This window comes from Chrysemys picta, chromosome 5 (genome assembly GCF_011386835.1).
Source record: "Chrysemys picta bellii isolate R12L10 chromosome 5, ASM1138683v2, whole genome shotgun sequence".
Lineage (NCBI taxonomy): Eukaryota > Metazoa > Chordata > Testudines > Emydidae > Chrysemys > Chrysemys picta.
This window is the reverse complement of record NC_088795.1, coordinates 92931375-93053270: the sequence shown is the minus strand read 5'-3', so window position 1 is coordinate 93053270 and position 121896 is coordinate 92931375. Positions and strand designations below refer to the sequence as shown.

Sequence of the window (121896 nt, the reverse complement as noted above, 5' to 3'; positions counted from 1 at the left end):
TGACTACACATCTATAGAGACTTGAGAATGCTAGTAATTACCTCCAACGTGTGGAATAAATTACACTTAAAAAGTGTGCTCCAGATATTTTGCAGGTGGAAAAATAGATATAAATTTTTCTGAATGCAGTGCCAAAATCTCCCACACCCTGTTTTTAAGCTATTCTATTGCAAGGACAGTACACATAGTTCTGTGTTAGCATACTTTTTGAAGGATAACAGGATTCTGGCAGAACAATAGTTTAATGCAGAGGCTACTCAAAGTTATAATAATAATAATTAATATAAATATAATTAGGAAAGCACACATTCTTCCATTTCTTGGATCTTTAATGTGAAGATCTCAAAACAGAATCTGGCTCAATAGAATAGCATTCAACTTGATTTAAATGGACAATTGATTTGTTTCTTATGCTACTCTGCTCTCCCAAATACACATACATACTGATTCTTTGGTGAAGGCACACCAACTGTGGAAGTCTGCCATTCCAAGTACAAATCTACTCTTTATTGTTCGTGAACAGGAAAATGCTGTCTGATGTAAGGCTATAAAACATATTTCATTCTTCCAAATGTTGAAGATTTGCAGTGTGGTTCTCAGGGATGAATTTGGTTCTTGAAATAGACTTATTAAAAGCTCGGTTTTGTTTCATTTAAACCTGTACATGTATAAAATGAATGGAGAAGATGGAAATTTACACATGAGCCCTTGTTTTCTAGCCCCTTCATAACAGAAGTCTTTCGTTTACATGTACTGAATCAAAGACTATGAGTTTTCAAACTTTTTCATATTGTAGACCACAATTTAGAGAGATTGTTACATGGAGGATATTACATACATTTTCAATTGTGGATCACCTCCTGTCTCATTCAGGTTCCTGTGACTTTCCAATGGCAACTACAATAATTGTGTATATAGGGAAGTAATATTAAGAAAATAATTAGCTATTTTAGCTGTCTTTAAGTGCAGTAGGATCTTGTCCTTTCTGAAGAGAGTTAATCACAGGTTTACTTTTGCTCTTCATTTCATTTCCCCCTCCCATCTGCTCTGTTTTTGGGGTTTTTTTTTCCTGGTGGAAATAGGAAGGAGATCCATTAACACTGTGACCAGAAGTGCTTTGCAGACCACTAGTGGTCCAGTGACTACAGGTGTGTGTGTGTGTTATATCCTGTCTGCTTAATCTGTGATCCATTACCTGTGTGTCTGAGCTCAGTTTTAAGCATCAAAGGCACAAGGGAGGAAAGTTTTGCAGAAAATTTTCTTTGCTATGAGAGGCAATTTCACAGTGTTCAGAAAGCCACCAGCAAAGAGTTCTGATACTTTTCAGACAGCAAGTCAGTCAAGTCCTGTCTGGAATACTTTTTGAATGAGCTGATCCCTTTACTCTCAGTCTCAGGAGATCACAGTTTAGGTTAGGGAGATAAATCCTGAAATCCGTTGGTGAAGTTAGAGTGACTTCAGGGCAATTGAAGTGCCAGGCAGCGGGAGCAAAGGCAGCAGCTGCTGCTAGCTTACTCGGTCCCGCGGACAGACACATAATTGACCAGAATTCATCCTTTGGGAAATATTCTTGCCGGATCATCCAGGCTGGGTGTGAATGGGCGATCTGCTAGCGGAACAAGGGGAGAATACGCCCATTAAAAAAAAGCCCCAATAGGGGTTTGTTTATCAAAATGAAATTGCATCTCTTATACGTAATAAAGGCTACTTTGTTGTCTTGCTGCGCCTTAAAGGCGCCTTGAACTGAAACAAGCGAGAGTGTCTCCACGGGGAAAAAGAGGCGAGGAGACAGGCTGGGGGGGAATGGCGGTACCGGGTGGGTCCTGAGGAAACTCCTCGCCTGCACGTCTTTGACCTGCCCCTTCCCCAGTTGAAAACATCCTCCTCCTCCCGGCGCGGAGTAAGTGATTAGCTGGAGCCCTCCCGTCTCCCAAGTTAAAGCTTCTCTGCGGGAGGGGCGAGGGCTGGGCAGAGGGAGGCGGGTTCACCGCGTTGCTACAACTAAAAAGTGCCCCCTTCGCGCAGTCGTGGCGTCCCTGGCATCCGAGCACAGCAAACGTCAGTTTGTTTAACAATCGCGGAGTATAAATGCTCAAATTAGCGAGGCGGCTGCAGGAGGAAGCAGCGCTGAGCCTTGGCCGGAGGCGGTGGCACCAGCAGCCGCGGGGATCCCCTCGCTGACCTCTCCCTGGTTAGTGCCCTGGGGCTGCTGATGTAGAGTACCCAGGGGGAGGATCCATCTATGCTGTTAGTCCCGTAGGAAAAGAAACAACAGCTTCCCCTTCCCCTCGCTAACCCAGCCCCAGCCACGGTCAACCTCGGCTCTCCGTCGCTGTGTGACCATGGCCGACAGCTTGCGGAGATTAATCAACAACGAGAGCTGCAGGATTTTGCAGGAGAAGCTGGAGAACTGGTATAAAGATTACCACGTGAGTATGTGTGTGATTCCTCACAAACGTCTTCTCTTCGTTCGCCGCCGCGAGCCTGTAAAGCGATTCGATTCACGGGGGGTGGTTCTGGGAGTCTAAAGATGCTGCTCAAGCCTTATGTCATTTACTCGCCTAATGTTCTACCAACGGTGTTTTGCCATGGAAAAAATATCTTCCACCCACCCCAGACAGTAGGGTGAAAACGTGCTTCTTCTTGTCTCTACTTTTGTGTTTTCAAAGGGACTTTGTAGAGTGAGACAAATCAGGAATTAACATTTGTATTTTGTCAAATTAATGGGGGAAGAATACACAGTATAATAGTGGCTGTTTCAGAGTGTAAATTTGGGCTACTGGAGAAAGACTGAATTTGTGAAGGGGGGTCCGCTAAGTGTTGGATACCTCGAGTGATTTCCCGGGAAAGCAGTAACCAAGGACGCTGGTTTCCAGACAGTGTTGCGGTTGCTATAGTTACTGACACCCATTGACACTATAAATACAACATATCAGGCCAGAAACAACTTGCAGCAGAGACTGCTGATTTCCCTCTCATCTCCTCTTGGTGTTCTGATACACAGATCTGATCAGATTAAAGTAAAAATCAGTTGCCAAAATGCAAGTTCACATCTCTTTGCAAACTCACCAGGGCCACTTACACTCTTTCACAGTGAATAATACTCCATCAAAAATATGTTTTCCCAGAAAGGATAACAGGGGCCTCCATTTGATTTTATAACTTATTATATATCTAAATATTTTTGAAAACACTTTGTGTTAGATATCCAAGTACAATAACTGCACTGGAAAATGTTGAGTATCATAAACTTCAAGGAATATAAGACCTTTAAATACAGAGAAAAGCTAGACAAGAACTATTTTATTGCTTGCAACCAGACTGTGCACCAAGATAATATAGCTTGTTCTGCTAAGGTTCTCAAAGGCCTCTGGTGAGAATCTCCCCATCTCCAGTTGCTGCGGTGGAAATGGAATATGATTTTTTTTTTAGTTGTCTTTAAAATTTCTAGATATTTTTCACTGTACTTGATGATAGTGTCACACATTTGAGGCATATCAGTTTGAGAACTATGAATTCACATTTAAAAAAAAATCAGACCCATTAATAGTTGTTAGAAATTCAAAACTAGAACAAATGACTTGTTTTCTGAAAGCAAATTCAGTTTACAGCTATTTCATTTTTGAAACATTTTTGTTAAACTGCTTTTGTTGTATAACTGAAAAGATACTGCAATTATAACTTAGTACCAAAATGAAGTTATACCTTGCAGATAACATAACTATTGAACATGGTACTGAATGTTCTTTGTAGCTGTGCTATTAAATGTTACCTGTGGTACTATGACAAGTTTTGCATGTGGGTGGGGGAAAATAAGATAAACCACAAGAAACAGTTGTTTTGTTGACCTTCATGGCTTTTTCTTTTTTCTTCCTATAACTTTTTTATTTTTATCTTGAATAAAGCCATAATATTTGTGGTTTTATTTTATTTCAATATTGTGCATTCTATTTTATTATAGTATTGTCTGTTCAGTGCCCTGCCTGCCTTGTCTGTCTGAGAATGGAGTGACTTAGCGGGTTGCTTTATTTTATTTTATTTTATTTTATTTTATTAGTACAGAATTGTTATTATTCCATAGTGTTTGAAAGCTGACTCCGTAAAATAAACACAGCTGACTGAAGTAGCTTACTTAGGGGGGCAAGGGATTTGACTTGGTCTTTGGTCACTTAAAGTGTGTGCAATTTCTTTTATCAAATAGAAACAATTAACCTAAAATATGTTACACATCAGCAGAAGAGCAAAGAAACCACTAATCAAGCTCAAATATTGAAATACAGAAGTTTTTGCCCTTAATGTACTGCAACATCTGATCTTGCAACATTACAAGATATTCTAATTGTAAAGTTACATATGTTACCCAAACTAAGAGGAATGTGTGTGCCTGAGTAAAGGTGGTGTGACATAGTAGATTTGCACAATTGCTCTCCTAACTGGCTTAAATCTCCCAGGGTAGTAGATTGGTGAATCATGATTGGGAAGATATTCAGTGCATAGGGGGCTGTGTGAAAAAAGATATGGAAATAGTGGCAGGAGACAAATGAGGCTGGTGTGGTTGGCAGAACAGAGGATGGGTGGGCATGTTTTAAGAGACAAGGCCGAGATGTATATTGCAATAGATTTGAAGGGAAGAATGAGAAATTCAAACTTAAGGTGGTGGACAAGTTGAGGACACTGAGGAAGAGGAAGGCTGCTGAGGGAATCAAAATCAAAGAAGGAGAAGGGAGGATTTGGGTAGGGGACAATAACATCCACATAGAGGAAGAGGGGGTGAATAGAGTCTAACAATGCAGTGCGAAGAAGGCAGTGAAGTTGGCAGGGAGTGAAGTTGGAAGGCAGGGAGGGAGGGCTGGAAGTAGGAGGAATATGAAAATAGGATGACCGTGCATTAGAACTTCTCTAAATGGTATGCCAAACAATCTTTCTGGGCTATTTCTGAGTGGGATGTGTTAGAGAAAGAGAGACCACCATGAGGGAGTGCAGTTTTGGAGGGAGGTTTAGAAGGAGAGATCCAGGTTTCAATCAGAACAGAGAGTTCTTTAGAAATGGAGCAGGAGAAGAAGGGAGAGGGGCAGTGTGAGAGGACAGACAGAGGAGATAATGGGAGGAAGAAGAGAGAACGGCTAGGGAGAGGAGAGTGGGTAAAGTACAGCGTCAAGGTGGGGAGCAAAGGGGAGATGAGATTTAGATAAAAGGCAGAGCTATGAAGAGCCTTAAAAGTGAGGACAATTTGTTTGAACTTTCCCTAAAGATGCTGTCATTGCAAGATTCTTATTCCTGGGCCTTAGCTTTTTAACATGGGACTGGCAGAGATCACAGGCATTTAAGGATTTTTAACCCTTGAGGGGAGTGATAGTGGATAGTAGAAAAATATACAAAGATCATGTACCTTCTGAGCTGAGAATTAATGCAGCCCTTTGAACACTAGCCAGTTCCTTTTTGACCTTGGTCCCTGAAGGAGCTCCCTACAGAAGATTACACCTCATTAACCATTGCTCCAGCTCCTTTGAAATCCCAACAGTCTCCAGGGATCTTTTACCATACCTTCTCTGACTTCCTGTCAGGTCTTGTTCATTGGTGCTATGTATTGAGGCTCTTGCCTTGACCACTTCAACACACATCTGTTGATCTTCTACTCTCACTTTTTGTGCCTGTTTTTTCTCAGCTTTTGGCACTTGCCTCTGTGCATAGGTGCAGAGAAAGTTTTGATGTTTGCCATTTTTTTGCTTTGATGTTCTCAGTGCCTCAGCATTTTCTAAACAACACCTGGGTTCCTTTTTCCTTGGTGCCTCAGCATCAGCACTGTTCTTTGAGCACCAACACCTCAGTTAGGGTGCCACCGTTTTTCATTAGGGTACCTAGCAACTTTCATGGTGCTTGTTTTTTCCACTTGTTCTGGCACTTCCTTCAACACACACCCATGTTGGCAAGTATGGCATCTAAAATGGGAGGAAACTGTTTGTTGTGCTGACAAAGTTTGAAACCACGATGTCAAAAACTGACAATTTGTATATCTGTTATGTTGACAATGATGTGCAGGGGTGCCAGACTGCCTGCATGTGTCACCACATGCCCTGATGTGGAGAGTGTCTCTAAGTCTTCCTGGAGGTACCCAATAGAGACTCCTGTAAGTCTGGCATGATGCTGGCTAGGATTGAGTGATTCAAAGGGTAAATCCTTGAAGTAAAGCTGAGTTTTTCTACAACTGCTCAACACTGGAACACGGTGCAAGGGACAGCTGCGTTTGCTCAGACCTGCTCCTCACTCCAGTAATCCCAGTCAGACAGCTTCAACTCAGAAGTCTCCTGCAGCATCATCACCAGTGTAGCCAAAGGATGAGGGGGGTACTGAGTTCAGGCGAATGGGATGGGACAGAACCTCTACGCAGGAGTCTGAGACAGAAGGTACCACAACAGTCAGCAGTTCCCTGACATGCTTTTGCCAAAGCCCCTGACTCGTGATTGCTCCACATCAAGACCTCTGTATTTTTTTCACTCCTGCATTCAGATGCATGAAGAGGAGAAAGAGGTCATGATTCCAGGTATCCATGTATTCTTGGCAATCTGGTCTGATCACTTCTGGCTTCAAAGCATTCTTTGTCTTGGTTATTGGGTGCAAGAAATTTCAGTACAGTTGGAACTCTGTTTGCACCAAAATCTACTCTTGCATCCCAAGAGTCAGTGCTCCTTGGGCAAGTAGCTCTGGCCTTTACACTGACACCTCTTGCATTGGGAACTCTAGTGCCACCAGTGTCCATGCTTCCCAGAACCCTGATGATACTCCAGGCTTCCTGATTATCTGCATAGTTCCAGCTATTGGGGCAGAATCAAGCTGAGGTTCAGGGTGATGAGGGCTGGGTATTTAGATTAGAGGACTCTCCTGATGCCAAATACATCTCCACTATGAGAATACCAAGACAGTGACTTTGCGGCAGAGGATCCTACTTTTTTCTCAACTTTTACAGAAGTTTTCCATGACCACTGATTATTTCTGACCTGGTTTTAACTGAAAAATATACAAAGATCATGGTTAGGCGATAACTAGACAGGAAACCATATCCATCCAGTAGTGTTGCTGTACCCTTGCACCCTATTTTTGACAAGTTAGTGATACAGTTGTGGCAGATCCCTTACAGAGCTGTCCCAGCCTTGAAGAAAATTAGGTAAAAAGTACACCCTTCCCTGAGACTGCCCCAGGCTATGTCTTCCCCACTCCTACCCTCATGCCTCCTGGAGCTTGGTGATGGAGGCTGGACACACTTATAGTATTGTACCCAGAATCCTCAGCTGCAGTGCTGGGATTCATTTAGAGAGAAGGTTTATCAGTATGACTGCAATCCTCCAAGTCATTCACTACCAGTCCTTCATGACCAAGAATAAGGAGGAACAATGGAAGAAGCCTCTATTTTGGTTGATTTTTCTTCCTCAATAGAAATGCCAGAAGCTTAAGAAGCTGATCATAAGGGCATCAGGTAACGGCAACTTTTGATGCAGGTGATGCAATGGTGAGGGCCACTTCTTTCAATAGTGCATACCTGGAGATCCAGAGAGCTTAAGGATCTGTCTTACTTTATAGACAACTTGTTTGGGAGAAGATAGCGGCTTCTACAGAAGGCAAAGGAGACAAAGGCCACACTGCATTATCTTGGGCCTTTGTCTTGTTCCTTGGGTCCCTCTTTTGAGGGAGGGAACTGAAAATCTCCATTTCAAAGGCTGGCTTTCATGTCAAGAGCTAGCTTTAAGGGAGCTCAGTACCCACCATGCACTTGGTGTTTGGCCTCAGCACCCCAAGAAGCTAAAGGTCCTAAGCTGCCTTTCAGCAAACACCAAAAACTGAAGGATTTGAAAGGTTTATTAAAATCAAGAACATTTCAGTTATCATAAAAATCCATATAATCAATTTTGGTAATTCATTCAGCTGACTGGTGTCCAACTTTTAATTTCAGTTCACAGACCCCTACCCCAATCTCCTACCTCCACGCTAATTGCCATGGAGATGGGAAACCTGCACGACAGAACTTATGGATATGAACATGGAGAATTTTAGGCAACATTCATATCTACAGTCATACCACCCCAAGGCGACATCTTATCAGATCTGAAAATATAGGTTGGATCAGTCCAGGTAATTAATAGGTTGGGAAACGCCTGGAGAAAGCCCTTGCACTATAAAAAGGGAAGATTCTCCTTTGAATGATTGTGCACACATACATTCTATGGCAGGTGTAGGTTGCAGCTTGCATGCATTGGGCACGCATACACCTGCAGAGGAATGTATATATGTGCAACACATCTCAAAGAATAACAGTTAATACAGGGGTCGGCAACCTTTCAGAAGTGGTGTGCCAAGTCTTCATTTATTCACTCTAATTTAAGGTTTCGCGTGCCTGTAATACATTTTAACATTTTTAGAAGGTCTCTTTCTATAAGTCTATAATTTATAACTAAACTATTGTTGTATGTAAATTAAATAAGGTTTTAAAAATGTTTAAGAAGCTTCATTTAAAATTAAATTAAAATGCAGAGCCCCCCGGACGGGTGGCCAGGACCTGGGCAGTGTGAGTGCCACTGAAAATCAGCTCGCGTGCCGCCTTCGGCACACGTGCCATAGGTTGCCTACCCCTGAGTTAATGCATAGGTGAGTAACCATTTTTTTCTAGTACATTGTAGTCATCTTTCTGAGGCAGTACTGTACCAGTACACCAGTATAATGTTAGGGGCACTGTACTCCTGGAGTACAGTTATTTCAGATGTGATATGTAAACAGAAATTCTGACCACTTGTCATTGTCAGTAAAGACGTTTTAGAGCTCTTCCTTACAGATGTAGCATTGGCAGTAATGTCCTGGACAAATTCCAACTCCAGTAATTTCATGAGATAGCTGATAGCTTTCCGTAATTTTTTTTCTGCTTTTTGTATCAAGAACGTAATGCTAGTTTCTTCCTGTTCTTGAATACAGTTTGTTTCAATATGTATTAAAAACATAAAATCACATGTAAGCTATGTGTAACTATTGACGGTGCAACAAAGTAATTTATGAGTGTGGTTTATTTCAGCTAGTCTGTAGAAATATATTTTGCACTTATATTGGACTTTTCATCCAGTGGTTTTATATCACCTTTTAAACATTAATGAAGTTTCATGCCACTTCCATGAGGTAGGTAAGTGTTATTGCATCTATTTTATTAATGGGGAAAGCTGAGGCATAGAGAGGGTGAATGATTTTTCACCTAGTAAGTCAATGATAGAGTTGAAATTAGGACCTTGAATTCCTGACTCCCAGCCCTTTGGTGTAACTGTTAACATCATGACAGGTTTCAGAGTAGCAGCCGTGTTAGTCTGTATCCGCAAAAAGAAGAACAGGAGTACTTGTGGCATATGCATCCGAAGAAGTGGGCTGTAGTCCACGAAAGCTTATGCTCTAATAAATTTGTTAGTCTCTAAGGTGCCACAAGTACTCCTGTTCTTCTTTTTGTTAACATCATGTGTTATTTTTTCACCCCTTGGAAGTATCTGAACATGCCAGTGGCAGTTTAGGAAGCTGTAATGAAGTCATAAACACAATTATAGAAAAAGCTCTTATATCATGTTCAGTGTACATCATAAACATAATTATTTAGAAAAGTCAAACAAAATAAAACTAAAACCCCAAACATATGTTTTAATTCTTCTGATTTACAGATTAACTCATGTGATCAGAATCTGAACCGATGTTGTGAAATCATAGAAATGAACTCCATGATTCAGGGGCAACTCTTCACAATCCTCAATCAAACTGCTCGAGAAGGTGAGAATTTTCCATGTCTCTATGGTTTGTACGTATCACCTCCATTTTCTTTGTAAGTGCAGACTAAGGATTTATCTCTGCATTTTTCTCACATATACCTGGTTTATGTATTCTCTTAGGTGGGCATTATGCAGGTGTAGAGACAATAAAATCTCGTCTCCTGCCATGGCTGGGGACTTGTTTTTCCAGTACTACTTCGGGAAGGCCCTTTGAAACCAGTCTCTCTCTCATTCAGGTATGCTGAATGTTTATTTTTAAGATGATAAAAATATATAAATCAAAGACTTCCTGCAATTAAAAATCAATGTTGGTGGTTTTTTTTACTAACTAAAACAGTGATTTCTCACCGTTTGCCTTCTGAACTATTTCCATCATTGTTAACTTGCACAGTTATGTCATTTTTTAAAAAAAAAAGCTTCAAAGGGAATGAAAGAAGTCATTGAAGTTAATTTGACTAAATTAGCTTAGCAAGCCTAAAATCTTTTATCTTGTCCAAGAAACTAGTTTCTTATATACATTTTTACATCAAGGTAAAGAAATTTGCTAATTATAAGTTTGCTGTGATATCACCCTAACTTGACTTTACGCCAGGGGTCAGCAACCTTTCAGAAGTGGTGCGCCAAGTCTTCATTTATTCACTCTCATTTAAGGTTTTGCGTGCCAGTAATACATTTTAATGTTTTTAGAAGGTCTCTTTCTATAAGTCTATAATATATAACTAAACTATTGTTGTATATAAAGTAAACAAGGTTTTAAAAATGTTTAAGAAGCTTCATTTAAAATTAAATTAAAATGCAGAGCCTCCCGGACCGGTGGCCAGGACCCGGGCAGTGAGAGTGCCACTGAAAATCAGCTCGTGTGCCACTTTTGGCACGCGTGCCATAGGTTGCCTACCCCTGCTTTACACCATACCTGTATTGGAAGCAACTTAGTGTTTTGTGAAACTTTTCATATGAACTGAGGGGCGCGCATAAGGTCCCATGCCCTCTAACTGTTAGTTTTCGTTCTTCTGAAGGTTGGGCTCTAACTATTTCCCCTGGGTAAAATGACATCTGACCATATGGACTAGGATTAATCTGGCTAGGGTCTGTACTTGGTACAGGGAATAGAGCAGTTTTCTCTTAATTTGTTTTTACAAATGACAACATTTAAAAAGGTGTAGTGAAAGAAATAATCTATGTGATAATTTATGGGTTTTCAACTGCATGTGCAAATGAAAGGAAAGCCTTCAAACAGAGAATTGAAACCCAGTGCACAATTACTAGTTTATTTACAGTTTTATAAGGATATGCAATGTGGTATTAAAAGCAGAGTTGCTTGTGCAAGGGTGTATCCTTTTCAGTTATACTAGTTGCTTAATTTGCTCTTATGATTTCCCCCCATTATTTTGCATGCCCAGTAATGTGTAAAAAGTTAATTAATACAGGAAGAATTGTTGGCATATTTAGTTCTAAGAGTTTGCTAGAAAGGAAAAAATATGGACAAAAAGTAGTGTGTGTATTTGTGTGCATATCCATATGTATATCTTGCAATGAAATAGTAAAGCACCACTATATGTAACTTTTCCCACAGTGTAATTTAATCTCTCTCTGGCTGTTTTGTGCTCTCTCTCTATTTGAACAAGTACAATGTTTTCTTTGTTTAAGATCAATTTAGAATTATTCTTTACTGCATCATTTCAGAAATGCACAGCCTGTCATGAGACATTCTAAGGCAGTGGTTTTCAACCTTTTTTTCATTTGTGGGCCCCAAAACATTTTGAATGGAGGTGCGACCCCTTTGGAAATCTTAGATTTAGTCTGCAGACCCCAAGTTGAAAACTACCATTCTATGGTAATGACAACCTTCCACAGACTCCTTAGACATAGTCTGCGCACCCTCAGGGGTTTGCGGACCAGGGGTTGAAAACCATTGTTCTAAAGAAATGTTGTATAACTTTCGGGCATAACATTCAAAAAGTGTGATATTTGTATTTCACTGTAGGAGTCAATTGAGAAAGAAAGGCAGCTGAGGGAATTTGCCAGCACTCGGAACCATGAACTACAACAGTTGGAGAAAGAACTGAACTCAACTCGTTTACAACTCACCTTAGTGCAACAAGAGTAGGAGAATTAACTGTGTATTTTTTCAATAACAAATTCATTTTTCTTCTCACACCTCACTTCTAATAGAGATTTGCAAAATGTTTCATTTCTGCTTTGAAATAAGAATTTAAAATGTATCTAGACTCTGGATTTTCTGAATTTGAATGATGTGGGACTGGATACCCAAGGCATTAAAAGTTTTCTAGTAAGTAACTTAAATCTTGGTTGGTTGGTTTGTTTGTAAAATTAAAATTAAAATAATTTTTAAAATCATCGGCTGCCTGAAAGACAATAGGCCTGGCAGAAATTAAACATTTTGCCCCAAAAACTTTTGATCATAATACCGGTAGCTTATTTAATACAGATTCTGTACTGCAAGTTGCACGGAGGGAAATTTTCATGTCACGTATGACATTTGGCACATTTTGGATATATCCAAATATGTTTTTTTGTTTGCAGTGTTGTTGTAGTTGTGTTGGTCTCAGGATATGCGAGACACAAGGTAAGTATGATAATATCTTTTATTGGACCAACTTCTGTTGGTGGAAGTAAACTTTCGAACTACACAGAGTTCTCCAGGTCTGGAGAAAAAAATCAGAGTGCCTGAGCTAAATATAAGTTGGGAGAGATAATTAAGCAGATCCACAGGATCTCTGCTGTGTCCCAGCTTTTAAATAGTCTTTTGGAGGAACCACTCTGGTGTGACAGACCTCCAGGGAGCCCTTCTTTTTAGCTTCAGGGTAGGCCACCCAGCCTCACCGTCTTCTAGACTGAACCTGTGGGCTCCAGCACTCCTGTTTCATATTGTGAGATTTGTCTAGTGAGTCCAATTGAGATTGACTCATAGTAGAGACTTGTACACTCTTCAGGGACTAATGCATCTCAGCAAGTATTTGCAGTGACTTCAAAGCACAATAGGATTTATTACACAGCATTGGAAGTCCTTAGGCTAGCATAGTGAAATAAAGGTTCAAGCATAGTTCATTCTAGTCAAGCCAGAGTAAATCACTAGTCAAACTGTAGTGGCTTCCATCTTAGGCTCTGTCTCTTTCTGACACCTTAAGAGAGCTTAGCTATCTGTCCCTACTTCTATTTAGTTTAGACATTCTGATTTCTTTCCACAGACGTGAAGAACTTGGTATAGTTCGAAAGCTTGTACCTTCCACCAATTATAACCGGGTTCAAAAAGAACTAGATAAATTCATGGAGGATAGGTCCATCAATGGCTATTAGCTAAGATGGTCTGGGATGCAACCCCATGCTCTGAGTGTCCCTAGCCTCTGCTTACCAGAAGCTGGGAGTGGATGACAGGCGATGGATCACTCGCTGATTCCCTGTTCTGTTCATTCCCTCTGAAGCATCTGACATTGGCCACTGTCAGAAGAGAAGATACTGGGCTAGATGGACCATTGGCCTGATCCAGTATGGCCTTTTTTATGTTCTAACAGAAGTTGGTCCAAGAAAAGATCTCATATTACCTACCTTGTCTCTCTCATAATCCAAAATATGACATTTCATAGAAAAGGTATGGTTGAAAAGAATGCCCAATATTCTTATCCTTCCAACTACTTATAAATATGCTTCTCAACAGCTAGGAACAGGTAGGTCTAGCTAGCAATCAGAGGTATGACTGCAGCATGTATAGATGTACCAGAGCTAGTTTTGATCTAGCTAGCTTGAATAACAGTAGCAGTGAAGCATAGTTTATACAAACCCCTCTGGAACCCTGGATATCTACTATTGAGCAACTAGCTTGTGCTTCTGCTCATGGTGCCACAACTTCATTGCTATCATTATTAGAGGTAGCCAGATCAAAGCTAGCTCAGTATGTCTACATGTGCTGTAATCACACCTCTGACTGCAATGTAGGCATACCCAAAGAAAGAGTGAAAAACCTTGCATAATTGTGATCTTTATCTATTAGAAAGATTTCTGTCTTCCTTAAGTATTGAATGAGGCTGCTCCTGTGCATCCAGTGAGCTATAGCATGCAAGCACTCTTCTGGAGTAGATGCTGAGGTAGCAGGTTCTGCAGGGCAAGAGATGTATGGTTATAGATCAGCACACTAATACTCTAGTGTTCAGAAATTATGACTGCAATCCTGCTCCCATTGAAGTCAGTTCCAAAACTCCCATTGATTTCAATGGGACCAGGACATGGTCCTGTCTCACCCAGGGCCTCCTTGTATATATCAAACAGCATATGGGTAGCAAAATAGATGCTTGAGGAACTAAAATATGGTGTCCCCTTAGTAATGACATGTAACTGTCTATTACCTCCAGTTGTCTCCTGCTTGTGAGTGGGGGACAGTCATAACAGTAACATATTTGGATAATTAAATTAAGCAAATAAATAAAGGTAGTAAATGAAGATTAATATCTTAGTGTTAGCTAAAACTAAGCTATTATATTTGCTATATTATTTCAAAAGAAAACAGCAATGAGATGTGTGCAGGAACAGCGATATATTTCCTGTAATGTTTTCATTGTTGTCATAGGCAACAAAAACTTTAAAAATGGCTGCTCTCTGTGCATTTACATTTTAACTGCTTAAAAGATTTTGTTCCCTTTAACTTGAAAGTCTGTATTTCACTATAAGTTGTGCTCAAATAGCCATTTTCAAGAAGAAAACCCTCAATATTAAAAGCAGCTGAGGCTTCAATTGGAAGGAGCGGGGTAGATAGTTGGTTAGATACTAACCCCCAACTTCTTGCCACTGCTTGGAGGAAGGGGGGAAAAGGAAGAGGGACTTGAGGAAAAAAATTCAGGGATATCATCATGTTTTTCCTCAATTCAAGCTATGTATCTGTCCACAACTGTTGCTCTCAGGAGCCATTCTGTCAGCTTTATAAAAAGTCTAAAGTCAGTACATCATCAGAAATGTAAGTATTCCTTTGTGTGTAAGGTCAGGTCTACCCTACAGTCTTCTGCTGGTGTAGCTATGTTAGTTCGGAGTATGCAGACATGTGATCTCTGACCCACAGAGCTGTTTAGAAGATGTCCCTAGTGCAGGTGCAATTTAGCACAGTTACCACTTAGGCTTTAGACACCTGCGTTTTAGACACTCTGCTTATATCTTAGCAGGGTTCTTCCTTAGATCATCATGGTAAACCACAAAATTTATGCTTGTCTGGTTTGTGATGTCATCAAACTATTGAGGTTATGTGTGTATAAAGTCTTAGTCATAGTTTGCTTTTGTGTTTTATGCATTTTAAGGACACCACACGGAAACATTTTAATAACAAAAATGTTGTTTATAGAAAATGTATGCAAGAGGTTTCTCTGCTCTAGAGTTGATGAACATATACTTAGAATGGTTCTTTGTGTTAAAGTAAAATAACATTTTTTTTTTTAGATTTTGCTTAAAACTTAGTTTGCTTTCAAGCCAGATATGAATAGTTTATTGCTTGAGAGACCTATGAAATCAGCAATAATTCAGCTAATTATCTTATAGATTATTTATGAAGGTGTGCATCATCCCTGCACTTACATGTGGAGCACCCATGGACAAGTTTAATTTGAAACAAAAGGTTGGATATGAGAAATTTTCCATGAAAGGGTGATTTACAAAAAAACCCTGTTTTGGGAGAACTGAAAGGGAATTTTTTTGAAAATGTTCTGGTCATGGTTTCCCATTAGCTCAGCAGATGGGCTGCCAAAGAGCTGTGAGCCTGAAAGCCCAGAGAATCCCAGTTTAGCATGCTGCCAAGAAGTTTAGGAGGTTAGTAAGCTGGCAGGAAATAAGGGAGATTTCCATCTAAATTTCATCAAAATCAACACCTTCCTGTTGAACATTTCAATTTTGACAAATTGGGATTTTTGGGAAAAATGTTCTGTTGGGACATAGTGGACCAGCTCTGTTTACATATATTTCATTAATTAAAACAAACCCAATGCTTACAAAAATAGGTCTTTCCAAATCACTATATAAAATCTTTCTTGCTATGCTCTGATGTGGTCCCATTATCAATTAGATGCTTGGTGACCATGACCTATCAGGTAAGTCTTTTATATTTATTCTGGGAGTGTGCCAGAATCTCATGGATCACTAGATGGAGCAAAATCCAAAGGTATATAGCCACTATTGAGAGTGCCCTGCTGCCAGGAATCAGTGGCGGATTAAGATTTCATGGAGTCCTGGGCCAGAGCAAATGGGGGGGCCCCTTCCCACCCCTTCTACCTGTGGTCCTGCCCCCCTTCTTCCTCTTCTGTTTGTGGCCCTGCCCACAGCCCAACCCTGTTCTGTCCCTTCCCCCATGATCCCACCCCTGTTCCACCCACAGTCCTGCCCCATTTTGGCCCCCCACTGCGGCCCCACAACCCGTTTGCTCCTTTCTGCCCCCTGCACTATGGCCCCAAGATCAGAGAAGCTCTGTCCCTCCCGCCACGGATCTGGGGCCGCAGCGGGGAGTGAGAGTTACCCCTGCCCTGAGGCCATGACAGGGAGTGAGAGCTCCTCCAGTCCCGGGGTTGCAGCGGGAGTCCAGACACTGAGGCTTTCCCTGCTGCCCCGCGCTTCTGCCAGGGAGCGGGGTCAGGTGCGGGGGCTTCTCCCACCCCACCCACCTGGGCATTTCTGTGGTGGATTTCTGCTGGGGGCAGGGTGCCCATTTTTTCGGGGCCCGCAATTGGCTGGGCCCCTGGGGATGGGCCCCATCAGCCCATTGGATAATCTGCCACTGACAGGAACCAATAATATGAGCATCTCAGCAGATCATAGTCACTGTGAAAGGACAGAGGAAGAGATACAGTCTCTCAAATAACTAGTTAGGACTGAAGAGCTGGCAACCAACACTTTGAACTGCACACAATAGCCTGTGTGTAGCATTGAGCACTGGAGTTATCAGATCAAAATGACTTACCCTATTCGACAAGCAAATCACAGCACACTGTACTTGCTGAAACTTCCAAGTGCTTTTCAACAATAGCCCCAGTATAGTATGTTGCACTGTTCTGGACTGTTTAGAAAGATATTGTTAACTGTGGCAAGGATCGTAAAAGCAAGAAATGGTCTCAGACTTTGAGCCAAAGCATTATATATAATTGCTTTCATCTGGAATTCCAAGAATGGCAATAAACTCAAGATGGTAAGCCATATTGGTGAAATCAGACATAACAGCTTCAATAAATGGCATAGTCACAATTATGGCCCATTCCTCTAAATGTTTTCTATCTGCATATCAGCATCATTCTGTCTCATCTTGGTTGGATATAAACTAGTTTGATCCTGTGTGCATCTCTTCTATCAAACTCTTAGTAAGCAAAGACTATGGTATCCATGTTGGATGAAAAGAAGATGTAGATCTGAGTGTCTTCTGCATGTTGATGACACCGTAGGACAAAACATCTCACAATCTCCTTGTGCTGCCAAATATCTACATTGAACCTGAGAGGAGATAAGATGGAATGCTGGAGGACTCCATATGAGAGCCCCTTGGGAAAGAAAAAATGTTTTTGCCACCTTTTGGGATCTTTCAGAAGAAAGAACTAATTGTCTGTACAGATCTATCTAAACCTTTGGTCAATAGAATCAAAGGTTGATGAAAAGCCTAACTAAATCACCTCTCTTCGTTGTTTGAAGGAGATAGTCACCCCAGGATAACAATACCATCTATCAAAAACTAGAGTTGCAGGGATAGAAGAAAGAGGGAAATTATTGATTTATGGTAATCACTAAGGCTGTTAACATCAAAACAGTCTCTTGAGTGTGAGGCACTTAGTACTGGTTTCAGAGTAGCAGCCATGTTAGTCTGTATCCGCAAAAAGAACAGGAGTACTTGTGGCGCCTTAGAGACTAACACATTTATTAGAGCATAAGCTTTCATGGACTACAGCCCACTTCTTCGGATGCATATAGAGTGGAATAAATATTGAGGAGATATATATACACACATACAGAGAGCATAAACGGGTGGGAGTTGTCTTACCAACTCTGAGAGGCCAATTAAGTAAGAGGGGAAAAAAAACTTTTGAAGTGATAATCAAGATAGCCCAGTACAGACAGTTTGATAAGAAGTGTGAGAATACTTACAAGGGGAGATAGATTCAATGTTTGTAATGGCTCAGCCATTCCCAGTCCTTAGGGTGGCTGGCAACCTTTCATCTTGAAAGGAGGCATTAGCAAGTGTCACTAATAATGGGTTTTAAAGCTCCTTGTTGATGCTGGGATGCATCTCCCCTAAAATACTTCAGATACATACCTTAGACCATGTCCACACTAGAGACCTTACAGCGGCACTGCTGTACCAATGCAGCTGCGCCACTGTAAGATCTCCTGTGTAGCCGCTCTATACCAATGGGAGAGCATCTTCTGCAGACATAGTGTGTCCACACGAGCACTTATGTTGCTGTAACTTATGTCACTTGGGGGATATTTTTTTTCACACCCCATAGTAACATAAGTTATACCAACAAAACTGCTAGTGTAGACATAGCCTTAGTAAAATTGTTGACTGTAGTTTGCATAATGCAAACATAAACTCTCCCGAAATGAAAATGAATCTTCGTGGTAGTGGCTGGGGGACTTGTATTTAATCAGAGCTAAATCTACATCATACAGCTGATATTAGTTAAATATGAAGAGTGTTTGGGCATGCAAGGGAGGGAAAGAATGGCTTGCACTGCTCTCCAGTGATGATGCCTTCCAATTCATTTGTGGTAGTGAGGGCTTCTGGGACTATCTATAACTGGCCTTCCTCACCTGGAAGGGTGGTCTGCCAGAGTGGGGTTAAAGATCAAGTTGTTAAGGCTGTACTCAGCAGACCAAATGAAGAGAAGTAAACATGTATTTTGTGTGTTTTTTGTTCTTTTTTTTTTCATAACTTCAGAACTTCTCTTGAAAGTTACATGCTCAGCTTTTCAAGTTGCTTATGACATTTCATGACTCATGAGTATCTCTCATTAGTGGAGCAAAGTAAAATAGTGTGTGAAAGACAAAACCGTGCTCTCCTCAGTCAGGACTTTGGGGGTTTGTCTTCTAAGCAACACCAAGAGAGTACTGAATATTTAGGAGTTTTCTAAACATCGTAGGGTGTATCATCCCCAGGTACAGGAAAACCCCAAGAATGTGAACCTTCAGAGTTTACCTCATAAAGTTCCTTTCTCATTGTCCCTACAGTATATCAGAAATGTTTCATAGGCCTGCCAAGATCAAGTGGCAGAAGGAGATGAAACTACACAGATTTTCTTAGAATTACGTGGTTGTGAGACCCCTTTGTGTTATACCTCATGCCCCCTTTCACTTCTGGCAGTACAGTAACTCCTCAGTTAAAGTCATCCTGGTTAACGTTGTTTCGTTGTTATGTTGCTGATCAATTAGAGAACATGCTCGTTTAAAGTTGCGCAATGCTTCCTTATAACATCGTTTGGCAGCCGCCTGCTTTGTCCACTGCTTGCAGGAAGAGCAGCCCGTTGGAGCTAGTTGGTGGGGGCTTGGAACCAGGATGGACTGGCAGCTCTCCTATCAGCTCCCCATTCCCCTAAGTTCCCTGTGTGGCAGCCACCCAGCAGCTTATCAATTGCCGGCAGTTCAATTGTCCTGCCCTTCACTACCATGTGCTGCTCCTGCCCTCTGCCTTGGAGCTGCTCCCGGGAGCCTCCTGCTTGCTTTACAAGGGTCGGGGGGAAGATGGGGGCTAATGTCAGGGTGTCCCCCCCCCTCTGCTCCTGCACCCTGCTTACTCCATAGAGCGGGGGGTAGGGGAGGAGGACACAACAGGGCTCAGGACCGAGGGAGCTTGCCAACAGCAGCTGCTGTCTCAACTTTCTGATCTACTTAAAAAGGCAGTGTACTTAGAGTGGGGTCAGCCTACTGAAAGGGGCAATGCATGTGTTTCTCTCTCACACACGGTGTGTGTCTCTGTCTCTCTTTGCCATGCTGTCTCCCCTCCCTCCATTCCTGCTGCCTTGTAGAGTGTGAGGCAACATTAACAACAATGGGTTAACCCTTGAGAGCTCAGCTGATTGCTAATTCATCATTTAGCAGCAAAGCATTCCCTGGGAAATATCCCACCCTCTGACTTCATCACCGCAACCAAGCTTCACAATCATCATCGCTGTGTACCTGTTACTGTGTGTGTGTGTGTATATATGTATATATATATATATATATATATATATATATGTCTTTTTGTCTGGTGAAAAAAATTTCCCTGGAACCTATTCCCCCCCCCCCCCACATTAATTTATGGGGAAATTGGATTCACTTAACATTGTTTTGCTTAAAGTCGCATTTTTCAGGAACATTATTACAACGTTAAGTGAGGAGTTACTGTACAGCTCACTAAAGAGTTGTGCTGACTTCCTGTGGGCTGACCCCAACACTGAATAACAGAGGGGAGTAATGCTGAAACTGTCAGCATTGATTCTTGTGGGTTTGCAGGGGGATGATGCCAATTAGAGTAGTTACCCTCCATTTTTGCGCCCTCAATCCTCAGTCTCATACCCACCCCTTATCACACTACTGAGCACAGTGATTAGAGACGGTCAACATTTTTCATCCAGAACTTTTTCTCCCCAAAAAAGGCAGATTTGAATCAACCAGAACATTTAGGGAAATTGTGGAGATTTTGGTGAATTGTTTCAGTCAAAACAAAGAAAAAAAGTTGGAAATGTTGAAACAAACTACTTTTCAACCAATTTTGAATTATGGTAGACGGTGAGGCATAGACATAGGGAGGCCAGATAACAGGCATTTCAGCAAAGGCTTCGGTATGAACAGGAAGAGATTGTTTAATTGGACTGAGAGGAGGAAGTGCTAGATGAGAAGGGAGTGATATACAAAGAAAGGTCCATTATGTAGGCTGGAGCAAATCTGCAGAAGAGTTTAATACAAAAGAAGGCAATTTTGAGCTGGACCCTGTAATAAATGGGGAATCATTGGTAATGATACAGGATGATTGTGGCGTAGTTGCATTTCTTTGTACCATACACATATGAAAGTGGGCAGCAATATTTTGCACATGTAGGAGTCTAGTGAGCAGGGACTTGGGGACAGAGATTAAATTAAGAAGAAAAATTAAGGAAGATTTTGGCGGTGATGCTATGAAGGCAGTGGAAAACAGGCCGTGTTGTGGAGCTGGAGATGGGCAGGTTTGCAGATGGAGTGCTCATGTTCAGAGATTATACCAGATTATGATTAATGGAGACAAATTGGGGCATCTAAATTAGGGACGGAGATGGAGTAACTGGAGCTTTATAAGTAATTCTGTTGGTATAGTTTAGTCAGATATGACTTTTGCAGACTATGCATGCAGGTGACCTGCAAAAAAAAAAGAAAAAAAAAAAGTCTGCTAAAATATTTGCTTTGTCATGCAAAATTCAATGTGAGAATCTGTACCTTTAATTTAAAGGTATATTTCTGGTTATTAATTTCTCTTGCAGTCTGGCAGAAGCCCAGATGGCTCTTGAAGACACAAAGACCAAATCAGCCACTACCCTTTTGGCAGCAGAGGATGAAATTGTTCATCTAAAAGCAGCGTAAGAAAAATGTGATGTACTGTAGGGCTATTTGTGGCAGTAAGGCAGCATGCAAAGACACAGTTTGTGATTTGTTTGTGTTTTGTTTACATTTTTATAATGCTCAATTCCCCCTGTCCTATGCTACTCCAAATAAAGGGGAATAATTCCTCCTACTAACACATGAGACCAGGCAAAGCTTTTGTCATGAGTTGTTCCCCTTTATAAAGTTGACTGATCCTGATCCTGATCAGTTGTCTTCTAGACTCTAGCAGTTGGATACAGCTCTTTTGGCTGGATAGGCTTTGAGGGTTGTTTTTCCCTCTGTGTTCCTCTCTCCAGTTGTCTGGGATTAGTTACAGTTATTTCTGCAGGGGTACTTTACTAATAATCTCTCTTTTCTTTTTTTTTTACCTCACTTTTCTTTGGAGCATTTAAAACAGCATGGTTTGGACACATCTGGCTGTCTCTTAACAGCCAGTTGGTTAGAGCTTTGGCTCTGTGTATAGAGAGGCCCTGTGACTTAGTGTAAGTAGATCCAGGGTGTGAGGTCCCATGTTGGTTGTATGTCCAGTGTGAGTAAATCATGTGTGAGAGATCCCAGGAGTGTCATATGCAAAACCTGAGGTGGATTAACAGGAGTGTTGTATGAAAGACTTGGTAGATAATTGTTCCCCTCTACTTGTATGGGTGAGGTCTCAGCTGGAATACTGTGTGTAGTTCTGGGCACCACAAACTAAGAAATATGTGAACAAATTGGAGAGAGTGTCCAGAGGAGAGCAATAAAAATTATAAGATGTTTAGAAAACATGACCTCTGAGAGAAGTTTGAAAAAATAGGACTGGTTTAGAGAAAAGAAAGGACATAGGATCACAGATTATATGGAAGGGAACCTCGAGAGGTTATATAACCTATTCCTGTGCATTTAGGCAGGCCAAGTATACCCAGATTATCTTGACAGGTGTTTATCTAACCTGTTCCTAAAAACCTACAATGAAGGGGATTTCACAGCCTCCCTTGGTAACCTATTCTAGTACTTATCTATCCTAATAGTTAGAAGTATTTTTCTAATGTCTGACCTAAGTCTCGCTTGATATGGATTAAGCCAATTCTTGTCCTGTGAACGCAGAGAACAATTGATCACCATCCTCTTTATAACAGTCCTTAACATATTTGAAGACCATTATCAGGTCCCCCTTCAGTTTTCTTTTCTTAAGACTAAACATTCACAGGGTTTTTTAAAAAACTTTTCCTCATAGGTCAGGTTTTCTAAACCTTTTATCATTTTTATTGCTCTCCTCTGGACTCTCTCCAATTTGTCCACATCTTTCGTAAAGTGTGGCTCCCAAAATTAGTCATAGACTCCATCTGAGGCCTCAGCAGTGCCAAGCAGAGCGGAACAGTTACCTTCCACATCTTCCATATGACAATATACTCCAGAATGATATTAGCCTTTTTCACAACTGCATCACATTGTTGACTCATATTCAATTTGTGATCCACTATAGCCCCCAGATCCTTTTCTGTAATACTACTGCATAGCCAATAATTTCCCTTTTTGTGTTTGATTTTTTCCTTCATAGGCATAGTAACTTTGCACTTGCCTTTACTGAATTTCATACTGTTGATTTCAGATCAGTTCCCCAATTTGTGGAGGTAATTTTGAATTCCAATCCTGTCCACCAAAGTCCCCCTCCCAACTTGCTGTCATCCACAGATTCTATAAGCATACTCTTCACTCATTATCCAAGTCATTAACAAAAATTTTGAAATGTACCAGACCCAGAACAGACACCTGTGGGATCCCACTAGATACCTCATCCTAGTTTGACAGCAGAGCACTGATAATTACTCTGGGTTTGGTTATTTCATCCAGACCACATTTCCTCAGAGGTGACAGCTTAGTTGACTAGTCAATTCATCCTTCTTATCTCCAGGTCAATGCTATCTTTTCACTAGCAGAAAAGAAGTTTTGATCTAACAGGATGTAAGATTATTCTGATATTTGGCTTTTCAAAAGAGGTGATTTAGTCATGGTTGTTAAGCAAGTTGCCTGCACTTTAAATGTAAATGGAAGTGCTCCACTGCTTGAAAATAATGGGGACCTTATATTCCTAATAACACTGTAGGAAATGGTGTAACTTTTCTTCAGTTCCCCGTTTCATTCAGGACATTTAAGACAGAGAGTGGACTGTTCCTGACAAGAAACCAGGTCATAAAAGCTTTTAAATCATGCCCTGCTCCCTCAGAAGAAAAGCCTGGTGGGGTTTCTTGCAGCCCAAAGAATTGATCCCAGTATTTCAGGGATGATTAAGAAGACCATTCTTCCAGTTAGCTGGTCCTTGTGCAACTGATGTACTGGAAAAAAAAAGTAGTGTTCTTGATCTTATGAACATTCCAACATTTCCATGCTTGGGTAGGTAAGGTTTACCCATACATCTTAGATAATTATAAGACACCTATCAGTATGGTATGTAAGTACCAAGAGGGACTAAGGTGTTCTTTCCTAATCAATGGATTGTGAGGCTGAGAATCATGTTTCTGCCTTAATCCAGTTGGCTCTGGTTACACTGTGGGTGTGCCTGCCAGTCTGGAATCCATGACATGATGTCTGGATATCGAGTTCTGAATGCATTATCCTAAGTGTCTCTCTAACTGCGGTTGCTTAGTCATTGATCACCTCAGTTTGAGCTCTGTCTGGCTGTTCTTGTCCCTGGATCTAATATATAATCTCACCGGATGCTTGCAGGATAACAGTAATTGGCAGAACTCAGTGATGGATTCCCAAATAGGTTCTGGGAATAGATTCTCAGATACTAGCCTTTTGAATGGAGTGCCAACTTGGGGCACAAAGGGACCCATGTTTATGGTCTTTCATAAAGATGGGCTCCCTTCATCTATTGGGTAGAGTCAAGATCAGGCAACTCATTGCTGGGATCCAGATATAGCATACCAACATAAATTGAGGTTTGTGGACGGAAAGCATAACGATGAATGCGTGAGGACCTAGCTCACCAAATCTTCTTGTAGCAAGAGAGGAATTTTCTACCATTCTCAGTCATTCATGGGTATAGTAGCCCTGAAAATCATGGCAGTCTGGCTCAGTGAGTCAGATCTAGCTAGAGGAATTGAAACTGCATGAGTCCTTATTCTTAATATGTTTTAAATGACCGTATAGGTTTCTAAATAAAGTGCAAAGTAGTGAGAGTACTGTTTTTCATATTTTGAGAATCATTGCCTCTGAGGCTGAATACTTTCATCTATAAATACTTCCCTCATCTATGAAAGGATAACCTATTCAGCAGTCATCTCAGTTGGTCACATATATACACTCCGAGACAGATCCTCTGTTCCATAAACCTGATAGTCAAAGGTGACCAGGAGCCTTATGACTATCAGCCTGGTTCTTGAGCAGGTGCACATGAGGAGTTTTTTAGAATGGTTATCTTGCTGTTCCCCTATGTGTAAGCAGGTTATATGTTCCACATCTTAGTTTTCTGTGGCTCTTTGATCAAGGCTTACTCCAGAAAAAAAAATCAACTTCATGATCTCTAACAGGTGATACTTGTATATCTTTCAGATCATTACAGATTTGAGCATTCCTCCTTTGAAAGACAGGTCCTATATGCTGTAGTTCATCCATTTTCTCAGTTTTTCTTAACTATACCCTCTGTTCTGGTACTGGGTACTTGAAGTTCCCATTTGTCTAGGAGGACACAGAAGGATCTTGGAGACTGGTAATTTCTTATCTGTTAATTTGATTTCTCCAAATCCTGTACATAGAAACCCAGGCATCCATTTGCTGTTATTGTTGTGTCTGGATTTCAGATAGTTGTCCTGGATTTTTTTCTTAATTTTCTTTGTAGGTTTTTTTAAGCTGAAGTCTTATTGCTCAAGAAGATCCTAACTGATCAGAGCCAGGCAGCCCATTGTTAGAGAGAGTGATGTCATAAAATATCAGGGTTGGAAGGGACATCAGGAAGTCATCTAGTCCAACACCCTGCTCAAAGCAGGACCAATCCCCAACTAAATCATCCCAGCCAGGGCTTTGTCAAGCCTGACCTTAAAAACCTCTAAGGAAGGAGGTTTTTAAGCACCTCCCTAGGTAACCCATTCCAGTGCTTCACCACCCTCCTAGTGAAAAAGTTTTTCCTAATATCCAACCTAAACCTCACCCACTCCAACCTAAACCTCCCCCCAAAAAAACTTTGTCTTTTTTCTTTCTCCATCTGCTAGAAGGAAGTACTTGTATCCACTTATCTGGTTTGGTATAGTGGAACTTAAACAGGATAGAACCCCAAGTGAAATCAATGGGAGTCTTTCCACTGACTTGAGTGGGAGCTGTATCGTGTCCTGAGACAAATACATGATTGCCTCCTTTCTTTCCTGCCTTCACTGCACTGTGGGTTAGTTTTTTTGTTTTTGTTCTGTTTTTGTTTTTTAATGATATTGAGAAATTATGCATAAAAGAACAAGATAAATTTGTTCTTTGGTTTTATGGCCCACAACAGTTGAACACATTCAGCAACTGAACATTTTCTAATACATTCATATATGGTATATTACTCTATGGGTCTGTGGGGGTTTTTTTTTTTTTTTTTTTTTAAAGAAAAATGCCAGAATATTTTTGAAAGGACTTAATTTTTAATGTATATTTTCAACCCTATGAAAGAACTGAAACTGCTCTGATCTCAGCATGCTTTCATCAAAATTTTTCTCCAAATACCCTCTTATTATTGTGCTTCTATGTCAGTAAAGCAATAATTAATCTGGATTCTGGGATTGTGTGTCTGTTTTTTGGGGGCTTCTAAAACTGTATTTTAATCCTATTCAGTCTGTTATTCTTTTCTTGAAATTTTATTGCTGGGTTATTTATTATTTTGTTGAATTGATCACAGTTAAGGTGATTGACTGTTTAATTTGGCCTCTTTTTTTCTAATTGTATTCCTTTTTTATTTAAAAAAATCTGATTATTTCATAGTACAACTTTTAGTTTTTAATGACCACTCATTCTCCCACTCCAGAATTACCTCTCATGCTGTAATCAGACAGGCACCATTAGTATGAGTCTTAAAAACTCCCTCACTCGCTGATGCACTTCTGGAAATGACAGAATTTGAATGGGTATTTGATGAGAGTGGAACATCAATACAGAAAAAGTAAAAATCTTACAAATTAAGATGAAATGGTCAGCTGGAACAATTTACAATAAGCAGATCAAACAAAGGAGCAGAGGACATGCATCCATTAGTTAGAGGTAGAGGCTACCTAGTGTGCTCCATCAAATTCAGTCATTTCTAGAAATGCATTGGTAAGTGCTGGAGTTTTTATGACTCATATTGATGGTGCCTGGCTGATTACAGTATGAGACGTAATTCTGGAGTGTGAGAAAAGAAAATTCACAACATTCTTTACAAACTAATTTATGTGAAAATGTAAAGCTTGAAGGAAGCTAAATACCAACAAAGTGTTAAGGGGCCAAAAAACTGATGAGGTATTATGAGTGATTAAACCATGATGATGAAGATGAACTATTTGTAATGTGGAAGCACCAAGAGGCCTCATCCCAATGGTGCTAGGGGCTGTATAAACATATAAAGAAAAGATGGTTGCACCCATGTACACCAGTGCTGAATTTGGGCTACTGATACTACAACAGAGCATGTTGAGCTACTGAAATTGACATTCTGTGGCCCTTTTGATTAAACACTAGTTTTCCGGGTCTTATAGCTCTGGTGTTGTAATTTGCATTAGCTTTAGAAACTTCACACAGAATTTCTTAGGCTGTGAATTTTTTTTAAAATTAACTTCGATCAGTTTAAGTTATCCATTTTATTTTTAAATAATATAGAAAAGTTTAAGAATCTATGGTAATTTTTTTTACCCTTTAACTGAAAAGTTCTTAAAAACTGCAAATTAATCAGCAAGTAAGCATGAATGTGTGGTAAACTGGTACCTTTTTTAAACAGATGAATTTTTAAGGCATGCACGTGAACATCCATAGCTGCTTTTCAGAATGTTGTTGTGATTTTTCACAGAACACATTATTTACCACCATTTGTTTCTATTAATGATTTAGGAACACCCACAGACCCAATATCTCCTACAATCCCCATAATGTTCAGACCTCTTTAGTGTCAGTGGGAAAACTGATAATGTTCTACTGATTTTGGATCAGTAGTTTTATAGAAACTATATAATATTTATTAAATAGAAAATGTAAAACAACTTAATTCTCACTCATGCTAGACTAGCATTGAAAGGGGATAATGTCAAGGCTTTCAAACACTAGAGCTGGTCTACTGTATATGTCCCATAAAGAGGGTCTTTTCTTCTAGTGCTTTGTTTTTCTTTTCTATATCTTTAAAAAATTAATCCAATATGTGGTGGCTGCTCTTTTAAATGTGTGATTTAGTGTGGAATTAGCAGTGAACATAGCAGGGTACATGTACTCTAACGGCTTTAAGCTATAACACATGTGACACTGTCTTTCTTATAAGTAAGGCAGGCACCTTTTTAAGTAGGTCTCTGAAGGTACAATAATTATTTGCAATTATTATCTGCAGTTGCGATAGTTATTTCAGATAAAAAAAGAGGAAACTTTTCAGATCTATATAGAACAACAGATGAGGATCATCTCATTTTGTACTTAAACATCTTGACGGGTGTCCTTGTGAATACTGTTAATTGACAAAAGGCAGGAAATACTGAATTACTTTTTCCTTGTCTGATTTTGTTGTTATTGCAGACACCCTGTCCTTCTGACACCCTGCATTGCCTAGTCATAATAATTGTTAAGGACACTGTGGCAGATGAACTGCATGGCACTGTGTTCCTTTTTACTACTTTCTTATCAGAACATAAAAATGGCCTTACTGAGTCAGACAAATGGTTCACCTAGCCCAATATCCCGTCTTCCAACAGTGGCCAGTGCCACATGGTTCAGAGGGAATGAACAGAACAGGGCAGTTATTGAGTGATCCATCACCTGTTGTCCACTCTCAGCTCCTGGAGTCAGAGGGTGAGGGACACCTGGAGCATGGGGTTGCGTCCCTGACAGTCCTGATGAATGGACCTTGATGGACCTATCCTCCAAGAATTATCTAATTCTTTTTTGAACCCAGTTATACTTCTGGCCTTCACAATATCCCCTGGCAACAAGTTCCCCAGGTTGACTGTGCGCTGCGTGAGGAAGTACTTCCTTATGTTTGTTTTAAACATTCTGCCTATTAATTTCATTGGTTGGCCCCTGTCCTTGAATTACATGAAAGGGTAAATAATACTTTCCTATTTGCTTTCTCCACACCAGTTATGATTCTACAGACCTCTATTGTACTCCTCCTTAGTCGTCTCTTTTCTAAGCTGAACAGTCCCAGTCTTTTTATTTTCCCCTCATATGGAAGCTGTTCCATACCCCAGTTCCTAATACACCTGAATCTTCTCTCCCAGAACCGTTGTCTCGTTCATGCAATGAGACCCTGCAGTTCTAAATGGCCCTGCATGTGGAACTGGGTGCATTTCAGAGGATGTTACCATGAAAGTCCTGGACTTTAGTCTCTTACCTAGTAGCCAAAATTTGGCCTCCAGGACTCCTCTCCTACCTTCTCAATGTCATTGGTACCTACATGTACCATGACTACGATTCCGTGACTTTCTGTGACCTTTGTGACTTCTGCAGTGGCCAGTGTGGCTGACCCCAGGGCCGCTCAAGCAGCTGGCTCCGGGGACAGCTGCTCAGATGGCCCTGGGGACAGCCACACCAGCTGCTGCTGGAGTGGCCCCAGGGATGGCTGGAGCAGCCACGGTCCACAGCCCCTGGGCAGCGGTCCCTGGGCGGCTGGATGGCATGTCTGCGGCCCCCGGGCAGCAGTCCCCGGGTGGCTGGCCGGAGCAGCCGTGGTCCACAGTTCTGGATGGCCAGCCAGAGCAGCCCTGGTCCACGGCCCCCAGCAGCGGTCCCCAGATGTCATCCCCCAGCAACCGCCCCCCTCCTAGGAGCAGGCCCCCTCGCCCCCCAAGATTTAATCACAAGTATTTTTAGTGTAAGTCATGGACAGGTCATGGCTGTGAATTTTTGTTTATTGCCCATGACCTGTCCATGACTTTTCACTAAAAATACCTATGACTAAAACATAGCCTTAACCATGACCCACCGGCTCCTCCCTGGCACTGCACATAAGTCTATCCTGATGTCTTGAGAGGTCTGTACCTTTGCACCCAGCAGACAATTCACCATGTGGTTGTCCCAGGCATCACAAACCCAGCAATATATATTTCTAATAATTGAATCCCCCTTCACTATTATCTGTCTTTTCCTAATAACTGGAGTCCCCTTCTCTGGAGCGGTATCCTCAGTGTGAGAGGATACCCTGATGTCATTTTGGCCTAAGTTAGGAGTATGTTTGTTAGGCGTATCTGCCTCTCACATGCCCTTGCAAAACTCCCTGTTTGCTGCTCCTGTTTGTTAGCTCCTTTGGTCACTTATTAGCTGGCTTTTTAAACCCCTTTCCCTCTGAGTTAGCCATTCCTCCTTGTCAAGGTATTATGATGCATAAAAGCTTTCCTCCCCTGCCCATCTCCAGAAAAAAAACCACTAGTTTTCTTTCCTGATTATTTATTTCATTAGAAATATCTGCTCCCCTCTTGCCTCTTTTTGCTGGAATTCCTTGCTGTAGGAATTGGAGGACTTGACTAGTGATGTCACAGGAAACTAACACTATGGGCAACTTGTCCTTCTCATTTGAGGCAGGAAATTCCCTTCCCCTTGCCACAGTGGCCATTCTTACATTACACGTAGATCTTTCCTCCCTCCAGTGGAAGGAGAAAGATCTGCAGCTCAGGTGGCAGCCTCATTTGGTATCACTAGTCAAGCCCTCCAAAGATCTCACCAGTAAAGAAAGGGAAGGAAGGACATAGAAAACATTCAGAGTTTTATTTGTTTTTTGGAGTGGGGAGAAGCAAAGGGGGAAACTTTGAAACATCTCTTTTTTATATTGTAAAGAAGCAGTAAAGGGCAATATAAATGTGTTTAAAATTGCTTTGCAGGGCATCTAACAATGTTTAAGAATCATCATTATCTCTCCCTCTTTTGGGGTGAGGGAGAGCTTCAGTAAGGTTACAGACTCATGTGACATCATTATTCAGGGCCTCCAAAAATCTTGCCAGGGTACTCCTGCAGAGAGAGGAAAAGGAGGACCTGATGTAAAAAAATAAAAGAACCCCAAATTCCTTTTTTAAAAAGTTTGAGACTCTAATTAATTTGTGACACACAGGAAAGAGACTGACCTTGTTCACCTGACATGGTCCTGGAATACATAAGGGTAATTAATATCCCCTGTCACATGACAAGAGTCTGTATACACAGAGTGGCAATTAAGGGGGAAAAAACAATTTTGGGTTGGTTTTGCAGTTCATTGCTAACTATGGAGTTCCCTGTGTTTCTCTCTAGAAGTTAACCTCTCCATTATTTTTACAAAGCTTTTTGTATTTAATATGGATTAATAAATAGGTCATTTAGATTGGTAGAAGGGCCGCTTGTCACCAGTTTTATGTTGTTTGATTAAGTCTGAAGGCTTCCCAAGCACAGGAAGAGAGCACTTTGAGGAATCTGGATCGTCTGAATGATTATGAGCAACAGGTTCAAATACTAAAGGATGAGATTGCCATCCTGGGTGCCCAAAAATCTGTTCTTCACAGCAGGTATGGACCCTAATTTGACAAATCTTTAAAACATACACAGGAAGCAAACCAAAAACTGAATTTATGATCTCCCAAGCTAGGATAACATATGTTGAGCTGCTACTGAAGAGGAAGAGAAATTGCAGATACATAGTTTTAGATTGAAAAGAAAACATAAACTAAACCTCCCCATCCTATAATGAAGCAACATAAACGTTTCCACCAAATTTATTTTGAAGGAAGAAAGGGGGGTAATGCACAAATATTTTCATTTCAGACTGTTATGTTGAGCTTCGGGAAATGTACCAAAAGGACAGCCTTGCAGAATGTACTGAGAAATTTCTTATGGGCAGAAGCAATGCGTTATTTCTTGCTATAAGGCTTTTGGAGCACCATACCATTCCAGTACAAGACTGTTTGCTAAATGTGCCATTTAGTCACTGTACATTGGTAATGGAAGAGGTACAAATTCCAGAAGTTTTATTTTTTAAAATTCTGTTTCTCTGGTACAAAGTGCTTACCTCCACACACTTTTGGAACTGCTTTAACTATATTGATTTAGAAACCAATTTATGGGAATAAGCTATACTGGGATACACAATTTTATACTGGTATAACAGCATCCATACTGGGGCTTGTACATCTTTAACTATATCAGTATAATACTACACCCTAAAGCAAAATAGTTAAATTAGTATAAAAATTGAGTGTAGACCAGACCAAAACTTTCTAAAGGTAATGAGATGACCTTAAAACTACTTTTCATCACACTTTCAGACTTGCACGGAGTCGCTCTCCTTCTCCAAGGCCCTGCCGAAGTAGATCACCTAGTCCTCTTCCACTCAGGAGCTGCTCACCTGGCCGGGCCAGGCTTACGAATGCTGCACGTCATGCCCACCTGGTGGCTCGCTTTAGTGAGATTTATACTCAAGAACGCTTGGATGCACAGAACCTTTTGAGGACTTATATCGATGATCTGGAGATAGTGCAGAGGATAATATATGTTGCAGCTGTGGTATGAAATGTTTACAGTATTTTTTTTCCATTACAGTTTGTGCACATACTTTATGTAAAAATAATATGACTTGGCTGGATTACAACTTGCTTCACTTGATACATTTTTTGTTGTTCCTATTTTTCATTTCAATTCCCTCAATTTAGTATCCTTTTGATCTTTTCTCTAAAACCTGGCAGTTCCTGGTTGCAGGGCTCATTGTTATTCCTCTGGATCACACCACTTCATTTAAACTAGTTTTAAAAACGAATATTTACAAGCCACTAAGGCCTGTCCATATGATGCTTCACATTAAGTCACAGGAGATATCTAGATACATGTTTTCTGAATGTTCTGGGTATCACATAAGAACGTAGGTAGGTAGATAGAGCAGGAGACTGGGAGTCAAGAGGAGTCCTTAATTCTATTCATGGCTTTGCCACAGCTCACTTTATGGCCTGTGGCAGGTTGTTTTACTTTTCTGTGCTTCATTTTCTCCCTCTATAAAATTGATGTAGTGCTTAGCCATAGCAGAAAGATATTGTGAATCTTAATGGATATGGTCCTGAGAGGGGTTGAGCACCTGCAGCTTCCACAGATGTCACTGGGACTTGTGAATGCTCAGCACCAAGCCTTGATGGCAAGCATTGCTGTGTAAATGCGAAGTGTTGTTTTTCCCTAGACTAGCAATTTTCAACCAAATTACACAATCAAACTACAAATCCTCTTACTAACAGACAACGTGTACTGCTGTAGACATGTTATGCTATAGAGCTTAAAATTCTAAGTACAACATCCTGTCCACTGACATCTTTGAATGTGTTAAACTGAAGTACTTGATTTTGCAAGTGTTGGAATCTTATGGAAAAATAGAAAGTTCTAGCTGGAAAGTCTGAAGCATTCTAATCTGATTTGTCACCTGGAATTTAAAAACAAATGTGATGTATCTGAGAATACCCTCTCTAAGGTGTATTGTTTCTAAACACCACCATTTTAATATGAAAATTTTTCTCCCCAGGAAACTATAAAGACATTTGGCCAAATTTATCTCTTGATATCAGTGAGGTTACTCTGGGAATGTGTCTGGACCATTGTTTGAAAATCAAACCTATTTTCTTGCTCCAAGTTATAAATATAACTGGTTGTTTTAACATTTGCAGGAGTCTTTCCATGCAGCGAAGATGGCCTTCAGACAATTCAAAATGCGTGTGAGAAAGACTCTGTCTCTAACTTACTCAGGGCCTGAATCACTTGAAGACACTGTCCTGGATTATATAGTTCGCCATGAGGATCTATATGATGTTCAAGCCAGTGTCAACGTAAGTCTGAGGCAATGTGAAGCCAGACTATTAATATTTTATACAAACCTGAAATTCATCTTACTTTGAAGTAGTTTTACTAGGGAGAAGTTAACAGCATTAATTTCGTCAATAAGTTTTCTCATACAGTAATATAACATGCTAGTGTTTGTATCTGTTTGATATACTTTTATTTGTGACGGTAGTGTCTGTTTTTGCAAAAGTAATGCCATTTGCAAAATAAAATCTAGCTACAGTAAATAAAACAATTGTATGATGCTTTCAGTGGTAGTCTAGGAAGCACTGTACTGCACTTGAAATCAGTATACCAGTCCTAGGACTGATGTCAGCATTAATGCTGATATTATGATGTCATTTCAGAAATAGAGGCAATAGTCCCTGAAATAACATAAGGCAGCATCTTTGGTGTTCTGTGTACCTTTTATTTAAGGGGGTTTTGTGGTAGTGAAAGTTAGGAGGGTCAAGTGTTTCAGTATCGGCCCATCTGTAACTACAAAGCTTTGGTAAGCTCAAATTCGTCATCACTAGTAACTAGATATGTTATGTTTATTTTCAGGAAGTAATTCGTGCCATGAATATCAATCCTAAAATTTCATTCCCACCAGAAGTTGACTTCATCATGATCAGCAGTTTGATTCGGGAGTTGTGCCGTGTAGCTTTCTCAATGCAGACCTTGGTTCCTCCCCTCGATATTGCATTTGGTGCAGATGGAGAACTTTTTAATGAGAGCAAGTAAGAACTCTGAAATATTCAGTAATAGACTCCTACCATAGAAATTAGAGATGGAAAAGACCCATCAGGCCACATAGTCCATCCTTCAGCCAGTTCAGCCTATTTAAATTACGGTTTAAGATTGCTGGTAAACTTTACTTGTTTAGTTTGAGTTCTATTTCCCTACTATGTAGCACATTTGGTAGATAATTCAAGGGTTGTAGTGGAATATGTATGCAAAGTATGTAAACTTTGGGCAATATATTTCACTTATTAGTCACTTTTTCAACCAACAGGGCAACAATTTTATCTATAAGCTCCAGTCTCATGTGTATATTTGATTATAAAACCTTTACTAAAAATATTAAGAACAATCTTCCTCTCACTGCCAAATTCCCCTCTGCTGCCAGCGTTTTAAAAAGATTCTTCTTGCTACTTCCTCCATTGTTACTTGCCCAGTTCATTAGAAGCAAAGTTCCAGTGAGCTCTGACAGATAGTGCCTGCACAAGGGTCTCACAAATCTCAGGATTCTCTGCACATCCTTTCTGGCAGCTGTTCTGTGGATTCTGAGCTCTTTGGTGCCCCATCATCACTTGTTGCCACAGCTCAGTATGGAAGGAGAAGCCACTCCTTAGAGAAGTGAAAATCCTTTGTAGAAATGGGATTTTCTTTAACATTTTGTGAACTAGGATTTAAGGGCTCTTTCAAGGCTCAGAGTTGGCTGCTGTGTGAACTGATAGAGAATCCTAGAGCACTTCTGAGGCCTTCCAAGCAAGCACCAGAGGCCACAGCTCAAAGTAAATTTGCTTTCAAGGAGAAAGAAGTTAAATAAGGGGGAGAAAAGAAAGGCAACAACAGCAAGAAGGCTTAAAATAATTACTTTAAAACTGGAGGGAGGCAGAGGGGAACAGGTGAAGTAGTCAGGGAGAGAGAGGAGGAATGAGAGGAAGGTGAAGCTTCAATGGGACAAAAGCAAAATCAGACATGATCAGAAGAGATGGCTTTAGCCAGTTGCTGACCAGCCAGCTGTTTTGGCTATATTAGAAGGGCAATGGCCCCTAACTATTTTTAGTGTTATCACCTTTCTCAGTCAACTAGATGTGTTTGGCCTTCAAAAGACCAGGGAATGAGACAGAAGATAGAACCGATACATTTAAAAAACCCCTAAAAAGTCCAAAAATAGTTTTTCTAGACTTAAAAATATCACTGTTTTATAGGCCATTATCCTGGGATCTTTAAGGGCAGGGAACAAGTCATGTGTCCCACTGGAAAGGTGGAACTCTCCAGTGCCTAAGGATAGATAGCTCCTGTTTCTAGCCCTCATGAATCATGAGATACCAGACCTTAAATATGTTTTTAGTCAGGACTGACCATTGCCCATCCTGCACCTAAGACTAGGGTAACTTTGGGAGTGGAAATGTTAAAATTTAAATTATTTAAAAAGGAAGAACTGCAGCAGTTTGAAAGTACTCAGAGGTTTTAAGGTACATGAAAAGTGCAATTTATAACATGGCCCTGCAATTTATTATATGGATATCACCAATAGACATGTGATGTAGATAGCTTTGTGTATATGTGTTTATATAATATGCAAGTATCAATAAACAAGTGTGCTGACAAAACTGTTTTAACACAATGATAAATTTTCTCTTGTGGCATAAAATAAACAGCTTATTGTTGCCATCTGTGGCTTCTGACAAAACTAAATATGGAGGGTAACTTTATGATGCTACTGTGACTGACCTACTGAAACCCATGATGTCGGGGAGACTTTTGGTTCATAGAAGAAGGCCTCAAATTGAGGGAAAGTCCTATGTTTAACATGGAACTGTGGGGAACTGACTGTGGGCATTGGTCAGGGAGGGAGAAAAAAGATGGAGAGGATTTGTGGGGGATGTGCAAAAGAGCAGCATTTACTGGGAGGAGGAGAGATTGAAAGGATTGGTGTCTCCCAAGGTAACTTTGCTGGGCCCCCAGAATCCTAAATCTGGCTTTGCTAACTAGTTTGCCCAAAATCCTTTAAACTGGTTTCTTTGAAGGAAACTGATATTGTCCATTTAATATTTATTCCTAATTCATTTTTATTGTTGTATCTTTTATCTAATCATTTTTTGACAAGCAGTCCCAGGAAGATGTAATATGCATTGATTATCCAAACTCTGCACTTCATGTTGCATGTCAGTGATGAAAGGGCTCTTGCTTACACCTGGGCTAAGCAGATGTGCATCTGATGTGAGAGATTATTGTAACAAAATTTCTATTGGCACTGGCAGACCACATATGCCTATGTTAGATGAGTTTTACACAAGTACAATCCTTTTTTATACTTTATTTTTACATGTACCATTAAAATATTGTTAAGAAACATATTTACAAGCTATAATAAATATTCTGGCCTTATCAAGCGTAGCCATCACTGGTTTCTTTTAGCATTAACATTGTAATATCCTCTTTGCTGTGTTTGAACAGATACCGTCGCAGCTATGACTCTGATTTTACCGCTCCCTTGGTGGTTTATCATGTGTGGCCTGCTCTGATGGAAAATGATTCTATTATTGTGAAGGGAGAGGCAGTTTCAAAGAGAGGTGCTCTGGTACGTACCCTTGGACTTGCTAAGGAAAGTCCTCCTATTTAAATTCTCATGCAACTCTACTACAGGCAGGATTATTGTGTATCAAATCTCGATATTTATTTAGGGCCTGATCTTGTCAACACTTCCCATGCATTTAATTTTGCTCATATGAGTAGCTCCATTGGCTTCAACATGCTGCTCATGTGCTTAAAGGTTAGCATGTGAAGTGTTTGCAGGATCACGGCCTTAGGGAAATATTCTTCTATTCATATAGTTAAGCCTTGACTTCAGCAAAGTAAGGCTGCTCCCAAATTTAGTTTGAATGAATGTACTTTTCTTAATATAGATCTGTGTCATACTGTGTTTTATTGTAGTGGTCTCGCAGGAGCAGGAGTAAAAGCAGAAGCAGAAGCCGCAGCATGAGCCCTATTCTGTCTCATTCTGCAAGCCCCAGCCGCACCTTGGTACAGTATAACATATCAATCATTTTACACTCAATATCATTAACAGAATCTAGGCATTCAGTAACATTACAAGCCATACACACATGTTGAACCTGGGAAATAAGCATGCATATTGACAATCTTGCGTGGAATAAGATGAAGCATTATACTTACCAATAGGTACTTACGTACATCTGCTTCTGCATGGTGCAAAATAGGTGTTGAGTGTTACCATTTTAGTCAAATATGTAAAATTTGTTGATAAATAATGTGGTCAATTGCTTGACCACACTTTGGTTTGTTATGAAATATATTCAAGTGGCCAAAATAATTAATGTCAGTCAGGTTTATTGCTCTAAGCCAATAATGACAGAGTAAAGGAAAATGGTTCTATGTGATACCATTCTCCAGGAAGTCGTCTTGTGCAGCAATGTCACCTTATGCAGAAGGTGGGCTTCCAAAGTTCCATGTTTCTGCTGGCATTATTTATATGATGATTTTACAAGTTACACATCTCTTGATGTATCACTGAAATCCAACCCATACGTTCCAGCTCCTTCACTTTTTGTTCTGTTCCTTCCTTATCTTTGTTTTGGATACTAGCATTTGAGGTACTGGTCCATGAAGGTACTTCCCTGGCTTGTACTAAGACACACAATAAATGTATCTTGATTTTGACAAATTTCCTATTTGCTTATGCCAAATGCTTACATTAGCAAATGCAAGGAGTTATGGGATACTTACCATATACTTCACTTATGCTATAGGCGAGTTTAGGCTACCTCACTATTACAATATTTGTGCATAATGTTATTGGTGCTTTATACATACTTATATGGTGTGGTGTGTGTGTCTATGTGTATATATATTGGGGGCCCACCTTCTGCATAAGGAAAATGTAAAATTGCTGCACAAGATGATTTCCCAGAGAATGGTATTATGTAGAACCATTTTCCTTTACTATGTTTACCAGTATCGTACATGGCGTGTGTGTGTGTGTGTGTGTGTGAATGAAAAACTGTATGGTAAACTATCCTTACTGCAGGTCAAGTGTAGACTAATAAAAGTATTGATAGATTGTTGGTCTTATGTATATTATTTGCTGTCCTCCCTGTCCAGTTCTGCAAGTCTCCATCTTCTCTGACTTCCAGTCTCTCCTAAATTATCAAGTACAACCATCCAGAAGAATTTTAGGGCTCTCACTATATATAAATAGCACATTGTCCTTGCTTCTTAGAACTAGCAGTCTAAATTTACCCTCTAATGGAAGGCAGGAGCAACAAATCAGTGAGGTGGGGTTAGCGAAGGAAGGACTGAGCTCACAATAATAAGATTATGGGAGTGTGCATAAAAACTTTTCTGTAATTTTTGAATGATATTTGAATAGTTACCTATATATATAATTTAAAATTGTTTAATCATACTATATATTTTGTGTGTGTATCTATTGTTAAGGTATTTATTTAATATAATATAAATGGAGTGTGTGGGGAGGTGGTTTATTTTTATATATAAATACACACATACACACTATGTGTGTATCAAATATGTGTGGGAGCATATAATAAATAAATACCTTATCATTAACAATATCTTGGTAGACTCTCTTTTTGTGAGTGTCATGAAAGAAGAATGAGAGGAGGTAATTTGCTGAATTAAGCTTGAAGGCGGTATAGAGAACCCTCCTTTTAGTTGCTTGGCTGGTGGGTCTTGCCCACATGCTCAGGGTCCCACTGATCACCAGATTTGGGACTTGGTGGTTTGTTTGCCTTCCTGTGCAGCATAAGGCACAAGTCACCTGATAGGATCATCTGGGCTTATCCTACTTAATCAATTCCCTATCATTGAGGGGCTGCAGGCATTGGTAGCACCTCAGTCTCCCCTGTTCTCTGCCTGGGGCACACAACCATTTAGTCTTCTGAGGACTGAAATGCTTTAGTCTTACCCAAGTTACTGGGCTCAGTACAGGGTACCAGGGTGAAATTTAATGATCTATGACACACAGAAGATCAGACTAGATGATTTAGTGCTCCATTCTGGCCTTAAACTCAATGAAATCTCTGAAATCCATGCCAGTATAAGTTCCACTTTGCATCATTCTTGTAGTTACATCAGTGCAAATTTTCTGAATGTAGACAGACCCTCAGATGCTTCCCTGGAGTGTAATGCCTTTTATTGAACCTGGTCTGCTGACTTGCTCTTTGCTGTTTGCCTTGCAGTTACCTCGAAGTCGCAGCCCTTCCCCAATAAGGAGCGGAAGCCCAAGTAAGTGGGCGTATTCAGAATACAATGCCTCATGGTTTTCACATTAAGTGCTTGAAAGATTGAGTAAAGAGATCAAATAACACTGTGCACGTCTTTGTCTCCGACACACTTATGTTGTTTTTAGAATGAGTGGCCCTTCACTTTTTCATTTTGTGAAAAGGCCAATGTTTCTGACTTTTGTAGGGCACCTCTTTCTCATCCCTTCCAAACCATTATCACAATGTCTCTGACTGCTGGTTGCCTTTATGCTATGGCCAGCCAAGTACCCCCCCCACAGCTTCCTACAGAACTGTCCTATAGTAAGTATAATTTGGCCCCTCTTCCATGAGAGAAGCAGGCAACTCTATGACTACTGGCTCTATACCTACAAATTCCAAATGGACTGGCTAACTGACCAGGATAAAATGAGGAATTTTTCAAAATTTCAAATGAAGTCCCTTCTTGAATCCACTCAGTGTAGTTACTTAGAAAAATAGCCATACTGAAATGTGTATTTTTCTCCAATAGGACTTTAAATTAACTGGATATGTTTCTGTGATTCTGTACATCCGGATCAGTCAACTTCAGTGGTGCCTCCTCCTGTTCCAAGAGTACCTCAAACCTCACTTAAGATAATGTGAATGGCAGTTTTGTGTTACTCCAAAGGGAGGGTTAAATGTCATTTTTGCTTAGTGTGTTTTTATAAGTTTAGTAGGGTTTTTTTATCATTATAGAAATTAGTTGAACCAATTTGATAAACAAATTGCATAGACATTTAGGATCATACTCCCTATGGCATAGAGTTTACACAGCTCTTAGCAACCCTTGCAGAAATAGAGCAGCAGATCTAAGGATCACATCTAGAATATTTTTACCTGAAACAAAAGGATGCCATTTATTTTGACAACATATTTAATATCACATGAACATTACAACTTGTTGAGATTAGCTGTTACTTGAAAACAATGTCACTAGATGGTGCTTATGTACATTTCTAGAAGGCAGCACTAATCTCAGGATGAAACTTTTAATTACGTGAATAGCATTGTTTTGTCACTAATGTATCAACTGAAGGTGGTCTCTGTTGTCTGACTGATGAAATACCGGTAGTTTATGACTGGCACAAGTGACTACAGCATTTCAGTCTCCGGGTCTTCAGTTACATTGATTTACGAAAGCACACAGCTAATGGGTTGTATGAAGTGTTGTGCTGGTTTTGGCATGGAATTCACTATGCTTGTTAAATTCAGTCTGTTACTGAAGAAAGGAATCTCACTAGTGGTTGCGATTTGGACCTTATTGATATTTCAAAAGTGTGTCACTGAACATATTGAGGTTTGAAATACTTGCATTAACTATTCAGTATCTCCTCCAAATACATACAGAACAAGATTTGAGCCTTCATTTGAACACAATCACAAAAGCTTGGCTGTTAAAGACAGTAATTTGCTGCATTCTGAATTAAATAATTGATTATTTTGGTCTCAGAAGTATATTGGTTCTTCTGCCATTTTAAAGGATTTCTTGTCCATTTGTAAAAAGTTCATGTTAATATCAGAATATTTGTTTCTAAGAGAACTGATTTTCTTTTTTCTCTCCTGAACCTCATCTGTAGGGCCAGCCTTAAATACAAGCAACACAAGTGACTGCTTGGAGCCTTGTGCTTTTACATAGGAACCTAGGATGTTTAATAATGGATCTGACCATTAGTTCATCAAGACCAGTATCTTGTTTCAGTCCAATACCTGATGCTTCAGAGGAAAGTGGAAATTTCCCATAACTCAGCTTCCTGGTTGTGGAATGTAAATGGCTGCAGGCAGGAGGAATTCCTTCCTGTCCCATGTTGCAATCAGCTTATGCCCCGAAACATGAGATTTCCTTACTTTCATTGTAACAAAATCCATAGTTGTACACGCTGTTAGTCATGAAGTTATTTAACTCTTTAAAAATTCACCTACATTCATTAATTCCATGACCTCTCTAGACTTGTGCAGACTTGGTACACTCCCTTCTTCCTCCCCACATCTGCAGGGCTGTTTGAGGCTCTACAAATTTTAAGACCGGACCAGCCCAACTTCACTATACACTACTGTAACTATAATGTCACAATTGGTGCCTGTATACACAAATCGTGGGCCTGATTCAGCTCTGACCCTGGTTTTATACATATGTAATGTAAAAGTTACTCCTGATTTACACCAGGGTGAGAGATCTGTGGGGGCTGGTATATGCAGAATCATTTCCACAGGTCCTCAGAATGAAGTGAGAGACACACCGAAATGGAAAAGGCACTCAAGTACGTGGTGGGCTCTCTTGTTGTCTGTGAAAATCAGTGCACATATGGTCTCTGAAATGAACATTTAAAGAAGTTTGTTCCCTCTTATAAGCTCTTATATTGTTAGTTACAGCCAGGGAGCTGGGGTTATGGTTATTCTGTATACTTACACATCAATCCCATTATTAATATCTCTAGATAAATGTCTTGATTTTGAGCACTTGCAGCACTGAAGTCAGTGATCATAAGAATGGCCATACTTGGTCAGACCAAAGGTCCATCTAGTTCAGCATCCTGTTTTCCAACAGTGGCCAATGCCAGGTGCCTCAGAGGGAATGAACAGAACAAGTAATCATTGAGTGAGCCATCCCCTGTCGCCTGAAATAATCAGGTCCCTTCTTCAGGTGTCTAAATATGGACTTAGGTGCCTAAGTAATCAATATCACAGAATCTGATAATTGTTTCGGGCCAAAGAGATATGTTTTGGTAATATTAGCGTTCAGGTTTGATATATTATTTGACTTCCACATGTTCACTACAAAGACACACTAGATCACAATCTCTGTCATTTGACACATGTTGTTCTGACAAGAAGCAGATTTTCATAACCAATTATAAGAAAATTAAATATCTTACAAAAGAGGCACAAACATATTTAATGGCCTGGGATCCATGATGGCCCCAGAGATACACCCCAGCAATACCTTTAGATGAAGTATCCCGCAAAGAACTAAAAATGCAAGTTCAGAAACAAAGATTTAAAACACTTGAGGACCACGTCATATACAGAATTGACCAAATGAGCTAACTGAGCACTCTGGTCACTTGTTTCAAGGTAATAGAAAAGTTTAAAAGAATTAAAGTGAGTGCACACTAGATTTTGCAGGGAGAAAGTGGCTTCGTAATACCTTGAAAAATGTAAAAGTTTAAATAAAAAATAAGCTTGATAAACAGTTCTCACTCTCTACCATGTTGGTCTGTGGAGCCAATAGCATTTAGCAAGGTGCATGATGTCATTAAGAGAATGATGTTTTTAATTGGGCTTCAATTCAGCTCATTTATAGTCATTTAAATTAGTGAGTATGTCGGACAAGGGATTTTTTTTTTAGTGATGAGTCAGACATTAACAGGCTATATACTGCCCTTTATCTACATGCACAACTCCTCCTGCCAACAGTGCAATTTGTACATGCTGGTCATCGTTGGTGTATGACCCTGTGTGATTGACTTACATGTGCAATAATGCACAGTGGCCTTATAAAAAGGGAGCTCTGTAATTTCTCTCAAGTGCTACGTGGAAGAATCATCAAACAGGAATTGTATAGCACACATACATGTAAATAAAGTATTAAAAACCTTCAGGGAGAGCAAATGTATTATAACAAATCAGTGTAAATGCCACACAGGTAGTCGTAACAAAATAATACAGGTGGCATAAGTGCAGAAATGTTTGCTGACATGATTTATGTAAGCTGCAAAATGAATATGATCAGTGGGGTTTGTGCTACAAGATTGTTCCAATACAGTGTTATTCATGATGTCAGTGATAATCCTGAAATGTTAGGCCAAATTTAGATCTGATCCAAGCCCTGTATAATCCCACTGAGATAAATGAGATTGCCTGGGATGTAAATCAGCACTTAATATGGACCAGTGCATTTGTGTGGACATAATGTATGTTTTATATAAACATAATAGCTGAAGAGTTTCCCCTGCATATCAGCACTGTCAAAGTTGATTTTGAATGGCTGAAGAAAAGATCATCCCATAGTCTAATCCAAATCTGATATCTTTTCTATTACCTATTTCTGAGGAGATTCTGTGGCATCAACATATGGATTCTCCTTCACTTTTCCTTCTTCTCTATGAGCAAATGATTTTGATATAACCCAGAATATCACTATATACAATTAAGAGTTACCAAAATGGATTGCTCATCTTAGTACCATGCAGTGGGAGATCCAAGTTCAGAAGCAATCTTGTGCTGCTTTTCCACATGTCTTGGGGTGGGAGTTGCGATGGTGATGCTGGCCCAGGGTAGTATACATCACTCTAGGTGGACCTGCAGGAGAAGTACTTTGCAGAGGAGGCAAAAGCTATCCAATTACCCAAGGTGGTAAACACCCTTCCATCTTCCTGGACCAGTTGATGCCTTTTAATCTTTCTTTTGCGTCTGTTTTAAATGTATTGCAAAGAATGTCTTTATATAAAAGTGCCATCAACAATTAATTCTCTTTCTTAGCCTTAGATAACATGGCTTTGTCATAAGTCATTCATCTTCGATTGCAGTTGTCTAGAGAATTATGTTCTTAATTTGGTTTGAAATAGCCTGGCTTTGCATTAAAGAAAGTTGAAAAATGAATTTATTTTGTTTGCAAGTGCTTTAGCATATGGTACATTCAGGCTGAGTGTGCTTTCTGTGTTTCTGGATTGTACTGTATCTCTCGTTCATGCAGTATGGATCAATTACGTTTAGACAGAAATATCTGCACCTTGTTTCATAGTTGAACTCAAATTTCCTGATATTGAAAAATAATGTGAGGAAATCTGTCAGCATTTTGCTGACACAGCATGTGTTATTTATTCAGGAAATACACATTTTACTCAGTACATTGTTATACCAATTCTTGGCACTCTGCTTTTTGAAGTGAAAGTAGAAACACAAACAAGGTACATCTGAAAACTGGCTGTTGACTTTTAAGAGTGCTGATTGTGCAAGCAAGAAATGCTATAATAAAATTCTCTATGAAAATTAGAACTGATTTTAAACAAAAAAAGTCAGTACGCAGATGTTATTTAACTTTGTGTCACTTTCTGTGAAATAGACCATCTTACAGGGCTTCATGCCCAATAACCTATATACTGACTTCTTTGTTTAAAAATAAACACTTCATAAAAAAGATGATTTTAAAACTAATTTGAAACTAAAGCTAGTTGTTCCTTTTCACAGCATTACATCTTAGAGGAAAATATTCAGTTTCCACACTTGTAAGATGAGTATAACTTACCTTTGTAAAATGCTTTGCGGGCTTTGGCTAAAGGATTATAGGTTAGATGATCAAAATATCTGGACATTCCTATGATGCTGAAAAAATATTAGGTGAAGAATATTTTCTCTTTCATAATAAAAGTCTGTTTTCTGGAAAAGAAGGTGAAATGTCTGTATCACTGTGAGTTTTTTCTATCAATGGAAACAGACTGTGGAACAAAGAACATTGAAAACCACGGAAGATAAACACAAATGGGAATGACTCAACTGTGTCCAGCTAGTTAGCACTGAGATGTTGAATAGAACTTTATTTACTGTCTGGAAATATTTATTTTAAAATTTTGCAACTCTCATAAGAAATAGCTTGCCACATAGTTTTGTAAGATCATAACAACAAATGATCAGAAACTAAAAATGTTTACCAATGAAAGGGATTTGCAGTAGTAGGAGATTCATTTGCATTTGTTAGGCCTTGGCTTTATGACATCACTCATGGTGGTATGAACATGTTGCAATGCCACATTTAGCAGGGTTGGGGGTGGACAGTTTCCTTTCCCTTAAGTTTTATGTATAATTCGTTATTGGCTTTAAATTTCAATTATAAATTTAATTTCTTGAGACTCATGTATTGTACTAAACCAAACTTAAAAGCAATGTCCAAATAAATAATACTTCTGGGGGAATTCTGCACTACTGCGCAATGCAGAATTTTGCAGAAATTAATGTTGTGTGTGCAGAATTTCCTTTTCCCCCCCCAACAGAAATGGGCTGTAGAGATGTTGGCTGCCAATAGGGGCCGCTGCACTTGGCAGAACCCAGCTCACAAATAGAAGACAAGGCTGCAGGGAGGAGGATGGAACTGGAGGCTTCCCAGCAGCTGCAGTTCCCAGCACGACCTGATGGAAGGAGGCAGTGCACAGGAAACTCTGTGCAAGCCCAGAACCCAGGATCAGGCTTTTTTCCCCTCTGGATCCCTAGGATCTAGGAGGGTAGGGGATGTGAGTGTCTGGGCTGGGCAGGGAGGGGCGCAGCTGGGCACTGGGGAGGTGAGGGGGTGTGAGTGTCTGGCCCCCCGGCTGGGTTCTGGCAGGAGGGGGCAGAGAAACTAGAATTGGGTTGTTGTAGGGCAGGGGTGGGCAAACTTTTTGGCCTGGGGGCCACATCTGGGTGGGGCAATTGCTTGCAGGGCCATGAATGTAAGGCTGGGGCAGGGGCAGGGGTGTGGGTGTGCAGTGTGCAGGAAGGTGCTCAGGGCAAGGGGTTGGGCGCAGGAGGGGGGCGGGGTGTACAAGGGCTCAGGGCAGGGGATTGGGGTGCAGGAGGGGTGCGGCAGGGGGTTTGGGGAGCTCAGGGCAGGGGGTTGGAGTGCAGGGTGTGTGTCAGGAGGCTCAGGGCAGGGGGGTGGGGTGCAGGAGGCTAGGGGGCTCAGGGCAGGGGGGTGGGGTGCAGGAGGGGTCAGGGTGTAGGCTCCAGCCCGGCGCCGCTTACCTGGAGTGGCTCCAGGGTGGCAGCGGCATATAGCCAGGCTAAGGCAGGCTCCCTGCCACCCCCATGGCCCCGTGCCACACTGCACTGCTCCTAGAAGTGGCTGGCACCAAGACCATGTGGCCCCTGGGCAGTACATGGGCAGAGGGCACCATGTACTGCCCTCACCTGTGGGTACCTCCCCTGAAACTCCCATTGGCTGTGATTCCCTGTTCCCAGCCAATGGGAGCTGTGGGGGGGTGGTACCTCCCCTGAAGCTCCCGTTGGCTGCGATTCCCTGTTCCTGGCCAATGGGAGCTGTGGGGGGTGGTGCCTGCAGGCGAGGGCAGTGCACAGAGCCCTCTGCCCCCCCCCCCCCGCCTTCCCCAGGGTCTGTAGGGATGTGGTGCTGGCCACTTCTGGTGGCGTCACGGGGCCGCGGCACCATGGGGGTGGCAGTCCCATGGGCCGGATCCAAAGCCCTGACAGGCCAGATCCAAAGCCCTGATGGGCTGGATCTGGCCGTGGGCCGTAGTTTGCCCACTCCTGTTGTAGGGGTTTCTTTAACTCTACCCTGGGGGAAATTTTTTGTGTCTCCATTTTTACAGACATACCTGATATAAATTACCTAAATAATTGAAATTGGCCTGATTATATAATGTTATTTTGTAGAATTGCAGAATTGTAAATTATTGTGCGCAGAATTTTTAATTTTTTGGGACAGAATTCCTCCATAAGTAAAATAAATTCATGGCTTCCATTGAGCTTTGGGGACAACTAGATCAGGAAATGAGAGATACTATCAGGTATAACATAAAGTTCTCATAGGTGCACTGTCAAAGCCTTCAATTCTAACAAGAATACCTTGCCTTTGTAAGAAAGGAAAGTTTATTCTTCCTCTGTGCTAATGTAGGTCAGTCATGGACCTCTCTAAATTCAAAAGCACCAGATTGTGTCATGTTAGATCCTCTTTCTCTAAGGTTGTTCTCTAACCACTCCCATCTTATTATAGAAGGAATATGACCAGTGTTCTCAGTGCATTCGGAGTTCCTGCTCTAAAGAGCTTACAGTTTAAATCAGCCTCTGAGTTCAAATTCTTCAAAATTTCAAATCAGTGGCGCTCACTTTTTGTGTGTGGGCCTGTAATGAAACTCTGTCTTTGGTTGATTAATACCACATGGGACCATATGTTTGTCTCATTCAGACTGGAATTTTACAGATGACTGACTATAGTCTAAATAACATGTCAATTCCAATTGTTCTTGGCAACTCACCAAGATTTCCATGTTTTCACTAGTACCTCTAAAATTGTCATTAAAAACACTAGATTATTTTGTTACAGAATCACTGACCACCTACCCAAAACAGTCCTTCTATTTTACACTACCAAGGTCTGATGTAAATTAAACTTTGTAAAAGAATAATGCATCTAGATTAAAATGCAAATCTAAACCACATTTCATTCTACTGTTATTTTAAATGGACAACTGATTGTGACTCTCAAGAAAGAGGTTTATGGGGAGCAGATGACAACATTTATACTCCCTCTTGGTGAACTGTGAATAGGCTGATCTCACAGATGCAAGAGTACACAGACCCCAAATTAAGGTCCAGTCTGACCCCTTTCATGGCATGGACATATTGTTTGAGTTACCAGTAAAGCAACAACACAACATAAATATCGGGCTAAGCTTCTTCCCTGAACTTGGCTGTCCTTAGGCAGCAAAAGCAAACTAGTTAAGAACATGGGCTCCGATTCAGTTTCTGTTTACAGCTAACTCAAAATACAGTCTTCATCTGAGGACCAAGAAGAAAAACTGCTTAGCTGTGCTGTGAATGACTCTAATGAATTATAGTATAATATATTAGACTGTAGCCCAAATCTGGATTGTGGCCAGCTTTAATTTTGGCCCTGGAACACTTCCTCCATTTGGCCAGCCTTGCCTGTACAGCATGGTAGTAGTAGCAGAAGCATTGCTCCTCTAGTTCTTTATGCACACAGCAGGCTTCTGTGTAATATTTGCTTAATGTAAAGGAAAACTTACTCAGAACAATCAGTTACCTTGTACATCAAGGGCCTTAAGCATACAGTTAGCTTCAGTGCTTGATTTGTGCGAGGCTTGTCAGGGCTGAACCCCAGCACCTCTACTCTTGGCAGTTTATAGCCCCAGCACCTCAGTTCTTCAGACATCAATGAAGGAAACAAATTAATCTTAGTCATTTCCCGCTGTACAATGAATGACATTTTAGACTGCAAAGGGTTCCAGAGCTCTCCTCTGTGTAAAGTGCTATTGTTCTTCTGCCTCTGTAGACATGAAAAAGGTAGCCAAGAGGTACTGAACAGGGGAAAAGAGGAAAATATACAAAACAGGTGCAAAAACAGGCAAAGGGATGAAAATCCCCCAAAAGGGGAAAGTGAGGAAATGGCAAAAGGTAGGTGGCATCTAGGGGTCCAGCAGCAAACGAGTCAAAGAAAGATAATCCAAAGAGAAAAATTGGGAAGTGTGGACATGGAGTGGGAGGAAAAAACCTGATTATCAGATTCAGAAAATCATCTGCTTTCTAAATCTACAGGTGTGTAGGCTTTTGCAGGGAGGGGGAGGTGAATGCAGATTGCATTTCCTGGGGTCCCACTCAAGTAGGTTGGTTTGAAGGAGACAAGGGTGTCTGCCCACACCCCAGGACAACTGAGAAATCTTACTACAGCACCCTGGAAAATTGTATCTGTGCATAATTTATGTTGCATATATGGCAGCTGAATCAATATTTGCCTATAGAGAGGTGAGTAGTTCATGTGCTAACCAGAGGGAACCAGTTTTTTGTGAGATAAGAAGTATGGGAGAAGAGGAGCATTGAAGGCAATAATCCCTCACAACCTTTTCTCTTGGATTTTGTTTGAACACTGCCCTCCAGTCACCATGACAAATATACATTTTAAAAGAAATTTTAGAGCATGGTACAAGGTTTGGGGCTGTGAGGTTAGATAATTGTGGTGAGGTTAGATAACTGTACTTTCTTACAGGGCCGCCCAAAGGATTCAGGGGGCCTGGGGCAAAGCGAGGGAGCTTGTACTCACCGGGCGGTGCTCTGAGTCTGCGGCGGCAGCGGTGGCATTTCGGTAGCAGGGGGCCCTTCAGTCGCTCCGCGTCTTAGGCAGCACTGAAGGGGCCCCCGCTGCCGAAATGCTGCCGAAGACCCAGAGCGACTGAAGGGCCTCCCGCCACTGCCAAAGACCCGGGCTGCTGCCAGGTTAGGAAAAGGATTCTTGGCCAGGGCTCCCGGGGCCCCTGTAGGGCCCGGGGCCTGGGGCCAATTGCCCCTTTCTCCCGCCCCCTCCCCCCCCCCCCCCCCCCCCCCCCCGCAGCCCTCCTTTCTTATAAACTTAGTCCCTGAAAAACTTGTCAAGAGATAGACATACTGTTTCCCAGAAGATGGCACTGTTGCTTTATAAATGGAATTTGTGTGTGTTTGTAAGTAAAACTTCAGTGTAAAAAAAAGCCAATAAATGTTTGCAAATAAAGTTATAAATGTTACAAATGAAAGCAGTAAAAACAGGTGTATATTCATATCTGAGTTTAACCAACATATATAAAATTGGACAGCTGACTGATGTATTAAACATAGACCACGAGGAACAAGATAAAACATGAGGAACATTTAGGTACAATAGCAGCAACAAACCAGATGATTATTAGAAAGCTGGAAAGATATAATTGATAGCAAGTTGTCATTGACATTAGATTCTGGGTAATGCTCCTATTGCCTTTTCATTAAAGCTGGTCAAAATTGTTTTGTCAAAACTTTTTTTTTTTTCCCAATGAAAACTGGCCTTTTGATCAAAAGGTCATTTGTTGAAAATTGAATTTTGGCCACCATTTATGGAGTTTAATGAAAAAACACCTTTTTTTTAAGCTTTTGGTAAAATGTTCAGTTTTGAAAACCAAAATGTTAGATTTTGGATGAATGTTTTTGTTGAAAAATCTAAAAATTTGTCATTGGAAATTTTTAAAAATTTGCATTTTCAACCAGCTCTCCCTTTCATCACCAAAGATAATATCACAGCTTCCTAAGGAAAACACAGAGATTTGCTATAATGCCTGTCAGGTCTTTATCAGTTTCTAGGTTAAGAAAGTGGTAAGTTGCAGTATTGATCTATTTCAGCTGCTTGCCTAACGCTGATTAAGAGCTGGGTGATCAGTTTTCCATGTTTTCCCTTCTCCTATGATTTACAGAGGTATTTTCCCTAAAAAATATACAAAGGCTCTTTTCTTGCCTTTACCCTGCATGAACCTGAATAGCGCACCCTGTTATGGAGCAATCTCTGTTTTTCACTTTCTGCTAATTTCTACCTCATGGACAAGGGCAAATGCACATTTTGAGTCATCTAACTTCTTTTTGTCTAAGGATGTCTTCTGCTGCTGCTGTGTACAATATGGCCCTTCAGTCATTTACAACTGTTTTTCTAGGTTGCATCCGAAGAAGTGGGCTATAGTCCACGAAAGCTTATGCTCTAATAAATTTGTTAGTCTCTAAGGTGCCACAAGTCCTCCTGTTCTTCTTTTTGCGGATACAGACTAACACGGCTGCTACTCTGAAATCTAGGTTGATCGTTTGTTTGGGAACATTGGTTGCCTCTCTAAACTTCTTTTAATTATGGATCTCATGGGTATCAGAGGAACCCTATGGCCCTCTTCCCTCCCATGTTTAGAGGGGGAGAGTAGGTACATAGAGGCATAACAACCATAATTAATTGTTAATAGGGGTCACCTCAGTTTCTGCAGAAGCAAATGACAATGCCATCCATGCAGAATTACATGTTATCAGGGTCCTGGTGTATTAAGAAATACCATGAGATGGCATCTTGTATGAAGAGCATAGAACAACCCTACTCATGGCAGCTCAGTAGTAGTAAAAGTAAATCCAGGATGTTTGAAATCATGCAGAACAATGTTCTCTTTGACAACATTTCTATTTTACATGCAGACTAGCTCTTTTTGCCAGTAAAGGAAATAAACCTGACTAAGAATGTTATCATAAAACTTGAAATACCAGGCATGGTACAATGAAAATATTGCATATCGCGTGGGCCAAACTTCTGGCCAGAAAACTGTGGATTTAGCATTTTTAGCGAGTTTGTATAAGGCTACTTTATGATTTGTATATTAGTGTTAACATAAAATACTATCCAATCTACACCAAAATAATGTATGCTTGCCTATATGTTACCTGTGTGTGTTGTTAATACTTTGTTGCATGGCTCAGTGGTCAAATAAAATATCTTATTGCAAATCTAAAAATATTACCTTTTGTATGACTTATGGTATGACCTTCAGCTCCCGCTGGGACTGATTGCAAAAGCACTCGATAGTTTTTTCTCAAGAGTATCTGTTCCTGCTCCTTATTCACGCCTTAGACTCATCAGTTGTGTGAGATCATAATCATCTCCACAACACATATATAGGACTGATGTCACAAAGAAAAAGGCCTCCATGCAAATGCCTTCTGCAAGTCCAGAGATCTGTGAGACCTCACTGTGGCTCTCAGGACACGCTGGGCTTTCAGAGCACTGTTCCCTGCCTATTCTGTGAAGGACATACCATGCCTCTGCATCCCACTTGATGGAGTAATTCAAAGGAAACTGACTATCAAATTCTGGAGTTTCAAAGCCCTTCTGTGGAGTTTCCCAGATGAGGGATGATTTGACTCTGTGACTTCAAGTGAGAAATATGCAACTGATAATGGCAAGGCAAGCAACCAGAAAGGATAGCTGGTGTTGTTATCGCTTGTTAATTTATATCTCTGTGCAACCACTTGTTCCTGTTCCTGTTGACTTCATTCTCTCCCTGACCACTCTCCCTCTGTGTATTTCTTACATCCACTCATTTCTTAATTTAGACTGTAAGATCTTCAGAGCAGGACTCTCTATTTGTACAGCACCATGGTGACCCACCTGAGTTTTAATACAATAATAATGATCATAACATGGGCAGTTAAACCAAAGTTTTAATGCGTGTGTTCCTAGCAATAAAATACGAAGAGGGAGAAATACAATACTGAGGAGATCGTCTCTCAATAGAATGCTTTCCTAAGATTTTCATGAAGCCTCAGTGACCGTTAAGCATTCTTGCAAATAATCATATACATACCCATCAGCCTTTATTCTTCAATAGTCTGGGAGGCAAACCTCCCCCGCCCCCCAATATCAGAGAAACACATAGCACATTTAGCAAATGAAGCTGTTTGGGAGAGCTGAATGAGCAACTTCATAGGATAAGCTTCCCCCCCAGCTGCTGCCTAATACACTTTTCAGAGCTTGAATAAATGAGTTGTTCTCATCTTAAAAAAACAACAACCCACTCCCCTCCAACTCAAACCCAGTAATTATATCCAATAAATGAAGGCTTCAATGAATGGCAAAAGTTGCCTGAGAGAAATAGCTGTTGGCAACTGTTCCTTCTAATTAAAATGTATGTCTGAAAAGCCTCAGTCTTTGGGAATATTGAACAAAATGCCAGCACTAGATAAGGTACAGATAATGCTTTGTGTCCATTAACCGCCCCTTACAATTAGGAAATGTGGGTTCAGCCAAGCTAAGCTTGACTGTTTTGTGGCATGAAGGATGATTTGGGGATTAAAAGTAACGTAGCACCTGTTGCTTGCCCTATTGAATAGGCTGGTTCTTTAAAACTTTAGAGTAATAATAATAATTAGTAAATAAAATATTAAAAACCCAAAGCCACCCCTGTTGCAAAAGTGAAAACACTCACCAGCAAACAAATCCTGCTTAATTAAGACAGATAAATAAGAGGAACTATAAAACTGATGCCAGGTTGGAAAGTTATACAGACTAAGTTTCAGACAATCAAATCTGTTGGTGGATAATCGAGAAAAATTTTCTTTACTGTACATTCAATCTCAGAGTCAATTATTATTTTTTTCAGTGAAGCAATGTTAAAAACCACACTCATTACAGAATTGTCAACCTCCGGTGTTCAAAAATCACGAGTCATGCATCAAAAATTATAAGAATGACTTAAAATCATGACTTTAATGTTTATTGGCTTTTTTTTTTTTAGTTTCTTTTTATTTGCCTTCTAGTTTCTGAACCTTCAAGGTGCTCTTGGGTCCTGTTTTCAAGCTTTTCTCTTCCAGCATGAAGTCTAGAAACTTGCTTTAAAAAATATAAAAATAAACTGAGCTTTTAATTAAATCTCTTAATTCAGGAGCTGGAACTTAAAGAAAACCATTAAATATTGCGAGACTCGCAATGAAATTGCAAGGATTGGCAATGCTGCTTTGAAAGCCTTTCTTTGACATCTTCAGGGAAGAATGGCTGGTCTGTTTCCGCCCCATCTCCCACACATACATTCAGGGGCATCTCACTCTCCACAGGAGAATGGTGGGCCCCCAGGTTTCTCTTGTTTGTCTCTCTCTCTCGTTCTTCTATTTGTCTCACAGTGCATTTCCCACCTCCATGGTGTCCCCCTCTCCATATCTGTGTCCCAGTGTGTTCCTCCATCATCCCACTCTTTGCCACCACAATGTGACCTCCTATGGTCCCAATGTATGTGCCTCCCCCTCCCAGTGCCCACTTCTATTCTGTGTCTTCCCTAGTGCATGCCCCAATTAGTGCCATGGCTGAGGCAGGCAGAAGTCTGCTCAAGCAGCCTCGGGCCCACCGCCTGCTCTCTACAACAACACTTATTGGCAGGAAGCCTACATTGGTTTTTCATAAACTGATCTGGCTTTCTGGGACTGTGAGCAGCTAAACCAGGGGTTAAAATGCCAGGACTGTCCTAGCCAAGCCCAGACATTTGGCATGTCTCATTAATTTAACTTCTCAACATCCCTGTCAGGTAGGTAGGTATTATTAGTCCTATTTTACAGAGGAGAAAACTGAAGAAGAGGGACAGTCTATCTAGCCAGTTACTTGTATGGCCTTCATCACTGAAGTATCTGAGCCTTCAATACATGTCCCATTGAAATCCAATGTCCAAATGCTGGGAACAAAACTCAGGTCGTGACTGCCAGTCCTGAGCCTTGACTGTAAGACCACCCTCCTCTTTACTTTTTAATATGACTGCTATATACATACACTTCTATTAGTGAATATTTGTAAAGCATGTGGAGTTGTCTGGTTGGAAGGCACTATTTTCCAGAGTAGAGTGTTACTGTGAGGGCATTTTTTAAAAATGTAAAACATTGAAAGATTTTGTAAATTTTGGCATGTGGATGAAACAGGAACTAACACTGCAGTTGTAACACAAGTGAAAGCAGTATCATTTCCAGTCATGTGAGAAACATCACCTCAGTACATTAATGTATTTCAGTGATCCCATCAGTAAGAACTAGGATCAAGTGATTCTGATAATAATAGTTGGAACCTGTGTTTCAATCACTTCATCCCACTTTTCCTATCATTCCTCAATTAATTCAGTCATTAACTTAACACAGGGAGTCAATCTTTTTATTTCCCTTCAGGCTGGCTAACCGTTTTGCAAGAATAACATCTGATCTTGCGCCCAATGAAGTCCAGGGGAGTTTTGCTACTGACTACCATATGTTCAGGGACCAGCCTGTGGAATTGAAATAAACAGAATGATTACAGTCACATGGGACTATCTCCATATCTTCTGGGAATGCCATAGTCCTCTCTTTAAAATGATTTCTCACACCAACATGGACCCAGAGGTCCTATTGATATTTGGAATTTGATTACATCATGTGCTCTGCTTCTAGCTCACCCATTGTGCAACCAGGAAACCCTTCCCCTACTGCTCAAAATACACCAGTTCCTCCTAGATTTTAGTTCCTTTTAAGTTTAGTAACTAAAGCTGTGATAGTCGGGAAAACCTGCTTGGTGAGTGAATTCTCTCTTTATTAAAGTTTCTGCACCTCTGTTCACCTGGAGAGGACTTGCTTACGTCAGCAGAGAAATCACAGTTAAATGAGCTCTTTGAATTGTGCCAAAACATGCATGGAGCGGAGTTGTAGCTGCTACTGCAGCCTGGAGACTGCAGAGTGCCTGTGCAGCTACTCCACACTCTAGCTCAAGGCGGGGTGGAGCAAACCCACCCAACCCATAAGTTATGTCCATTGTAAAAATTCTGTTTGTCTCAGCTTTGTGTGGAGGAGTGAGGATTTGGCCCCATGCCCCTCTCTGATTGAGAACAATCTCTGGACAACCTCCCCAAACAAAACAAAACTCTGATCAAATTTATAAACACTGGCAGATTTCAGGTTTACATTTCTTTCTGAACCTAATTTAAATGAACAGCAGACAATTTATGGGCTTTTCCAAGTGAACCTACAAGGCTTGTTTGCTAGAGTCTGACTCTCAGACAGTTCACTACAAGTCTAATCAAAACCAGACTTATTCTAATATGAAGCAGACTGATAAGTATTGATGGAGCTACAAAGGACCAGGTTTAATGTAGTAAACAATGAGCCACTAGCATGGCAGCAGTCAGCGTCACTGCTATTTAGCACACTCAGATTTAGAATCAGCGAATTTGCTTTTGACTTCCCTCCATTGTACAAGGAAAGTTAAATTGTTTGGGGGCCAAGTAAAGAAGGGTTCTCGCTAGAAGATGCCTCACATCTGTTATGTGGAGTTTCTAGTCTTAACACTGAGGAGACTATGCTCTGGTGTTGACCCCTCAGAGGGTGATGCAGAATAAAATGTTCCTCAACATTGGTATCCCCAGATTCTTCAGGAAAAGCTGCAAGAATCAGTCCCAGGCTGTGAGGAACGCTTCTTTCCCTTCTCGTTGGCCAGTGTGCACTCTAGGGCCTTGTAGAAATCAAATTCTATAAAGCTGGCTCTGGTTTTGATAAGATGAACTTGGACAGTTGAGATCCACTAACCTTGACTCAGAATTAATTCTGAGATGATGCCCATTGATAATCCCTAGGATTTCTATACTGTAGTGTTTTACATGTTCAAAGCAATGCACAAATATAAGCTAATATTCAACAGCCCTCTGTCCCTCTTCTACAGATTGGAAAAATAAGCTAGAAGTTAAATGATTGGTCCAAGATCACACCGCAAATTAATGGTAGAGACAGAATTAGAACTGGAGAATCCCTGAGTCCCCCACACATGCTCTATCCATTAACTCAGGCTGCTTACTGATTTGACCGAAGTACGCCCACGTACCCAGAGGGATCAGACACATTTGTGAGGTGGGCTAGCAATGTGCAGTACATGATAGGCATTTAAGAAAGAGAGTGTAAGCACAATATGAGCAGGGGAACACTAGTACCCCAGTAGGAAAACACTCGATAATTGATCATACAAAAACATGATTTGACCATTGTTACCTCCAACAGCTTTCAGTTTGATTGACTGGCCCTAGTGGTGTACCCAGTTGAAGATTTAATTGGTAATGTCTGAGGAAATGGGCCACTGGGTGAACCCCTGGATCCTCCTTAAATTTTATTTTAACATCCAAAACAAGGTGCTAAATGACTGATAAGCAATAGATTGTGAAATGATGCTGGAGAAAAATCTGGCATTAAAAGTAGGTGTGATAAGGAAAAGCTTCCAGAGTCAGCAAAAGAAATAAGTAATCTACATCAGTGCAAGTATGTCTACACTATGGGATGAATCCGAATTTATATAATTCGAATTTGGGAAACAGATTGTATAAAGTCGAATGTATGCGGCCACACTAAGCACATTAATTCGGCGGTGTGCGTCCAAGTACCGGGGCTAGCGTCGAATTTTGGAGCGTTGAACTGTGGGTAGCTATCCCATAGCTATCCCATAGTTCCCGCAGTCTCCCGCGCCCATTGGAATTCTGGGTTGAGATCCCAGTGCCTGATGGGACAAAAAACATTGTCGCAGGTGGTTCTGGGTACAGCCTCACCCCTCCCTCCCTCCCTGCATGAAAGCAACAGACGGCAGACAACCATTTCACGCCTTTTTTCCTGGGTGAACACTGCAGACTCCATACCACGGCAAGCATGGAGCCCGCTCAGCTCAAGACAGCAGTCATGAACATTGTAAACACCTCGCGCGTTCTCGTGGAGTTTATGCTGAGCCAGGACCAGAAAAACGAGGCGAGGAGGCAAGGAGGCAGCGGCGGCGGCAGCGCAGCGACAAGCATGATGAGGACATGGACACGGACACGGACACGGACACGGACACAGAATTCTGTCAAACCACGGGCCCTGGTGCTTTGGAGATCATGTTGTTAATGGGGCAGATTCTATCCATGGAACGCCGATTCTGGGCAAGGGAAACAAGCACAGACTGGTGGGACCGCATAGTGTTGCAGGTGTGGGATGATTCCCAGTGGCTGTGGAACTTTCGCATGCGTAAGGGCACTTTCATGGAACTTTGTGACTTGCTGTCCCCTGCCCTGAAACGCCAGAATACCAAGATGAGAGCAGCCCTCACAGTTGAGAAGCGCGTGGCGATAGCCCTGTGGAAGCTTGCAACGCCAGACAGCTACCGGTCAGTCGGGAATCAATTTGGAGTGGGCAAATCTACTGTGGGGGCTGCTGTGATGCAAGTAGCCAAAGCAATCACTCAGGTGCTGCTACGAAAGTTAGTGACTCTGGGAAATGTGCAGGCCATAGTGGATGGCTTTGTTGCAATGGGATTCCCTAACTGTGGTGGGGTGATAGATGGAACCCATATCCCTATCTTGGCAACGGAGCACCAGGGTACCCAGTACATAAACCGCAAGGGGTACTTTTCAATGGTGCTGCAAGCACTTGTGGATCACAAGGGACGTTTCACCAACATCAACGTGGGCTGGCCGGGAAGGGTTCATGATGCTCGCGTCTTCAGGAACACTACTCTGTTTAAAGGGCTGCAGCAAGGGACTTACTTTCCGGACCAGAAAATAACCGTTGGGGATGTTGAAATGCCAATAGTTATTCTTGGGGACCCAGCCTACCCCTTAATGCCATGGCTCATGAAGCCATACACAGGCAGCCTGGACAGGAGTCAGGAGCTGTTCAACTACAGGCTGAGCAAGTGCAGAATGGTGGTAGAATGTGCATTTGGCCGTTTAAAAGGTCGCTGGCGATCATTATTGACTCGCTCAGACCTCAGCCAAACCAATCTCCCCATTGTTATTTCTGCTTGCTGCATGCTCCACAATCTCTGTGAAAGTAAGGGGGAGACCTTTATGGCGGGGTGGGAGGCTGAGGCAAATCGCCTGGCTGCTGATTACGCGCAGCCAGACACCAGGGTGATTAGAAGAGCACACCAGGAAGCGCTGTGCATCAGAGAAGCTTTGAAAACCAGTTTAATGACTGGCCAGGCTACAGTGTGAAATATCTGTTTGTTTCTCCTTCATGAAAACCCGCCCCCTTTATTGACTCATTCTCTGTAAGGAACCCACCCTCCCCCTTCCCCCAGCTTGCTTTCAAACCAAATAAAGTCACTATCATTTAAAAATCATTTATTCTTTATTAATAGATTATAAAAAGAGGGAGGGAACCCTGGTGGGGTTTGGGAGGAGGATCGGTGGGAAGGAAAAGGCCACTAAAAAAAGGTTAAAAAAATGACAGCCTTTTGCTTGGGCTGTCCACTGGGGTGGAATGGGAAGGTGTACGGAGCCTCCCCCCCCACGTTCTTACACGTCTGGGTGAGGAGGATATGGAACATGGGGAGGAGGGAGGGGGTACAGGGGCTGTAGCGGCACTCTGTTTTCCTGCAGCCATTCCTCAAGCTCCACCAGACGCCGGAGCATGTCTGTTTGCTCATGCAGCAGCCCCAGCGTTGCATCCTGCTTCCTCTGATCTTCCTGCCGCCACCTCTCATCTCGAGCGTCTCTCCTCTCCTCACGTTGGTCCCTCCTGTCCTCACGTTGGTCCCTCCTCTCCTCACGTTGGTCCCTCATGTCCTCATGTTGGTCCCTCATGTCCTCACGTTCACTGGCTTCTTTCCTATACTTTGAAACCGTGTCCTTCCACTCATTCAGATGAGCTCTGTCACTGCCGGTGGATTCCATGATTTCTGCAAACATCTCGTCTCATGTCTTCTTTTTCCAACGCCTTATCTGTGATAGCCTTCGGGACGGAGGAGGGAGGCTTGAAGAATTTGCAGCTGCTGTAAGGAGGGGAAAAAAGAGAGAATTTTTTAAAAAGATAAATTTTGCAGAACAATGCTTATACTCTTTCACGGTGACCAACACTATTCACATTACATAGCACATGTGATTTCTGTGCAAGGTCGCATTTTGCCTCTTAATACTGAGTGCCTGTGGCTTTGCTGCTAGAGATCCAGGCAACAGAATTTGGCTTGCATGCGGCCATGGTAAGCCATTGTCTTTCGGCTTCTGCGCCCTCCTTTCCCACATACCAAGCAAAGCCCGTTGACTGCTGCGGTTTTCCTGTTAACATTCAGCAGCAGCAGAAAACAAACTAACCACCCCCTCCCATCCAATTCTCTGGATGATCGCTTTATCCCTCCCCCCACCGCATGGCTGGTATCAGGGAAGATCCCTGCAGGAACCAAACTAACCCCCCCTCCACCCCGCTCCCGTCATGAATTCTCTGGGATGATCGCTGTACCCCTCCCCTCACTGCGTGGCTGGTATCAGAGAAGATCCCTGCAGGAACCAAACTAACCCCCCTGCCCCCCCCGCCATGAATTCTCTGGGATAATCGCTGTACCCCTCCCCTCACCGCGTGGCTGGTAACAGGGAAGATCCCTGCTAGCCAAACGCGAAAAGGTCAGGGCCAATTCCCCCCCCTGCGCTTGGCTAACTGCAGGGAAGGATTTATTTTCAGCCACAGGCAAACAGCCCAGTAGGAACGGCCACCTCTGTCTCCTTAATTAAGTTCCCGTATTTCAACCAGGTTACCATGAGCGATATCACTCTCCTGAGGATTACACAGCAAGATAAAGAATGGATGTTGCTTGAATGCCAGCACAGCCAGACACCAGGGCGATTAGAAGAGCACACCAGGAGATGTACGGAGCCTCCCCCCCACGTTCTTACACATCTGGGTGAGGAGGATATGGAACATGGGGAGGGGGGAGTGGGTACAGGGGTTGTAGTGGCACTCTGTTTTCCTGCAGCCATTCCTGAAGCTCCACCAGATGCCGGAGCATGTCTGTTTGCTCACGCAGCAGCCCCAGCATTGCATCCTGCCTCCTCTGATCTTCCTGCCGCCATCTCGAGCGTCTCTCCTCTCCTCACGTTGGTCCCTCCTCTCCTCACGTTGGTCCCTCATGTCTTCATGTTGGTCCCTCATGTCCTCACGTTCACTGGCTTCTTTCCTATACTTTGAAACCGTTTCCTTCCACTCATTCAGATGAGCTCTGTCACTGCGGCTGGATTCCATAATTTCTGCAAACATCTCGTCTCGCGTCTTCTTTTTACGACGCCTTATCTGTGATAGCCTTCGGGATGGAGGAGGGAGGCTTGAGGAATTTGCAGCTGCTGTAGGGAGGGGAAAAAAGAGAGAATTGTTTAAAAAGATACATTTTGCAGAACAATGCTTATACTCTTTCACGGTGACCAACACTATTCACATTACATAGCACATGTGATTTCTGTGCAAGGTCGCATTTTGCCTCTTAATACTGAGTGCCTGTGGCTTTGCTGCTAGAGATCACAGGTCCGGGCAACAGAATTCGGCTTGCATGCGGCCATGGTAAGCCATTGTCTTACGGCTTCTGCGCCCTCCTTTCCCACATACCAAGCAAAGCCCGTAGAGTGCTGCGGTTTTTCTGTTAACATTCAGCAGCAGCAGAAAACAAACTAACCACCCCCCCTCCCGCCATAAATTCTCTGGGATGATCATGGTACCCCTCCCCCCACCGCGTGGCTGGTAACAGGGAAGATCCCTGCTAGCCAAACGTGAAAAGCTCAGGGCCAATTTCCCATCTGCGCTTGGCTAACTGCAGGGAAGGATTTATTTTCAGCCACAGGCAAACAGCCCAGTAGGAACGGCCACCTCTGTCCCCTTAATTAAGTTCCCGTATTTCAACCAGGTTACCATGAGTGATATCACTCTCCTGAGGATTACACAACAAGTTAAAGAACGGATGTTGCTTGAATGCCAGCAAACACCGGGACCATACGCTGCCAGGCTTTGTCAGGCAATGATACCAGATTACTTGCTGCAAGCATGGCATGGTCAAGTGTCCTACCATGGAGGACGGAATAAGGATGCACTGCCCAGAAACCTTGTGGCAAGGCTTTTGGAGTACCTCCAGGAGAGCTTCATGGAGATGTCCCTGGAGGATTTCCGCTCCATCCCCAGACACGTTAACAGACTTTTCCAGTAGCTGAACTGACCGCGAATGCATCCCAAGTCCTCAGGGCAAAGTAATCATTAAAAACCGTTTGCTTTTAAAACAAGTTTTATATTTTAAAAGGTAAACTCACCTGAGGTCCCTTCCATGGGGTCATGGTCTTGGATACTGGCTTGGGAGGGTTGGGAGGGTACTTCAGTCAGGCTGAGAAAAAGATCCTGGCTGTTGGGGAGAACGGAGTGCTGGGTGCTCTCTGCAAGCTCGTCCTCCTCCTCCTCCTCCTCCTCCTCTTCCCCGTCCGCAGAATCCTCAGGTGTAGCTGATGAGACTATCCACGCCCAAGAATCCACGGTCACAGGTGGGGTAGTGGTGGCGGTCCCCCCTAGAATTGCATGCAGCTCGGCATAGAAGCGGCATGTCCGCGGCTCTGACCCGGAGCGACCGTTTGCCTCCTTTGTTTTTTGATAGGCTTGTCTGAGCTCCTTGACTTTCACGCGGCACTGATCTGAGTCCCTATTGTGACCTCTCTCCATCATGCTCTTGGAGATTTTTTCAAAAGTTTTGGCATTTCGTCTTTTAGAACGAAGTTCTGCTAGCACTGAATCCTCTCCCCATATAGCGATCAGATCCAGTACCTCCCGTACGGTCCATGCTGGTGCTCTTTTTCGATTATCGGCCTGCATGGTTACCTGTGCTGATGAGCTATCTGTGGTCACCTGTGCTCTCCATGCTGGGGAAACAGGAAATGAAATTCAAATATTCCCCGGGCTTTTCCTGTCTACCTGGTCAGTGCATCCGAGTTCAGATTGCTGTCCAGAGTGGTCACAATGGTGCACTGTGGGATAGCTCCCGGAGGCCAATACCATCGAATTGCGGCCACACTAACCCTAATTCAAAATGCTAAAATCGATTTTGGCGCTACTCCGCTCGTCGGGGTGGAGTACAGAAATCGATTTAAAGAGCCCTTTATTTCGAATTAAATGGCGTCGTTGTGTGGACGGGTGCAGGGTTAATTCGAATTAAGGCTGCTAAATCCAAATTAAAGTCGTAGTGTAGACCAGGCCCAAGAGAGGCCAATCTCTGGAAGGTGAGAATACAAGCATATTTTACAGACACTACTTTCTTTTGTGGAGGAGGTTAAGCTGTTGAGCTATACAGTAGATAGAGCTATCTTCTTTCCTTTGTAAGGTTTTAGCAGGGGTTGTCATTAAAATCTTACCAATTTGTCACTTTCAGATACACTGTAGTATTCGCAATATTCCCTCTCTTTAAATAGGACAATATTGGAGTAGATACTTAGCACAGAGAACACTGTGGTAACATTAGTTACTTGCTAATGCATTTACAGATTGTAACAGTGACCACTAAATAGGCTTTTCTTTCTTTTTGCTAATGTTCCTAGTGCTTAGGCTTGAAATGTCATTATTCTGTGGTGTCCCTTCACATAATGTGCATTTAGTGCAAGGACCTGCCCCTTTGCAGCGTCTGCCGTCTGGAGCTGACTTTCTTGATCTCTCGCATGTGTTTTCAGCTGAAATGTGAAATGAGGCAGTGAGCTGATGAAACAGAGAGATACAATTGGGACGTTCCAGGTGGCAAGGAGATGCAAAGGAGAAAGCTCATTTGCCTCCAGTGATAAGACTGCATTGAAGAACAGAGAGGAAACCAGTACTAGATGAGCAGAGTGAACAGAGATAAAGGGTGAAATCCCAACCTGGCTGATTTCTTCACTAGGGCCAGGAATTCACCCAAAGTCTGTAAGATGGGCCAGATAAGTCCACATAGAGCTTCAAGGCAAGGAGAGTAATTTTGACTTGGCTCCTGAAATGAATGGGGGAGCTGTCTGAAGATAGGTCTGAGATGATTATGATTATTTTTACGTGAGGTGGGCAGCAGCACCTCATACATTCTGGTGATCTGGCATTGAGAGAGGCCAGGGGAACAGAATTGCCTATGGAGAGGGAGGAATGAATGAGAATGTCCGCAAAGGTGGAATCTAGATAGCTTCAGACCTGGTCAAGGCTATAGAAATTGTGATAGGCAAATTTACAATCCTGTGGGATTATGGGAACAGAAGAAAAGTTCACAGTCAAAGATGATGCCAAGGTTATGGACCGTGAGTAAAAATCCTGGCTCAATTGGAGTCTTGCCATTGACTGTAGTGGAATCAGAGATTTGATCCAGTGAAGGCTTAAGCTAAGGAGAGAGAGGATACAATAAAATTTTTTAGATGAGATTTTGTCTACACCTCTTAATCTCTCTCTCTCTCTCTCTTCTCTAGTTCTGTAAAGCATTTTGAGATAAAGGGCTTGATTCTCCTCTCAGTGGCCTTTACATCTGTGTAACTCCACTGACTTCGGTAAAGTTATTTCTTATGTACCAGTGTGAGTGAGGGGAGAGTCAGGCCTCTGGTTTGTGTCAAAAAGGTGTGTTCCCGCAGACCTCAATGTGAGTGCTGCATGCAGAGCAGCTCCAAGATTAGGCCCTGAAGTTGTACTGTCTGGACATTGTAGTCATTTCTGTACTGCTTCTGGCAAGGTGTTATAAATATTCCCATCTTCTATGGCCTCCACCACCTCTGTATCCGAGCTCCTCACAATTTGTAATGGAATTATCCCCACAACACCTGGTGAGGTAGGGAAGTGCTATTAGTCCCATTTTTCAGATGGGGAACTGAAGCATAGAGCATCTAAGAGACTCGTGGCAGGTCACCCAGGAAGTCTGTGGTGGAGCTGGGAGCTGAATATAAGAATGGCCATACTGGGTCAGACCAAAGGTCCATCCAGCCCAGTATCCTGTGTACCGACAGTGACCAATGCCAAGTGTCCCAGAGGGAGTGAACCTAACAGATAATGATCAAGTGATCTCTCTCCTGCCATCCATCTGCACCCTCTGACAAACAGAGGCTAGGGACACCATTCCTTACCCATCCTGGCTAATAGGCATTAATGGACTTACCCTCCATGAATTTATCTAGTTCTCTTTTAAACCCTGTTATAGTCCGAGCCTTCACAACCTCCTCAGGCAAGGAGTTCCACAGGTTGACCGTGCGCTGTGTGAATAAGAACTTCCTTTTATTTGTTTTAAACCTGCTGCCCATTAATTTCATTTGGTGGCCCTTAGTTCTTATATTATGGGAACAAGTAAATAACTTTTCCTTATTCACTTTCTCCACACCACTCATGATTTTATATATCTCTATCATATCCCCCCTTATACTCCTCTTTTCCAAGGTGAAAAGTTCTAGCCTCTTTAATCTCTCCTCATATGGGACCCGTTCCAAACCCCTAATCATTTTAGTTGCCTTTCTCTGAACCTTTTCTAATGCCAGTATATCTTTTTTGAGATGCGGAGACCACATCTGTACGCAGTATTCAAGATGTGGGCGTACCATGAATTTATATAAGGGCAATAAGGTGTTCTCCGTCTTATTCTCTATCCCTTTTTGAATGATTCCCAACATCCTGTTTGCTTTTTTGACTACCTCTGAACACTGCGTGGACGTCTTCAGAGAACTATCCACAATGACTCCAAGATCTCTTTCTTGATTAGTTGTAGCTAAATTAGCCTCCATCATATTGTAGGTATAGTGGGGGTTATTTTTTCCAATGTGCATTACTTTACATTAATCCACATTAGATTTCATTTGCCATTTTGTTGCCCAATCACTTAGTTTTGTGAGATCTTTTTGTAGTTCTTCACAGTCTGCTTTGGTCTTAACTATCTTGAGCAGTTTAGTATTGTCTGCAAACTTTGCCACCTCACTGTTTACCCCTTTCTCCAGCTCATTTATGAATAAGTTGAATAGGATTGGTCCTAGGACTGACCTTTGGGGAACACCACTAGTTATCCCTCTCCATTCTGAAAATTTACCATTTATTCCTACCTTTTGTTCCCTGTCTTTTAACCAGTTCTCAATCCATGAAAGGATCTTCCCTCTTATCCCATGACAACTTAATTTACGTAAGAGCCTTTGGTGATGGACCTTGTCAAAGGCTTTCTGGAAATCTAAGTACACTATGTCCACTGGATCCCCCTTGTCCACATGTTTGTTGACCCCTTCAAAGAACTCTAATAGATTAGTAAGACATGATTTCTCTTTACAGAAACCATGTTGACTTTTGTCCAACAATTTATGTTCTTCTATGTGTCTGACAATTTTATTCTTTACTATTGTTTCAACTATTTTGCCCGGTACTGACGTTAGATTTACCGGTCTATAATTGCTGGGATCACCTCTAGAGCCCTTTTAAAATATCAGCATTATATTAGCTAGCTTCCAGTCATTGGGTCCAGAAGCTGATTTAAAGGACAGGTTACAAATCATAGTTAATAGTTCCGCAATTTTACATTTGAGTTCTTTCAGAACTCTTGGGTGAATGCCATCTGGTCCCGGTGACTTGTTACTGTTAAGTTTATCAATTAATTCCAAAACCTCCTCTAGTGACACTTCAATCTGTGACAATTCCTCAGATTTGTCACCTACAAAGGACGGCTCAGGTTTGGGAATCTCCCTAATGTCCTAAGCCTTGAAGACTGAAGCAAAGAATTCATTTAGTTTCTCCGCAATGACTTTATCGTCTTTAAGTGCTCCTTTAGCATCTCGATTGTCCAGGGGCACCACTAGTAGGCTTTCTGCTTCTGATGTACTTAAAAAACACTTTGTTATTACCTTTTGAGTTTTTGGCTAGCCGTTCTTCAAACTCCTTTTTGGCATATTACATTTTTACACTTAATTTGTCCGTGTTTATGCTCCTTTCTATAATCCTTTCGGGTTTCAGGATAGTACCCCAACCACGAGGCTACCCTTCCTCTTTCCAGGTTATAAAACCATTATCATGTGCTGAGTTTATCCATAAAGGCAAAGCCCCTTTTAACTGTAATGCCTTCCTATGTCTTTCAAAAAGTATGATATTCATTTTGTTTAAAGTTGGAGAGAATTCAAGCTGCTTTTGAATTGTGTGCCTGTTTTTCTTTCTAATTTAGTCTTCTTATGTTTCCTAATTCCCTGCTGAACTGTTGCATGACTATGGAGCTCTTACCAATGGAAGCCAGCCAGCACTGATCATAGTCTCTGTAGTATGGTCCACCTGTTTTCTTTAAATATTTGCCTTCCATTAAAGATCAGTCACTGGCTTTTCCATGCTGTACCCAGAATTCACCATTTCCTGTAACTCTTTAGTGATTCTAGGGTCAGAGGGTAATAATAGCTTCTGCTGTGTCCTAGAAACTTATTCACACTGACCTGCTGCAATTTCTCTTGAGCTGAATGTTACTTAACGTTTCCTTTCAAAGAAGAATTGGACTTTTTGTGTTCATCTGCCAGCTCTTCACCGAAAAAAATGACTGTAAAAATGGCAATATGAGATTCCATGTTTATTGTGTCTCAGTGATTTTTGCAATCAGATGTGTTCATTTCTCAAGTAACAGCTGTTTTTATGAACTCTGAGCCCTGCAAACTCAACTCTGGTTCTGACAGTCAGATAAAGTTTTTTCTATAGCATGATAATCACCAATGTCAAATGCATGTCAAATTGTACTGTTCTGATTGGGTAACATGTTACATCCATTTTGTACAGCTGTAAATAACAGCATAAAGTGTAAGGCAACTTGTAACGGACAATCGAGTCCATTATCATGTTGCCATTTATTACCTACAAATATCAAAGTGCTGTCACTTTTAAAGTACTGTATGTGCTATGGGCTCAGTTCTGTGGGATGGTAACTGGCTCCTGTGAGGTGCTACTGAGTGTCCTCCACTCCTACTGACTTCAGTGGTAGATAAGGGCACTCAGCCCCTGGCTGGATCACACCCTATCATTATAGGATCTAAATAACTAATAGTAAATATTGATTTTGTTTGTTATTGTGAAACGTATTCACTCATAGTATCAGAGGGGTAGTTGTGTTAGTCTGAATCTGTAAAAAGCAACAGAGGGTCCTGTGGCACCTTTGAGACTAACAGAAATATTGGGAGCATAAGCTTTCGTGGGTAAGAACCTCACTTCTTCAGATGCAAGTGAAGAAGTGAGGTTCTTACCCATGAAAGCTTATGCTCCCAATACTTCTGTTAGTCTCAAAGGTGCCACAGGACCCTCTGTTGCTTTTTACATATTCACTCATACTGGGTAGAAAGTGGAGATGAATTTGATCCATGTAGATTAGATCCTGATTTTGCCATCAGGCTTCCAAATTTCAGGGTGTTCAGGTCTGGGGTTTGGATTCATGCTGAGTTTCCTTGATTATCCTTTTACTTTGTGCAAAACCAAAAGAAGACAATGCCACCAATTTTATGTATCAGCTGTTTGACTTTGATATTATTTTTCACTGCTCTCTGTAGAGTGTTATCAGAAAATTTCTTCCTCTCCATATTTTAGCCAGGTTTTAGATCCAGCTGGACGTCATTTGCAGCTTAGGTGTCTGTTGATACACTACATTACAACATGATGGCCATCTTCTTTTAGGAGGGCAGAGGCTAACAGATAAATTATTCTCTTTTGGAGATGTAGAAGTGATCTTTTGCTCTCATTTTGTGAGTAATATCTAACTTGATGCTAGAGTGCCCCATCCAATATAAATCAAAATACTTACAGATACTTAAGCTTTTCATCTTCATCAAAAATAGATGTGTTCACATTTTTTGAAATCATATTTAAAGAAAATTCCTTTTTGGATGGACTATTTATGCATCATCTTTTTTTAGTCTCTCTTTTTAATCTCTCAGCCTATAGGTTGTCCCGTAGCAGCACTGTGACTTTCAGAAATGGAAATTTCTGCTTCTATTCATGTTAGAAATGGACTGAAAGATTTTACTTCGTTCCTTGACTGAAAAATATCAGAAATTCAGTAGATAGCCAAGGTAGATGAGTTGGCATCTTTTATTGGACAACTCTGGTGAAAGAGACAAGCTTTTGAGCTTACACAGAGCTCTTTTTCAGGTCTGGGCATCAGCAGATGTTCTTATCCCTTATATGCAGAGGATGAAATAATTAGAAGCCTTCTGATCCAGATTTTAACAGGAATACTTTTCAGTTAGGCCAAGGAATGGATTTCACTGAAACTAGAGATAGCACAGACCATAGTGCTATCTCTTTCATTCTGCAAACCTTCAAAAGCCTTGATGGTGGTTTGGTCTAATGCAGTGGATTAAAATTCAGTCCCTTTTCTATGAACCTGAGTCATTAACATTTTAATAACCTATTTATGCAAGTATTTGGTATGTATTTGAAAGGTCTTGTCTGATCAGTCTTAACTAATCAGACAGTGATTCACTTCCCAACTCCCCATGCTCTACTAGCCACTTGAGTACCTTGGCATCTATGATGCACTGAAAGTCACATCACTGGGCCATTAACTGCAAAAGGCTTGCTTTTAAAAAAGTCGTGTCCCAAACATGTTGGAAGGGCGGCCTTCAATAGATTAATAGTTTGATTTACAAAAAGCCAGGTACCTGTGGCCGTGCACAGAGATGTGTGCACAAGTGCATTTAATTTGTTCATGCAACTGCATACACAGAGGACCCCACTGAGTTTTGCCCTTGACTTCAATAAAAGCAGGAACAAGCCACAAATTGAGTATTTCACAAAGAAATGGCCAGGTAGGTCTTGCAGTGGCAAATGACTATTGAAAATACCTGATTTTACTTGTGTTAACCAAATACTCAAATTATATGTACAATTGCAGGAAACCCTAAATTCCTTTGAAAAAACAAGTCCTTAGGAAACAGAAGCATAATCTAAAATGTTAGTAATTAAAACAAATAATATTACAGCAAGTTACATGAAAAAAAAATCAGACTTGTATGTGTTGGGAATCTTACCAGGATCCAGCATTGACTACAGGTGTGAAGTTATTTCTAAGAGCCACATCATTCTCACCTCACTGGCAGGGGCAGTCTCACTGACTTCATTAGACAAAGGGAGTCAGGCATATCAATTTACAATCTCAAATCAGTAAAACCACAATTGCATAGAGTGGATCACATCATTCTCACCTTACTCACACAGGTAGTCCATTGAAAATGCTGATCCTATTGAAGACAGTGATACTAACCACATGAATAAGGTCTGAATGAATTGGCCCTTTGTGGTTGCTGATTTTATTTATTTTAGTTTGAGCCAGATTCTGATATGCTTATTGATGTTGATTAGTTTCTTATCCTGTGAGTGGTGCCATTGATTTCAATGGGACTGCAGGTGGAGTAAAGTACTAGTCAACCTTAGTAAGGATATCAGAATTGGGAATTTTATTTTCTTGTAAATGAAGTGAATTAACATGTCTGACTCTGTTTATTTATAGTCATGTAAGTGCTGCTTGGATTCTATGTCGTGCTTTGACTCACAGTCTTTCAAATGACCTAATAGCTGAACTATATAAGGGAGACAGTTTGTAAAGAATTACTTTCCAGAGAGAAAAAATTTAAATTGGTCTTCAGTTTGAATGTAGAACGTTCTAAAACTATCAGTTAAAAAGTATAAAGTTGACGCAGATGATTCCTCTCTTTTCAATATTTATCACAAAACATCCTAAACTTGTTGGCCTCTGCTAGATGACCTTTGCATTCTTCTGTTAATACCATGAAAATGATAATGCACCAATTTCCTGTTTGAAGATAAGAAGAGAGGCAACGATGTCCTTTCTTTCTCTTAATAGTAAAAATGTCCGTCTCTTGCACCTTTTTTAAAGAAAGCACACAATCATACATATGCAAATGTATTGCCAGAAGATAACACTGAGGTTTAGTTTTCTTTTACACTATGTCTTTTGCAAAAGCCTGCACAGTGTGCCAAAAGACTTAAAACCACCCCTGAGAATATATGAAGAGGAAAATTCAAGTTCTCTGTGTTTCCATTTATTTCTTGCCAAGACTTTTCAGCTGCAGCATACAGCAAAGGCCAAATTGCTTGAAACTTATTAGGACTGTCAGGACAATCAAGGGGAATTGCATTTGTGATAAAGATATGGATCTGTGCCATAGAACCCTTATGTAATTATATATATATATATATATATATATATATAGAGAGAGAGAGAGAGAGAGAGAGAGAGAGATTTAAATTATATTTAGAAACCTCCCCTTCCCCTTTTGTCTAAATTCTTTGAAGGCAACATCTGCTCATAATGATGTGGCAACCCCCAGGCAGATGTTCCAAAGCTGGACTTAAAGATTTTACGCCACTATTAATTGATATTTGCTTTATATTTTGATAAGGCACTTTCAGAACATTATATATTTAACTTAGGAAAGATAAAATTTAACCACACTTATTTTTCAATGGGTTTTGACCCAAACAATTGTTTTCTCAAAGCAATGAATTCCAGTGTCGTCTTCTTGTAGCATCCAGGTTCTATGATATTGTCCAAGGTTCCCAATGGAAGAAGGAAAGTGCAATACAAACCGTTTGTTCAGACTTGTGAATAGTTAGATTGTTTCACCACTAGATGCTATGTAAAAGGCATCTCAGTCCCTAAAGAAACTCCCGCCAATGTTTTGAAGTTATCAGGACGAAGACGTAATTGCAGCACAAACAAAACATTTAACATGATTCATACCCAAATCAGCTTTTGTTAAAATGATGCAAGAGGTCTCATTTGTATCAGAAAATGTCAGAACACTCCTGGTTAAGTCTGAAGCTCAGGGCTGCATTGTTTCCTTTGATTCCACAGAAGGGGATGAAAAGAAGGTAAAGCCACATGTGGGGGTGGTAAAGAGGGAATGCTGGCCTCCATTAAATTAGCTTCCCTTCCACAATGGGAGCCACCTTGTGGGAACATGTGGACGCCAGACTTCATGCTGTGGAGAGGGGCAGACCAGTGACTGGACCGGGTTGACAGCTTCTTTCCATGGTGTTGTGCTCTCACCTTTGTCAGACATTAGCAGTAAGTTATCATTCTGCTCCAACATCATTAACTTGCTTTTCTCTGTAATGAAGAATGTCTCCACAAGCCCCAGGTTCTGGGGCCAGTCACTAGAAAAGGAACCCACCATGCAGGAGCTGTGCTGCTGAGGGGGCTGGGGTCTGTGGAGCAGGAAACTAGTAATTAAGCATAGAGGCTGTGTGTGATTATCTGGTTTCAGAGCAAATCTTTTGTTACTTCTTGGGGGAGGCATATCCGTGCTCCCCCAAAGGAAGAATTTTGAAGGAAATTCCTTGAATGTAAGGTCTCCGAGCTTCCTATCTCCTATGCAGGTTGCAGCTATACCCTATACAGTGGATGAGATGGCCTCAGTCTTCAGCCTCCTTTGCCCCCATTGGTATTGCAGAGCTCTCTGGGCAGTGGATGATCACTGATTTATATATACTGCATGCCATGTTTTGGCAGGGCAGACTTTTAGGACTTTGGGGCCTAGGTTCCCCTTTACTCAGTTCCGAGGAAAGCAAAGGAGCAGAATTTGTTAGCAAGTGCCCTAAACCCATTGAAGGGAGGTGCTGGACCAGTGAGGCAGGATCTGCCTCTATCCACAGGTCCCCAGAACCCAATGTGCCTACTCTGCTCTACAGATCTTTAGGGCTGGAGTGGAGTTGGTGATTGAACAGGGTGAAACTAGTGAGCAGCTTCACTTACTGGCTTGCTCCACTCAGGACCCAAGAGATTCCCAAGTGGACATCTTTGTGGGAGTCAATGCTACAGTGTTCCCTCTATGGCTTCTATTGCATGGGACCAGAGGAGTGTGGAGGGAAAAACCCTCTGCACAAAGACCCTGGGATCTGAGGAGTTGATAATAGGGATCTGACTCCACATGTTTAAAAAGCACCTCCATGGCCCTCCCCCAAAAAGGAGGATTTGTTGGACTGAAGCTCACAGTTTCCGGGCTTTCATTTGCCTTCACTTCAGGTTTATCTTGGGAGGATGTAATATAGTCCCAGATTATCATCACCCCTTCAGAACAGGGAGTTATTGCGGAAAGGCTGATAAATTCTAGTTTGTTGCATAAAACTATTGTGCTTCTCTTTTGAAGTTTGACTTAAAATGTAATCCACAGAAAAAATTGACACTGCTACTTTAGAGCTGTTAGAAGTCACTAGTGTTCCATAAATTAAAGTGTGTATATGGCTATAAGGTCTCACTTTACAGCCACAGGCTTTTACAGAGTACTGTACAATGGACCCTATTTATCTGGGTTAGGTCCAAAGTGACATTTTATTTCTTATTGGTAATTAAGTTTGCTGTAGACTATACTAAAAACAAAAACCAAACCCGGTGAACTTACCACCCTGGGAGGTTTGTTCATAGTTAAACTAAAGATATATAGAGCCATTAGATTGTTCAAACAAATACCTCAGAAGTTGGTGTAGAAGCAAGTGAAATCAGCTGCTGCTGAACTGAATTTCCAACTGCCCTAGCTATTGGTCTATGTGTTAATGGGTAAACATCCTGCTTTCTGCCATCAAAAATATCATTGAATTCCGGACAGTTATGTCAGTCTCCTTGATCTAAATGGTGGATATTAATAATTCAAGGATGCAATATGAAACCGTTGAAAACTTATCAGATTCTATCAATGAGAAGAGCAATTCCATTGACCTTGATGGACAGTTGTTCCAGCTGTGCTTTAGGGGTGAAGATGTTTTGGTGGCAGTTTGAAAGAGGAAGAGAAGGGTGAACAGAGGAGCAGGGAGAAGAGATAGAAGAGGAAGTGTAGAGAGAAGAAAAAAGGGGAGAACAGAAATAGAGCCCATTTAACTGAGAAATGCAACTACAGTGGTGAATCAGTTAAAGGATAGTTATGTTGTGCAGCTGTTATTAGCTGTGTCCTTGAGCCATGCCAAAACCCATAGACGGCCCAGTTGTTTAGCATATCAGGTTCTATATTCACTAATCTGTCCCCTGAGAGGCAAGTTCTTGGACTGTTCAAGACCTCAGTACAGTTCAATGACACAGTTAACATAGTCTACAATGCAAAGTGAAACTGTGCTTTTATTGTATTGGAGACAACCATATTGTATTTTTTGGTGTAAGCAGACCAAGAGTTATGTATGACATTCCAGACAAAAACTGCATTAAAATAATATTAAAGTTGCAAAGTCAAGCACTGAAAATATAGGTGATGCCAGTATCACCTTAATTCAGCCTCCTTTTCAAAGATTTGTAACTTGATCAGATTTGGGTTTTTTTAATGAGGATCTCAAACGGCTTTTCCCTAGCACCCTTGTTAAAGGAAGCCCAGCTTCCAAAGCCATGGGGGGAGGGGGAGGAGAGCTAGAGCTGCTCAACAAAATAACTAAGAATTTTTTAGTATGGCAAAAATAATGTATTTTTTCCTAATCTCAGCTGAAACTGTTTTTTCTGAAGTTGGCCACCCAAAAGTCAGCCTGAGGCAGACATCCAGCATAGAAAATTTCAGCTCAAATGGCTAAAGTTGGCAAAGTAATAAACAACTGAAAACAGGGTCTTAGAATGGGAAGAGTCAGAAAAACCTCAATTACAATCATTGCTAACAGCATCACATATAATAAAATTATAAACATGCATAGTTTGAATTAGGAAGCTATAATTCCATTTGGTACTTCTGGTGGAAGTGGAGTTTTGTTCTCATGAGATTATTAGCACCTTTCAGTGGAATTATAGTCCCAATCACAGTTGCCCATTTTATATATATTAAATGAGTAGAGCAAAAATTCCACTTCTAGCTAACAAAAGAAACCCTCTTAAGCAAAAAGCTTTCCAAAAGACGCAGTTCACTCTGAAGGCGCCTGTACTCAGTTGGTAACCTTCTTTCATGCTTATATTTAATTTAAATTTGTTGTCAAAATAGAAATACTGTTGAAACTATTGTAAAATACTTGGATAGTTGACATCAAGACATTTCATTGCTCTGTGAATGTTACTAAGTCAGTCAGCACAGAGTGATATTTTATTTGCATACAGCAATCTTTCTGATTAAAATACTGAAAATATTATTTGGAGTTTTTCTTATGTTTAAATAATTACTGTTACATACACACACATTCCCTTTCTATGGCATCTGTGACAGACTGACCATTTCCTGCAATATCCTCAATGAACTGTGTCGAATTAGGTTTATACCTTTGGGGTCCATTGTATTAAAATGCAATTGTATATGTGTTGTTGTGGAATTGTCTGTCTGTATTTCCATGGGAAGAGTAAATAGGAGAACAGCAGAGGATGATTAGGTAAATTCGCTCCTGTTGAAATATCTCCAGTGAAGTCACCTCCCTGAAAAGGTCCACGTATAAGTCCAAACTGGATTCTCTGGGGACTAACAAAGAAAGTTTTTTTTGGATAAACTGGCTCATGGCCTTCTTCCTGATCCAGTAAACGGATAGGACTTCTGGTCCACAGAGAGCCCCGATCCTTAGGAAAGGGTTGGAAGGACTTGGTCTACTGAGGCCACATAACACTGTGTGTTGTTCTGAGCTGAAGCTTTGCTGACTGCTGCTGCAAGAGCCCATGTTGGAGTTGGGGGTGATCTCTGGTAAGTTTATTAGTGTGTGCGTGTTGTTTTTAACATGTTTTCTCTGTAGTGCTTTTACCCCAAAAGTAAAATAGGCTTGCCCAGGAAGTGGTGTGATACTTTTTAACTGTAGCAATTACACCTGTTAACTGTCTCTAAAGAGAAAGCAAGCAGATGTCCTTGGGCAACCTGTTTGGGCTGGAATAATGCAGTGAAAGTAGGGAACTGTGCAGTCTGGAAATACCCCAGTCAGAAGGGAGAGAGACAGGGGTCTCCACCCAAGAGAGGCAATGGCTGTGGAGCTGGCAGCCTGAGAGTGGGTGCCCTGGCTGACCACGGAGGGAAAATACAGGTGCCATTGTCCTGAATTGTGATGGTGTCTCTAAAAACACTTTACAAACAATGAGTTTAACCCACACAACACTTCTGGGAGATCATTTTTATCCCCTATGCAGAGGCACAGAAAAGGTAAGGGCTTTTCTCCACAGGACATTACTGCATGGCAAGCCAGGGTATGAATCTACAGCCCTTTAGCTTGCCATGCCGTTATGGGCCATACGGACACTGCTATAGTGCACTGGACATTCTGTAGTGTGCTTTGATGTACTCCTATTTCAAACAGCCATACATCAAAGTATGTTACAGAACATCTAGCATGCTGTAGCAGTGTCCCTGAGTAATGGTACTCTACGGCAAGCTAGTGTGCTGTGGATTCAGATTCTGGCTCACTGCCCAGTGACATCCCATTTAGAAAAGCCCCAAGTGACCTGCTCGGGGTCTAACTGATTATTCTGGGTCAGGCAAGAATTCTCGACCAAGTCATATTGGCAGAGACCTTGTGGTTTTTTGCCTTCCGCAACAGCATGGGGTGTGGGTCACTTGCTCGGACCATCTGGGTATCTCACTGAATCAATTCCATGATGTTGCAGGCATTGTTGCACCTGGTCCCTTCTATTCTCTGCTTGAGGCACACTACAGTTTAGTCTCTGAAGGCTGTAGTGTTTTGGTCTAATTCTGGTTGTAGGGCTTAGTGTTGGATGACAGAGCCAGAAATCTTGACTTCCAGTCTCGGTTTTCAACCATTAGACCAGGCTATCCTTCTGCATATTCCCTGTATGGGGAGGACAGGCCTGTAACGTCACAACCTTGAACTCTAATGATGCTGTATCTAGCAGTCAGGGGTTCCCATTAAACATATTTCAGAAATGAAGAGTAATCAGAGGCTTTCATAACAAAAGATTCCACAGATGTCTTAAAAATATTTGGCTGCACAGTGCCTAAACATGGGGTAAAGGAGAAAAAAAGAAACCCTATTTAATCTCAGAGTCAGAAGTTTATTGCTGATATTTACACAGATGCCATGTAGCTGGAGCCACTGGACATGTAGGCGGCTAAATCTCCCTTCTAGTCTCTTACTGGAAGTACAATCCAAGAAGGTCTCCTGACAGCCCTAATAAATCAACACATTGTCCACAGGAAGCAAGCGATAGCTGGAATGATGCATGAATTCTGTAAGACTCACGAACAGACTATTTCATATCTTTTTGCAGGGTTACTGTAAATGCCTTTGCAGGAAAAACAAACTAAAAGGCTGCTCTGAGTGAGCCCTTATGAATGATATTTTACTCACCTTAAAAAAAAATCAATCAAGAGAGTGGTAGAACACAAATCTGCAAGGCTGCATTATGGTATGTGTAGATACTGAGGTAAATTTCCTAACTAGCCACCTGAGAGGAAGACATCACGGAAACATCAGTTGAAGTGTTTAGCCATTTTTTAGTTTACAGGAATGTGGTTTCATCTCCTCTTTCACTGAAAAGTGACTTTGTCTTCTACATCAAACTTTGCAGGTGATGGGAATTAATGTACTACCATTTTTTGTTTCCATGGATAGTGTCCCCAAGCACTGTAGCCTTTTGAGAAAAGTGGAATTATTACTCTCGACTGGGTCAGTGGAGACTGTTCAAACCCCACACTACATCAAAAAGATTTTTATTGCAAGCAGAAGCTTTGCCCTTAAGACAACCTACTTGCTTGTACCCAAGCATTGGGGGTGTTATGTTACACATGAGCTGTGTCTACACAAGGATCAACTATTGGTAACTGAAGAGATGGGATAACACTGCTGTACATACCAACAGGGCAGTGTGTTGCAGTAATTATGCTGTCAGGTGCAGTTTTGTCCCACACCTACACCAGCAGTGTACTACAGTGTTGTGGTTGCTTCATGCAAACCTAGAAGAATTGTGGTTGAAGAGGTCAAACTCCCATCATTTACTGAGAAATTCTTAGAAGTCCCAGGGAATCAGGGCCATTTCAAAGTCCTTTTCCCAAAAGGAAAACCAGGGTAAATGCTCAACTCTCATTCCGTGCTTAGCAAGAAAAGTTTCTGCTGGAGCTTCTCAAAACTAGTTGCAGGTTGAGATGATGGAGGATGTTCTGCAATACCAAGGACTGCAATAAAAATAAGTTATGGTTCAGTTTTGAATGCCACCGGCTTCATGTAAGGTATCTTCCCCTTGGGCTAGCAAAGGACATATAATTAGATGGCCCACATAAAAGAAAAATGAAGGGAGAGGAAAACTGTGGGAATCAGAGCAATGGAGGGAAGCAGGTTGTGATCAGTTTCATTGGTCTAACAAAAGTTGCTCATTGTAGACAAACAGAATCCTTGGAAACATCTCTGTTTGGAGAAGGCTAGCAAGGGGAAGAAAGGCCTTTTTAAGTGAGTGGAGGGAAGGCTGATAAGTTTGCACTAGAATGTGGGGTGTTAGTGAGAAGACTATTCTCGCTGCTTGGGCTCCTATCCCAGTGATTCCCATTGCTGCTGGCACAGGACCAGTGAAAATTGGCACTTGGGAGGACCACACATCATTAGCCTCTCTCAGAGCAAGTGTATTCCACATAGTAATGTGATCCCCCGTGCACCTTCGGGAGCGGATGTCTAGAGTGTTACAAGTGTGCTGGGAATCAAATGGTAGTGAGTATGCCAAGTTTTCCTAGTTTAGACAAGGCCTCAGCAGGTCAGAGCCTGCAGCCCTGATGCAGAGAAAACTCACTAGGAGTTATGTCTGTCTCAGGATTATAAGCACAGGTGTGGTGTATTGCCTCAAAGCACCCCATATGTGCTGCTCTAGGAGTTGACTCTCAGAAGGAGTTTCAGTCTTGTCCCTGACTCCCTTTTCATTACTGAGTTTAAGGCAAACTCTTAATATTACTTTTCTTTATCAAACATATATTTGGCTTGATGTGGTTAGTATATGGTGGTAACCATTCTGCTGCTGACTAAATCATTTGTGGTAGCTTCTTTGCTAGTATTTATGGTAGGGTTACCATACGTCCTCTTTTTCCCAGACATGTCCGGCTTTTCGGCACTCAAACCCCCGTCCGGGGGGAATTGCCAAAAAGCCGAACATGTCCGGGAAAATGGCGGCTCTGCTCCTCCCCTGACTCTTCAGCTCTGTTTAAGAGCCAAGCTGCCCGAGCGCTATGGGCTTCAGGGAGCCCCCTTGCCTCCGGACCCTGCGCCGCCGGAGCCCGGGAGGGGAAGTGCCCGGCTGGGGGCGCAGGGTCCGGAGGCAAGGGGGCTGCCCGAAGCCCAAGCGCTACCGGCTTCACGGTTTGCCGGGCAGCCTCCAGACCCTGCGCCCCCGGCTGGGCGCTTTCCCTCCCGGGCTCCAGCTGCGCTGGGGAAGCACTGGCCGGGGCGCAGGGTCTGGGGGCTGCCCGGCAAACCGTGAAGCTGGTAGCGCTCGGGCAGCCCTTTCTGCGTGGCTGGGAGTAGGAGGGGCGGAGTTAGGGCAGGGAAGGGGCGGAGTTGGGGTGGGGCTGGGAGGGAAATGGGCGGGGCCAGGGCCCATGGAGGGTCCTCTTTTTTTATTTGCTAGATATGGTAACCCTAATTTATGGTATTTTTCTTTCCTAGGAAGTACAAATGAACAATAATTGCCCTATATACTAAGTCACTTTGAGGCAATACACCACACCTAATGACTGCAGATCCCCAGGCTTTGTTTTCTTTAAGCAATCAGTTGCTCTTGTTCAATGTTTGGCCCAAATTCAACAACATACAGGCTAGAAGTTATGTTCTAATTACTCAGAACTTCCAAACTGAGATGCATATTTGCCTTTTCAACTCTGAACTTCCTTCCCAGAACACTATATTTTAATGAAAAAAAACCCTTGATTTCGTCAGTGATTTTTTTTCTTTTCTTGACCCATAGCGATAAGATCAGTGGCATATGTTGTATATCAGAGAAGTACTTAAATGGTTAAGAGAAAGCCAGAAGACTGCAGTCAATCTGTTCCATGAGACTGTCTCATTATGACAATTTCTTTAGCAATAAGGGGGAAAAAAATAACTGACGTTAGCTGCAAGCTTTGCCAAAACCGACATTTGTTTCCCATTAGTTGCACATATCTTTTCTTACAGGCTTACTATGAATTGAGATACAATTCTGGGCATGGTCCTGGTTTATGTAATGCATCTTATGATAAGGATAAGAAAACCTCACATGCAAAACTGTTTTTCCTTCTGGGCTTCTTCTAACTCAGTATGGAATATCCCTGTTCTCAACACCCAAAGGTCTCAGAGTCTGTCCTGTGGTACGAGTCCAGACTAGGAAGGGCTGATGAAATGTGAAGAGCGTGGATAGTACTGGGACTGCAGTGGTCCTACACTACTCACACTTAAGAATAATAAACTCTTTGAGTCGTCAGCACAGTTCTGCAAACTTTAAGATGCAGCCCATCTGTGCTTCAGTGAAAAATAACACTTCAGAGGATCTGCTTCGAGCTCTGTAGCAAGAGGAAGGGAGGAAACTGTTCCAGTTATTCTTTATTTTTGATTAAGAAGTATATTGGAAGCACTTCGTTAGCCAGTCTATGTTATCAGCAACCGAGTGTGTCAGCTATAACTTACCTCCTTCTGGAATAAGACTATCATATGTTCAAGGCCCAAAATGTTGCTGATGTTAGCATAGAAGCTAGAGAGGGTGACAAGTTATTTTTATTTATAACATTACAAAAATTTAGCCTAGACTCTAGCAGCTTGTTTTTCTGTTGTGCTGAGCAACTATGGTTTCCACTGAAGCTAATAGGAACTCAGTATTTCTGAAAATCAGGCCATTGGTGCTGTAGACATAACATTAAAAGCCTTAAAAATTCATACAAAAAAAGGAACCAGGTTAAATGAAATCCAGCAGTATATCACTGCCATTAAAAACTGCAATGAAAATTAATAGCCAGAACACTGTCATTCAAAAAATATCCCATTTAATACTCCCTCCTAGATCTCATCCTGTGCCCCTGTCCCCCAAAGCTAGAGAAAACGGATGGACATTGCAACATGCCCTGAAGGTCAATAGATTTGGACTTTTTTAGGCCAAGGGAAAGGGCTGATTTCTATGGCTGAGGGACCCTCACAGGCAATGCTGTGCTAGCAGCTCCCTCTCTATTATACCCAGAGGTCTATAGCTCAAGCACCTCCCCTGATCAAAAGCAGGGAGGAAAAAAACAGACTTGGAATTGTATGGGTCAGAAGATCCTGTTTATCCCCACTGGGTTGTAATCACAGTCAAGGAGGTGCACCTGGCAAGGGATAATTGGAGCAGGAGTGACAATTTGAAGGAGAGGGAGCGAGAGCATACTTTACATGGATCAGACAAGAGCCGAATCTTTAAAATCCAGCAAAGACAGAAACAGACAGTAAGAGGGTAATCAAGGAGACAGTGCAAACACTTGAGGCATATCCATAGCAGAACAACAGGCAGGAAAGGAGCCATGTGTGCCTGAGACTCTGGCTGGGCCTGAGGAGTACCCAGGATAGCCAACAGGCTGAGCAGGAAGTCTTGGTTTAATGAAGTCCCTGCTCTAGAAGTTAGTAACTGAGGTCAATTTCATCAGGCATGACTAGCAAGGCTAATGAAGGAGCATTTATCATTTCTGCCTCTGAGGTCTCTTAGTCTTTGATTAGCCTTTCAGTGAGGATGCAGCTGAAGGGCAGATACAGTATCTCAGATACATGCCATACAGAAACAGTGTGAGGAAATGTTAATGCAGTCAGATGCACCCTGGTGCCTTTGGAGGAGGCATGGCAGGAGCAAAGGCTGGCTGGCTTATGGTCAGACCCTGAGAATCACAATGTGCAAGAAATGAGGAAAATGTGATTGGCGTAGGTGATAGGTTTTTTCCCTCAGGCCTGCATAAGAAGCAGCAAGTAGACATAAATCACCTTTCTGAGGAGAAGAGAGATCAAACCAGGAAATGTTTACCCAGAAAAGTGAAAAGCTGTAGCAAACTGTAGCTCAGATTTCATTATTTTGGCGAATATGGTATAGAAAATAATCCCTGGATGAGGATCTGTACTACTTAAAATATGAATATAGATAATATTTGGAATTCCCATGCTACGCATAGTATGGAGAAAGGGCCAGGTTAACCTTTTCACTGGTATACCGGGGTGCTAGGGTGACCAGACAGCAAATACGAAAAATCGGGACGGGGGTGGGGGATAATAGGAGCCTATATAAGAAAAAGACCCCAAAATCGGGACTGTCCCTATAAAATCGGGACATCTGGTCACTCTAGCACCAGTCCATGGCCCATCACCTGATTTTAATTCATTCGGTGTTGTTTAACCCCAATTCTTTACCATCTGATTAGTTTTAGCTTAAAGGATTTATTTTGTTTTTTACTGAGCTTTTTTTTGGCAAATATGATTTGAATATGTAGCTCTTTCTTTCCCACACCCAGTTGCAAATAGAGACTCTTCTTTCCCAGGCAGTAACTCAGGCTATTATGCTGGGCTAAATGAGATCATGAAGTTTTTCATCTAGACCTTTATTCTGAGTTCTCATATTATTTCCTCTTCTAAAACAGGCTTCTTTTAAGACATTTGTGCCAACTCATTTTGTAACCAAAGAGCAGACAGGAAAGCTTGTTTTAAGGCTCAAACTTTTTTTTTTTTTAACTTAAAATCCTAAGCAGCTAAATATATAACAGCACAGTGAACACACTTACAAATCTTGTTCCCAGAGAAATCACATGTGCTGACTGGTTTTAGTCCCTCAACTCCAATCATTATAACCTCTTCCTGCTACCTTTTAGTAGATCTGTAGGGGCTCACTATTTGCTACAGGTAGCCCTTAAAAATATTAGGTGAAATCTTGGCCCCATTGAAACCAATGGCAAAAATCCCACCGACTTTAACGGGGCCACAATTTCACTCACTAGGTGTTTCAAATGTGCAACCTTCTGGTGAACTATACCAAGATTATTGTGACAACCAATTGTTTGCAGTGGGGAGTGGCCATGTTTGTCCATTGTCTGCTCTCCGACTACTGGGGTGACTTTTGATAATGGTTACTATCCTCATGGGGGAGGGATTCCACATACCTAATTCTCAGTTACCCGAAAGAGTGAATGATTGCTTGAAGAAGGCATCCTGCTTTCAAATGCTGCTACTGTTCTTTAATTAGTCCAACACTGTATGAAATCAGTGCTGTTTATTGCTGTAGTCAGGTGAACTGACACTGCATCTCCCTGTGCTACATTGCAAGGATCTGCATGTTCCTGATCCTGCATGGTGCTGGGCACTTTGCCCCGATCCAGAAAAGCAGTTAAGCATATGCTTAATGGTAAGCATGTGGGTAGTCTCACTGACTTCAAAGGACATGGCAGAGGCGTGGAGCTAGTAATGGCATTGCTAACAGATACAGAAGAAGGAAAGAAAGGAGCATTGCTGACATAGGACATTTCTCACACCAGATAACCATATCGGCTGTTCTACCCCAGCTTTTCCTTTCTTCAAATTCCCCCTAGTGCTAGAAACAAGGGCATCTCCAGTGCAGACAAAGTGCTGGTTGCCATAGGTGTCTTTACCGTTGTGTCATCCAGACCTGCCCAAAGCAACTGATTAAAACTGTGTATGTTAATGCCCCCCCTCTTGCGGCTACTGAAGCTGCGCTGATAATAGAACCATGAGAAATTTGGATAAAAATGCTATTGTGGACAAGACATAGAGTCTTCATGAACTATGTTGTGATCACTGTTTGAGATGGGACACATGGATAGGAACCAGCTTTGATCTGCAGGGTCAGCGTTGCACTAAAATGGAGAACCAAGTCAATCCAATTGTTGTTTACTTTGGCACTTAATGGGGTTTTTCTACTGGCTGCTAATCTTGCTAATGAAATGTAAGACAAAAATAAAAAGGCTTGTGGTAGGGCACCCCTTTAGAGTGTCACCTAGGGTTCATGTGTAATGGCACCAGTATCCTCAGCTCCAGCACCTCCCACAGCCCATCTGCTCCTGCTTCCTCATCTTCTGTGGCTCAACCCTCTGGCCACCTTTAAGCGCTGTTTAAAACCCTTCTGGGGTACCAACTCAAAGTCCAAAATCAGATACCCATATTAATAGTCCCTCTGCTCTTCTAGGCTCCACCAGACTCCTCTGATTCTTGGCCCATTCTTCTGGCCTCTGCAGAGCTTGTCTCACGTTGCTGCCTCTCTCCCCCCAGGGATTCTGATGGCTTTCCTTAGGGATCTTTCCCCTGCAAAACTGCTCTTATAACTCATAGCCCTTCTGCCCCTCCTGGGCACCTCTTCTATTCCCTTACCCTCACTGGCCCTAGCTCAGGGCTCCCCCACATGACTCTGCTCTGCTTCCTCTGGGGCTCTCAGCCTAACTTCCTCAGGCTCTTCCCACAGGGAACATCCCTTATTCCTCCCTCCAGGGCTTTCCTTTCTCTAAGTTCCCACCTCTATTTAAACAGGACTCCAGTGCTTCGCCACCACAGCTGGGGTCAGTTTCTAATTAATCACCATTACACCCAGCTGGTCACTAATTAGCCTTTTTATTGCTAGCTCAACAGTGACGCTGAGGGACATCTGCTAAGTCATGGGCAAGGCTGAGCCCAGCTTGCCTCAAAGGGCCAGCCAGTCTATAACATGGCTACACAGGTGATAAGAAATGGATGTGAAAAGAAAATCAGAAATCTTGAATAAAGAAAGGATAGTCTACATACAGGAACAGTAACCAGTCACATGCTAAAGGCAGCTATAAAAAAAGAACATCTGGTGGAGGCTATACATATACCAAGGAGGCAAATATTTAATAACAGCTTGTAGAAATTGGTCAAAAAGGTGTTAGGTGTGTAACCAAAGGCCTGTGTGTAACTAAAAATTTGAATATATCTAGCTAAAAGATTGTAGTGAGAGCTCTCACTGAATTAAGGCTACCTTCCTATGACAATAATCTAGAGAGGAATTGATATTATTTTGTTAATACCTGCTGCGTTTGTCTATTCTTTATTCTTCTCTTCCTCTCTTCCTGTTGCACCCCTGGATTACAACTATCTCTGCTTCCTGCATCCTCTCACTTCTGCTTTCTTCATCCTGTGCTTACTCTGAAATAACTTTGGCATCTGCATAAGCCTCTGACCTTGGAAATGAGGGCGTACAGTAACTTTACTTATCTCCAGTCTCAGGGGATTGAGCACACTGTAAACCTTTGTGATAGCAGAAACTGTTACTCTAGTTCAAGGGCCTTCCTTACTGAAGCACTCTTCTGTTTCCAGGCTTGCACAGAAAGGGTCTCTTTATAAGGAGCTAGGTCATGTTTACACTGCAGCATCAGGGGAATAAGTTAGGAACCAACCCTGCAAGGTACTGAACACTGCTTGACTTCAGTGGGAGCTGAGGAGGCAATGTAAAACATTGTGCAAGTCTGACTAATGCAGCCAAAGTTACTTTATATTGCAAGACAGTAGCCTGCTAAGGAGGAAAGTTCATACCCCTTCCATGTTTTTTTTTATAATTACTGTACATTGTATTTATATAATTGTACTGGGAAGGATGCTCCAGCCATTCAGAGTGCATATTGTAGTTATGATGGTACTGAACTACATCCATTAGGAAGTACAGTGCCTGATGTTTGCACCAAGGAAAAGAATGGCCTGAATCTTCATAAATGAATGAGTAGGAACATGGAACTTGAGTATATATGATGGGAAGCTTGCCATTGATAACCTAAGATGTAAGACAGCAATAAGTGGAATCTTTGAGCTGCATTGGAAGGACAGGGGTTATTTTATGATTATGGATGGATACACAATGTACTATTTAGGATCCTAGAGAATGAGAGAAAATGTGTTTGCTTTTATCTTATCCAAGAAGATAAAGTGTGTGCTTGGATATAATCCAGTCAGTGATAGAATCATTACAATTTGCCTTTGAACAAAGCCAGTCAATATGTTGATCATATGGGTTTACACTCCTATGACTGCAGCCGTGGCTGTGGCCATGATTGATGAGTTTTATGAATGACTTGAAGAGACACTCTCACTAAAAAAACAAGTAAAGGTATCACCCTTGGAATGGGGGTCCTGAATGCAGAAGTTGGAGCTGCAAGCTCTCATAAAGAAATAATGGGAAACAATGGTCTGCCTTCACAAAATGAGAGAGGAAGGCATTCAGTTGAATTCTACTGTTCTAATCACTGGGTTATTACATTTTATACCAGTTTCACTCAACATCTTATACTGTATACACATGGGGGTCAACTGATGGCATGACAAAGAACTAAATCGGCTATGTAATGATACAGCAATGCTGGAGATAGAGGAAAGTGGGTCAGACCATCAGCTGTTAGCCTCATACATAAAATTAATACTTAAAAAGATATGATGTTTGATAGGTCCACTGCATTTGAACTAGTTCAGAATAAATGAAAATTACTTAATTGTCAGGATCCTAACAAGGGCAGTTGGGACCAAGGGTCAGAGTAGGGTCAAACTGAGGCTGAGAGTAGCAGCTGAGTTCGTAGTCAAGTTCCAGACTGAGGCTGACACCAAAGATCGGAGTATGAATCAGGTTTTGGGGTCCAGGTCAGAAGGAGAGGTCCAAATCAAGTCAAGGTCAAAGCCAGAAGTTCAAGAACAGGAATGGTCGTGGCAGCTTCAGGAGATCCATGCTGTTACCTGAACACTTCCTGGCAGGGCCGGCTCTAGGCACCAGCAAACCAAGCACATGCTTGGGATGACACAATTGCAGAGGCAGCATTCTGGGGGCGGCAGTTGCGCTCTCGGAGGTTTTTTGTTTTTGCTTCGGCATTTGCTTGGGGTGGCAAAAAACCTAGAGTTGGCCCTGCTTCTTGGAATGCTCCTGGTGGAGAGCCAAACGGTCAGTAGGTTTCCGATTGACCACATAAATACCACCCTATATCGGAAACCTACTGACCGCTACACTTACCTACATGCCTCCAGCTTCCATCCAGGACACACCACACGATCCATTGTCTACAGCCAAGCCCTAAGATATAACCGCATTTGCTCCAATCCCTCGGATAGAGACAAGGACCTACAAGATCTCTATCAAGCATTCTTAAAACTACAATACCCACCTGCTGAAGTGAAAAAACAGATTGACAGAGCCAGACGAGTACCCAGAAGTCACCTCCTACAAGACAGGCCCAACAAAGAAAATAACAGAACACCACTAGCTGTCACCTTCAGCCCCCAACTAAAACCTCTCCAGCGCATCATCAGAGATCTACAACCTATCCTGAAAGATGATCCTTTACTCTCACAGATCTTGGGAGACAGACCTGTCCTCGCTTACAGACAACCCCCGAACCTAAAGCAAATACTCACCAGCAACCACACATCACTGAACAAAACCACTAACCCAGGAACCTATCCTTGTAACAAACCCCGATGCCAACTCTGTCCACATATCTATTCCAGTGACATCATCATAGGACCTAATCACATCAGCCATACCATCAGGGGCTCGTTCACCTGCACATCTACCAATGTGATATATGCCATCATGTGCCAGCAATGCCCCTCTGCCATGTACATTGGCCAAACCGGACAGTCTCTACGCAAAAGAATTAATGGACACAAATCTGACATCAGGAATCAAAATACTCAAAAACCAGTGGGAGAACACTTTAACCTGTCTGGTCATTCAGTGACAGACCTGCGGGTGGCTATATTACAACAGAAAAACTTCAAAAACAGACTCCAACGAGAAACTGCTGAGCTAGAATTGATATGCAAACTAGACACAATCAACTCCGGTTTGAATAAAGACTGGGAATGGCTGAGCCATTACAAACATTGAATCTATCTCGCCTTGTAAGTATTCTCACACTTGTTATCTAACTGTCTGTACTGAGCTAGCTTGATTATCACTTCAAAAGTTTGTTTTCTCTTAATTAATTGGCCTCTCAGAGGTGGTAAGACAACTCCCACCTGTTTATGCTCTCTGTCTGTGTGTGTATATATATCTCCTCAATATATGTTCCATTCTATATGCATCCGAAGAAGTGGGCTGTAGTCCACGAAAGCTTATGCTCTAATAAATTTGTTAGTCTCTAAGGTGCCACAAGTCCTCCTGTTCTTCTTTTAGTGAGGAATATGGACTATTGCTGAATGGGATGAAAAGAAAATGCATGTGTGCTTACATGACTAACAAAACCAGAATGCAAGCAGACATCATGATTAATGAACAAGCTGTAGAAGCAGTAGATGAATTTAATTATCTTGTATATCCAACCAAGAAGACTGTTCCAAAGAAATTGGAAGAAGACTAGGAATCGCTCCCTCAATTTTGCCTCCCTTAAGAGAGCTTGAAAAAACCTTGGCATCTCAAAATGTACCAAGGTATGACTGGTGAAAAGCTTATTTTTTTCTATAGAGATTTGTGGATGTGAATCATGGGAAGTTAATGCTGCTGACAAGAAGAAAATTGAAGCTTTTGAGTTATGATTCATAGATTCATAGATTCTAGGACTGGAAGGGACCTCGAGAGGTCATCGAGTCCAGTCCCCTGCCCACATGGCAGGACCAAATACTGTCTAGACCATCCCTGATAGACATTTATCTAACCTACTCTTAAATATCTCCAGAGATGGAGATTCCACAACCTCCCTAGGCAATTTATTCCAGTGTTTAACCACCCTGACCGTTAGGGACTTTTTCCTAATGTCCAGCCTAGACCTTCCTTGCTGCAGTTTAAACCCATTGCTTCTTGTTCTATCCTTAGAGGCTAAGGTGAACAAGTTTTTTCCCTCCTCCTTATGACACCCTTTTAAATATCTGAAAACTGCTATCATGTCCCCTCTCAGTCTTCTCTTTTCCAAACTAAACAAACCCAATTCTTTCAGCCTTCCTTCATAGGTCATGTTTTCAAGACCTTTAATCATTCTTGTTGTTCTTCTCTGGACCCTTTCCAATTTCTCCACATCTTTTTTAAAATGTGGTGCCCAGAACTGGACACAGTACTCCAGCTGAGGCCTAACCAGAGCAGAGTAGAGCGGAAGAATGACTTCTCGTGTCTTGCTCAAAACACACCTGTTAATACATCCCAGAATCATGTTTGCTTTTTTTGCAACAGCATCACACTGTTGACTCATATTTAGCTTGTGGTCCACTATAACCCCTAGATCCCTTTCTGCCGTACTCCTTCCTAGACAGTCTCTTCCCATTCTGTATGTGTGAAACTGATTTTTTCTTCCTAAGTGGAGCACTTTGCATTTGTCTTTGTTAAACGTCATCCTGTTTAATGATGCTAATGAAAACTCTTGATTATTTTGTCCCCAAGCTTCTTTTACACATATGCAAAATTTATTATAAGACAAACATTGGAAGGTTTTGACAAAGTGGAAGGAGCTGGGATTTCCATTGGTGGACATCTCTCAACTGACTTCATTCCCTCTGAAGCATCTGGCGCAGGCCGATGTCGGAAGAGAGGGTATGGGGCTAGATGGACCATTGGTCTGTCCCAGTATGCCATGTTCTTATGCATAACTCCTGGATGGAAAAAAACCCAAATGCCTATGTTAGAAATATTATTGGAGAGAAGCAGCCCCTCCAGCTGGAAATCAACAGATATAAATATATGTACTTTGGTCACACTAGGTGTAGAGATGGAAATAACCTAAAGTAAGTTATCATGGAAGGAATGGTGGTGGGTCATTGTAATAGGGGATGAGTAGCTAAGAGATGGATAGATGGTGTACAGCAGATCACTGGAAGGTCAGCTGCTGAGTACTGGAAGTTAGCGATAGATCATGAAGGCTCCGTAAAATTCTGCTTTGATGTCACCGATATTCAGACATGAATAAGGGATTTACTTATATTGTTTTTTGCTGCAACAATTTATTAAGGTTTTGCATACATTAGTTTGTGAGCTGCCTGTGTCTGTGTTGTGAACTAAAATTCTTTTCATTATAGGAATCAGTGTAGAGCAATGGTGGCTTTGGAAATAGAATCTGAGACATAAAGATGAAATACTGTAAGATGTTGATGCTCTCTTGGAAGGTTCTGAGCACCCACAATTCCTGTTGGCACTGAAGACACTCAGCACTCACAGGACCAGGTTATTAGTTCATATGAGCTGGATTGTTCCCTCGTATGAGCCTATGGAAAGTCTTCTCCATGAGCAGATCTCCTGCTTTCCATCCAGAAAAAGGTAAAGTAGCAATATGAGACATTTACAGCGTGTAACACCATCCACTGTTCTGCACTATGTATCCCAAAGCAAGAAACTTTAATACACAGTGATCCAAATGATCAGTGCAAACATTGAAATACTGCAGAGGTGGGGGTTACCCTTTACTAAAGATGAAGAAAAAAGGCTTTGTAAACTAATCAGAAATTATCTCCCTCAATGCCTTACAAACACATATGTGCTGTAAAAAAAGAACCATAGGCTATCTGGTTTCTATGTTCTTGAATTCATTGTCATTCAGGCCCTGTCTAGGGTGGGAGTAGGGCCAGCTAAGTTGTTGTCTAACAGGGTTCACAATCTGTTTGTGGAGACAGACCTATGGTCCTGATCTGTGATAAGAGACCTATTTATTGGCTGTTGGCAGAACTGGAACATTTTAAAGGAAACTCCAAATCAATGAAAAGTAGCCTGTTTAGTTACTCTTATGAAAAAAAAAACCACCTCCATAGCTAATTCCTTAAAATTGCAGAGACTGTACAAGGCAGGAAAACAGGGTCCCATCGAATCCTCTGCTGCAATAGTTGTTACTTTTCTATTGCTCCTTCTTATTGTTAGTCCAAAATGTATAGATTTAAGTGGACAGCATCTGGCATGCAGCCATCAGTGAAATCGTAACTATAAAGTACCTTATTTCCCTTAGGAATTCAATATGCTAATTAAACCTGTACTACTACAGTTGATTTGAGCCAGATGAAAACAAAGCCAGGAGTCTATACACCTTGATTTTCAATGGTTTGAATTCTCATAGGCTGGACCAATTTAAAAACTTCGGAAACCAGCTGTGGTTCCTTGGAAGCTATAAAAAGGTGAGGTAAAATATGATTTAAATCTGTAGTACAACAGCAATAAACTGACTCACACTCTGCCAGCTGTCATGCATTTTGAAGTTGTGTTTAAAGCACTGTACTGTAATTTGACCCCCTATACCAGCTCTCTTTCTTAGGACCATGTATTTTTCTTTTCATTTTATCAGTACTCTGTGTTCTGATCATTATGTATTGTAGGATATGATTATCTCAGGGCTCTTTTTCCTCTTGTGAAGACCTGCAAGCAGAGGACAAAAAAGTAACTCTGAGCAGCAGGCACTATCAGGCAAGATGCTGTGCTCCACCTATGAGATACTGAGCACCTTGATTTCCTATTGAAGGTGCATTCAGTATCTTGCAGGATGATGTCCATCCTCTGCTTGAACCACTCTCACATCTTCAGTGAATAATTATGTTTGTACAATTCTTTGAAACAGTAAAGCACTATATGAGTGTTGTTATTGTTGAACAGTTGCTAATGAAATTACTGACACCAACAGCTGGGCACATTTGGTTTTGAATATCAGATGTTTTTGTTGCGTCATGTCGCAGGTATAATCCAGTATAGGTGAAGAGTGATCTACCAGATTAAGATTTAAGAATTCACCTTTTTATCATCATAGTGAGAGTACAAAACATTTTCTGGGGTTAGGGGAGATGGGTTCAAGCATGATGTGATATATGCTTTAAGGCTAAAAAAGGATTAAAAAGCTTATCTACCAGGGTATAAATTTTTTTTTTTTTGATAAGTATCATAGAATCATAGACTTTAAGGTCAGAAGGGACCATTATGATCATCTAGTCTGACCTCCTGCACAACGCAGGCCACAGAATCTCACCCACCCACTCCTGTATCAAACCCCTAACCTATGTCTGAACTATTGAAGTCTTCAAATAGTGGTTTAAAGACTTCAAGGTGCAGAGAATCCTCCAGCAAGTGACCCATGCCCCACACCGCAGAGGAAGGCAAAAAAACCCCAGGGCCTCTGCCAATCTGCCCTGGAGGAAAATTCCTTCCTGACCTCAAATATGGCAATCAGCTAAACCCTTGTGTCCACATTAGTACTGAGCTTAAATAATTCTTCTCCCTCCCTGATATTTATCCCTCTGATATATTTATAGAGAGCAATGATATCTCCCCTCAGCCTTCTTTTGGTTAGGCTAAACAAGCCAAGCTCTTTTCATAAGACAGGTCTCCTTTCATAAGACAGGTTTTCCATTCCTCAGATCATCCTAGTAGCCCTTCTCTATACCTGTTCCAGTTTGAATTCATCCTTCTTAAACATGGGAGGGCAGAACTGCACACAGTATTCCAGATGGGGTCTCACCAGTGCCTTGTATAATGGTACTAACACCTACTTATCTCTACTGGAAATACCTCGCCTGATGTATCCCAAGATCGCATTAGCTTTTTTCATGGCCATATCACATTGGCGGCTCATAGACATCCTGTGATCAGCCAATACTCCGAGGTCCTTCTCCTCCTCTGTTACTTCCAACTGATGCATCCCCATCTTATAACAAACATTCTTGTTATTAATCCTTAAATGCATGACCTTGCACTTTTCACTATTAAATTTCATCCTATTACAAGGTCATCCAGATCTTTCTGTATGATATCCCGGTCCTTCTTTGTATTGGCAATACCTCCCAGCTTTGTGTCATCTGCAAACTTTATTAGCACATTCCCACTTTTTGTGCCAAGGTCAGTAATAAAAAGATTAAATAAGATTAAATAAACTGATCCCTGAGGAACTCCACTAGTAACCTCCCTCCAGCCTGACAGTTCACCTTTCAGTATGACCCATTGTAGTCTCCCCTTTAACCAGTTCCTTATCCATCTTTCAATTTTCATATTCAGCCCCATCTTTTTCAATTTAGCTAATAATTTCCCATGTGGAACCGTATCAAATGCCTTACTGAAATCGAGGTGTAGAGAGGTTTGGCTGGGGCTCGTCCCCCTCCAGGGCAGCGGGGAGCCAGACCGCCTCGCTATTTGGGTCAGGTGTGTCGGGGAATTAACTTGGCAGTGCGGCAAACAGTCAGCAGTTCTGGCCCTCAGGCAGGGGCTGAGCAAACAGGTTCAATATGAGCAGGCCCAGGCCCTGAGTCAGGGCAGGGCAACAAACAGTCAGTAGCTCAGGCCCTCAGGCAGGTTCAACAGCAAATGCCCAGGCTCCTGGGTTTGAGCAGCCGGGGAGAGGGGGAGATTGCTACCCGCGAGGTGGCTGGCAGGGGGACACAGGCCCACCCACTCCACTGCATCTAGAGATACCTGGATCCGGACGGCATCCTCCACACAGTGTCACACCATGGGCTCCTCGGGGTAGCTGGCAAACGGTAGGCCTGACAGTTCCTCCGGGTAATGGGCGAGCAGTAGGCTTGGTAGCGTCGCTGGGCTTGGGCTAGCATCAGGTGTTGGCTGGTCTGGCCAGTCCTCGGTTCGGCCGCCGATCGCCATGGTCTCCCCACTGGGAGCTACACCACAGGCATCTGGTCTCTCCGGTGGCTGAGCTTCAAGTGAGCTCTGGGCTTCTATACTTCCTGTCCTGCGCCTTGACCTCTGAGGACCGGGCGCAGGGTTTGTTGGCTCCACCCACTTTGGTGTCCAGGGAGGCTAGTCCCTCTCTGGGGCAGCGGAGAGCCAGATCGCCTTGCTCCATGAGGTAAATTAGATCCACTGCGTTTCCTTTATCTAAGAAATCTATTACTTTCTCAAAGAAGGAGATCAGGTTGGTTTGGCATGATCTACTTTTTGTAAAACCATGTTGTATTTTGTCCCAGTTACCATTGACCTCAATGTCCTTAACTACTTTCTCCTTCAAAAATTTTTCCAAGACCTTGCATACTACAAATATCAAACTAACAGGCCTGTAGTTACCCAGATCACCTTTTTTTCCCTTTCTTAAAATAGGAACTATGTTAGCAATTCTCCAGTCATACGATACAACCACTGAATTTACAGATTCATTAAAAATGAAAGGTCCAACTCTACATGGCTTTTGGCCTTTCTCACTTTATCCCATGTGCTGACCTCAGTAAGGTAGCTTTCCTTGCTGATCACTCCCATCTTCCACTCCTTGTAGGCTTTCTGCTTTTTCTTAATTACCTCTCTGAGATGCTTGCTCATCCAGCTTGGTCTACAATTCCTGCCTATGAATTTTTTCCCCTTTCTTGGGATGCAGGCTCCTGATAGTTTCTTCAACTTTGACTTGAAATAATTCCAGGCCTCCTCCGCCTTTAGATCACAAGTTCTTCAATCCACTTCCCTAACTATTTTTCTTAATTTTTTAAAGTTAGCCCTTTTGAAATCAAAAACCCTATTCACAGATCTATTTTTGTTTATCCTTCCATTTAGTTTGAACTGAATTAGCTCATGATCGCTTGAACCAAGGTTGTCCCCTACAACCATTTCTTCTATGAGGTCCTCACTACTCACCAAAACCAAATCTAAAATGGCATCCCCTCTTGTTGGTTCAGCAACTATTTGAATGCATGGATGGGGGAGGATTCATATATGGAGTTTTCTTTATACTCCTAGGTAAATGTTGAAAGACCCTTAACACAAGTTATTTGCTGAACTAATAATGGCATGATGTGTTTTCTAAATTATTTTTTAAAAAGAGGGTGGAAATTAAGCCAAAATATATCAAACTAATAAGGATTGGAGCAGCAAGAATACATAATTCTACTTGTTTTCAGTTTTACTGACATTAAATCAAGGGCAATAAACAAGAAAAAAACAGATTAGTACACAAAGAGCCAAAACTAACAGGAAGGAAAGTACAGCTAAACCTAGCACAAAGCTGAAATATGGTCTGATTTGGGGAGGTCTGCAGAAAGTTTACTTTTAGCTTCAGTTTGACACAAAATGATCTGAAGAGTATAACTTCTTCTTGGAGCATTTTCTGAACAAAAGTTGGTTTCAACAGCTGTCTTTTTGAATGGCCTCTTGAAGTGGTTAGAGCATGAGACTGGGAGTTGGGATTCCTGGGTTGTATTTCCAGTTCTGCAACTTACTAGTTGTGTGAACTTGGGCAAATCACTTCAGCTTTCTGTGCCTCCATTTCCTTATGTGTAAAATGGAAATTAATTATCATATATTTCTACCTCATACAAATGTTGTGAGGAACATAAGAATTGTCGCATGGGATCAGACCTGAGTCCTTCTAGTCCAGTATCCTGCCTCCAGCAGTGGCAAGCACCAGATGTTTTACAGGAATGCATAAGAACCACACAGTAGGCAGCTGTAGGATAATCTGCCCCCCACATCAGGTCTCATCCTGGTGTCTTGTAACTAGAGACTGGCTTAAACTGTGACGCATGAGAGTTAATATGCCTTCAAATTTTTGTTATGATTAATTATGATAGCTCTGGATAGTCTTCTTATCCATGTAAATGTCCAATATCTCTTTGAATCTTGCTGATTTCTTGACCTCCACAATCTCCTGTAGCAATGAGTTCTACAGTGTAATTATGTGTTGTATGGAAAAGTATTTCCTTTCACCAATCAGTTTTGAATTTGCCACCATTTACTTTCACTAAATGTCTCCTTGTTCTGGTGTGTGTTCTTCTGTGATCCTCAGTTAAAATGTAGTATACCAGAATTTATTAATTATTTTGATTTACTATAAGAAGACAGAACTTAAAGTTCTCACTGAGATCTTTCCAGGTTTGCAGAATGATCTTTTGTGCCATAGATAGCAGATTACTGACAAGCTTTGCTTAATTTGTAATGAAAGAGGTGCTGGGGCTTAAGCAATTAGGTACTGGGGTTCAAGCAATTTTTTTACATTCATAACTGATGTGGCAAGCCCAGAGGTGCCTGGGCTATGAACCGCCAAGCCCAGAGGTGCCGGGGCTCAGCCCTGGCAAGCCCTAGCACAAATGAAGCATTGCTGACAAGTTTGTTCATCAATAATTCTTCTTTATAGGAAAAAGAGGTGGTTTGAGGATTATCAGCCTGATGTGCAATCCACAATGATATTGATTATCGTTATTCCAAGGGCACACATCTGTTGCCAGAAACAGAGAGAGCTGGGGGCAATTTTAAAAAAAAGGGGGTAGAAAAGGTCTCTGCTTTTGCTTACTGATTCAACACAAATTATTATCCTTCAGTTGGGGAGCAACAGTTTAAAAGGAGAACTGAATAATCACTTCTTAGTTACTCGATTTCTTCATACCAGACTAAGCATGAGGCCACTGATTCTGAAAAATAATGTCAGCTTTAAAGCCCGCCCCCCCAAATCATGGTGCTTAATTAATGAACATGTGATAATGATCTTACATTTAGTTAGTACCTTTCATCTTAGATTATCCCAAAGTGTTTTACAAACTATATAAAGATCACTTTATCTACCATTTAAAAATCAGCCAACACTGAGTGAGCACAGGAACTGTTTTACAGCATACAGCCACATTACAGTTTAGGACACCAAGTGGAGAAGACACTGCAGGGGAATTAGATAAGCAAAATCTAATGACCAAAGCTGGAATTTTCCAGAACATCAGAGTTAACATTTCTTCTCATACAAAGAGTGTCATTGACTATTTAAACATCACAAGCACTCAGTGTGTTAAGTTTATAACTCATGAACAATATAGAATCTCGATAAGCCTATTACCCTGTAGCAGGGTGGTCACCCGCTCCTGGCCTGAAAGCAGGGCCGGCTCCAGCATTTCTGCCGCCCCAAACAAAAAAGAAAAAAAAAAAGCTGCGATCGGTGGCAGCAATTCAGCTCCTAGAGGGAGTGAGGGACCTGCCGCCCCCGAATTGCCACAGGTGCCGCCCCTCTCCCTTGGCTGCCCCAAGCACCTGCTTGTTAAGCTGGTGCCTGGAGCCGGCCCTGCCTGAAAGGGTTAAAAGCCAGCCTTGGAGAGGGCTGGGGCTGGGAGCCAGCCTCAGCTGTGGCCATGCCCCAATCAGGGTCCAGCTGGCCCTATAAAGGCCAGTGGAGCAGGAGCTGACACAGTCTCCTCTAGCTGGAGAGGGAGATGGGCCTGGCTGCTGGGGCGCTAGGTAAGGTACCTGGAGTGGAGCTGGGCTGGGGGAAGGCCAAGGGAGCTGGGGAGCTCCGGCTTGGAAACCCCCAGGCTATGGCCTAGTATACGGCCAAATAGGTACTGGGGTTGCAGGGGACAGCCCAAGGCTAGGCCAAGGCAGCAGGTCCAAACCCGTCCTTGCCTGTGATGAGTGGCTTATACTGCAGTCTGCCCCAGGGAGCAGGGGCTAGTTGGTGACTGGCAATAGCCTATGACTGAGGTGAGGTGAGGCTAGGGAGTGGGGCTCCCTGGGGAGGAGAGACCCAATGAGACTGTGGGGTACTGCAGGGGACAGCACTCCAGTCTGAAAGGGGCACCGGGGTCCAAGAGGGACTAGGGACCCAGCAGGAAGCGGGACACCAGCCTGCAGAGGGCGCTCCTGGATTGAAGAGCTAATTCCCAGGATGACCGACAGGAGGTGCCACAGGGGTGAGTCGCTGCCCCATTACATACCCCCAGCAGATTAATAAGGTATTGGTTCAATACTGAATCAGAGGTGAGAATTCCTCTCACTAAATTGCTAAAACTGCTTTCTTTAGCATCTAGCTTGAGATGAAGATTCATACTTGTCCTCAGGCTCACCTCAGATCATTGAATGTCATCTGTGCAGGGAGGATTCTGAGGCAGGATGGGGTTGGAGTGGGTGCACTCCAGTGATTCTTTGCCGCTACAATAGCCCATAGAAGTTGTTGCAACACGGACACGCATTAGGGCAGCTCTCAAGATTGTCCTATCTAGTGTCAGCATCGGAACTGGCCCCCCCAGGTGTTTAGTGTTCAAGCATAAAAGCCAAGACAAATTTAAGCTTCTACATATGCTGTACTTCCTAAAAGTAGAGTTCTCTAAGTTCCTATGCATAATCATACTATAGCCATCAGGAGCCATGTTGCTGTTAGATCACTAGCAGTCATACAGGGGTCTGAAATAGATGTAATACAGGACTTAGCAGGGGGAAACAGGAGAAAATGTCAGAGGTCAGATGGTTTCCTGCTCCTCCCAGGAATGCACTTAAAGCTGCATGGAGCTACTTCCATATGGAAGGACATTTGTACTGGGAGCAAGGGGGTGGGATCAGTGTCAGTACCACAGAGTGATTTTTGCATGGGTAGGAGGAGATGAATGTGCAGATCCTCAGGGACGAGCCAGGCCATGGATAGGAGGCAAATGTTACTATTTGGAGCATTCTAATCTGTTGTTGCGCAAACCTTCCCAGAAGAATAATAATGACCCTCAGACTGAATTAATTTACAGTTTCTACTGGTAATCTAATTATGAAAAACTAATGGTGGAGGACACAAGGGAGCTGGGATAAATAAAGGGTCATGAGACCTCATTAAACAATATTATATAAATAACAGAAGGGAGGTCTTATAGCACCACAGCCAGAAAGCCCAGAGCTCTTAAAATACACAAGATTTATTTCACCTTTTTGTCCTCCCTGCTCTTCATGCTTTATGCCCGCAGAGTATTAAATCCCAGTGAGACTCAAATAATAATAATTAAAAAAGGATCCTGGGTACTTAAAACCCTGCTTAAAGCAATAAAATTTGTTGGGGACATGGTAAGAATACATTTAGTAGGAGTCATTGCTAATAGCTTTTGACAGAACAATTTGTCAGGCATCTGCCTTCATCAAAGTCATATTTGAAGTTTTATGTGGGTGTCCGAATACCACTTCCTGTTGATGGAGTGACTGAGTCTGGGGGATCTCATTCTCAGGCAATCCTGAAAGAAACTCCAAAGTCAAAAACTAATTACTTTCTTAAGCTTTTTTGTTGTTGTTTTAAGTGTTATACCTTGAAGTGTATGTGAATCTACTGTTAGCTATCTGTTGCATGATAAAGGTGTAAAGATTCCAGTTTGGGGTTGTTTCTCTAATTTATATTTCCATGTGTTAGTAACTGAACAGATGCCTGAAGCAGTTTCTCCTAGTGAAAAGAGGAACAATTGCACCAAGGAGTAAAGTTAAACAATGCAGACTGCATAACAATCCCTCAAAACAGACAGCTATGGATAGATCAGTTCCCAAGAGAGGATTTACTTGTCAGCAAACAAGCTCATGTGTGGCAAGGCCAAAATGTTAAATATATATATGGTCAAATTAAATTCTCATTCAGTCTACTCAGGCAAAACTCTCATTTCAATCAATAGGGACCTGAAGTCAATGAGAATTTGCTTGAATAGGGACCGAGTCAGAAAGTTAGAATTTGGCCTACTCCAGCAAAAAATCAAGAGACAAAAATTCTGATAGCATTTATTACAGTCTGACATGATTGTGTTTCTCATCCATACATTCCTTTGATGTGGACATGCCGACAAAATGAGGACAGACACATGTATGGAATTAAGCAGCAGGCCACAACTTTTATTAAACTTTAACACAAGGGAGGGGGTGCTACCTGCCCCTCACCCATACTTCCCTATACCAGACATCTAATTGGTTCCAGTGTGGGGATTATAGGGCTCCTTATCATATAACTTGTAACCTGGCACCACTGGTACAGGGCTCCTTACCCTATAACCCCCCCAAGACTCAGCTGTTTGAGTCCTAGAACCCTCTCCTGAGAAGGGGACAGAGGTGCAGCAGGATGTGGACCTTGGCCTGTGATGGTCACGCGGTCTGACCTTGGCCCACAAAGGTCACAAGGTCGCACCCTATTGGGTGAGCCCATGGCCCACCACCAAAATCACAGGTCTTTTAGCACTGGGATGGAACCATTAATTTGATTCTCTTGCAGCCACTTTCTAGTGTGGTTAAGTTGCAATGAGTAAACACCCACACTGTAACCTCAGTTAGATACCATGTGTTCCTACTTAACCTACTGTGGCTTCCGGGTGCTGTGAGGAAGGCAAAAAATTCATCTTCCACCAAATGGCAGTGGGAGAAAAAGTTCATTCTTGACCCCTAAACAGGTGATCGGCTAGACCTGCAGCATGTGTCAGGTGGGCTTCCCGTTCCTAGTTTGGGTGGGTAGGGTGGGCTGCTGGCACAGAACTGAAAGAGGGCTCCACATGTCCCTTGCATTGGGTTAAATCCTGAGAGGTGGGAAATGCTGGCCAATCAGCACCCCTCTTCCCCAGCTGGCCAATGGGTAGTGGATACTTGCAGGGAAGGAGCTACCTGTTGTCCCTTGGCAAATGTCCCCTCCCTTGCCTCTGGGATTGTCCCCCTTTTACGGCTGGCCCCATCAATTTCCCCCACCTGTTGCTGTGGATGGGTGACATTTCTAAAATTAGAGACTTATAAAGGCTTACATCTGAAGCATTTACTAGTCAATCTACAGGTTCCAGCTATTTTCAAGTATAAAATATTTGCAAACGGCCTTAGGCTGCTCTGAGTAACAGCAGAGGCTGGTTGGTTTGGAGCTATCTTCCCTTCCTCCACCTCCATGCTCAGCTCAGCTGAGGATCTGGCCCTGTTGGTTTATCTTACTCCTCCTTGCTCCCATTCAGTTCAGAGTACATTTAAGGTTCTTTCAAGCTTGTTTTTCCTTCCCAGAGCTGAACTTCCATCCACCCACATGCTCATATTTTATCAGCATTGAAAGCCTGCTAAGGGTCTTGTCCTGTGAAGTGCTCAGAGCCCTCAAATCCTGTTGGCTTCCTTACAGTACAGAATCCTAAATTTTACCCTGAATCATTTTTATAACTACTTACTCAGTAGTTTTGTAAACCTAATAAAACTCTTAGAGCCCAATCCTGCAGCTCACTGGAGTTCTGCAAGCTGAGTGACCGCAAGGTCAGGGCATTAGCAACTGTAGTTTGATGTAACAGTTACATATGCAGTAGAATCTTGAATATCTAGCCTTCTTTATCTATCTATCAAACCTGCCTTTCCAACTAACTGCCAGAATGCTCCTTGTTCTAATGACTCCATTTATTGTCTATTGATTCTCTCATAATTATTCAAATATCCACAATCTAAATCTCCCTTCCTAAAAAAAGGTCTCTGCCATCATGTTTTCTATTGACTCCTTGACTATTGACTCATTTATAAGAACTCCCAATTATCCAGACATATTTGACCTCACCCAACAGGTTGGATATTCAGAAATGAACTGGGTTTGCTTGCTAAAATGCATTGTTCATCTTCACAGAATTACCCAAAAGAGGTGTCAGCTGCAGGTGAATGTCTGTTTCATTACTTGCATCTGAAGAAGTGAGGTTCTTACCCACGAAAGCTTATGCTCCCAATACTTCTGTTAGTCTTAAAGGTGCCACAGGACCCTCTGTTGCTTGTTTCAAAACAGTTGCAATATGAGCTATGTGGATAAAAATCTGGCCTGAATTACTGGGGTTGTTAGTTACTACACAGTTTTTCCTTCTGGGCTAGATAAAAGGGAAATGGAACTTTGGGATCATTAAGATCCTTTAAGCACGGAATGAACATGTAATGTCCAAATGTTTAATGGGATGCTACTCTAATGATATTATGGACTTCTGGCCTATGGGCCTCTGCAGCTTAAGGGCCATGGCTTGTGGCTCTCCTTGGCCTTGCTGTTAACTTGATCATACTTATTAGCCATGGTGCCTGTTTTCCTAAGATGTGCACTAGTTTTATTTTATTTTATTTTTGGCATCAGGCCTGGATCTTTTTTGCCTTCTTTTTCTGAACCTTTTGGAACTAGGATCTTTTTTATGGGAGAGACAGGATTCTATGCAGATCGTGAAAACACTGGGCTATATAGAGTCTTTTTTATATGAAACAAGATAGTAGCTTGTAAAAGAGGAGTCTTTTACAACATTGCTTGTGTTTCCCCCATAGCCTAATCTTTATGATATTTGATATTTGGAATCAGGGAATCTTATATGTTCAGCCATTTCTCTCATTCTCTTTCTATATAATAAATAAAAAATCAATCAACATATCTGTCTTAGGCCAAAGCAGGGTCCTGAAACTACTTCTGTCAAGCTCACAAATATTACTCTCTTGGGCTTTGACTTGGGTCATTGCACTGCCCTGTTTTTTCTCAGCCACAAGTCTATATTAGACACATCTGATCATAAAATTCTACTCTAATACTCAGAATCTTAAATAAGAATTACTGTTACAGCCACATTTTGCTTTGTGGTTTTACTTCATTGGTGAAATTCAGTATATAATGTATAAATGGATGGCATTACATATAAACCCATTAAAAATTTCAATGATGACATTAGATCCTAATCTTTCCTCTGAGAAATAATTCATTTCTCAAGTCAGAACTCTTTAGACCCTCTGAAACAATATTGTCTAATTATACTGTATCTTTATCAGAAAATCTGGGAACATGATCAATTCATTCATTTCTCTAAGCTTTTATATGAGGTTGCCCTGCTGCTTTATTGCATTTATTACCAATACAGATAACTGTTTCAGGAGTTTCCTAAATAAGACATAACCTATGTGTAGCATGCGTATCATTCATTTTGCTAGATCTCTAATCAGTTCCACCACCCCATATGAAATTGCTATACATGTAATCGTGCTTGGACTGCTGTCAGAGCTTGTGACAGGTTGCAGGATTGTGAGTTATATTGGAAGTAATGCCTCAATAGACATTGTAATTTGTGCTAACTTGTCTCTGACTAGACTAGAAAAACTCTGGGGTCAACCTTGCTTTTAAATGTCATGAAATGCCCGGACCTTGGGCTAGGTGCCAGATAAATAGAAACAAATACGTTGATTAATAAAATAAACCTTTTTAAATGGGAGAGGTCTGTGAACCAAGACAACAATGTAGCATCTGCATTTTCTCTCTGAAAATTGCCACAGGATGGCAGTGTTTCATAAGATTTAAAAGCTGCAGCTCCATAGGTAGATGTTTGTTTTGTTTTGACTGACCGCACTGTTGTAGTATGTTCCTCATTAATCCTCATTAATAACTTAGTAGCAAGCATTTTAGTTAATTTCATTCAGACTTCCATTATAATCCCCTATCATTAATTGATAATAAGTTTCTGAAAAATTCTTTTCAATAGAACATTTCCAAGTCCCAAATGTGAATTTTAGTGGAGAGCTTGAGCAAAATCCATTCATTTTGAAAATGTAAAAAATAAGTACTTTTTCTGCTATCGAATGTAATTTTTTGCACATCTTAAAAACTGCTAGCTGAGCTTTATAAGCTGCAGATTTATAGATCAGTCTTTCCTGAGAAGACTAAGATCATTTAAAGTTACTACAAATGATTAAAAAACTCACTTTTGACCATGCACAATATAAAATACTCATTAAGTTTAGAGTTATAATCCTATTTATAGAACTATATGGACTAATGTCAATAATATTGATGCTATTTAGTTTTTATGCTTCTGTTTCAATGTGGATTTCCATGTGGTAATTGTCCAAGTTGTTTTACTATGGCAAAGTCACACTTACTTCATTGTAACGAGGATTGGCGTCAGGAGTTTTGGTATAGCTGTGAATTTCTACAGCAAATAGACTTAGAAAAGAGCTGGCACAGTGGCTGAACTTCTGTACCTCTCCAAGACACAATGGTACTCAGTCTGGATACTACATGAGGGTTATTGTGAAGGCATCTTGGAGAAACTCACACTGCAGTTGTGGGCCTCTGCCTCACCTGTTCTGAAGAAGTAATTGGTTTTACATTTCTTATACATTGGTTATTCAATTGCTATTGGTTATACATTTGAATGGCACAAGCACAAATATCGTTTGATATCATTGTTTGAAGAAATCAATAAACTACTGTATCCTTAAACCTCATCAACAAGAGATACAATGGAGAATCACAAAACTTGTCCAGAAATTAACCAGCATTTAACTTAGATTTGGATATGTGAATATTATTACTTGTCTGGAAAGGAACAAATGAACACTCATTACCACCTCTCTCATGCACAAATGCACATGTATGTCCTTTACTTTTGTGACAGATCTATCTATGAAAACATCCTCATATGACACTTAACACAGATACAGTGATCCATAATAATAGAACTGGTAACAGTTTGTGAAGACCCTCGCTATAATGCTGTATTTCCACTCTGTTATGAGAATTGCTACTGAAAATTCTTTCTTTTAGAAGAGCTCACAGTTTTTATCTCCCTGGTCTTAGTATCTTTGCTCACTACTGGTGTTATACAATGTATATTGTACTGAAATTTACATAAAGTCAGGTTTGTTGCTACATCTGCACAACTGTGAAATTTAAATATTAAATTTCCTAACTATTTTAATTCCTTCTTTAGGAGACCAAATTTAGTTCAAGTAGAGATTAGTCTTCTGACTGAAAATGCAATGAATAGTCTCAAATGTTTTCAAAAGAACTGACTAGTTTAAAATTGATTATATATGGATCAAAAATTCTTTACTAAGAAAAAAAGCATGAAGCACGTAAGTGTTATGTTCACTAACAGATCCTGGGGAATGGTTGGATACAAAAATGTGCTGTGGCTGAGGGATGGAAGACTCAGTCTCACTTGGCCAGGGTGTCTATACAGCCAAGGTACAACTCTTGGGGTAATAGTGGATGTGACCTGCAGGGGTTTTGATCCACTGCATTTTCATTGTGAACATACCTCCTAGCAACACCTTTGGCCCTTCCACGTCCTCCACACTACAGCAAGCTACAGAGGTCAACCTTGGAGATATTCATGACAGAGTGTGAAATCCTCCCATGTGACCCAAAGCACCCAGGTATTCCCCTCCCTCCACATTATTGTAATAACCTTTGTACAGAAATGCCTTGTGAGGCATCCTTTAAAAACTAATAACTTGCTAGTAACAATACCATGATGGAATGTCTGTATTAACATTATATGTAAAGTTGTCAATTCTGCCTGTTCATTTCTCTGGGGCACCTGGTACTGGCCACTGTAGGAAGACAGGATACTGGGCTAGATGGACCTTTGGTCTGACCCAGTAGGGTCATTCTTATGTTCTGTGTTCTTATGATGTTACTAGAGCATGTTCAAGACCAGATAGCCTTGCCTAGGTAAAGGTATTAAATAGGTCTGTCCATAAGCAAAGGAATATGGGTTTGCCTCAATTTAGATATATGAGCAGTAAACAGGTCCATCAAGACACCAGTGGGAGGAGACTGCTAAAATGCAAATTGTTCTGTTTTCTGCAAACACTAGCGGGGAGAAACATGGAGCGTCCGTCACCACCAGACTCCATGTTGCTTCCCTCACAGCTTGAATAAACTTTACTTTGAGGGGTAACCCACAAAATAATCCATTTTAAAGGTTTACTGGTCTCCAGAGATGGGGCCTGAACCTCAAGTGATAAGCAATTGAATCAAGTGATTTATAATACAGTAATGTAGTATACAAAGTGTATAGAGTGAAGTTGTTTCTGAACGTTAATGACACTGGTGATTAATATCATTGTGAAATGTATGTATTAACTCTATATGAGGAAATATGGATACTTGATATTATGCTTTTAAAATCTGTGGCCAAACAGGAAGAAACAGGTTCCCTCCTAGACAGGAAAGAAGGCAGCTATGTACCTGTATCCAATGAGATTAAGTAAGGTGTGATCAACAATGGAAGCCCCATTTACATAGACGTCAGCAAGGGGATGGGAAGCCCACAGGAAGGGAAGAACAGCATGAGGTCATCTTGCCTCTTGAAACAAAGTAACTGAATTTTGGAAGATATAAGCAAAGACAGAGGCCATCTTCGGCATCCAACACTAGACACACATAAGGGAACAGAGCTCTTGCAAGCTGAGAAAGATGGATCCTTCAACCAAAGGGAGTGAGGTTGAAGTCTCTGAGAACTGAATATAGATGAGAAACGTACTTAGGCAAAGATCTTTTACCAAGAAGACAAATGAAGCCATCCCCTTATGCTTCTGTGGAAGATCCTGACCGAGAAAGCCAAGGATGGGGAAATTGGTGGCGGGGAAAAATCTTGAACAAAGCCTGTACCTTGCTAGATTAAGTGTTAGACTTTTAGTTGTGTGTCTTCACTTTTATTTGCTTGTAACCCTTTCTGAATTTACTCCTTTTACTTTGTATCACTTAACCTGTGTCCTATTGTTAATAAATTTGTTTTATTTTTACTATAAAACAACTCAGTGTGGTGTTTAAATGAATGGGTGCATTTATCCCAGTAAAGTTAATAAGCTGTGCTGTGTTTGTGTCTTTAGAGGAACGAACAAACCTTATTATTTCTCTGAACTGTTGAGGAGAGGGCTGGACACTGCAGAACACAGGGTTTGGGGGAAATTTTGGGACTGGGAGTATGTTGGGGTCACCTTGCTGGTTGTAACCTAGGCTGGTAGAATCCAGAGTGGAGCTGTACACAGGCTGCTGGGGGTCAGAGTTACTGAACCAAGGCTGGCTGCATAACACACAGACACTTAGGCCTGCTCTACACTACGACTTTAATTTGGATTTATCAGCGTTAATTCGAATTTACCCTGCAACCGTCCACACAACGACGCTATTTATTTCGAAATAAAGGGCCCTTTAAATTGATTTCTGTACTCCACCCTGACGAGCGGAGTAGCGCCAAAATCGATTTTAACATTTCGAATTAGGGATAGTGTGGCCGCAATTCGATGGTATTGGCCTCCGGGAGCTTTCCCACAGTGCATCATTGTGACCGCTCTGGACAGCAATCTAAACTCGGATGCACTGGCCAGGTAGACAGGAAAAGCCCCGCGAACATTTGAATTTCATTTCCTGTTTGCCCAGCGTGGAGAGCACAGGTGACCACAGATAGCTCATCAGCACAGGTAACCATGCGGGCCGATAATCGAAAAAGAGCACCAGCATGGACCGTACGGGAGGTACTGGATCTGATCGCTATATGGGGAGAGGATTCAGTGCTAGCAGAACTTCGTTCTAAAAGACAAAATGCCAAAACTTTTGAAAAAATTTCCAAGGGCATGATGGAGAGAGGCCACAATAGGGACTCAGATCAGTGCCGCGTGAAAGTCAAGGAGCTCAGACAAGCCTATCAAAAAACAAAGGAGGCAAACGGTCGCTCTGGGTCAGAGCCGCGGACATGCCGCTTCTACGCCGAGCTGCATGCAATTCTAGGGGGGGCCGCCACCACTACCCCACCTCTGATCGTGTATTCCGGGTCGGGGATAGTCTCATCAGCTACACCTGAGGATTCTGCCGATGGGGGGGAGAGGAGGAGGAGGAGGAGGAGGAGGATGAGCTTGCAGAGAGCACCCAGCACTCCGTTCTCCCCAACAGCCAGGATCTTTTTCTCAGCCTGACTGAAGTACCCTCCCAACCCTCCCAAGCCAGTATCCAAGACCATGACCCCATGGAAGGGACCTCAGGTGAGTTTACCTTTTAAAATATAAAACTTGTTTTAAAAGCAAACGGTTTTTAATGATTACTTTGCCCTGAGGACTTGGGATGCATTCGCGGTCAGTTCAGCTACTGGAAAAGTCTGTTAACGTGTCTGGGGATGGAGCGGAAATCCTCCAGGGACATCTCCATGAAGCTCTCCTGGAGGTACTCCAAAAGCCTTGCCACAAGGTTTCTGGGCAGTGCAGCCTTATTCCGTCCTCCATGGTAGGACACTTGACCACGCCATGCTTGCAGCAAGTAATCTGGTATCATTGCCTGACAAAGCCTGGCAGCGTATGGTCCCGGTGTTTGCTGGCATTCAAGCAACATCCGTTCTTTATCTTGTTGTGTAATCCTCAGGAGAGTGATATCACTCATGGTAACCTGGTTGAAATACGGGAACTTAATTAAGGGGACAGAGGTGGCCGTTCCTACTGGGCTGTTTGCCTGTGGCTGAAAATAAATCCTTCCCTGCAGTTAGCCAAGCGCAGATGGGAAATTGGCCCTGAGCTTTTCACGTTTGGCTAGCAGGGATCTTCCCTGTTACCAGCCACGCGGTGGGGGGAGGGGTACCGTGATCATCCCAGAGAATTTATGGTGGGAGGGGGGGGCGGTTAGTTTGTTTTCTGCTGCTGCTGAATGTTAACAGAAAAACCGCAGCACTCTACGGGCTTTGCTTGGTATGTGGGAAAGGAGGGCGCAGAAGCCGTAAGACAATGGCTTACCATGGCCGCATGCAAGCCGAATTCTGTTGCCCGGACCTGTGATCTCTAGCAGCAAAGCCACAGGCAATCAGTATTAAGAGGCAAAATGCGACCTTGCACAGAAATTACATGTGCTATGTAATGTGAATAGTGTTGGTCACCGTGAAAGAGTATAAGCATTGTTCTGCAAAATGTATCTTTTTAAACAATTCTCTCTTTTTTCCCCTCCCTACAGCAGCTGCAAATTCCTCAAGCCTCCCTCCTCCATCCCGAAGGCTATCACAGATAAGGCGTCGTAAAAAGAAGACGCGAGACGAGATGTTTGCAGAAATTATGGAATCCAGCCGCAGTGACAGAGCTCATCTGAATGAGTGGAAGGAAACGGTTTCAAAGTATAGGAAAGAAGCCAGTGAATGTGAGGACATGAGGGACCAACATGAAGACATGAGGGACCAACGTGAGGAGAGGAGGGACCAACGTGAGGAGAGGAGAGACGCTCGAGATGGCGGCAGGAAGATCAGAGGAGGCAGGATGCAATGCTGGGGCTGCTGCGTGAGCAAACAGATATGCTCCGGCATCTGGTGGAGCTTCAGGAATGGCTGCAGAAAAACAGAGTGCCACTACAACCCCTGTACCCACTCCCCCCTCCCCATGTTCCATATCCTCCTCACCCAGACGTGTAAGAACGTGGGGGGGAGGCTCCGTACATCTCCTGGTGTGCTCTTCTAATCGCCCTGGTGTCTGGCTGTGCGTAATCAGCAGCCAGGCGATTTGCCTCAGCCTCCCACCCCGCCATAAAGGTCTCCCCCTTACTTTCACAGAGATTGTGGAGCACGCAGCAAGCAGAAATAACAATGGGGAGATTTCTTTGGCTGAGGTCAGAGCGAGTCAATAATGAACGCCAGCGACCTTTTAAACGGCCAAATGCACATTCTACCACCATTCTGCACTTGCTCAGCCTGTAGTTGAACAGCTCCTGACTCCTGTCCAGGCTGCCTGTGTATGGCTTCATGAGCCATGGCATTAAGGGGTAGGCTGGGTCCCCAAGAATAACTATTGGCATTTCAACATCCCCAACGGTTATTTTCTGGTCCGGAAAGTAAGTCCCTTGCTGCAGCCCTTTAAACAGAGTAGTGTTCCTGAAGACGCGAGCGTCATGAACCCTTCCCGCCCAGCCCGCGTTGATGTTGGTGAAACGTCCCTTGTGATCCACAAGTGCTTGCAGCACCATTGAAAAGTACCCCTTGCGATTTATGTACTCGGTGGCTTGGTGCTCCGGTGCCAAGATAGGGATATGGGTTCCATCTATCGCCCCACCACAGTTAGGGAATCCCATTGCAGCAAAGCCATCCACTATGGCCTGCACATTTCCCAGAGTCACTAACTTTCGTAGCAGCACCTGAGTGATTGCTTTGGCTACTTGCATCACAGCAGCCCCCACAGTAGATTTGCCCACTCCAAATTAATTCCCGACTGACCGGTAGCTGTCTGGCGTTGCAAGCTTCCACAGGGCTATCGCCACGCGCTTCTCAACTGTGAGGGCTGCTCTCATCTTGGTATTCTGGCGTTTCAGGGCAGGGGACAGCAAGTCACAAAGTTCCATGAAAGTGCCCTTACGCATGCGAAAGTTCCGCAGCCACTGGGAATCATCCCACACCTGCAACACTATGCGGTCCCACCAGTCTGTGCTTGTTTCCCTTGCCCAGAATCGGCGTTCCATGGATAGAACCTGCCCCATTAACAACATGATCTCCAAAGCACCGGGGCCCGTGGTTTCACAGAATTCTGTGTCCGTGTCCATGTCCATGTCCATGTCCTCATCATGCTTGTCGCTGCGCTGCCGCCGCCGCTGCCTCCTCGCCTCGTTTTTCTGGTCCTGGCTCAGCATAAACTCCACGAGAACGTGCGAGGTGTTTACAATGTTTATGACTGTTGTCTTGAGCTGAGCGGGCTCCATGCTTGCCGTGGTATGGAGTCTGCAGTGTTCACCCAGGAAAAAAGCCGCGAAATGGTTGTCTGCCGTCCGTTGCTTTCATGCAGGGAGGGAGGGAGGGAGGAGGTGAGGCTGTACCCAGAACCACCTGCGACGATGTTTTTTGTCCCATCAGGCACTGGGATCTCAACCCAGAATTCCAATGTGCACGGGAGACTGCGGGAACTATGGGATAGCTATCGGATAGCTACCCACAGTGCAACGCTGCAGAAATCGACGCTAGCCCCGCTACTTGGACGCACACTGCCGAATTAATGTGCTTAGTGTGGCCGCATACATTTCTACTTTATACAATCTGTTTCCCAAATTCGAATTATATAAATTCGGATTAATCCCGTAGTGTAGACATACCCTTAGTGTATGACCTGCATGCTTGTTGCTGACTGCAAGCATCCCAGCCTGGGAGCTACAGCAGCGAAGCATTGTGACGCACTCAGGATTACAGCGTAAGAGATGACACAATCTCTTACTGGTCTGGTTTGCACCTTGAATCCCATGACACTCCTACATGCTGCTTATTGGCTTTATGCTTTGGCCCTAAGAGACCCAACCTTATATACTCTACTGCATGTATCCTGGCCCTAGTCCTGCAGTCCTGGTGCAGGCAAAACTCCCACCAACTTCCAGGAGATTGCAAAACCTGCCCTGATGGGAGTTCTCCCCTTACTTGCAGCCAATCTTACTTGAGAGCAGAAAAGAGATGAACTACTAGTTTCCAGATGAAGGTCCAGATGCTGTCAGGTTCAGAAACTCGGGGGATGGCTTTTTATCCAATATTTACCCAATATTTGTCTAGATACAGCATCTGAACCAAACTGGTGAAAATCTGTTCTTGAAAAACCACATGCTGTAAATGTCTATTCTCACATATTTCTTTCCGTTATACCTCCCCCCCCATACCTACCACTTACTCCTCAATCCTCCCTCTCCCTGCTTTCACTCTTCTCTCTACTTTGAGCTACCACTCATTGTCTGCCTGGTGGGAGTCCTTCAAACTTCTACTCATTTTCTAGGGTCTTCAGAGGAACATTGCTTGAATTCTCCCTCCCCCCAGCCTCTTAGGGGAGTGGCTAGGTCAGGCTATTGTCTCTCCAGTCCTAGTCCAACAGAGATCTTTGTGTGTGTGTTAGCCAGCATGTTTCCCCCTCCTCCAGCCTAGGCAATAGGGAGTGGCAGAGTCCATCACAATCAACTCCTGTTGGAATTGCAAATCCCATAAATCTTTGCATGAGACTCATTTAGGCCCAGATCCTCAAAGATACCTATGCACCTAACTCCCATTGAAATCAATGGCAACTTGCCATCCTCTCCAAATTATAGTATATAGAATCTTATACTCAAGCAAATGAAATTTAAAAGCATGTGTAATATGTATAGACACATGTGAGAGTGTCATTATGAACAACCACTGATTTCAATGGGAGCTAGGTGCCTACATAGCTTTTTGAGGATCTGAATCTTAGTCCTTTAAGTTTTGAATAGAAGAGTAAGACTGATGATCATTTTTGATAAAAGGAATAAGAGCTGGCGAAAGAAAGAGAGGGGAAACTGGATTAATAGGATGAGAAGTGAATTCTGGCAATAGAAGGCCTTACTGTTAGTGTTACATTCATTTGGGCTGAGGGTTTGCAAAGTTAATTTTCCATGCAAAAGAAAGACAGTCAAACTTACTACTTCATGGGGATAATTAAAACCTCTTCCCCATTTCCCGTTCTGTTTTTCATCATGGCCATTGTTTGTGTGATGGCTCTGTTGAAGGATCTTAGATATTCTCCAACATGAATTAATGAACTTGAGTAGGTACACCCTCACTCTAGGCTCAAAATGCCGTAACTTTTCAGTGTAATTGTTGTTTATGCATAGTTCTTTCACTTTTTAAAGTCATGATCGAAATAATAATCTTTATAAGACAACTGGTGGCTGCTAGCCTGCTGCTGAGTGTGAAGTCAATCCTTTGGAGTATTTCCAACCAATAATTTTGGCAGTTTTCCTGGAGTGTCAAGAGGACTAGTTATATGTTGTTCCTGACATCTGGTGCACCCTCTGAAAGCTAAGCAATTAATCCTGATCCAAAGTAGAGTCTCTCTAGACCAGCTAAGAAAGTATGCTTAGCAGAAACCTTGTGGAATTCATTAGGAACCTTCCATATAATTTCTAGCAGGTAATTGTATGAGGTTTAAACAGCACTAGGGAATATGTTATCCAGAGCTCATTCTAAAGTTCATCTTTGCTTTCTGGAAGGCAAAACAGGGATTAGTTACAGAGAGATATGTCAGAACAAAACTAAGGCTGGGGATGATAAACAATCTGTATGCAATTATTGGAGATGTGTTGAGACTAAAGTTCAGAATAAGACTAAATAGAGTTCATATAGAATAAGATTTTTCATCCCTTTTTCTATCTACCACTGTGGAATGTTCTTATCCTTTAGCATTATACAATAACAATGGGTGGTTAATATAGCCTACCCTGCAATCACGATGTAATAACGTGGCCAACAGTGGGTGATCATGGCTCCCTCTAGTAGCTGTCTCCCTTAGTTAAGAGCCTGCTACTTTCAGCTGATTAAGTTATTCCTATAACTCAAATGGCAGCAACTTCTGCTTTTGGTACTGATTGAACAAGGAAGAGCATGACAAGGTGTCTATAATATGTGGCTACTGGTTCTTTACAATGGCACTTTCACATGAACATATACATGTTACACATGCTTTTAAGTCTTATTTACTTGAGTATAAGAATCTATATTCTATCATTTGGGGAAGATGGCAAGTTGCCATTCAGGCTGCTGTCAATTACCCAAAAGAATAAAAACATTTTGCATTAATACAACATTTAATGGGCCAAGTTCTGCTCTCATTTATACCAGTAGGATTACACAGGCAGGAGCCAGGGCAGAATCTCCAAAATGCCTGATCCTGCTCCCTTTGAGCGAAAGTCATGCCACTGATTTCATTGGGAGACAGATTAGATAATTAATTGACTCTACAGGAAATCACTGCCAAGATTTCAAAATGTATTATTGTCTATATCATAATAGATGTGTTAGTTACATGAACACTTCACCGAAGAGCTGTGTTTTCTTTTGTATGCCTTGCCCATGGGGCAAATACAGCCCATCTGTAAATGGGGGCAAATCTAGTGAAGTCAAAAGAGTTGGACATACTTGCACCAGGACTGAATTTGGATCTCCTAACACCAAGCGCCACCATCACTTAATTGCCTTACTAGAATGTTTGGGGTTGAGATAAGTTCTTTGTTGTCTGGGCAATGTTTATAGGAACTCATTAAAGGGCAAAACAAATTGGCTTCACACTTGATCATGTGATAAGCCTTCTAACTATTAATCACAGATGGGAGTTAACTTTAGAATCATGGCATGGTATAACTGCAACTTTTCAATAATATTTATTTCCTTTTAAAAAGAAAAGGATCAGGACTAAGCAGAATTAATTAAATCCACTAAGTGTGCATTCAATTATTTGTTTATATGTAATAAATAAAGAAAAGAACTCCATTTTTGTTGTTGTTGTTTTTTTTTTTTGGTAAGGCTTGAGATCTTGTGGTACAGGTGCTTGTTTAGTCTAATTGCTGCACTGGAAATAATGAAATGTCAGTTAACTTGAGCAAAAGAAAATCATCGTACAAAGAAAATTACTAGTTTCTAATAAAGCATAGATTTTGCAGCATCTAAGATTATAGAGTATTCTACTGAGAGCAATTTAAATAAATAAAAATTAGAAGACTTGAAAAATGTATTTTACATTTCCTATCCATGAAAACATTTGAGAAACAAGGTGGGTGAGGGGATATCTTTTATTGGACCAACTTTTGTTGGTAAGAGAGACAAGCTTTCAAGCTTTTATGGAGCTCTTCTTCTGGTCTTGGAAAGGTACTCAGAGTGTTACAGATAAATACAACCTAGAGCAGACTGTTTAGCATAAACATATGCCTGGGGTGAAAGTAGAAATAGTAGAAACTTATCGATACGGGGCTGGGTTGGGGTTGGCTCTGGCCCCCGGAAGGGGTGGGGATGAGGGGGTCAGAGCCAGCCCCGGCCCGCCCTGTACTGGTAAGTGCCCTCCCCCTCCCCCGCCGAGGTAGCAGCGGCAGCCGGGGGCTTCGGCAGCAGTTTAAAGGGCCCAGGGCTCAACCGCCACTACTGCCCCGGGCCCTTTAAACCATTGCCAGAGTTCCCGGTTGCTGCTGCTACCACAGGGCTCTAGCAGTGGGGCTCTGGTGGCAATTTAAAGGGCCTGGGGCTCCAGCTGCTGCTGGGAGCCCCAGGACCTTTAAATTGCTGCCTGGGGAAGCCAGGCCACCCCAGTACGGTGCACTGGCTCTTGCCGGTACGCCGTACCGGGGTGTACCAGCTTACTTTCACCTCTGCATATGCCAACATCTTCATGGGCCATCTCAAGGAAAAAATTGTGGATAATGCACCATGAAACTTATAATATACTTGATATACATCAATAATATGCTCCTCCTCTGAACAGATGACCTAAACCTCTCATAGATTTGCACCACAACTTCAACAACCATCTCCCAGCCATCAAACTCTTACTAGAACACTCCTATACAAGCATACAACTTCCTGGACTGCATGATCAACTTCAACAATGTTCTATATACAATTATATACAGGAAACCCATGGATCACCACACTAACCTTCACAGATTCAGTAACCACCCCAAACACCCCAAGAAATCTATCCTCTACAGTCAGGCATTCAGATACCACACACACCTTAACACAGTTAAAGCCACCTTCTCCACTAAGGACACTCCACCAGAAAAGTAGATTGCATCATGGAATGGGCCACCCAATACCCTGAGAGAAGCTGCTTCAATATGGGGGGAAAACCCCCCTGACCACACTAGTTGTCACCTACCATACCATTCTGGAACCTGTATGGGGTATCATTAAACAATTAAAACTGTACTCAATGGGGACCACATCCTGAAAGAAATCTTTCACTAGCCCCCTTTTCTGGCATTTGAACAACCCCCCTACCACACCAAGCTCATCATCCAAACTAAGCTCCCCACAGACCAGAACTTACCAACTTAAAGCGGCACTGACTCTGCCATAACAGATGCAAAACCTGCCGACATAGCTCCACTGCTATGACAATCAATACCCCCCACAATACACCTTTCAAGATTCATAAGTCCTATACATGCCTATCACAACATGCAGTGTACCTCACTCACTGCACAAAATGCCCCAATAACAACTATGTGGCTGAAAGCACACAATCAATGCGCTTGTGAATGAACTCACAGAGAAAAAACAATAAAAGACAAAAACACTGGTGGGTGAACACTTTTCACAATGCAATCACTCCAGATCTGCCTTCTCAGTCCTCATCCTCAAAGGAAACCTGCACAACACCTTCAAAGGATGAGCCTTGGAGCTTACATTCATAACTTCATTAGGCAGTAAAAATCATGGTCTCAGTGAAGACACTGGATTTATGGTTCATTACAACAAGCTATAGACCTCTAATCCTCATTTGTCCTATAATTGCAGAGGTGTTAACTGCCCACTTCACCTTGGATGGTCTCTTACAACATATTTGTTTTGCATAAGGAGTTATCTGCTCTAGCTTGTATTTAGCTGTGACACTCAAATACCTTTCCTAGACCTGAAGAAGAGCTCTGGGTAGCTCAAAAGCTTGTCTCTCTCACCAGCAGAAGTTAATAAATTAAAAGATATTACCGTACCCACCTTGTCTCTCTAATATCCTAAGATCAACATGAGTACAACAAAACTGTAAACAAGTGAACACTGAGTACAACACTGTAAACAAGGCGGGGCCTTAGGGGAGTAGGGGACTTCTGGTCCCCACACTTTTGGGACTGCTCCGGCACCCCTGTCTGGAATACATTGTTCCTTTAACCATACTTATGCCCCTCTCCACCCCTTTCTTTTGTCATGTCCCCTTTATCTTTGTCAGAATTTGGTACTCATTAGCTGGTGCTGATGCAAATTACTTGGTCACACATAACATTAGTGCTACTTCCAAAGGACCACACTGCTACAGTGGGGAAAAATTGTTTGAATTTTCCCTTTGGGACATGTATTACATTTGATGATGTTGCACTTAAATCACAACCTCGGGGCACAAACCAACCACTAACTGATGAGGGTTAAAAAAAAAAAAACGTCCCTAGAGGCAGATTAGCTCATAATTGTCTATTGTGCGGTTTTAGCCCCTTCCTCTGAACAATTTGGTACTGCCCACTTTTAGAGACAGGATACCAGGGGTGAAAGTAACTTAAAGGACTTACCAGTACGCAGGGCAGCTGGGGTCCTGGGCAATGGGGGCTGGGGGGCATGCTCTGGGTCCCTGGAAGGGTCCTCGGGCACAAGGAACGGGGCTGGGGCTAGACTCCCCCAGCCAGCCCTTCAGTGCTGCCCAACCCGTGCTGCCCGGGGCTCCGGCGGTGATTTAAAGGGTTGGGCCCCAGGGCAGCTGCCCCTTTTGCCCCCGTCAGCAGCCCTGCCAGTACGGTGCTTAAAGCACTGCCGCGGCAGAGCTTTAATGTTGATTGTGTATCGGCCCAGCCCGTACCAGCTTACTTTCACTCTGCAGGATGCTGAATTATTCGGATCCCTTGCCTGATCTGATATGGAAACTACTATGTTCCCTCCTTCAAAGATGGGTATTGTGGGACTCATTCTGATTTCAGTCACACCAGTCACTTCAATGGAATTACTTCTGTTTACCCTGATATAAGGCAGATCAGAATCAGGCCCAGTATTTTTTGGGGAAAAAAAAACTCACCCCAAATTCTTTCAAATATGACTGTTTTACTGGCAATACACTCTGTTGAAACAATGCTGCAGACAATTATCTGGGGTATACAATACACCTTTGTCAGTGTAATAGGCCTTTTTGGGTTCTGAAGGGAGACTTCTAGTCAGATACATAGTAATATACTGAATAAATGGTCAATATTTAATGTTCACAAAGCTGACTTCTTAAACTTTGTAAATCCCTCTGCACATTTTGTTAGGGTTTGGGATTCTGATTGGCACTTTCTTGTGCTTTATGAGTGCCAAAATGGAGCCTTAAATCATCCTCATCATCTCTTTAAAAAGGAGTTATTTTTAACACTCTGTATTTTTGCAGGCCTCAGACCAGTAATGCTACTCCTTAAAGACCCTCTAAATACCTTTGGGATTCGATCACACTGCCCCTACGATACTATGTGCACAAAAGGTTTTTAAGGATGAAAATGTAACTATAAAAAAAATCAGACCATTCTTTTAATGAATAAATGTAATTACTGAGTATGTGGCTGACATGTCTTAATTTGCCCAAATAAAACACAAAAATAAATTACTGTACTATTAATAGTTTCTGTTTACAAAACTGACCTCTTTAATCTTCCTCTGTTTTAAATACAGATATCTTTTAAAGTGGCTAAGATGCTCAAAGAAATGAGCCCACTCCTGTGTCAACCTATTGGGCTATCATACATGAATGGTTTCATTGACTCCAGTGGGATGACTTGTGTGTAAGACAAGTGGCATTTGGCCCTATATCTGCATTGACAGATGTAATGCTTAATGGTAATTGATGGCTAACATGATAATTCTCCCAAGTAATTTTTAAGCAGCTCCTAATAGATGTTAATCTGAAAAGGTTTAACTCATAAACCTTGCAAAGAACCATTACCATGGGACAAAGGGGAGGGGAGATAGCTCAGTGGTTTGAGCATTGGCCTGCTAAACCCACAGTTGTGAGTTCAATCTTTAAGGGAGCCATTTAGGGATCTGGAGCAAACAAAGTAGTTGGGGATTAGTCCTGCTTTGAGCAGGGGATAGGACTAGATGACCTCCTGAGGTTCCTTCCAACCCTGATATTCTATGAAATGCTTCTCTCCATTCTATGCTACCAAGGTAACGCATTTAACTGTGTGAAATTGGATCAAAAATTACAGAAATGGGAGAGTGGAGTTCAAGAGACAGACACTGATATCTCTGCTGCTGAAAGGTGTGAGAGTACAAAGAAGACACAAAGGGACAGACACACCATATGTATCTCAGGACATCACTGGATTGGGTCAGGACACCATACCCTCTGAATGCAAAGCCAGCCTCCTGTCCCATCCATGTGACAGCTAGCTCCATTTCAGAGGGAGCTTGTATTGGGAATCTGGAAATTCAAACTCACAATGCTTCTGTTTTGGATTTTCATCTTCCACACATTTGTTTTTTAATGGAAGGGGTCAGTGTGGCATTGTATATTTGTGTAAGAGAACTCCTATATAGCCCTTTTCATACCCAGATCTCAAAGCATTGACAAAAGTCAATAGTTATCTCCATTTTACAGATTGGAAAAATGAGAGACAGAGAAAGGACATGACTTGCCCAAGGTCACCCAGCAGGCTAATGCTGAGCTAGAAATGGAACACAGATCTCTGGAGTCCTAGTCCAGTGCTTTAGTGAATGAGCCACACTGCTGGCATTATTTTTACTGCATGACCTTAGGGTTTTGCTAGATTCATCTCTGCTCCTTGATTGCCAGGTACACATAGCAGCAGGCTACACCTTCCCTTTCTGGCCTGTCAAGGCAATGTCATTGCTCTTAGATGAAGAGTATCGATGATCTACATGTTTGTCATTTCATGAGCAGAGTACTGTAACTTCCCATGCCTAGGGCTCTTGGACATGTCCAATCAAAACTTTGTCTGTGCAATATGCAGTAGGCCATCTTTTGCATGGGACTAGCTGTCAAGAACAATCTGCACCCTTCACTGGATCCCCATTTGCTTCTGGGTCCATACCATAGATAGATATGGGACTATTGGTAATTATATTTTAAGGATGATGGTTCTGTGCTTGAGGGAAGTTAAAGAACTTGGAGCACTGGATCTGGCTAATGGAATCATGTGTTTTTCAGTGCTGCCTGAATAAGTAGCCTTAACTACCTTCAGCATGGGAGGCGGAGCTAGGTAATCACATTTCCATGCTGACTCAATCTCTGTGGAGTCTAGTAAAGGTTTCCCAACATGATAAACTGTGTTGTATTCTGTGAGGTATTTTTAATTATGTTACCTAAGGGCTTCCCCCACCCCTTCCTGGCTTTTGGTTTAATAAGAAATATTCAAAATCCAAACCATGAAATGCATATTTAATACAAGAAGTAAAATGTTAAAGTTGAGAGTTCTTTCTAGGCAGTTATTTCCACACTACCTATGCAAGACCTCGTGTTAATGTACTGTATGTACCCAGGATTTTCAATGGGGTACATTTTAATCAACTTACATAAAAATATTTAAATTCCTTGCTTAATTTAATTTCAAAGCCCCAAGAAAACACTTAGCACATTTTTTAATGACCATATCATGCCCCAAGACCTGCCCCATAAGGAAGGGAAGATTCAGTTGTCTCCTTGGTGACACTCCTCCTTTACTTGAACCCCATGGCTCTCAGCAAAGTCCAGAATCTGCATTGGGAGAGGGGGGTGATCAGAAAGGAGGAAAGGACTTACATCTTCCTCTAATTAACAACCCAGAGACTGCTGGAAAAAGTTCCATGGCCCCTCTATGCAGCGGAGCCCATGTTTAGGTCAGGAGCAACTAGCTGCAGCAGGAGCATTGGGCACAAGGCTTCAATGGAACTGTGCTTTAACAGGGTAGAGGAAAGTTGGGGGGGGGCAGAGTTTGTGTGGAGACACAGGGTATTTGCATAGATGGCCCTTGCTTACTGAGGATCCCTTGGATCCCATGGTTTTGGGACTGGATTCCTTGAATCTTCTCTGGAGATAGGGACTCCTCATGAAAGAAACTGGAACCTCTACTTCATGGAATCTTCCTCTTTCAGGGCCCCATTCTGCAGGAAAATCCAAGAAGGGCATGACTTGATTTTAAGCATCAGCTAATTGTTAGAAGAAACAATCCCATTATATGCCGCTAGATGTCAGAAAAACTACATGAGTCAGCTGAAGATTAAGCCAGAGTTTTGATTTTTTGTGCTTGCATAACCTTTTGGATAGATCCCAAAGAAAACAATTAAAGGTTTTATTTTTTGCACAAAATAGCATATTTAATATGGTCTGACACTTCTCACCAGTTTGGTGAGAAGTGAATCAGGCTCTCTAGCTGCAGAGTCATAGTTTATCAGACTGTTTTTGTTTCTTCAGCACAGGCTCCTTTTTTCCCTCCCCTTCCAGATTTCTCTGGAAAAAGCTTTTTTTCAAAATTTTCACAAAAATTCTAGTGAAATGTTTGTGAAAAGTGATTGAATATAAAGCACTTCAGTGGATGCGAAAACCAAAGTGTAGTGTGGATTGCTTTGCATCTGAAGCAGACACACTTAGCTTGATTCGGCTATAAGCAGGAGTAAATTCACTGAACTTGTAGTGTAGTTGTGTAACCCTAAAATTTAGACGCCGATTACGTCACCTACAAATTTGCGTCAGGCTGTATTAAATAGCAATTAGTCCGCCAATTATGCTAGCCTACAATAGTGCTTTTAATTTAATAAAAGGCTAACAAGGTTGTGGCCTGCCCTAAAGGAATTGCCAAGGTGTTACCAGAGGTCTTGTCTCCCACCCGCAGAGGGCTCCCAGAGCAAGCTAGTCTTGCTAACCCTTGAAAGGACACAGATACAGCCTTACGATCAAGGATTGACACCCACAAGCAGAAATTCTTCGAAAACAAAAGAATTATTTATTTAACAGATGATAATAATACAGAGAGTTTAATAAAGTAAGAAAAGATACATAGGATTTAATGAAACAATAGAATTACATTTAAGAATTATATAATAAAGCGGTGCGGCAAAATAAAAGAGACAGGTTATATGGAATATTCCTATATCACATCTAGAGGATACAATAATTACAATGTAATTACATTTAAATGATGTTACAATTTAATATTACCATTCTCTGAGTGGGGGCCAGCCAGTCACAGAATGGGGTGAGGTAGATCTCACTCAAACGCAAGCATCCGGCTTTATTGACAGCCACACCCGGGCATACCTTAACAAGAAATAATAAAATCAGACTTACGCTCACACCAAAATCCCTCTGATTCGTGTAAAGGTCCTTCTGCTCTGTCTGACGGATATGGTGGTTGGTATCAACTCCATGGAGCTGAAGTGGCCGCTTGATCTCGGGGAAGTTGCTGCCACAGTGATGGTTACAGCTGTAGCTGCCATTTACCTTAGGCTGTCGGCCTGGGAGGTTTAGAATGGGGAGGCTTTTGGAAGCTTCTAGCTGCTTCTTCAGGTGCTGCTGCTTCCAGGTAGCTGTTTCTTCAGGTAGTTGTTTTTGGTTGTTAATGTAGACAGGTAGCTGCTCTGAAGGCCGTTGCCAAGGCAATCTCAGAGTTCTGCTGCTGCTGCTTTTCCAGAATCTTCTTAAGATGCTGCTGCACTTATCTCAGCTGCTGCTGTTCTGGCTGCTTCTTGAGGCTTCTGATCTTTACAAGCCCCCCACACTTAAGCCTGCTGGCTGTCGGCCTTATATACTGGTTGCTCTCTCAAGGTCAGCTCCTCTTAGCTTCCAGCTTTTTTAGCTCTTCCCCTGACATCATACCTATTTTTAGACAGCTAAGCGCCTCCCTCTGATGCCATCTTGGATTCTAGAACTTTCCACTCTCTAAATTTAAACTCTGTCATAGGCGCCGACTCTGTGGGTGCTCCGGGACTGGAGCACCCATGGGAAAAAAGTGGTGGGTGCTGAGCAGATCCCCTATCAGTGCCTCCTCCTTCCCCCAGCACCTCCCGCCCACCGGTGGGCCCCTCCGATCAGCACCTCCCAGCACCTACTGCCTGCCGCAAATCAGCTGTTTCGCAGTGTCAGGAGGCGCTGGGGGGAGGAGGAAGGGAGGAAGGAGCGCACAGTGCACTTGGGGGAAGAGTGTAACTGGGCAGGGAAGGAGCGAGGGCGGAGCGGGGGTGGGGCAGCAGATTAGAAACTCGGCGCCTATAAACTATGTCATCCCCATCTCTGCCATTTTAATCCGCCATGCTGGATTTTATTAATTTTAAACTTTCATTAATTTATATTTATTTAAAGCCTTAATCTTAAAATTAATTACTGTTTTATGCAAATCAAAGTGTCCTGATACTGTCACCACCTTAATTTTGTCAATTGGGAAAAGTGAATTTTATGGTGTTTTAAACCCCTCTGAGGTTTTTCTGCAAGCCTCTATTTAAGGTGCTGTAAGGTATCTCAGAACATTCAAAGCAAAATCTCTTGTTACGGTTGCTCCAGTATAAAATTAGTGTGAGAACAAGGCCTTCATAGTATGATTTTGTGACTTTATCACCAATGCCTGAAAGCTGATTATACTTGTATGTGATCACAATGGAGTTACTCCACATTTACCTAAGATCAGAATGTGTCCTGCTCCCCACAATATCATTTTTTAAAAATGAACAATGTACAAGTTGTTCTTTACTGCTACTGTTGTTTTGTTTGCATCACTGAGCTAGCGGCAGATTTTAGTATTTTATAGCTGTGTGATCGGTGTCGGCCCACCTACCCGCTAGGGGGCGGTGGGGAGCTACGAGGTCACTGGCCGGCCTGGGTCACGCCACCGTCAGCGGGGAATTAGCGGCGGGGCGGCCGCCAGCCAGAGTCAGTAGCGCGCCCCTCAGGCAGGGGAGCGCCGGCAAAGGTCAGTGGCGCGCCCCTCCGGCAGGGGAGCGCCGGCAAAGGTCAGTGGCGCGCCCCTCAGGCAGGGGAGCGCCGGCAACGGTCAGTGGCGCGCCCCTCAGGCAGGGGAGCGCCGGCAACGGTCAGTGGCGCGCCCCTCAGGCAGGGGAGCGCCGGCAACGGTCAGTGGCGCGCCCCTCAGGCAGGGGAGCGCCGGCAACGGTCAGTGGCGCGCCCCTCAGGCAGGGGAGCGCCGGCAACGGTCAGTGGCGCGCCCCTCAGGCAGGGG

The 121896-nt window shown here is 42.1% G+C and overlaps 2 protein-coding genes and 1 long non-coding RNA gene across 10 annotated transcripts; 2 read left to right on the top strand and 1 right to left on the bottom strand.

The window, feature by feature from the left end:
* Positions 1-1729: 1729 nt before the first annotated feature.
* SPATA18 (spermatogenesis associated 18) lies at positions 1730-43924 on the top strand. Of its 8 annotated transcripts, XM_065596900.1 has the most exons (14): positions 2114-2429; positions 7946-8124; positions 9681-9786; positions 9906-10021; positions 11770-11888; positions 21251-21346; positions 30890-31024; positions 31781-32018; positions 33158-33316; positions 33873-34048; positions 36498-36621; positions 36975-37064; positions 39263-39308; positions 39816-43924. In XM_065596900.1, the coding sequence occupies exons 3-14, from the start codon at positions 9729-9731 to the stop codon at positions 39821-39823; spliced, it is 1365 nt and encodes a 454-aa protein (XP_065452972.1). In that variant the 5' UTR covers positions 2114-2429; positions 7946-8124; positions 9681-9728; the 3' UTR covers positions 39824-43924. The 8 variants fall into 8 exon arrangements, with proteins under 8 accessions (XP_005299139.1, XP_005299137.1, XP_005299140.1 ...); XM_005299082.4 differs by lacking the exon at positions 7946-8124 and having other exon boundaries at positions 1730-2429; XM_005299080.4 differs by lacking the exon at positions 7946-8124 and having other exon boundaries at positions 1730-2429; positions 40903-42921.
* A 5521-nt stretch (positions 43925-49445) lies between these two features.
* On the top strand, positions 49446-51312 carry LOC135983716 (uncharacterized). The gene is made up of 2 exons (XR_010601470.1): positions 49446-50481; positions 50618-51312. It is a non-coding gene; the product is annotated as an uncharacterized LOC135983716 (long non-coding RNA).
* A 7654-nt stretch (positions 51313-58966) lies between these two features.
* LOC135984073 (serine/threonine-protein kinase TAO2-like) lies at positions 58967-65758 on the bottom strand. The gene is made up of 3 exons (XM_065598512.1): positions 61375-65758; positions 60045-60423; positions 58967-59084 (listed from the first exon to the last, which is right to left on the bottom strand). Exons 1-3 carry the CDS (start codon positions 61922-61924, stop codon positions 58967-58969), a joined length of 1047 nt encoding a protein of 348 aa, XP_065454584.1. The 5' UTR covers positions 61925-65758.
* Positions 65759-121896: the final 56138 nt, after the last annotated feature.

Bases quoted from the DNA above. Each gene is read 5' to 3' on its own strand.
- SPATA18 (XM_005299080.4), top strand. From the start codon at position 2,343: ATGGCCGACAGCTTGCGGAGATTAATCAACAACGAGAGCTGCAGGATT. The intron at 2,430-9,680 runs GTGAGTATGTGT...TCTGATTTACAG, and splicing joins ACTGGTATAAAGATTACCAC to ATTAACTCATGTGATCAGAA. The intron at 36,622-36,974 runs GTACGTACCCTT...GTTTTATTGTAG, and splicing joins TTTCAAAGAGAGGTGCTCTG to TGGTCTCGCAGGAGCAGGAG.
- LOC135984073 (XM_065598512.1), bottom strand. From the start codon at position 61,924: ATGCAGGCCGATAATCGAAAAAGAGCACCAGCATGGACCGTACGGGAG. The intron at 60,424-61,374 runs GTGAGTTTACCT...CCCTCCCTACAG, and splicing joins CCCCATGGAAGGGACCTCAG to CAGCTGCAAATTCCTCAAGC. The intron at 59,085-60,044 runs GTGCCACTACAA...CCCTCCTTACAG, and splicing joins AATGGCTGCAGGAAAACAGA to CAGCTGCAAATTCTTCAAGC.